Source organism: Embiotoca jacksoni, unplaced genomic scaffold (genome assembly GCF_022577435.1).
Source record: "Embiotoca jacksoni isolate LCO1_2020_lvr unplaced genomic scaffold, fEmbJac1.0.p SCAF_27, whole genome shotgun sequence".
NCBI classification, from domain to species: Eukaryota; Metazoa; Chordata; class Actinopteri; family Embiotocidae; genus Embiotoca; species Embiotoca jacksoni.
In genome coordinates this window covers 2,582,021-2,702,455 of record NW_027185378.1, presented here as the reverse complement: position 1 = coordinate 2,702,455, position 120,435 = coordinate 2,582,021, and the positions used below count along the sequence as shown (strand labels likewise).

Below are 120,435 nucleotides of genomic sequence, written 5' to 3'. Positions count from 1 at the left end.
CGGGCAGGTGGGGAGGTTGGCGTGTGAGCGTGTGCAACGAAGCGGCCGGATTCAACGAAGAGTCGGTCAAAGAAAGCAACAGAAGCGTCTATGGAGGTCAGAGGTCACGATAACACCCACATCCACATCAAAGACACACTTACACACCAGCGGTGCGAGGAATATTCAGATTATTTTAAAGCAGCAATGCTGCTATTTAAAAATACCCAACTACAAGTAAAAGTTCTGCTCGAAAACAATTAACAGTAAATAAATATCAGCAGCAAAATGAAAAGAAAAGTACCGGTTTTGTCCCTGTGATGAATATTATATGAATATGACGTTATCAGATGATTAATACTGAAGCAGCAGTGTGTAAACAACATGATGGTGTTGTAGCTGCTGCGGTGGAGCTAGTTTAAAGTACTTGTATCTGATTTCGTATCCAGTGGCAGCAGATAAACGTGATGAAGGATTTCTGGAAGAGGAAAGAAGAATCCACAAATCTGTTTCAGAATTAAAATATTCGAGTGAAGTAACTCAAAATTACACTTAAATAAATGAACTTATTTACTTTCCTCCGCTGTCAGTCACCCATACTTCTGCAGAAATATGCAGCTTACGCCGTTTTGCATTATGCAAAACGACCTGTCTGGATGATGCGCTGATCACAGTGAGTGTGCATTAAGGAGGGAAGGATAGCAGTTAAGAATAAAAAAAAATACCCATCTATTTAAAGATGCATCCAGCTGAGTGAAAGAGTGTCGCAGTTGGGAAATATTACTTATTCACTCTCTCGTTTACAGTGAAGATCTGTCACTGTCATATCTACGTAAAGAATGCAACAAATTTAGTTTCAATTAAAAATAAAGGGAATTGAGAAAAACCTCAAAAGCACAAACAATTATTTAAATCAAAATGTAAAAAATAACCTTTGGAGAAGAAAGAGACGCCCCTGTTCTTTGTGTGTCTCTGAGTGTCACGGACGCGGGAGGAAACATGGTGAAATTTCTAAACACCAAAGGTTTCATGAAGAAGAAATGTGGGGGGGAAAAAATTTTTTCAATACGCATAACTATCTGAGTCCTAAATGTTCTTTAATCAAAGCACAGTCCAGTGTAACATCTCCTGTAACCATCGTGGACGCTTTGAACTTTTAAGCTAAACCAATTTTGTGCCTTCAAAATACATCTTGGGGCTGTTTTCATGCTGAGGAAGCTGAGAGGTTTTCTCACCATCACCTTCAACCCGACACTCCGTCATCCGCTCATGCACCTTTTTTTTTTCTTTTTTTTTTTTTTCTGTGCACATAAAAACCGTAGAAAGAAAATCAGTCCTTGAACACAGAAATGTCGAGAAAGACTGAGAAATTCTCCGTTAACACATCAGCCAGCAGCTCCGGCATTACCTAACGCTGCCATATGTCGGTGTTCATGTTGACGGCGTGGGCACGGCGGAGGGGACAGCCACCTCTGCCGGTCGGTGCATCCCGAGCCAGATCACTGTGAAACCGGTGATAATGCCATCTGGAGCAGCTGTCAGCCAAGGAATTTCGCTCGGGCTTATTAGGGAGAGCGGGAGGGGGATTCTCTGCAGCTCAAAGAGAGGTGAGACGTAGATGTGAAGCAAAAAAAATAAATAAATAAAGGAAATCGCTGCAGGCTGAAAAGGACGGATGTTCATCTGCATTTCTTATAGTGGGAACATATGGATCTCTGTCCTTTTGAGATTTATGTTTTTTGTTTTTTTTTCAGTAGGAGATCATTCGTGATAATAAAATTGACTAATAGAGCTGTTTTGAGACAAATATTTTTTAAAAATGACTTAAAATATGAAACATTTAGAAGTAAAATGGCTTCAGAGTCCAGAGGACCAAAGGAGAATAATTTGACTTTAAAGTTGTAGTGCATCATCAGGTGGTTGTGCACAGGAGCTAAACACACCCTCACCACGTTTAAATGTGACTGGAGGCCCACAAAAAAAACGGTTTCGTTCAGATCTGAGGGATCAATGGGTTTTAAATTCTTCAAACATATTTTGACCTTTGGCTGTTATGTGGCAGAAGGCCCTTAAAAAAAAAAATCTTTCCTGCATCGTCTTGCTTCATCTCATTATTGTGGCAGCAGCAGTCAAAACGTGGGCTTTTTTTTGTGTGGTTTTTTTTTTTATCATTTTGGGAAGATCAAGAACAAGAGAGCATCGCACCCTGCCGGAGATGAAGACGAGACCGAGTTCCTCTAAATGTCACGTGGACCAGAGATCGCTTGTTTCCTGCTATTTTTAGATGATAAAAAGCTGATTTAGTCGTCGACACGGCAGCTGGAGCGACAATCTGAGTCCATCGAGATAAAATGATTTCCAGCTTGGACTCCAGTTCTCATCGCTGGTTTGATTATGCATTGTAATCCTGTCTGTTAATAGTCCATTATAAACGAAAACACCGGTGGTAAACATGCTCTCTGGTGGTATCATAAGCTGCAGTAAAATACTTACAGTATTGGTCTCATGGACATACCATGGGGTAAAGGATATTTGGATATTTGTGGTGTACTTTACGTAGCGGGTCATAAATTTAACAGCCCAAAGCTCCGGGGCTTATCCTCGTCTTGTGGGATTGTACTTAAGCAATAATGTATTTTAAAGCTGAATCCGAACAGGATATTATTTTACCTGCTCTGTGTAACAGATTAATACCTCATGCAGTACTATATTTTTAGCATGAATTAGGCTCACACTGATCTTCCGCTGGCTTTTTTTGGGGGGACCAGTTTTCTTTGAAAATGCACACAAAAGGATGCAGCTGTAAACCAGACTATGTGAATTTACAGATAGGGTAGATCCTATAGGGAGGCATTTCAAAATAAAATAATGGCATTAACCCAAAATTAACATTTTATGGACTAAATGCAGCTCCAGAGTGCTGTTTCAAAGTGTCAGAAATAGGGCCGTCCTTCTATTTGCAAGGATGGCTCAGCATTCAACAATGCAAATTTAACTGTCCAGTTTAGGAACCTTAATCCCCATCATTTCTATGAAATTGTGAAGAATAAAGATAATTTGTGCATGTATTGGTATCGGCATCAACTATTGGCCAAAAGAGTTGGAAAATATTATATTATTAAAAAGTCCAATATCGTGCATGCCTAGAATATCCTGAATTAAATGCTGAAAGTGTGTATCTTGTTTCTTATTTGTTGTTGTTGTTGTTTCCATCTGGGGGTCATGACCTTGGACCATGTCATAACATGAGAAACAGGAGAGGAAAGAACACAATAAACCACTTAACTGCTTCTACGCTACATTTTTGCAGTCTTTCCTCGAATCTTTTTTTTTCTGGCGAATGAGTTGATAATTTCACATCTGAAGTTATTAAAATCAAGTGATGAAGGGACCAAAGACCAGGATTAGCGCTGACAAATAAACAATACTTCCTCTAAGTGTTCATAAGGTAGAATAAGACTGACTGAACAAACTACAGACAAAAGTTGTATTTATTTACAATTATAGACCTACATGTGTGCTAATTGCGTTTTTCTTTCTAGCTATTTTTCAATCGGTCTGTTCTATTCAGGTTTTTACAAACTTACTTTGACGTTTTATTTTTTTCCATCTTAAAACTGACGTGAATTTTCACTTTCTTTCGTCCACTTTTCAGTTATTTAAACGAATAACGTGTTTCAGAACAGAAACGCAGCCTCCCGGTGTCACTTCCAACCGAACCGACCCCACGGTTAACTGCACGGCGCTTCCGGCTCGGCTTCGTTGCCTCGTCGGCTGTTCAAGTGGCCGCGGTGTCGTTCCTGCGGCGCGAGCGGTGGGCGGGGTCAGGCACTCGGCGGGCGCGTGCTGCTGTCATCAACACCTGGTGATGACAGTTGATTACTTTCGTTGGCTTTTTTTTTTTTTTTTTTTTTTTTCTAAATGTAGCGACCGGACAAAACAACAACAACAAAAAAAGTCACCAGCTGTGTTTTCACTCGTTTCCTGCAGGTCAGAGGCTGAAGATATTTATTTAATTTTTTTCCCGGGACGTTTTCTGGAGCTCGGGGGAACATTATGAAAACTGGGAAGGACGATGGAGAGGAGAGGGAGGTGTCAGTAAATCGATTCACCGAAGGTAAGATGCGTTTCAATTCGTTAAGCTTTTTCTTGCTCGTGGCTCGCCAGTAGTTTTGCGGGTGTAAAAGCTGCGCTTTCCCCTCAACTCTTGTCGAAAAGGTGTTTCGTGGAGTAAAATCGTGTCACCTGTCGCGCGTAATGGCGTGTAAATTAGCAAAGTGGCCCCCGGAGCGAGTTAAACCGCGTCGCGCACGCGCGGGAGAGGAGGTGAGGGAGGACGAAGACGTGCAGAGATAAAGTCTATTTCATGAAATGGGATGCAGTGAGGAAACGAGATTTTATCCTTTAAAAAAAAAACCAAAAAAAAAAACCAAGTCTCCACTACGCACTTAAATACTGAGCGGTGTTTATGGTTAATGTTTCTAAAGTGTCAGCAGTAGTGCGTTCGTTTTGAACACCGTGCTCTCACGCAGACAAAAAGAAAAACAAAATTTGATGACAAAAAGGTAGTTTTTTTTTTTTTTTTTCATACTGTAAATCCACATAAACGTGTAGACGCACTTGCATTGACAGCCTAGCAGGTTTTCCATGCCAGGTAGGATGTGTCAGGAGACGTGTGAGGAACACTGCAGAACTCATTATAAATAGATAAGAGTAAATGTTCAGCACGCACGCACACACACACACACACACACACACACACACACACACAGCAAAGTAAACAGTGTCGTCGGTGCCAAAACACGTGTAAACAAGCAGCTATAAATCGAACAAACAGGGAAATGTGGCATCTTGAAGAAAAAAAAAAAAATGTCTGCAAACATTTGTACGTTGGCTCATTCAAAGCATCTTGAATTATGTGGCGGAGTAGAATAAGAATAAGAATAAAAATCATTTCAGAAGCAGAAGAGAAGCCCGGACCCACAGATAAAGGTGGTGTAAAAGTGCTGTAATTCTGCAAACTGATGACGATTTGGAAGAAAAAGCAATAAAATATGATTTAACTTTGATGCTCCAGTGATATGAAACATGCGGGCCTGCAGGAGTTGTGTGTAACACTGGAACTTGTAATTCAGCACTAGTTTCATGACAGGTTTACTGTAGTCATTTAAGCAGACAGATTTATCGTAGATGGATATGTCGATTGATATATTAGCAGGAGTACTACCTTTACTGCCTTCGAGCTTATATTTTGTGGTAATCATCCAAATAAATTGTAAAAAAAAAAAAAAAGCTTAGGTGTGTTTAGAAATGTAAAAAAAATATGTTTATAAGAAAACATGGCTTGCAGTAGGTTGAATTTGAGGTCTTTACTGCTCATTTCTTACGTCATTAAAATAAAAAATCAAGGTGCTCGTAATTGGGATAATTGACAAAAAGACACACTATTAGCCTTTTGAACCCTCCTTCGCTTTCTTTTGTCATTTCAATTGCCCATCGTTGAACAGAAGCTTTATTGCTCCGAAGTTCAGAACATACATGTTCGTTTGACCTTGAATTTGACCAAACAAGCACTTTTAATACCCCCCTCAGACACACACACACACACACACACACACACACACACACACACACACATACACACACCATCCACAGTGCGTATTGTGTAACCGCCTGTCATAACCAGGATTACCACTTTTTTTTTTTTTTTTTTTTTTTTTGTATGCCGTTCGGCTGCCACTTTAATCCCGCGCTCCTCACGGACTTGAGAGTGCACACATGTTGTTTTTGTGTACCGGTGGGATCCCAGCCTTCTTTCTCTGCCGCTGTTAACGCCGTGCACTACATGTCAACGTGCTCGGGAGAGAACAGACATGACCCTGTTAGTACAGCGCAGGTCGCACTGAGAAGAGGAAAAAAAACAGTTGGGCTCAAAGTATATCGTTCTTTTTACGGTTTAATACGTTTAAATTGAACTTGCTGATATTCGGGATGCACTGCAGCATCTTCAACTTTTGCTTTCCCTTTGTTTTGTCTTTAGCACCTTCTTTAGAAACTTGCGGTGAGATACCGAAATGTTTGGACTTTCTTCCACTGGGAAATAACATTAGTAACATCATTTTTGGCCGTCTTTAGCTGTACGTGCCCTCGGAAGAAAAGCACATATTGGCTCGACGCAGCTGAATACGAAACGTATATTGGAGTTTTAGGGACCAGCGGTATTCAAGAATTTGATGGTTTGTCCCTCCTGAAGAAATTCAGAGTTAATTGTGCTTCCTCTGCCTCCTCGGCCTGTCCTTAGATAACGGTGTCAGTGGTGTGTTCATGGGCGCCTGGGGATTTGGTTAACCGTGTTAGTTGTTTGTTAAGCGTCGGTCATTAAGTGTGCAGTGGAATCAAGTAGCTCGCGGTTGAAGCCGTTAATCAATCGGCTCGGACTCAACAAGTGTGGACGGTCGCTCAGCCTCCGGCTCCCTCGGTTGCCCTCAGAGGCCGCTTCGCTTGCAGAGACACATCGGCGTGTCCGGCTGGTGACGCGGACTCCACAGCGTGCAGGGAAGGACGACGGGATCTCGTGTGAATGGCAGCAGTTGAGAAATTCCAGAGGTGCAGCAAACAAGACGTTGCTCTATTTATCAGTTATTTCTCATCTTAGTGATTCATTAATATATATGAAATATCAAAGTTATGACGTGCCAGAGTGCAAAGCTACATCTTTTGCTTATTTATCGTCGAAATGTGGCTCAAAGGAAAATGTCATCAGTTTAAAAAGGACATGAAAAGGGAGGAAAAACGAGCATCAACTCGCACTGACAATGTTGTTTTATTAGAGACGTATGGAATTGAAAAAAAGTTCAAACCTTTTAAGATTTCTCGTGTCAAAGTATTTCAGCGATGGTTGTCAGTACATCCAATGGAACGTGGCAAAAAAAAAAAAAGTTATGTTTTGCCGTGCTTCATTTTCCAGAATGTAATCACATGAAATTGGGCTCATTTTGCTTCCCACAGTGTGACTCTTTGTATCCATGGCAACGGTATACTTCCCGTTTCCTGTAAAAGTCCTGTGCGCAGAAGTGGCGTCTTTCAACGTGATATTTTCCAAAATACTTTGGAATATTCCCACTCATTCCATAAAGTCGCCCATCCGGTCACGTGTAGCTATGATTAATAAGCACCTTAACTTTTTCTCTTAGTTCCAGACCTGCATCTTAGAAGTTTTTAAGTATTTTATTATGATAGAGATAATAAGTCCTAAATATTTGTCTTTTGGTTATGCAATGCAGTGTAACTTTATCAAATTACAATCATATTTGTGAAAATAGTTTTGCCAAAGTAAGATTTACTGTCCACATGCTTTCAGCAGTTTGGCTCAGCTGTGATTGACACTGTAGATTTTACATCCCAGTGAAATTACAGTTTGGTTCCCTTTATAATTTGATTGCTTCATGCAAAAACAATGCAGATTTGGCTCATTCATAAAAATGAGTCAACTTTACTAGTTAAAACGTAAAATGTAAAGATTTGACTTTTTGACCAGGACTTGGTGACTTTCAGGTGAAAAGACGAGACAGCCGAGTTAAACTGGACCGTTTTAATGTCTTTGAAATATAAATGTTGTTTCAGCAGCTTTTCACTGACTTTATTATAGCAGTTAGGACTTCCTTTACATTAAAATATGGTCATCTATTCTGAAATCGTGATTAACTGAAATGATGACTCGGGTGACAGAAATATAATCAGCGATTTTGATTACTGAATCATGATTTTTGTGCATTTTTAGGTTCAGACTCTGGGAAACGGAGATGAACATTTATTACTGTCTGACATTTTATTCGTGAAACTATTATTCATGGAAAAAATATTGGCACAACAATCAATCAGTTGCTGCCCTAGATGATGTGTAATTTAGACGTTTTTAGCCTTTTTGCCAGATTTAGCTCCGTTTGAACAGACATCCGGATGGAAACTGCAGAAATGAGGGTTTTTTTTTGAGTGGAAGCTTATTATAGGGGAATATTATGGGACGTCACCGCTCACACATACCGTACTCCGCCACTGTTTAAGAAGACTTTTATTCTTAACGCGGAAACACGTCATCAGTGTAAAAAAAAAAAAAAAAAAATCGCACGATTGAATGTAGAAACGAGCGTGATGTGAACACTGGTTCATAATACTGGCACACTCATAAATCATGTGGGCACACAGTCAGAGGACGGCCTGCTATTTTTTGTTTGTTTGAATTTGTCTGCGTTGCGTTGCGATTGTGATTGTGTGTAGCTTCATGACAGACGCATTTTGTTATTCTCCTCGGCGAGCGGCATTTGGCCAGCATCTGAAAAATGGACAATGTGAGGCAGGAGCCAGTGAGGAGAAAAAGGAAATCCCACCCAGTGTTTGTCCACTAACTGTGTGTTTGCTGTCTTCCTGCTCGGAGCACAACACTACAGCAAGGTGCCCTTCGCCGTTTCTTGCCGTGTTTTAATGCTCCGCAGAGGTGCACAGAATTTTAAAGCTTTGCTGCAGATTGACATATTTCCTTTTTTAATTTTTTTAATTTATTTATTTATTTTGTTTTATTTTTTTTCCTCCCCCAAGAAGTTGTTCTTGACAAGCAGAAGGGAAAGGCTTCTTTTCAAAATGAGACACCTTCATCTGTTTTGATAATTGACATGAACTCTCCGCAGGAATATTAATAGCACCAAATAGGAGCCTGTAGTCGAGGCTGATGAAAGGAAACGGTTCTGCGGACGGGATCTGAAAGGAAACTATAATTTTCTCCAAAAAAGAAGGATGGTTATTTCAAAATATATTTAAACACATGTCAGATAAAGTAGCACGTGTAGTCTTACTGGATTTATGACTTGTAATCCATATGTAATTTAGATCGAGATGTTCACGGCATCTCTTTTATAATTTTGTCGAAAATTATTATAGTTTTGACTGAAATTACTGCAATATTCTTAATGTTATTGTAATTATTCAACCCTGAGAAGCAGCGTCAGCACTTTTTAGTGTTGTTTTCCGAATGGTGAACGAAAGGAAAAAGTGATTTCAAAAAGTAGTTATTGAAACGCTGACCAGATTGCAAATGGAGTTTTACTGGATTTCTAACTTTTAATCTGTACGTCATTTGTTTTTGTTTTTGGAGTGAAATATGTTCCACTCCAGCGCTCTCTAATGTCCAGGGCATCTTTTATGGAACTTTGTTCAAAATTAATATAGTTTTGTCTCCGATTATTGCAGTATTATTGTAAGTATTGAACCTTAAGATTGGGCCTCAGCTCTTTTTAGTGTAGTTTTCCGGGTGGCGACTTAAATACAGTTAGCATTTAAACCTCTTCCAAGCAGATCGCCTGCAGAACATGCTATGATCATGGTCTTCTTATCGGAGAGAGTGATTTACGCTGAGAGCAGAGGAGGCAGGATGATCCATGTTGCTGATTTGACCGTTTAACTCTCTCACTTGAAAAGTTAAAAGTGTCTGTGTCAGCATTGCTTCCCCACGAGGGCTTTTGGAAATGTAAAGACAACAAACATTTCCTGTGGAGTGGTGTGCGAGTGGGTGTGTGTGTGTGTGTGTGTGGAAAGGAAACATGTTGGGGAAACTGGGGGTCAAAGGGCACCGCTGCTATATTCAAGTCAGTGTTGCTTTTTACTGTCTGACTGAGATAACCAGTCTGTGCTTCTTAAAGCTACGTACGCCGTACTGTTCCGTGTATGTAAATAGATATATGACCACACTTCCTGCTCATCTTCACACATTTTTACTCCAAAAAATTGGCACCAGTGAACTAACAGCTAAGAAAGAAAAAAAAGAAGATATATTTAGATCAAAACATAGCAGTGTACCTGTTTGATCCTCCGTTGCCAGCAGAGGGCAGTGTGTATGTGCTGCTGTCTCTTAGAAGGAAACTGAATTCATCCTGTGGAGCCTGTGATGATCTTGAACATGATTTGCTTTGTAATCCTCAGTCTTGTTGAGATGATTTTGTCCTCGTGTGCATTGCAGTTTTTGAGTATTTATGCACATGAACTAGTAGCTGCACAGGATATATGAATCTGTACAGTCTGTACCTAACAACACACACACACACACACACACACACACACAGCAGTTCACGTGCAATTCCTTCCGCACAGCGTGTCGCATCTGCACATGTGCCGGCTTTACATCAGCCTCCAATATTCAAATTCCACTCGGGCATCACGCATGAAGCATCAAAGGCATCCTGTAAGGTCATTTTTTTTATTTCTCATTTATTAGCGCCTCCTTTGCTGCCGCCTCTATTTCCCCTCGGGGACTAATACGTCTATTCATATCGCATCTTTATTTGGACAGAATGAGGACTATCGATGGGGGCAGCAGTCAGCGCAGAGAGGTGTGAGAAGATTTTCGAGACCGGAGGGGTTGCCGGTTCGAATCCGAGTAGCCTCGGGGAGGATCTACGCAGGGAGAATCAATAGGAGGCAGTCGTGTGGCCTTGAGCAGACAAGACACAGTGCGGCTCGTGTGCTGCGAGCGAGAAGGTGCCGAAAGATGTGCGAGCTCTCGGCCGACCTTCCTCGTTTCAAAGAGAAGCTGAAACTTCCCCCTCCACGCTCGCTGCGCTCGACTCGTTATTTTTTTTTACAATTCAGGCAGTTTCGTCCTTCAGGTTTCCAGGACTGCTTACTTTAAGGGAGCAGGGAGGGGATTTGTTGTTCTTCGCCGTGCCACCGGGCACGTGGTTGTTACCGGGGACACGTGTGAGGATCGATCCTGGCACACTAAAGGCTACGCTTGCATCTATTATCCTGCCCCCGACCCCCACCCCTCCAAAAAATAATTATATTTGACTAAAATGAACAGCAGCAATGCAGCAACAAGGTGCTCCCACACTTGTGCTAGATTTTTGGAGGACTAAATTGTTATAAATATTTAAATAATGCCTGTTTTTTTTTCTTTGTGAGGATGATTTATGTTCACGTTAAATGCTAATGTGGATTATTTTACTCATTTTTCCAAATGTATTCTTCAATACTTACAATAAATAAATAGAATAACATTCGGATATCAGGACTGCGACATTGTTAGACTTGCAGAGTATTGAAATAACGCAGGGGCAACAGAGGCACGCCAAAGTTCTGCCATGGTGCCTACATTACCCACAATGCAACTCAACTGCTAGAAGTCACAGCTTCTGGTGTGTTATGTTCGTAGCAGTTGATTTAGCCTCAAGCAGAGATGAGACTCCCCCAGACATCGAGCGAGCGCCAATACCAGTAACATCAGTTATTAATTTTTACAACTTTCTATGTATTTGTATATATATATATATACTCTCCAAGACTCCGAGCCAAACTTTGTGTGAAATCAGTGGATTAACACCCCCCTGCTTACTTGTTAATCAGTCGTGCATAATGGAAACTCTCATGTCATTTGGTGAACGATTACCAGCAGATTAATCAACCTGCAGGATGTCATCGTGCCCAGATCGGGTATGATGACACGGATCAAATCCTTTATCAGGTCACATGACATTTTTAATCACAATATTAGTCGAGCATGTTGCTTTTTACAGAATCCCATTTTGTCCTTTTTTTTTTTTTTGCCATATTCAAAACGTACTCATGGGCTGGATGACAAAAATCCTTTGAATAAATATATCTAAAGCAGAAGTATTAAAATAAAAGTTGTGTATAAATAGGAGTGATCGGTGCGGAATTTAGCTCATAGCAGGTTTGCTACTAGATCACGTCTAATAAATACACGATACAATAAATATCGGCGCAGCGCTTTGGAGACGAGCGCTCGTTGTTAATCACACTTGTTTTTGTCCTTCATGACCAACAGATCAACTTTTTTTTTTTTTTTTTTTTTTTAATTTCCTTTTACCACCGAGGTGAAATCTGTTGCTCACGTCGGTTTGTGAGCAACAGATTTCACTGTTCTGGTTTGAGTTGCTTTTGCTGCGCTGAAGCAGCCGACTTGAGGACAATGGAAGGTCAGAGAGCAGTCGGCAGGAATCCTGGCACCAAACCCCCCCCCCCCCCCCCCCCCCCCCCCCCCCCCTTCAACGACATGTAAAACACAAACTCCTCCGACTGCACTGTGACAGGAAAAGCTCGTCGCCGGGGTTGAATTTTTTTTTCGAACAAGTGGAAGATCCTGCAAGCTCAGTCTTCCTCAGGTTTAACATAAGATTAGAGAGCCAATGAATTGACGTCACAATTCTGCTCCTTATTGTTGTTATAGGCAGGTGACGCACAAAACCTCGTCTGGTCAGCTTTTTAAGTGTTTCAAAAATGAGCTGCGACTTCACGGAAGTTCAAGCAATCCCTGCGATATTTGCGGGAGCGTGCACATTTTTTTGTGTGCAAAATTCAATAAACTTTAAATATTTTCCGTGATATGCAGCATGATTATTATCACACGAAGTGATTATATATTACTCTTTATCAAGTAATGCTTTAAAAAAAAAAAAAAAAATCCCATTTTTTTTCCCCCCTGCAAATTCCATTGCAATTTTTGCAAAAAACCCGCCTCAAAATCAAACATTTTTAATCGCAATAATCACAAACAAACGCCGCAAAATCCTGGAAGGACCGGGTCAAATATTTTGGTGATTGCCTCGGCATCGACAGGATCCATGTCCTGCATATCATTCATAAACTGTTCTTTTCAAAAAACCGATTTGAACTTGATTTGAATTGGAACCTGTTTGTGACCAGAAGTACCGCCAGACGAAGGCGCTCGGGTGAATCGTGCACACGCAACAACAGCTCACGCAGGCGGCTCTTATTTTATTTTTGTGAACGTGTCCGTGGGTAAAGGTATCCTCCAAACATGCACACGGTATGTTGAGTTGCGTGTGTCATTACATCCCTGCAGCAGTGTGTGTGTGTGTGTGTGTGTGTGTGTGTGTGTGTGTGTGTGTGTGTGTGTGTGTGTGTGTTCGTTCACCTGCGTCGTCTCGGTTACATTTCCCCGAGACGTTTTTTTTTTGCCTGCGAGAACATAATCAAGTTGTTCTTCTTCAAATTAAATCTGTAGCTAGTTTGTGACCTGAAATATGCCCTCATCCCCTTGGCAATACATACAGCTCGGTACTGAACGCTGACACACACACACACACACACACACACACACACACACACACACACACACACACACACACACACACACACACACACACACACCCTGAGAGAAGGCATTGTGGGAGGCTATATTCTGATAGCTCCTGCAGTGATGTGCACGGGCAGCAGAGTAACAAGAACCAGCTGCTCCCCTCATCCTCCTTGTCTTCTTCCTCCTCCTCTTCATCATCATCCTCCTCCTCCCTCCGTTTCCTTCATCTCACTTCTCTCCTTTTTATTCCCGAGTGTTATTATGATTATCACTGTGCCCCTCTCTCTCTCTCTCTCTCTGTCTCTCTCTGTCTCTCTCTCTTTTCCTGTGCCAGAGTGCAGCATAAACAACAACAACAACAAAGACAGCACTGAAAGGAAAAAAAGAAAGACAGACCTCCACTAATACACACACACACACACACACACACACACACACACACACACACACACACACACACACACACACAGAAAAGCTGACAGCCGCACCAGTTTATAGATGTACACAAACAGACAGACAAAATAGACGCCTACACATACGCAAGATAGATGCCTCCACATGCACACACCGAGGTGTCGTTAAAACGCAAGACACACACGCGCAGGCACACACACACACACACACACACACACACACACAGCTGCTAATGAAGGTTGTTCCCAGTCAAAAGGAAGGAGCAGGATTCCCTCACTGATTGATGAGTCATTCAGGCAATAGCTGTCGCTGTTTGTGCATCATTACTTGCTATGCAGTATTACCATTATTAATACACTGGTGCAGGCGCAGCTACCTCAGGAGCCTCGTCATGGCTTTTCAAAAACCCCAAAAAACAGAACAAGGGTCGTCTGGCTTTTAAATGGCCAAGTAAAAAAAAAAAAAAAAAAAAAAAAAAGTGTTACCACGGGTACAGAGGTACGTCGGCATCCTAGTGAGTCGTACACGACATCCTGACATTTGGCACAAGGACAAAAAGGACACCGCATGCGGTGCAGCGGCACTGTCCGGCACAATACCAGACTACCAATCAGTTATGTCACATAGTTTCTGCGAAGCCTGTAAGTCAACATGGACGCACATCCTGCAGAGTATAAGGACCAAACGTTAACTTCCAGTTCAGAGTTGTCTTTTTTTTATGGTTTATTTTTTGGGACCAGGATGAAAATAACAATAACGGGAATAATTTATGTGCACCAATTATCATGATCAAATTGTTGCTCTTCAGATGAACGCTCTTCCTGAAACACACACCACTTGTTGACATACTGTACAGCTTTATTTACACTGTGGGACAGTTGTCGCGTTTGTCAGCTCCGGCTCGGTTGTTTGGGAAAGGTGTTCACCGCAGGTACGAGACTCATGCCGGGATGTTTTTGTACAGTTAACTCCTGTCCTTTATCCCTTTAATGTTTCATGCCATCGTTCAGTAATTGACGGTTGATTAGTTAGCCTGTATCGATACGTTTCTCCGAGACCTGCTTCGGTGATGAAGGATCACAGAAATGACTTTAACCGAGTCCCCTGATTGCAGGTTGAACCTTTTATGTGCAGCCACCCCCAGGAGCTTTGCAAGCGTTACAGCCTATCACACATAAACCCTCACTTTATTTTTTTTGGTGGTTCGCAGCCTCCTCCTCCTCCTCCTCCTCCTTCTCCTTCTTCTTCTCCTCCTCCTTCTCCTCCTTCTTCTTCTTTAAATTCAAACAGCGGGAGGTTTCAGAGAGACACACGCACACACCATAAACACCTCTGGCAGGATTCAATCCCCGAGCCTCCAGGAGGGTACATGTGGTTACCAGGCGGGGGTCCTCACTGATAAACTCTGTCTGTGCACCTTATTGCTTTTTAGTGGTTAAGGTGGTTCACAAGTGGTGATTCATCAGTCACACACACACACACACACACACACACACACACACACACACACGCACACACACCACTGTGAGCTGACTGGAGGGCATTCCCACCTCCAGCCTCATCACACCTGCTGATGACTAGCCGCAGAGTAGCCGCAGGGTCATTTCAGACGCCTCCCCCTGCGCACTCCCAATCATCTGAAACTGAAAGATTTTACCTCCACGCAGAGACTTCGCACTCCAGGTATGTGGTGCAACTTTCTTTTTTGAAGGCAATTAGCTGGTGAAAGCGAGACACTGTTTTTACTGGATGTGTGGCTGTGAGCAGAAACAAGAAGCAGACCTTACTTAACGCCCTCAGCGGGAGTCTGAGGCATGACTGGGTTTTCTTTGAGAGGGAGGGAGGCTGACAGCAGCCTTTATTTGCCCCTAATAATACAGACAAAATAGTAAATATGTAACTAAAAGGGCACTTGGAGAACACAGACTCTTCTAAAATATGCAAATCTGCAACCTCAACCCCCACACTTGTCTTTACAATTATGTTTCAATTGGAGCGGTTCTGGTTCTCCCTAACGAAAATCACTGTCCCTGAGTGCTCTACAGTGTATCGGGAATACCAGGTTGGCTGATGCATCGACATCAGCCAACATGCATGAAATAAATCTGACCCAGTTTACCTTTTTACCGGCTGTCTGTGCGCCTATTATTCAGGGTGCAGCGTGCATTTCAATCCTGCAAAAGTTCAGCTTAAAATGAAAGAAAATCCTACTGCTGGATGTTTTAAACAAATGATACGGTATATCGGTGTGTTTACAAATGGTTTCTATGGCAAAACAAACCCTCTAATCTATTCATACTGGTCTCAAACATCAGGTACAGCTTGCCTTTGTGGAGAATCTGTACACGTGAATGAGTTATTGGTGAATTAAAAGCCAATTTTATGATGCACCTTGCATCTAACAAAAAGCAATGTTTTAATGAAGGATACATGCAGTTGTATTTTTCTCCCAGGAGAGCCGTCAGTCATCTTAACCGTCCAGTACCGCCGCAACAAAGACAAACGAGCCGAAACCATGCATGGCTTGAAGAGAGCTGGTAGGACCGGTCTGACATGACCCTTGACCTCTGTCACATACTACCTGTCGGCACTAAGCTGGTCCTCCACATCAAAACAGGTTCAACACTAATAATAAGAACTGAGATAAGAGCCAGGAGAGGAATTTTAAAAGACGCATAAAAGCCCGTTTTGTGCGTCACATTTTTCTTTATTAAATTGTTTTCGTTGTCTTTTTCTCTTTTTTTTTTTTCTTTTTTTTTTTCTTTTTTTTTTTCCCTCTCTTTTTTTTTTTTTTCATTTCCGCTTCGTTGAGCTTAATTTGACACTACACTCAAAGCACCTCAGGTGCACCCGGGAACCACCATGTTAATGAGATTTGACTTTTCTGAAAACGACGGAAGCAAATGTAAATTCACCCTCGAGGCCTCGGTGCATCACATCGAGCACCTAGAGGTGCCAAACGCCGGGGCCGCCGCGCCTTTGTCCGGGCCGTCAGCTCACCTGCTCATATTGACATTTACCGGGAGCGCGGGTCCGTAACGGGGCCGCGCTGCTTGACGTTTCGGTGGAGCGTCGCCGTCATTACACCTGGGTGGCACGAGCGCGGCGGGTGAGAACACTGGAGTTATCCTCTGGGGAAGGAAGTGCATCGGCTCACCGAATGACGTATTTGCCCTCGCAGTGGGTAACAGTTCTTATGCAAAGCAGACCTACTGGCCATACCACACACAGCGATGTAATATTTGCAGGCTTATGCAAATGACTGACCTTTCGCAGAGCATTTACATCAGGGTGGGAAATTAACTTTTTGATCCAACACTCTGTTAGATTTATAAATTCAGCCAAACTCCTTTATTATTACATCACAGAAAGCAATTCAAATCTGACACGATAGAATTCGGCATTACATTTGAAACCGTGGAAATAAGTGAAGGGATTAAATGCAACAAAAAAAAAAAATGCAAATATCACTTGTATACTTGTTTGTTTACATTATTTAATAATTACTAAGCCCTCTTCCTTTATTTATATATATATATATATATATATGTTTATATATTTATATATCTAGAATTTAAAAATATTTCCAGTTTAGTTTTAGTGTTGGCTTCAGTGACAGTTATTGTAGGCATAGTAATGTTTATCTGGAAAATGCTATTATAATTCGGATTCAAAATGCCAAAGAGCCGTAACTACAGAAAAGGTTTAGAGTTTCAAGGCTCTTGGCCAAACAGCTTGTTTGATTGTTGCTCATCCCTCTGTGGCCCGGAGGCGTTATGTTTTCAGGTTGTCGATCCCGCTCTTCCTGAAATCTCAGGAACACCTCGAGGGAACTTCCTCACATTTGGCACAAACGTTCACTTTCACCCAAGAATGAACTGATTAGAATTTGGAAACCAATGGATTGACATTGACATTGTATGGAGGCAAATCTCTTCGTATATGAAAACCATCAAGTATTCACACCAATATGAAAAATATTTTATATTTGACGACGCATTAAAGGAAATCCGCTTGAACGGTCGTTTACCTTTTGCACAAATAGTTTGGCTCAGAGGTCTAGTAGGAGGGATCCTTAGCAGAATTTAGCTTTGGGACCCGAGGTGATTGCTAGTCACAGCTGTTGATGAATTGTAGGTGATGAAGAGTGCTTTGGGGGTGGTGCGGTTGGTCGTTTGAGATTTAATGAAATGGTAACAGCAAGTCGTACCCTTTTTTTGTAGTTGTGACAACGGAGTGAATATTTGAAGATTCGATGGGAATTGTGTTTTTCTACCTTAAGTAGAAGAAATGAAAGAAATGGTGGTTATAGTTTGGAAGTAGTATTATTACGAATGAAAGCTGCAGCAGCAGGTAAGATTAGCCTCAGATCCATCAAGGTCAATGGTGGTATGGCGCTTCATAGGGGTCATATATTGTTTCACTGTGAAGAAACACCAGTGATTGCAAATGGAGGCACGTGTGGAAGCTGAGATTAGTTCGGGGTTGACTTCCTGTTTTGCGTCCATCCGAATTTTACATTTTTAAGATCCCGTACGGAGTTTGTGTTCTTTTGGACAAACTAATCAATGTGATTTGTGTTGTTGTCTTTTGTGGGTTCATAACAACTACTATTAAATCCGTAATTTGAAAGCCAGAGTCGCGTGCTCTCAGCAGCAGCTTGTTTTCTGGACAGAGCTCAGCTCACCTGTCATCACGCAAGACTGGAGTTTTTTTGGCAACCATATACACAAGTGTCAACACAAATCTGATCCGGGGTCTGTGTCACTTTATCTCGGCATGATGGACTTTTCTGTAATCTCTGCCATAATTGAACATGTTAAGAATACACCCACTAGTTCTGACTGTGGTTTACTCTTAAGTTGTTATGTTTGCTTTAATTTCCTAGTTCCCAGATTCTATATCCTCAAATCTTTTCCGTGATCTTCTGACATCGAGGCAAATTATGCATGAGTCAGTTGTGATCATGGCAGCGACTGAGGTTATTTTTTTGGCATTTTATCCGATAGTTGACAGTGCAGATGCCCGCAGGAAACATATGGAGACAGAAAAGGGCATGACATGAAACAGAGGCTTTCAGTGCAGTCAGAAGGCATGTTCCAACTGCTAGTCTCTCCAAAAGCCCCAATATATAACTTATCCATTTAAATCTCATGTTGTTGGATGAATCTGGTGTTAATTGTTAATAAAAATAGTCTTAAAATGGTGACAAATCTAAATATATTCACGAAAAAGAGATAAAAGTAGCAAAGTCGAGATCAGAGTGGGACTGTAACCAGCAGCTATATGTATATGAATCAGTTTATATTTATCTTGTATATAAGATAATATATGTGTGTGTGTGTATATTATATATACACTACATTTTGCAGAGAAAAACAAAGCTATAATTCCACGGAACTGAACATAAATGTTGGCATGCTGAGCGAAATGATCACTCAACCGGCCTTGTTTTCTCCTTTTTTAATGTTGAGTGAAGGATTATGGAGACAGATTAGCTGGTGGTGGGGAAACTAGTTTAGTCCGTCTCAGCTCGATGACGAAGCACACGGGCGAGATTGGGGCGGCCGACGAAGGGACGTGTTGCATGTCGGCGTCGCCGGGTTGAGGGAGTCGTGTTGGAGAGGTGTGTCTTGACGCGAGGCCTGCCTCACCGCACGACGGCCCGCCATAGGCTGCCGACCGACCGGTGGGCCGGGATGAAAAGGAGCGCGGGGCAGAAACGAGAAGGCTCTAGGACCCAGCGGCGAGACGGTGAGTAGGCAGGCAGAGCGGGGCTGAGTCACTGCATGTGTCTGAGAGGCAGTCAGAAACAGAGCAGAGCAAGGGAGCAGAGGTGATCTCACACTCATCAGCACAGGATAACACAACCATGATGGGTTGACTTGGGGGGGGGGAGGCGGTTGGAGAGAGGAAGTGTGCATTCGCCACCACTTGCTCAGCCATGGAGACCAACAAAGTTCTTCATTTCGTGCCTTCGGGTAAGTGGATCAAAGCTGTGGGAGCTGCTCCTCAGCTGTGCACGACACGGCGGCGTTCACTGGGAGAACCTCGGGGTTCCCTACCTAGTGAAACCTGAGAACCCCCTGTGGAAAAACATGTGCAGCCCACTTCCACTCTGAGGGATGGCAGATGTTGTTGTACATGCTCTACTGTACATACTTGGTGTTTTTTTTTTTTTTTCTGTTTGTTCTTAGGAATGTGTCAATGCTCCATTTATGACAGAAATCCCGCTTGTATTTTCTTTCCCGCGGAGCTCAGTTGTAGAAGCCTTGTTGTGCTTACAAGAATGCAGATAGGGGTTTTTTTTGTGTTGTTTTTTTTTTTTGTGCATTTTTCTTCTTCTTCTTCTTCTTCTTCTTGTTTATGTCTGTTATGCGGCACGAGAGGTTCCTGTGTCGTATTTCATCAGTTCAGGAACTGAACCTTGTGAAACATTTGCGTTGGGGAAACCACCCAGAGACAGCCAGCATACCTGTCGAGCATTGGACAGCTGGAATGCAGAAGCCCGGGCTCCTAATGCACTTTTCTCATGTGTTGCACTGGCGGGGCTCGTGCACGCGCCCGTGATAGATGGAGAGGAATCGACACAGTGCAGGAAACGGCGTGTGCGCGGCAGCGCGCGTGCATCCGTGTGTGTACTTCTGTGAGAGCGAATGTGTGTGTGAGTGTGTTTGTGCGAAAGAAATGGAGAGAGAGAGAGAAAAAAAAAAAAAGATGTGTACTTCCATATTTTGCTGGTGTTTGTGTTTGTTGAAAGAGGAAGACGGACAGATTAGTGTTGCCGACAGCCACAGGAGAGCAGCGAGTTCTCCCCTCACTCAAAGTCCTCGGAGAGCCCGGAGCCCATTTGGAGGTGTGATGCGGCTGCCTCCTCACTTTCATTTTGTCTGGGAAGGCAGAGCGGGATACTGCGTCTCTGTGTGTGTGTGTGTGCGTGTGTGTGTGTGTGTGTGCGTGTGTGTGTGTGTGTGTGTGTAATGGGGGGGGGATGTTGGATAATGTGAGTGCGGGAATATAATCTGCGTGTGTTTTTGTTGGTATTAACTCTCTATGTATGAGACCGTAAACTGTATGTGTGTGTGTTTCGGTGCACGTTTTTGTGTGTAAGTGTGTGTGTGTGCGAGTTCAGTTCTGCTGCGCGCGCGTGTGTGTGTGTGTGTGTGTGTGTGTGTGTGTGTGTGTGTGTGCGCGCGCGCGCGCGCGTCATGCACTGTGCACACTAACTACATCCCCGAGCGCGTGTCGGGGCGTGATGGACACCACTGTGGCTCGTCCCCTGAAGAATCATTCTCACTCATTTGCTTAGGATTGCTGATTAGAGGCGGAGAGGGCAGGTTTGATCCATTCAGTGGAACAATTCGGTTCTGCGAACAGGACGGTATTGAAGAGGTGCGTTACACGGGGGGGGGGGTTGAGCTTTGAAAAGGAGAAACGTCTGATCCAGTCGCGTCTTCGCCCCTTAATTACAGCCGCTCCAGATCTTTCTTGTGTGTCGTGTACCTTAACCTTGACTATAAATGGAGGTATGAATGTAATAAAATATCCTGAATGATGTTTACCTGCAGAGATTTTTGTGGTTATTGATCACCACCAGTGACTCAACAATTACTTTTCCAGAGGATTAGATTTTTTTTTTTTTGCTTTCCACACTCACTTTACTGCCCTCTGGATTTTCAAATAAAGCAGAGCAAGCTGTTCGGTGCAGCAAATCTCAGTTTACTTAACAGGAACATGGTGTCCAACAAAATGTTCAGCTGAAGCTGTCCATATTATTATTATTATTGTTATTATTTTTTTCTGATAGGCACTGTCATCTGTGATCGTTAGCGAATCCTTATTGCCGCATTTTGCGAATAAACCTCCAGATCAGTGTCATCATTGGTGGCAAACTGCTGACAGGTGACAGAACGGCTGGCACCGTGCGAAGAGGTCGGGACATTTAGGATTCACTTTATGGACTTGTAAATTACCACCGAGCTTCCACATGTAATTAAACAGTGTGATAACACTGCACTCGGTTTTAATACTGAGGATTGATTAATCTTCTGGATTTTGCTTGCAAAACAAATTCCTGCAGCCTGTAATAATGCAAAATGGTGCAATTGTGACCGCAATGATATTGGGGATCAACTCCACTAGTCACTGTTCCTTCTTTATTGTTTATTGACTATTTATAGAGGAATAATGTGATTAAAATACAGGCAGCCAGCAACGATTACTTTTATCAATTCATCTATATTTTAGTATGTATTTAGTCTCTAAAATGTCAGAAAAAAGTGACAACTACAGCGACTAAAACAGATTAACAAGATATTTAAGATGCGATTTTGCATATTTTTGCTAAATCTATCACAAGTATTTATTATTTATTTACAACATATCACCTATGACTGTATATAAAAGTGGACGGAGCTTCTGGGTCTGAAAAATGAGGCCAATGAGGAACTGCCTTAAGTTGCAATACCACACAGGGCCACTAGAGGTCGGCTCCAAAAAGCCTCCGGCTCCATAGACTCCCGTACAACTAGTCTCATAAAATTCTCAATCAATACATTTTTTCCACTCGTTATCTCGGTGTTGTTAGCTAAAGTCACTCCTTCTTATTCGTTTTCTGGTGGTCCATCTGAAAATAATCCCATTATTAATTAGAAAATAAGCTGTGTTTTTGGGGACGTGTCTGTTTGATTGACAGGCCTGTGGTGCAGTCAGGTTACAGCTATCCGTGGGCGGGACGTAGTATCGTCAGGTTTCCAATCAGATCAGTCAGATCCACCGCTCGCTCCTCCCCCAGCTCGTCCAAACATAGTCACTTCCTGCCCCAAACTACTCTCAACTAACAAGATGACGACATCCAAAATCTGAACGCTGGTTGCCGCCTGCATATCACTCAATCCTAACTCATATTTGATCATTTCGGAACAGTAATTCAAATTTTTTGCATTAGTATTTAATTACTTTACTGATAAACAGACTTATTTTGTCACTAGTGGTTCTCGAGATCAATTTCCAGTTGTTTACTTTGGATGAAACGGTCCATCTGTCTTTAAAAAAAAAAACGAAAGAAAAGAGTAATCACTGGAAATCCTGCCACTTCAACCGAAATTCACATTTCAGCAGCTCTGATTAACTCTCATAATCACACCATAAACCTGAAATCTCCTGAAGTCATGCCAGCAGGGTGTCAATCTTCAGGTGTGACAGACAGCCAGATAATCAGCGTCGCAGCCGTGACCTGCAGAGCCAGGAAATATCAGCATGGAGGATACAGAGTGGCTGTGTGAATTAGTAGTTCGACCATGTGGAAGTGGAGGTGTGTGGTGGAGAAGATGGATGACGTGTGTGTGTGTGTGTGTGTGTGTGTGTGTGTGTGTGTGTGTGTGTGTGTGTGTGTGTGTGTGTGTGTGTGCGCGCGCGCGCGCGCGCGCTGTAGATGTGACAGTGATCTCTGATCAGTATTCACCGCTGGCAACAGATCTCAGAAGCTCCAGGCTCTGAGCACAGCCATCTGGGCAGAGGAGAAACACACACCGACACACACACAAATTATTATCCAGTATCACACACACACACACATGCAAATACACACCAGCAATGAAATATCACGCAACACCTTCATTGCAAGGCACGACAAGACAGTCACACACACACACACACACAGAAACATGAAAATTCACACAGACCAAATGCGCACACACACACACACTGTCACAACCGTTGTGTTAGATCTTGTCCACACACACTGCACATAATTATATACACAATTCATTCTATCTACATAATTTGTTGGTTTACACACACAAAACAATTATGTAGATGTGTCAACACAGACACTCATCATGCACAGTTCAAGGAACACGGAATGAAGAAGACCACAAATTCATTACAATTACAACTCACGCACACACACACACACACACACACACACACACACATACACTTTCTCTTGTTTGTCTTTATATGTCTTACTCCATCTTCTTTGTTTTTTTTTTCAGTTTCTGTCCCCACCCCCACACACACACACTCTTTTATCTTCATATTTGAATGCATAAAAAAAAAAAACACAAACCCACAGCTGCACTCTGGACAGGTGTGTATGTGTGTGTGTATTTTTTGGGGGGAAAAAAGGTGGAACAGGTGAAAAAGGCAGCGCTTTAGAAGTGTCTAAAGCAGGGAGCTTTTGTTGTGTACTTGTGTCTGCAGAGCTCGAAGCGTGATGAAAACACTTCCTGTCATTTTGGCGGGCATGTGTAGTCTGTGTGAGGCTGATGTTTTTGGAGGGAGAGTTTCCGATTTATCATAATCACCATCTATTCAGCATGTGTAGTGAATGCACAGAAATTTCATTATTGTGTGACATGAGTAGGTACTTTGTTTGTTTGTTTGTTTGTTTGTTTGTCAGCAGGATAATAGAAAAATTACCAGCCTGTTTTTAAAAAAAAAAAAAAATTATGAAACTTGGTGTGAGGTTGCAGCTTGGGCCAAAGAAGAACCCATTAAATTTTGGACAAATTATTTTTCTCTTTCATTTGCCATACATGTCAATCCTGCATCCCGTGTCACTCATCGACTGTATATAAAAGCGGATGTAGCTTCCGGGTCTAAAATAAACGAGGCTGATGCAGAAGTGTCTTAAGTTGCAATATCACCAAGTGCCACTAGAGGCGCAGCTCCATAGACTCCTATTCAACTAGTCTCATAAAATTCAATACATTTTTCCCGCAAGTTATCTCTGTGTTGTTCGCTGAAGTCACTCCTTCTTATTAGTTTTCTGGCGCTTCATCTGAAAATAATCCGTCATTAATTAGAAAATGAGCTTACATTTTGTGGGGAGCGGGGGGGGGGGCGTGTCTGTTTGATTGGCCTTCTATGCAGTCAGGTTACAACTATCGGTGGGCGGGACGTGGAATCGTCGGGTTTCCGATCAGATCGGGTCAGATCCACCGCTCGCTCCTCCCCGGCTCGTCCAAATATGGTCACTTCCTGCCCCCAACCGCTCTGAACCAGCCCTGCGCTGTTCTGCCGTTCATGGATTTATGGTGGCCGACCAACAACGCATCCCTCTGTGCAGAGGCTCATTTCCAATTGTAACACTTCTCGCTCCACTCAACCACCTGCGTTGCAAAATTTTCTTGCTGCTTACATATTTAACGCGCTACCGTTAGCTTAGCAGCTAGCAGTGGTTTCTGTCTCTCCTTCTGCTTTTCTGTCCCGACCAGCGTGCCACAGCTGTTACCTCTTCCTCCTTTCGTGATAACGGCATTTGTGATAAATGCAGTTGTTTCATAGCACCGGCGGTGCTGCAGCTCCGCACAACCTGAAACAAACAATTAGCTGCGGTAGCCAATCAAGCCCCGCTGTCACCAAATGCTGCTCGTGGAAACGGTCGGGTCGTAAGGTCTCGACCTCGCCGTGCGCGTGAAACTCCCCGAGACGACTTGTGTTGTCATTTGGTGCGAAATAAATCAAATAAAATTGAACTGCCCTGCAAAATCCAGGAGACGGCAGAAAGCTGAAACGAAGACAAAACGGAGGCTTCAGTTACAAGTGTATTTTGACATCATGCTAATAGTTTTCTAAATGTATTCAGACATTTAGTCTTCGCAGTTGCGGATTTGCATATCATAGAAGAGCGGACTCGTGGCCTTGGATGAGGTCTGCCCTCTCCGAGTGCCGCTCTCGTTCTCTGACCGTGCGTCTGTGTGATTGTGCTGCGGATTCCTTCACTTAGTATTTCAGTGGTAAAGGATTTTCTCAGAGCGACGGGTCCTTCCCGCCAATAGTACGACAGGTAAAGCCTAAAGGGCTTCACGGATAACACTCGGGGAAACCTGATCTGTGCCGTACGGTACTGGAAAACTGCATTTACTTTCGTCTTAAATGGTTTTAAAGTTCGTGGATGAGAAGGTTTTATTTTACAGCCGCAATATTTTTTGGCAGATTTGGATGAATTTGTGAAGTTTTGCACACCAACGCGGATGTTTATTATTCCTAATTGACATATCACTTTCACCATATTCATTCCCCTGCCTCTCACAACGGTACAGCTTATTGCACAGTGATCACTTGAAAATTAGATTGCAAAGAGGCGTGAATCATGATTGTGATGTTAATATGATGAATTACAGCTGCAGCAGCATGCAACATTTTGGAGTCAAGTCAAAAGCAAAGTACATTTAAATATGAGGCCGCATGGTTGAAGTCTTTCGTTCTGGCTCCTTATTTTGTTAATTTGTTTTTATTTACCGCAACGAATTCCCGACATTTAAACAGATAATGTTTGTTTACCAAAATATAATAAACAACAAAATAATATTGGCATCATTGCCTGAATTATTTTTCTAAATAGAAATCTGCATCACCATACAGTGCATCCGGAAAGTATTCACAGCGCTTCACTTTTTCCACATTTTGTTATATTACAGCCTTATTCCAAAATGGATTAAATTCATTTTTTCCCCTCAAAATTCTACACACAATACCCCATAATGACAATGTGAAAAAATATTTTTTTGAAATTTTTGCAAATCTATTAAAAATAAAAAAAAATAAAAAATAAAAATCCCATGTGCATAAGTATTCACAGCCTTTGCCATGACACTCAAAATTGAGCTCGGGTGCATCCTGTTTCCACTGATCATCCTTGAGATGTTTCTACAACTTGATTGGAGTCCACCTGTAGTAAATTCAGTTGATTGGACATGATTTGGAAAGACACACACCGTCTATGTAAAGTCCCACAGTTGACGGTGAATGTCAGAGCACAAACCAAGCCATGAAGTCCAAGGAATTGTCTGTAGACCTCCGAGACAGGATTGTATCGAGGCACAGATCTGGGGAAGGGTACAGAAACATTTCTGCAGCATTGAAGGTCCCAATGAGCACAAGCTCTGTTGTGTTTCCTTTAACATCCAAACAAATCAAAACACTCATGAACTTTATTCACATCAGAAAACCAGCCAAACATCAGAACACCAACTTTTAGGTATCGTTAGACGTGAAAAAGCCAAGTTCATTAGTCAAGGTCTCACACACTGCTTAAAAACGCTTAAAAGAGTATTATTGTCTATAAAAAAGTTCTTAATTAACTGCTCCATAAAATTTCCCTTGATTTGGATGCCACATCATGCACCATGGAGACTTTTTGACTTACTAAATCTTCTTAAAACTTCCTCCCTAATGTGGAATTTGCAAGCTATTTACGTAGCCTATCTGGATTAGCAAAATGTACGGCACAAAAAAAGCCCTGTAGTCCCAACATTATATTTAACACGTTATGTTTAAAATCTTTAAATTCCACGTTTTCGTTGCTTTAGCGGCTCCAGATGTGTACGTAGAAAGAGGATCTATTATTATGAAGTATGAAGGCGAAACTGTCTTTTTCAATGGTCAGATAAAACGGGGTTTGAATACTGGTGTGCTGCACCGTAGAAGAACAGCCACTAATCATAAATCAAGCCAAGTTATGTTAGGTTTACTAAATGTAGTTATTTTTAACCCTAATTATGAAAGCAGAAAGTCTCACAGTCATGGACAATTACTGGAAAGTCCCTTTTTTAATCGCAAAATTAGAGGAAAAGCTTTTGCTTGTCCACGCTTGTTTTTTATTTTTAGCTGCAGATTATTACACATTTGGATTCACGAGTAGTTTAAGTGGCTTTCAATGGGTGAAAGTTGGACGATGAAACTGATATTAGGGGCTCTTTAGTGCAGGTTTGATCCCCACTTCACACAGAGGTCACGTCCTAATCTCATTCCAAATACAACAGATTGTTTAAACTCGGATGCGAGTGTAAGCATCGTTTACAGAAGCAAAAAAAAAAAAAAAAAATGCTGGTATGTTCCCAGCATGTGAACGCACACGCTTCTTTTACACACACACGCACACACACACACACACACACACACACACGTTCAGAAAATAACACACGGCGTTGGTGGCCCTCTCCCATCTTGTGGTCTTTGGCGGCAGTTTGCCGCCGCTGTCGAGCATGAACACACCCATCCGCCGCACATTAGAGCTCACGCCACAGGTTACAGCCCAGACAGCGGCTGACTTCCCTTCCTGTTCAATATCGCTCTCGTCTGCTCCACCGAGACGGCGCGGAACACTTTGTACCGCGCCGGGTATTTTCTCCTCCCGCGGCGAAATTTCATTTCAAACCAACCAACAAAAACGCAGCCCGGTGGTACAGAACAGCAGACGAAGAGGGCCGAGCTGCTTCCCCTTCGCACGCTCCTTCCTCGACGCGGTAATTATTCCAAGATGTCCGAGGACGCCCGCGTCGGCGAAGTCCCGAACCTCGATTTGTAAAAGCCTTCCCCCCCCCCCCCCCCCCCCCCCCCCACCCACCCTTTCTGAAATATCGACGTGCTAAATAGAGTGCGGCGGTATGATGTGACGTAGACGCGCGAGAATGTCGGCGTAACCCGCGCGTGGTGGTTTCAGACATTGTGCGTCCAGGGACGAGTCGCATCGTGGAGCGCGATGAGTTTCCACTCGGACAATATTTTGCACCGTTCCCCTCATGCTTAACGTCGGGTGTCCTTTTTGTCCTTCGTCGCGCAGCTCCGAAATTGCTTCCATGAAGTCGTTATGGCGCGTGTGTGTGTGTGTGTGTGTGTGTGTGTGTGTGTGTGTGTGTGTGTGTGTAGAGACGGTGGTGGTGGTGGTGGTGGTGGTTGGGGGCGGGAGGGGGGTGGGAGGTGTGGGGGGGGGGTGTCTGTCTGAGCAGTTTGTGCCACAGATGTAAAGGACTTGGCGGCACGGAAGTGCACAGTTCAGACTGAGTGACGAGGACAACAGGAGCTCACCTGCAGTGTGAAACAGAGGAGAGGTGCTGCACCAACCGCTCCACGCGCACACCGGGTGTCGGGTGGAGGATTAAACGTAGGCGGGCGAGCGGCGAGACATACTGCGGGACGGTAAGCCGGAGAACAAGTAGGTAGCCGAGGTCGCTTAATTTCAAATTCTGTCAAGCGAGGCGCGGGATACGACGGAGCTAAAGCAAAGAGACAGCTGGCGAACAGAGCAGGGCAGCGGCGCTGCTGAGGTTGGTGGTTTGATTCCCACCAGGGCCCCCCTCCGCGTCCCAAAAAGGCACGAAGACTCATTCGATAAAAGACTAGACAAAGAAAGAAAAAAAAAGACCCTCCAGTTTTTATGTTTGACCTGTTTCAGATGTCAAGTTGGAATCCAAATCACTTCTCTCCTCATTTATGGGCCTCAACGTAAAGGCAGAAACGGAGAGCAGCATGCAGCACACACAGCAGAGCAGACTTTGTTACGGCGTTTTCTCTCCTCACATCGATTCGGTCCAGAAGCCGTCGGTGTGTGTGTGTGTGTGTGTGGGGGGGGGGGGGGGGGGGGGGGCAAATGGAAAAGCAGTGAGATATTCTGCCGTCGGTTGGCGGGCAGCGCTGGAGCAGCATACAGTAAAGAGGGGCTGCGTGGAGAACAGCAGACTTGAAAGGGAGATTGTGGCCTGGCTTTAATCGAGCCGGAGGAAGACGGGAATGTGCAAGCAATTAGCAGGAATCCCCCAGCACTGCCTTTTTCTTTTTTCTATTTTTTTTTTTTAATTCTTTTTATTCGCCCGTTCTATGAAAATTGAGGCAGGCAATTTCTCCAGTGAGTGGTTGGCTGGTGTGTGTGTGTGTGTGTGTGTGTGTGTGTGTGTGTGTGTGTGTGTGTCATGGAACAACACTCTCCACTTGCTCATTCACTGCCTCACTCACTATAAACACACACACACACACACACACACACACACACACACACACACACAGCAGCAGAGCATCCCTGCTGCAGCACCTAAGCATAATCATTTACCTGTGTGTGACTGTTAGAGAATATTAGAGGACGGGGAACCCAGAGAAGAAAGGGGAAAGATGTTAAAATGGAAAATGAGATATACAAATAGATGCTGGAAGGACAGATATGAAATGAGGAGTAAAAAAAAAAGAAAAAAAAAAGCAGATGAAATGCAGGGTGTGGAGGAGTTTAAATTGGAACATGGTCCTGCGGTAACCTCAGTCACGACGCCCGGTCTCGCCACGCCGCAGACATCAGACAGGGCCGGCTTCATCTGTGAACTGGCAGTCGCCAGCTCACTATAACTATCAATTCCTCACAGGTGAAAGGACCGGAGGATTACTGCAGAGCCTTTCAGTGCGCAGACCTTCTACCACCTGGATACAACGCTTACATTCATTTGAAAAAAAAAAAAGAAAAAAGAAAAAGAGAGATGCTGCAACACAAATGGAAATTTGCAATAAGTCATCAGATGTAATTATTATTAGATAAGAATTACATTGATCGAGCATTTGAGGATTTATTTGTCGCACCCATTGGCTGTATATAAAAGTGGACGTAGCTTCTGGGTCTGAAAAATGAGACAGATGTGGAAGTGCCGTAAGCTGCAATACCACCGAGTGCTACTGGAGGTCTAAAACAATAATTCTAAATCGGTAATTATTTCAGTTGTTAGCTAAAATGAATCCTTGTTTCCTTGCTATTGGTTTTCTGGGGGTCCATCTGAAAATAATCCCGTCATTAATTACCAAATGATCTTCAAAAAGAGGTGTTTTTGGGGGGGGGGCGTGTCTGTTTGATTGACAGGCCTGCGGTGCAGTCAGGTTACAGCTATCGGTGGGCGGGACGTGGTATCGTCTGGTTTCCAATCAGATCGGTCGGATCCACCGCTCGCTCCGCCCCCAGCTCGTCCAAATATGGTCACTTCCCGCTCCGAACCGGCAAAACGGAGACGAACTGGAGGCTTCGTCACGGCCGTTCACAAACCGACGTCACTGTCGGTTGCAACATGTTCTTATTTGTATTTGCGTTCATTTAACTTCAGTTGAAGTTCTTGTTCGAACCGGCCCAGTCATGTTTTGTCCTCTTGAACGCTCGGCGTCGCTGCACTTCAGGCCGAAGCAACTCCGCTTCCCACCGTATTCTTTTGTGGATTTGCGTGTACGGGGCATACATGCACGCGGGTTAGGACTCATCTCCTCTCGTACACACTTGGAGAAACACCTGCAGATCATCCAGGACAGTTTATCCACACAAGAAGGTCATTAAAGCACATAGGTTGTTGGAACGGACGCAAACGAGCACATCATCATCATCATCAGCATCATCTGGCCGAGTGCGCCCACACACACACACACACACACACACACACACACACACACACACACACCGCCGTCCAGCGTCAGTCCACCTGCGTGCCAGACAGCTCGGCCGCAGCCAGCGTCATGGTTCAGGGCTCCTACTGTGACATCATCGTCGTCAAACACGAGCCCGGGGACACAGCTGTCCGCCGCGGAGAGACAGCAGCTCTTCATCCCAATTAAAACCAAGTCATTTTTAATTTGTCTTGCGTGTTAGAAAACACAGCTCAACCGGTATGTCGTGAGTGCAAGTACGGGACGACTGCGTGATCCTTTTTAACATCGGCGCAGCATCTGACAAAATTCCAACGTAATTAGAACATTTTTACATTTACGTGTTCAGTTGGAACTTCTCACCAGTCACTTGTTGCAGATGTCTTTACGTATCTGTGCTAACAGCAGACACAGAGGAGAACTCGCTGCAAACTCCTTTCCATTATACCATTGAATTTGAATAAGAATTTTTTTTTTTTTATCAATATGTTTCAAGGACAATGGAGGACAAAAGTCTATTTTTTTGTTATTTATTTTTTATTTTATTTCTGCCGATGTGACTCATTTGTACTTCAGAGTTCTTGGAATAAGAAGCATGCATCTAATAATGTCGTGTTTACTTCGGTTGCCTGGCTGGAGGATGGTACTGTCAAAGCTTGTTAGGTTTACTGACATTTTCTAAGGACTTAATTGCTAAAATATCCTCATGAACAAAAGATAATGTTGATAAATTATCATACACAGTACTGTACATGTGGCAAAATGATGACAAAACCATTAAATGAGATATTCATTTGAAAATGAATCGTGAAAACCCGAAAAGAAATGTGTGTAATAAACGATAGTAGGAAAGTTAAGAAAAAGAAGCAATTCACGATCATTTTTGGAATTGAAACATCAATTATAATCTCTGCTGATTGATTATTCATTTGATCTTTGCTAAATCCCAAAATGAGATCCTCATAGGTCTTGTTTATACTTATCAATAGTCCAAAAACTAAAAATGAGTTTGTGATCACAAGAATTTCCATAAGAGAAGCTGAAGCCAGAGACCGTTTCGCTTTGTTTCATAAATAAATGTTTTAGTCTGTATTATTTTGTGTGATATTGATGAGTCCAACTTGAAACATTGATTGAAAAATCTGACATCTACAGTTAAAGTCTCGCTTCTGCAAGGATTTTGTTGACTGCTTGCTTCAACAACAACAACAACAAAAATGCAATTGGTGCGTCTGTGTTTGTCCTGTGGTTTAAGATTCAGGAGGAATTAACATCAGAGATAACTGTAGGAAGGCGTTTGTTGACAGGTGGTGTTGACAGCTGAGTGGAGAATTGCATTTAGTGTGTGTGTGTGTGTGTGTGCGCGCGTGTGCCTGTGTGTGTGTGACTGATGAGAAACCAGCAAAGACGTGTCCTGACGGGGTTGTGATGAGTTTTCAAGGATCAAGCCAAATCATGTTTCTTCACATATTACATCATCCAAACCAGATTTGGCTCGATGCCACCGCCCGACTGATGTGGTCGTCCTAAACAGCTCAGCGGTTTGCAGCGTGCCTCGGATGCTCCTTGTTGAACGCCGGGACGGCTTCCCGCCTCAGTAATCAGCCCCTCCATTTTTGGCTGCTTGTCTGGGAGGAGATTATAACAGAGCAGCCCCCCCCCCCCCACCCCCCCCTTTCGCTGCCATCGTTTTCTGGTGGCTCTTGAGGCTTCTCTCGGGCCGACATGACGTCGATTTGCCCCCGCGGAAAAGGATCGCATCGCCGAGTTGGGAGGGGCGGACTCGCGCAAAGTCACGGTTATCATTTCACCTCTGGATGCGTCACTGTAGCGTCTTCTCATCATTTTCAACGCATAAAATATGTGAGAATAGACGTCGACGTGACAAGTAACGGGTTCAACTTGCGGCGAACTGCCGTTGTGATGAAATACGACTCGGTGAAGTGCACGAAAGTGTCAGAATGTTTCAGGCAAAACAAAATGCTCTCTCATCGGTCCGGTACGCCCCCGCCCCTCCTGGGAAATACAACGCCAACACATACTGTAAATTGCCCTTTACAACGTGTGTTTGTGTAATAAGCATGTCGACTGAAGTTCCTTAAAATTCCTTTGGCATAAAGAAATAAAGGCAAAAATGTGCGCCTGCTGTTTAAAATGTGTGCGCCGCGCTAGCAGACTAGCCCGGAGCAGAGCGTGAGGAGGAATTCCCTCTGAACAACCACAGCTCCAGAGGACGGGTGCCAAGAGAGCCTGCGGGCACAATTAGCCAACAAAAGGCCGGGCCTCCTCTTCCTCCTCCTCCTCTTCCTCCTCCTCCTCCTCCGCGCCGGCCCAGCCCTCGTAGATTCCCCCTACAAACGCAGCAGGGGCGACTTTTAATCTCCTGCCCTCCTCACTTACGACTCTCAGCCTCACCTCTCCCGTAAATTCCCGGGTTCGTCCCTCCTGGAGGCTCTGGCATCTGTTTTGCGTGTACCTGCAGCGCGCCGCCCTGCAACGGATCGGCCCGCATGAAGAGGAGCGCTGGCTCGGCTTCAACCGCCGGGTCATATAAGTTGACTTCCTGTTGTCTTGGAGCATTTAAATTCACATCAAAACACTTTTTTTGGGGGGGGGGGTGGGGGATGCAATTAAGGCAGAATCTGCACTGGGTTAGAGGAAAGACTTTTTACTACTGCCATTGAACGCATCAGGGCTTCAACATACCTTCATCTGCCATTAGACAACAGAAAATAACGTATTATATCTCCAGTTTTTTACATGTCACTTAATGGATTTGTCTTCATTTGATGTGCCATCAAGGGCTATATATAATACATCATATTTTTTGCACAGACTTTGCACTCTAATGTATTTGAACTACTGTATTAATTATGTATCGCTATTCACTATATATTTGCCATCTATTCTCCTGGTGCAGACGTGAGTGCGTTTGCCGTTACAGTTTCCCCTCTGCGGATGAATAAAGTATTTCTGATTCTGACTGACGTATTACAATGTTCTTATAAAGATAAGTCTGATTATTTCCTGTATTTTTCTCGTTGTCCTGCAGCTGAAAGTATTTCCCAACAGATGCTTTATTTTCGCCTGTTTGAGTAACATTAGGTTTAAAAAAAATCTGCCCGTTATAGGAAATGATTTGACCAGTCACACCGTTTCCTGGGGATTGTGAGAGTAATATTGTCCGTCGCTCGGATGAAACCGTCAAGCAGCGTGTTTGTTGCTTTCCTCACAGTATTTACAGTAACGTCACGCAGATGTGACCGACGCAAAACGTGTACAACGTTAATCTCGTAAGTAAAGCATGTAACAGAAAGTTAGATTTCTCAACAGTGTTTTACAAAATGGTAGAAAAGGTTTTGTGTCCTTAAATGTAAATACCAACTTGTGTTGCTTCATAATCGTGTTTGTTTCCTGCTACTCACTAAAATACCGACGGCCTGCTGCTTTTAAATGGAGATCGGAGCTGATGAGAATCATTTAACTTTTACCATTACTAAATATATATATATATATATATATAGCTACACTGCACCAGGACTGTGTTTGTGCAAAAACCCCAAAAAGGGAAAAACCTGAGCTCTGGACTTTAATCGTTTTTCTTTTGCACAAATTCTGGGTTATAACATTTTTCTTCCCTTATTGTCATCTCTAACCGAGTGAAGAGGATCCGCGGGCCTTCATGGAGAACTCTGTGGGCTTCATTTACTCAGACCAGTTTTGTTCTGCGCGCTCCTGGTAGGAACGAGCTGTGTTTCCCCCGCCGTGTTCAGCTGTAATGGCGCCGGTAAGAAAGCTGGTAAATCATATTAAATGTGGGCGAATGCAAATGCGTACGGGGCCTTCATCTGAACCTTTGCTCCGGGCATTCAGACCACCGCCTGAATTTACTTCGCACAGATGTTTTTTCTCTTTAAGGACGGTCGTGGGATCAAAAGGGGGGGGGGGGATTCAAAGCGGAGGGTCAGCCGGTGTTTGATTTATGGCCCAAACTGATATTTTTGTGGTTCCGCTGATAGAAATCTCGGGAACATCTTCACTTAATGTTTACTCTGCTGAAACGCCTCTGTTGCTCTTTGTCAAACAGCTGCTCGCTCGCTCGCTCGCTCGTCCTCAAACTGATGCAAAACCACAATCGCTGCAAAGGAGACGCCGCCGCCTGCCATCTTTTTTTTTTTCTTTTTTTGTTTTCTATTTTTTTGTTTTTTTTGCCGATAGCTCGTTTCAGACGAAGGTTTGAGTTTATCAGGAAGAAAGAGTTTGTCGTCTGGTGTTTACTGACAGTACATCAAGTGTTGAGCGGAGCAGATGTTGCCTTGCTTGTGGGTTTGTGACATGTAAACTCAACTGACTGACAGATATTCCCCTCATGTATATGTTGGGCAGTGATGAAAGGACCGAGTCTAAGTAAGAGACACGCACGCGCACACGCGCACACACACACACACACACACACACACACGCACACACACACACACACACCAGAGATGAGTGAGTGATGAGATGTATGTGATACTATTCTAACCGGTTCTGACTTCCTGCTCGCAAGTCGTCAGCTTCCTCTTTTCTGAAGAACGTTATCATGCACTTTTTTTTCTCTTTTTTTTTTTTGCATGCACTGGTCTTACAGTTCTCTTGGTTTTCCAATTAAGCACTGTTTGTGTGTATTTCTTTATTCAAATATTGATTGTGAAGGACAAATAACCTCAAGAACCAGACTCGGAAACGCTGACTGATCATACATGTACCCGTGTTGTACAGGTGCATTATGAATGCTGAACTGAGGAAGTCGGTTTGTGTGCGTCTGAGCTGTTCGTTTTCATGCACTGCATAGTCGTATGCATGACCTTAACCAACTGATTTCCTGTCATGTAACTGCTTCTCCGATGTTCCAGCGTAGATTGTGTGGTTAGATTCTGTTTCTAACATCTATTTATATGTTGGAAATAAAGCAGTTGCGTTCGTACATCTGGCCACGAGGGACGCAAGGACTAAAGAAGTTCTAATGGAGTTACACAAATTGAAAATTTGGTCTCCAGAGGAGACCGTGTTGATGCGCAGGACTTTGCTTTTGTCCGTTGGCGTGTCCTTACATGCTTCCTCTGTGATGTGTTGCAGCCTGTGCACACATCTGACTCACGCTTCCCAAAACCCGAAGCATAAAAGGGAACGCCAGCAAGTGCACACGCATATCTCCTCATAGCACCTATAGTTTGTGCGTTTCTATTTTTTTTTAGTTTAGGACCATTTAAACACGTCACGCAAACATGTGAGATGTTTTCATTCTCATCCTTTTTAGTCCACTGCGTAGCAACCAGGTATTTTTCGTTCGTGTGTTCGTCTCCCTCTTCACCTTGAAACAAGGTGAAGAGGCTTTGAAGTTAAAAGAAAGCGACGGAGTTTTAAGGTGAAGTGGCAGCTTTCATGGTTAACCTCCGTCTCTAAAATGTTTATGTCGCAGCAGTTTAACGGCTCAGTCTTTTCCTTTCAGCCCTTCAGTCACACATCAGAACATTCTTTTGTTTCATTTGAGGTTTTTGCAGAAAGAACTACTTCCTTTTATCAGGATTTTTTTTTTGTGTTGTAAACGTAACGTACAGCAGTCTGTCCCTGCTTGTTGTCCCCGCATACTTGACTTTTCAGTGACTTGTGATTGTCAGACACTTAAAGCGGATTTGCTTTTGGTTTCACGACAGAACAGCCTTCGGTGACTGCTAATGAACCTGTCTGTGAAAGACCATCGGCGCATGAAGTATGTAAAGGCCTTTAATCAGCTCTGTCTAACAATTCTGCATGTGTGTGTAGCCCATTATAACAGACGGAGAGTATTAAGTCAAAGAAAACAAACAGAGCAGTCTGGGGTACAGCTCATTTCGCTTCTATCTGCCCCAACAAAACATCACAAATTCAACCAGATATCAGGAATATACACTGTGTACACAATTATTAGGCAAGTGAGTATTTTGACCGTATCATCATTTTGACGCATATTTTCCAACTCCAAGCTGTATAAACTTGAATGCCTAATGGATTTAAGCATATCAGGTGATGTGTGTTTGTGTAATGAGGGAGGGTGTAGCCTAAGGAGATCAACACCCTATATCAAGGTGTGCATAATTATTAGGCAGCTTCATTTCCTCAAGCAAACTGGGCCAAAAAAAGAGATTTAACTGACTCTGAAAAGTAAAAAAAAAAAAAAAAAAAAAGTATTTCAGAGGGATGCAGCACTCTTGAAATTGCTAAGATATCGGGGCGTGACCACAGAACCGTCAAACGTTTTGTTGCAAATAGTCAACGGGGTCGCAAGAAACGTGTTTGAGGGAAAAAAAAAGACGCAAATTAACTGCCAAAGATTTGAGAAGACTCAAACGTGAAGCTACCAGGAACTCGTTGTCCTCCGGTGATGTCATATTCCAGAGCTGCAACCTACCTGGAGCGCCCAGAAGTACAAAGTGTTCAGTGCTCAGAGACACGGCCGAGGTAAGGAAGGCTGAAACACGACCGCCACTGAACAAGACGCATAAGTTGAAACGTCAAGACTCGGCCAAGAAATATCTGAAGACAGATTTTTCAAAGGTTTTATGGACCGATGAGATGAGAGTGACTCGTGCTCCATCGCATGCATCGAGGCTAGCCAGTAAAGGCCTTAAAGATGGAAGAACAATGACATGACCCCCCCCCTTCCTCACCTGACCTAAACCCTATTGAGAACTCGTGGGCCCTTCTTAAACGGGAGATTTACGGTGACAATTTTGAGTTGTTTGTTTATTATTCTTACTTTGATGGGAACATTTTTGTTTTTCATTTAGTTGCATACGAATCCTGCACACTAATAGTTGCCCAATAATTGTGCACACAGAGATATTCTCCTAAGAAAGCCAAAACCTCACTTTTACTTTGACTTAAATAGTCCGGTTCGAGGTCTATTGACATTTTGGATTGACCGAGAGCACTGTAGTTGTCCAATAATAAAATGAATCCTCAAAAAAATACAACTCGCCTAATAATTGTACACACGGTGTATGGTCTGAAAAGATGCACAAGGTTATTCGCTTCCAGAAAATCAAAACAATGCTTTCTTTTCCTGGTTATTGAGCATACTACATGAGTTGGACGCCGCTTATTTGGATGCTTAAATTTAGAACAAAGCCCTTCTTTTTTTTTTTTTTTTTCGGTCGCGGAGTGAAACTTGATGTCTCACGACAGAGAAGCGGTCCTGCTGTATTTTCATCGATCTGCCAAAGCCACTAACATGGATAACGTGCGTTCCCCTCCAATCCTTCTAAATCTCTTCCTGCATCTGTCAGTGCCAAACAGCTCAATACAAGCAGAGCACATGAATCTTCATGATGCTGCTCCTGATCACAGCACTCGGAGTAAAGACGCAGCGCAGCAGCCACAGGAAGCTGGCGTGATGTGCCACATAAATAAATGAACACAAGAGCAGAACAGAGAACCCTCCAGGATACAGAAATAAAAAAGATTTGGCTTTGTTCGATGCTTTTCTTAACATCTGTGTCCTCACCGAGATGCGTTTCTTAAAGAATTTGTTTAATTTATTTTGCCCACTTTGAAGTTTGATGGTATTTTTTGCCGTATTATTCCCTTGAAGTTTTCTCTTTTTTTGCTTATGATACTGCGGCTGTTGCTGTTAGCAGTAATAACGATAAAAAAATAATTAGAAGAAAATGAACAGTAATACGAATATGAAGCCGTTTTCAGACGTTAATTGCACAGCATTGCATGTATCTGGTAAAGTGATGACTTTAAGTTTTAATTTAGACAAGGCAGACATTAATGAAAAGATCTGCAGTGCTTGTGTAAAACATAAATTATCTTTGAAGCCTTATATTACATAATAACCATTGTGCGCATTATCCCTAAATACAATTTCTCATCAGTTTAATTATTTCTGATGTGAAATAAAGAATAGCTACTAATTTACTACTATTTTATGAGCACGAGCAGAATCATAAACGTGGACTCAGATTTGCTCACGTGCCGCATGAATTTACAGACCTGTTTGTGGATATTCACAGTTTCATCCATGCAAATGAAGTGGGAAACGCTTTTCTGATTTTTGTTGGAGCTTAAAAAAAATTACTTGATTAATCAAAGTTAATCGGTGGAAAATTTAATCGGCTATTTTTACCACTTATTTTTTTTTTATCATAGCCGAGAGATATATGCGTGTAAAAAAAAATAAAAATAAAACAAATAAATAACTTGAGTTGGACCCTAACACAAGCTATGATGGAAGAAGGCTGTCTGCCTCGGGTTGCTGAGCCGCGAGCACGACTCTGTTTATTGAGTTTATTTAGCGGCACGTGTAAAATGACTAAACACAAGGTGGACGAAATGGTACAGACGTTACAGGTGAGGTCAAAGACACTCCGCAAGGACAAAATAATACTATTCCGTTCGACTTCTTCCCTTGTGCTCGTCCTCTGCTGTGAGGGATACGTTTAATACAGCAGCTGCATCGCAGGGATGTGATCCACTTGTGTGTGTTGTGTAGGAAGATGACGGGGAAAATTTCGGTTTACATAACCGCCCTAACAATGAAGCCCACCCAGTAATACTGGAGCAGCAGAAGATACTCCAGTAGCAGCATGTCGCGGAAGTGTTCCCATATGGCATCAAAGTCAGACGACGGAACTGATTTAGATCTTTTTGTTTTTCGATGTTTGAGGGGAATAAATACCACTGGGGAGTTTTGTTTGACGAAGTTTCTTCGGCTGACTTGTCATAAATCAAAAACTCCCCCCCCCAAAAAAAATGTTCTGTTTTCCTTTTTAGAATTCCTCCTAAAAAATAAATAAGACCTACTGTCAACTCACCTGGCAGCATTTTTTAACAAGAGATGCAAAACTGCATTTTATGGAGATATATCTGAACATAAATGTTTTGTTGTGGTTGTGTAATACATGTACGTTATCGCCACGGGCAATGTCAGGATTTACCAGCTAAAATGAAGAATGTTCAGGCATTTACTTGTGAAAAGAAAGCTTTTTTTTCCCCTCTCACTATTATAATTATTATTATTATCATCATCCAAAAGACAGGCCATAAGTAAGGCCGCATCTTGAAGGTTGTGCATTGGGCTAATAAATTATTCCATTTAAGTTCAGTTTTGAAAAATCTGTTAAGAAGATGTAGAGTTAGAAAGAGACTTTAACGTACAACCCTCAGCACAGCAAACATAAAGAAGCAGTATAAAAAATACTTGTCAAATAGTTCTGTGTGGCGTCTGCACGTCCTTCCTGCGCCCGCGACGGTTTTCTACGAGGGAATTCCAGAAACTTGCGCAGTCAAATTTGACATTGAGTTTATGGGAAATCGAAAGAAGTCACGAGAAGGTTTTAGTTCACCACTAAACCTTCTCACCAGATTTGGCGACCTGCGACGTGGGCGAGAGTCTCATAAGTTTTCATTGGCTTTGAGCAGCTGTGTGTGTGTGTCATGATGGAGAACCCTGTTGCCATGGCGCCAACAGTCGAGGCGGTTCGCAAGCGAATGTCTGTCCCCCCTCAAGACGCCTTAAGAGGTTCCCAGTAGAACTCGGTGTCGACAGTCTGACCCCGGGGGATGAATTCACGGCGAGCGACACCGCCGACGTCAAAGACAAAAAAAACAAAAAACCCGGCTGGTGTCTCCTGACCTGACGCGCCGCCTTCTTCTTCGGTCTCGGACGGTGACGCTCCGCCGCTCTTGAAACGTGAACGTCACCCCCGAACGCCCCCCCCCCCCCCCCCCCCCCGTCGTTTCGTCGCCGTCGACTTTCTGAAGCGCTTCAAAGGGTCTCCGTTGACCATTTCCAGAGTTTGGAAGAGAATTCGATGTGTGCTTTCTGCTCATTTTCACGTACCGCCGGTCACAAAAGCACGTGTGACTCGGGTGCTGACGTAGACCGAGCGGCGTAACCTGGAACACTTACTCGCAAAACGTATTCTTTCTTTCATCTCCGTGACCATCACTGTGCTGCGCTGCGCTGCAGAAACGTTCTCCAGACTTTTTGCTCGCACCTCATACAATAAACAAGGCAATTATTTTGGGGGGGAGGGGGGGGGATAAATGAATCCCTGGTTCTTTAACACATTAGTTTGTTTATTTATTTATTTTTACTTTATGGGCCTCATCCCACGAGTGAAAGAACATTTTGTTTCATTCAAATTGTATACTGTGTTTGATTGCAAGGTTTTTGTCACTTTGAAAGAATCCTTTCAGGAAAATAAATATCGTACATCTTGACTTCTCTCGCATCGTTTCAGTTTGACATGTGAAATAAAAGGGATTCAATTCTTATTGAATTCATTTTACGTCGTGTCTGGCACAGTGAGTGTTTGTACTCGTGCAGACATGTGTTATTTCTTTCCCAGCATGTGTCCCTTTGCCTGGGATGGCTGTGATTTTTTTTATTTTTTTTAATTTATTTTTTTTAGGAGTCAAATCGGGGGGAGCGCCCGCGAGACGTGCCTTTGCTCTTCGGTTATGAGATCAGCATGTCAACATATTGGCTTAATTTTTCAAGAAAAGCCTCAGTGAAGTGCGGTATCATGGCAGGCCCTGCCCCTCCCTCCCTCTTTACGATCCCACAATGTCTCAATAACCTTCAAAGTATCCCCGCTCCGTATCTGCCTCTGCTTTCTGTGCGATCCACATGCTGCACACATCCACGGGGCCGCGTGACAAACGCTCTGAATCGTTGTACTCTGAATTCCCTCTCCGTGCGTTTGTAGTGGAGCTCTTCGCCAGATTAAGTTTAATTCCAAAATGAGATATCCACCATTTAAAAAAAAAAACCAAAAAAAAAAAACCTTCACCATTGCAAAACGATTGCTTGCCTCGAAGCAAAACTGACTGTGGATTATCATTGAATGTGTTGGTAAAGTCGAAACCTTTGCTGATGAAAAGACTGCGTGTTGCATATTTTGCTGCCTGTTAAAAAAAAAAAAAAATATATATATATATATATATATATATTATATAATATATATTTCTAAGGAGCGAAGCCCTCGCATTTTTTTTTTCCTCGCTGTGTTTTTCCTGAAGGGGATTCTTCTTGTTGCCTTGTGGTTGAACTGCACGGTCACAGAGTTTCACTCAGAGGAGGGAAACTCTCCGTCCATCATCACAGCCTCATGCTGCCTTCAGATGGAACTCATGAGCTCGTAGGTTGTGACGTGGGGAAGTCGTGTACCTCATGTCGTTTTTAATCACATTTTTGGGGTTAGAGATGGTGATATTAGCAGTTTTGTTTTTTTCTGCTGCGCGTGCGTGTGTGTGTGTGTGTGTGTGTGTGTGTGTGTGTGTGTGTGTGTGTGTGTGTGTGTGTGTGTGTGTGTGTGTGGCGCCCGTTGCGAAGTCTGACAGGCAGCCGAGTAGTTGCATTTCTTTTTTCAATACCGGTAATAAGCAGCAATTTTAATACCAATGCATACAGTGACACCAGCATACCGATGCAACCCCACTCACCATCCAACAAAAAAAATAAAGTGGCCATTTCTGAAAACAAAAGAAAAACACGTCTCAACTCATAAACTTGGGACTTTCAGAAGATTCTGAGGTCACAAGATGGGATCGTTTATTTGGCCTTTTTCTTTTCTTTTTTTTTTTGTAAAAACGACGCATTTGAAAGCTGCAGCCCAATAATTTGAACAAGTTACACCATTAATCAACATCAGCAGCGGAAAAATATTGGAAAAATGTCCTTACACGTTTGTGTTAATAGATTAATGACCTGTCCGGGGTTTACATCGCCTTCTCCCAAAGTCAGCGGGGAAGGGCTTCAGCTTGACGGGTAAAGCTGGTATAGATAACAGATGTTTAATATTTGATGAAGCCATGATGACTCTCTTCAACATCTGCCACTGAAAATGTTGCTATGTATTGCAAACCTCGTCTTCTTGCATTTCCCCTCGCTGGTGTCAGTAGTAGAACTTTAAACTAATTATTTGATGGAAAACTAGCAAAAATAAGCATTTCAAAGAAGTCAATTTGAAATCTATGAAATTCTTTTGAGGGATTTTTTTTTTTTGAGAGTTTAATTAGGTGATTAGTCCAAAAATAATAAAAATGTGTTATTCAAAGATGAAAAGTAATCCTTATTTGTAGCCCTGCAGTCGCAACCCCCCACTGACACCAGTCATATATTTATGTTTCATCTCTGCAGCATCTCATATTCATGACTCCTTTTGTCGACTAGATTTTATTCTCGCAAAATGAACAGCAATACACCTACAATATGTACTCAAGAGTGACTTAGAATGTAGACGTACCGATGTAAATGTACATGTAACTACCAGCAACAGGTGACGAGATCTATATTGCAGCCCAAAAACCACATTTCTTGGTCATCCATGGCATTTTAATGAGAAATCACTCTGCTGCATTTTTCAGGCTGCACATTATTGATGCCTGCTGTAATACCGACAACAACATGATGCGATTTTAGCAGAAAATGTAATTCATTAGTCAGTGCTGAAGGAAAAGGGTGACACTATTCTACATATATTTTCTTGTTATTGTCAACTAATTCCATTACAAGACAAAACAAAAACCCAAGTGTCTCTCAAGGTTTCTCAACCCGGTTTGTGGCTCTCATCCGGGAGCTCATTAGTTCCTACTTAAGACTCCAATCTTGAAAAGCAGTCAACAATTATAGATTTTCATGTTTAGAAGAAAAAGCTCACATTATTTCCCAAAACAACGCAGGGCGCTGTTCTTCCTAGAAAGTATGTTAAAAAGGAAATAAATAGTGCATTTGATGAAGATGGTTTTCATGGTCAGATTAAACAACAGTGTGTGTGAGATTAAGTTAAAGTAAACTACATGTCACAACCGTCAGACTCGCTGATGTGTTTTCAGTGGCACAGAGGAGTTAGTTATATTCCTATTAGACTTCACCTGTTTAGATCGATTTGTTGACAAGGAGACGCATATATAATATATTTAAGACTTATCCGTTAATAAATGCGCATAGTTTCAGAAACACAGGCACTTCCTGAAAGGTTTTTCTACGCGTGTTCGGTGATCCGCCAGATTTTTTTTAATGCGACAGGTTTCTTCCACTTACCCTCCATCCCAAAATAACTAACACAGGTCTGATTGTATTTGTATTTATAGCCATTTCTCACAATTACGGTGTAAAAATAATAACATGACTGTTCCCTGCTGGGCCGGTTACTGAGTCACCTCGCTGATTAGTGTCTTTTTTTTTTTTTTTCCCCCCCTCTGTTTTGCTCTCACAGAGGCGCCTCCCTCTGGGATGTCCAAGAATGGATACTTCTTTCAAGAAATGGGTGAGTCTGAGCAACCACTAAGACATTATGCACCGGGCACTCGGGGCTGTGTTTTAGATATTTAAGTGCATTTAACGGTGTGAGCAAATCCGCTTCGGCTTGTTTAGAGGCGGATAATCTGAGTGCAAAAGAAAGGAGGATGGTCGAAAATGGATGGTCCTCGGTGTGTTTTAGGCGTAACATTGACTAAGCAATCAGAAGTGTCATCTCACGTTCCCATTCGAAGCCAGGTTTGCTTGCTCCTGGACTGCTGTCATAATGGCGGATTTGCAAAGTCGTTGGAAAAGAACATTTCTCTGCAGAGGAAACTGATCTGCACATGTGCAGAGGGAGATGCACAAAAAAAACACTCTTTCACATTTGTCATCATTTTATTTTTAATCTTGTGCATGTTTATGCGCTGCTGCATGTCCCTGCTTTCGTAACAAGCACAGTGTGCGTGCGTCGTGCACCCGCCTATGTAATAATAATAATATAATAATAATAAACTTTATTTGTATTGCAAACACAGCATAGAACACGGCAAAATAAAGTATATGCAGTGTTTCACATAATAAAAAAAAACAGTTATAAAGGAACATTTAAAAATGTAGAAAAGAAATAAAATACATAAGAACAGATAATATGCATAAAGTTAGACACAAATGAAGGAACATATTACTGTTTTAGGGTTGCCAACCTTCAGCTACTGCACTGAAATTTTACTTTACCGAGCAATAAAATGCGTTTTCATTGCTCCTCGGCCACCTGTTGCTTTATTCCGGCAGCTGCCGTAATCTTAAGAGAGGTCATGTCCTATATAAAGTTGCGGGAACGCTTCCAAACGCACAATAAAGTCACTCCTGCAAATATCCTCCTGTGAGACTGCGAAACGGAGAAATATCCGCGATAAATAATTTGATGTCTCCGTGCGAAGGGATAATCCATCAATACGAGCAATTAATGACGTAACCGCTGCTGTGCCACATGCGTAAATGTGCTTCGCTTCGGAGACGCTGACGTGCATCCTGCTGCAGGTGAACTCGGAGGGAAACACTGCTACAGACGGGTGAAAACAACGAACACGACTCCAGCTCCTGAATTACATTTCGCCCCCCCCCGTTATGGACTCGTGGGGAAGTTGCATTTTTAAGATGAGAATTTGAAGAGTCAGAGTGTGAGACACAAACCGCCATCCTTGGCTCCCGACGACGAGAAGCGAGGCGGAGGGACCGTTTTTCATTTGAACATCTTTTTGCCAGTCGCGTACAGTATATATCCAAAGTGTGAAGATGTGACTTAAAGATCGGAGCTGCAGCACACACACACACACACACACACACACACACACACACAGACACACACACACACTTTTTTTTTTTTTTTTTTTAAACTCTCCCCGCTCTCACACTCCACTGCATTTGGATATAAATAATGAACTTTGCTCCAGCTGTTATGAAAACGGCAGTTTCATTACCTCTAAGCCACAGAGAGGAACCCAATTAGTATGTGCAGCACAAGCAGTCAGGACAGAATATACTTGCACTGGATCTCCCCGTCTCCCCCAGCCAATTATTCCCCTCCTGGAACACACCGATTCACTTAGCAGATCCACAGCAGCCCCCACCCCACCCCCCCGCTGCTGCTCGACACAACTGTCTTTATTAGGCAGCCTTCCGTCAAGATGTAAATGCAATTACATTACTGTCGGCGAGTGAGCATTACCCACCATTGACATCTTAGTGGTTCATTAGTAAAGGCTGCTCTGGAGGATGAACGCTCTTCGAATGCAACAAAAAGGGCTAGGAAACAGTGTTTATCTCTGCAGTGAGGACATGGTCCTTTCTTTAGGGTGTTACCTGAGACATGTCTATAGGGAGGCAGTTGTGTGTCTCCTTTGAGTGAAACTTTTTTTTAATTTTTTTTTTTTTTTTTATGATGCGAAGCTGCTCCTGTGCGTCTCAGAGGCAGCCGCTCGTCGTTTGAAGGCTGCACATCAATCACTCAAAGTGTTTCATATCAAACATTTCCTCGTCCCTCAGCGTCGTGTTCCTACTGCACGCTTGTATTCACGGGTCACAGTTATGAAGGGGGGGGGGATATACCTTCGGCTTGATTTGTTTGTGATTTTCAAAAAGGGATTGTGATATTTAACACAATCAAAAGGAAGCACGATAGACTATTTTCTGAACTTCTCGAGTGAAACCCTCATTTGGCTCTTCCCGCTCCAGCAGCTGCTGCTCCCTCCCAAGGTGATTTGAAAGTCAGAGCCCAGCCGGTGTAAGTCTGAGGCAGGCGAGGCGACGACACGGCCAGGTTCAAATAATGTCAAGTGCTCAGGGATGATCCCGACGCAAGACAAACTGAATAAACTAAAAAAAAAAACCACAAAAAAAAACAATGTGGGCCTCCTCGCGGAGAAGGTCAGCAGATAAAGAGCACGAGATATTGTTCTCGTCGCATCAAGCCAATCGCCGGGTGATATTTAGGAGCCCACCGGTTAGTGTAGGATTGGATTTTAAAGGGGGGGGGGGGAGAGAGAGAGGGGGGTTGCTGTGTCAGGAGGAGAGAATGGGATGAGTCATACGAACTGGCTGCGGGCTGCATCCTGTGATGCTTCCTACCGTACCGAATCCAGACCATTACACATCAAAAACCTGCAAAAACACCCTGCATTTACCTGCAGCTCCGTGAAAGTGAAAGACCTGTTTAACCTCTTCAATATTTCTTACTTCTAGATATTTATGCATGACATTAATTAAGTCTAATTTAGCATAGTTGCAAACAAAAAGCCCTTTAGCTCTTCAGACAGGGTCCAGCTTTAGTCTAGGTTTTAACCTGATGGGAAACTCCTCAGAAACTGAATGTTTTGCTTCTATTCTGCTGTATAGTTTTAAATTGTATGTTAGACACCTAGAAAACACTTTTCTTCACAGATGGTTGTTTTTCCGAACAATTCGGACTTAAATTTTGGGAGTCGCCAGCTGTTTTTCGGCCGAGGATACCGGCAATAATTATATTGAGCTTGCTGCCCTGCCTGGTAGCCGCCGAGGTCCAGGAGGTGACCCTGTGCTGTTGTGTCCCCAGAGCAGCGGGAGGCGGAGCAGGAGGAGGGCAGCGAGGGCCGAGAGGAGGGACAGGACTCGCCGATCGCCTGCGGAGATGACATCCACCTCTATGACAACCAGATCAGCCCTGGGCCAGGTCAGTACACGGAGACGGCATGGGACAGGGAGACGGAGAGGACAGCGGGGGTCGGAGTGAGCAGCGGGGACAAGGAGGGAGGAGAAAAGATGGAGGAAATGACTGAGAATGAAATATGTTAGGAGGGAGAGCCAAACAGAGGGAGAAATAGCGCCAGAGAAATGATTGAAAGAGCAGAAAAGCTGGTAGAAGGCCAAAGAGAGAAAGATGGTGGAACTGATGGAGAGATGGAGAAACTTTTTCTGATTTTAAAAGTGTTTACGTTTTGCAGAATTGTTCATATTTTGCTGGTGAAATCCAAAAGCTGGGTCTCTTAATCTGAGATAATTAGTGAAAAAAAAAAAAAAAAGTCAAAGATTAATTTAACGCAATATCCTCGGTTGAGTTTGAAAAATACTGTCATTAAAATGTGCTGAACTCACAGAGAAACGCTGTTTATGTTTTGCGGCTCATTACTTTACATTAGGTGTCCGTGTCACGACTCGCATCGGCATCACCGCCAGCAGCAACGAGCAGCTGTTTTCAGTAAAGAAAAAAAACTCTGATAAACTGATTATATGCCGCCTGTCCTGCACTGAACAGCGAAAAGGCCAACAGAGGGAATAATTAACCCTCCAATCAAGAAATGGGCAGAAACCTGACTGTATGTGACTGTTTATAGGTCTGTTGGATGTCTTTATGAGCAACTATGTGTTATCATGTCGGCCATAAAAAAATCGAATTCAAAGGTCGTATATATTAGATTTTGTTTACATTTTGTCTCCCAGTGACCACAGAAGTTTGTAGTTTTGAGAGATTTGACTGACAGCTGTGACACCAAAACAGCTGACCTCAAGCTCTGACTCATATCATTAAATCCTGAAAATACTGCACCTGACACCTAAAGAACCTCTCGTGCAACATATCCAACATCTTTTTCTTTTCACATATAATAATGTGCCCATGTCTCTCGTGATAACTTTTCAAAACCTGCATGAATGCCGTGCTGTGCGTGCAGATGCCCTCCGCAACCTTCGACTTTTTCACATTTTAAGTGGGAATTTGTGTCACAGGCAGCTTGTACGGGTGAAAACAATAGATTTGCTGTTTGTTTCCCGTCAACAGTCTCCTCTGCTGTTCAACTGCGCGATCGATGCCAGCAATTTGAATTTTTCCTCGAACTTCAGCCGTTTTGGAGATGTTTTAATATCATAACGTGAGGCTCGTTCTTCAAAGAGAGCGCACTGCTGCGGTCACGGTAGATCTCGGCATCGTTCAAGAAGAAAAAAAAAAAAATCCCCTACCCAAAAAAAACCTCAACAACTTGAACCTATTTCCTGTGTCGGTCTGCTGCAGTTTTGAGTGCATCCAGAGCCCGATGGCAGGTGTTGACTTGACGGACAGCCCCTCAGCTGCAGCTGCAGGTGCAGATGATTTTGACCCCACCACCGGAAACCCCATGGGTCAACAGGTTACCGTTGCCACGGTAACAGTCACAGGTGCACCACGGGGCGAGAAAGGAAAAGAGAGAGAGAGAGAGAGAGAAAGGCCTGCTCCCTGTGAATGTGACAGGTGACCATGTCACTCGGGCTGATTCTCCATTCATAGTAACACTTAAGGCATCTGACAAGGAAGCCGCAGTGGTTCGAAAGGCCGGGAACAAGTTTAGAGGAATAAAACAACGGTGGAAGAGTCTCCGCTTCGGTTTAGACAGCTGCTGCGGATGTCACGTCCAAAATAAAAGCGTTGAATATTTGGCATTATGTAACCTGTCGGAGCAGAATAGATTACATTCCCTGTGCACTACCGTGACCTTTGATATCTGTGCCGCTGAGAGGGGCATATCCACCTCTTTCTTTTGAAATCCAAATTTGCCCTGCAAGTCTTTCTTTTTTTCATTTTGTCTCAGTCATCTTCACGTCTGTGTAATCAATCAGGCGTTTACAGATGTTAGCTCCGTGAACGTTATCGCTCACGTACTTGTCTCTGAACTCGTATTACTGTAAAACGCCACTGGAGGGCGCACCAGAGAACCAAGGATACCGTTATGTGATCAAATAAACACGGCGACAATGGAGGGGATCTGGTCTACAAAGCGCCGAGTGGTTTAAAGTAGAATAAAAAAAAATAAATAAAAAAATGATATAGTCGAGTTCAGTCACCACAGGCCGAGCAAAGACAGATGAGTTGTACAAGTCTGATGGCGTCTGGTGAGGCCAGAGGGATAATTACTTTTAAGTATTCCTTTAGTTTTGCAGGTCTCTGACCCTGTCGCATCTCCATCCTGCCCCCTACACCTCCCCTCACCAGTCATGCGCATATTGCATCTCGTGTAGGCGGTCATTTCTGAGGACGATCGCAAGCAACGCTCCAAACAGACGCAGGATACGTGAGGCAGCCGTCGCGCATGCATGAACACGTAGTTTGAAGCAAGTGTATTTCCCGCCTCAATCGCAGCCGTGCTGTCTCGCAACAAATCCCTCCCGGAGGTCGCAGATTTACGCACACGTTCACTGACATCTTGGAAATCTCCAGTAACTGCAATAATAGTTCCTTTTAGTCACAGTGGCACAAATAATAACATGTCGCCTAGTCTGTGACAATAAAGTTTCAACTTTAGTTTCCAAAAAATGGAAACCATAAGAATGTCTCTTTTTGTCTAATCTGGTGATTTAAGCGCAAATTTAGAAACTTTAAACTTCTGCATCGCACCCATGAAATATCAAAAGTGATAGTTACCATGTTACTTACAGTATAACGAGGTCTTCGGAGGACGGTGGATGAATTGATTTCATCCCGGGGTATATAATTGCCTCATCGCCCGCTCTTAAACTCAATCAGCCCGGGTTGCAGTGAGGGCCGGCTGCAGTGATTCGCACCGCGCTCCTCTCCCTCCACGCAGCTGTAAAATGGTGAATTCTCACTGCTGTCATCAGACGAAATTCTCACCTGCAGGTGCAGAGTGTTTGTCATGCCCAACAGTGCCTGCTCACAGATTTCCAGAGCATTATTCACTGACAGCACAGCTGAATGTTGATTAGTGTGTTTTGTTTTTCAGTCCTGCCCCCCCCCCCTCTTGCCCCCCTCCCTTCCCATCGCCTCCCCCCCGAAGTCTAGTTGTCACATGCATTTGATCCCGCTATCATTAGTTGTTTTTGCGTGCCTTGTTTCTGCTTTTAATTTACGTCACAAATTATCATGTTACTTTTGTTATTCTGCATCAGCAGACCACTGCGGGACATCGTCCACCGTATCAAATCAATGCAAGGCTCCGGACGGGACTTTTTAATCACATCCTGCCTGGCTAAATAAGCAGTGGTTTGGAAAAAGCAAATAGCTCGTTGATTACATCGGACCGAGAGACAGCAGCTCCCACCTTAATCTAATTTCAAAAACATCTGTCTGTTATCATTAATTCATTTCTCACCCTATATTTAACAGTGGCTTTCTTTCATGAGAAAACAGAGTCATGCTTTTATAATTCGGCTCTCTTGCCTGCCCTGTTTTTTTCTGGGACACTATTCAGTCTTGACCCTTTGGGTTGTTACGCCTGTTGCATATTTAACTCCACTACAGCACCCTTTATGTATTTTTTTTAATAGCTTCCAACATTTAAATGGATTAAATTAATTACAGATGCTGAGAATACGTCACAGAAGTAAAAGCGGCAAAACATGTCACAAAGGAAGACACAAACTCTTTCAGAATAACAGCAAAAAAATATGACTGCTTGAATAAGATGAGACACAACCAACCCTACAAGATGGTCATCAATCAAGTCGGACATGAACGCAAGAAATAAAGATCTACAAGTTCATCGACATGAGTTACGTTCACCTTCGGTGGCTTCTGGTTTTGACTTCAGTTTGTCTCGAAACATGACTAACAAAGGACTAAATTCCAGAAGTTTTTAGTTGCCGTCATCATTCCTCCTCTCCTTACGACTGACGGGATCCCTACCTATGACCTTTAGCAGTGACAGAGTAAAACCAAGAGGAGCTGCTCGGTCTTTCACTATTTTCCGAGAATTAGATAAAATGTCCCAATTCTCTCTGACTGTTTGTAGCGCCATGTAAATATCAGGTCGTCCAGTTCTTTGGTTTACGGCGTGACTAGTTGTCTGCCAAACTAATGGCCTTCCCATTAACGTCACACATCATGTGTGTTTTAATGCTAATTAGCAAAATGCTAAACTAAAACGGTGAAACAAACCTGCAGTTGTGGGGGACCAGGGATGTCGCGATACCTGAAATGCATAAAGGGAAGACATAAATCGACCTTCCGAAAAAAAATATGATAACGCTTTTTTACCACGCAATGTTTGCGTTCTGCGTGAAGGTGAACAAATGTATTGCAATGTCATCGCAAAAAAACGCCCTTTACTCGTGTTCTCTGATACATCGCCCCTCATCTCTATTATCGTCCTGATCTGTTGGTAAACAAAGTTACTGAAACAGTCTGTAGATACTCATCATCCGCCCTCGAGTGCCGAAGAGTCGGTAACACATTCTGCTCAGTATTAGCGTTAAAGTGATCAAAAGCAGTGATTGATGGTGGCCGGTGTTCAAGTGAATGTCGCAGATTAAAAATTGACCAAAAAAGTATCGTTCGCTATCCACAGATTTGTTTGTTGTCTCCTTCTGTTATCCCGTCACTTTGACATGATCTTATTCATTCCTCTCTGTCTTTGCAGAACTTTGTCATAAAGCTGTCAAACGCTCTCCATAAATAGAATTGATATCATGATTATATTTCTGCCAGCGCCGGGCTCGGTTCCATTTCGGTTCAATCAATTTGGCTGAATACTGAAGTGGAAAAAGTCGTGTGGAAGGACGGATGTCTCTCACGCTGGAAGCGGGAGGATTTTAGGTTTTTCACCAAGGTCATGACTTGACCTTGATAACCCCGAGTGGAGTTTGTTTCAGGAATTTATGATCTGAGTTTAGAGAACAGATTGAACAAAGAAGAATGTCATTTTTTTCTAAACTTACCTCACATTTCCATGAAAACAAAAGCAGGATGAGGAATCGGCGTTCAATGAATTAGAGGGTCTTTTAACTCGGTTACGGAAATCAGGAGGCTACTTTTGCATTTAATACCTTTGTTGCTGTGACACTTCTACACGGAGCAATTTACAGTTTTGTTTTGGATGGAAAATAGGCGGAGAGGGCGTCAAATTGATTTTCATACAAAATACTTTCAGGGGGAGATAAATAGCCGGAGAAAAAGCTGCCTGCATGAGAAGCTGACTCATTAAGTATTAACACACTGAATTTGCAAGAAAATTTGTTTTTTAAGGTCAGGGGTTTGATTTTTTTTTCTTCTCCCCCCTCCCCCCCCCCACCCACACCCACACCCACACCCACACACACACACACACACACACACACCAGGACTTGTAACTGTGCCGGTGAACTGAACTGAAAGCATTCTGCAAGCTGTCTTAAATATGCATTGATCAGATTTGTTTGAAATATTATATTTGTTTTCAAAAGAGACTATTGAATACCAGCTAAAGTTAATGTATTGTTTTACACTAAACTATCCACCTCTTTACTGATGTCCACATTACTTGGTACTCTAAAATATTTCTTTATAGACCAAGGCACTGGTTTTTTTCCCCTATAAATTATACGTAGGAAGGTTCCTATGTTGTCCATCACAAATAAATATGCATCAATATCAAATAGTAAGGATGTCCATTTACAAATAAAGCAGAATGTAGATTTTTCCATAGAATTTGGATAAACTTCTTCTTTTATAGTCATAATTTTGTGTAAAACCTGAGAAAATTAATATTTTACATGTAATTAGTGACCCATAAGTACACCCTCACTTGTTCATAGTTTAACAAAATGAAAATGTGAAAGGAGGCGCGCTGGAGATGAAAGTGACGGTTTATTTTTTTTGGTACTCTTCAAAGCAAAAATAAAGTGAACCTCTGATATTTTCATTCCAATTAAACTGAACTTTTTTTCCCACATTTTCCACTAATTATAATTTAATAAGTTTGAAATGCGTGTAGTGCTTCAGACCCCGTGCTCAGCGTAACAACACTTCTATGAGACGTCTCCTATCAGCCGGTAATTCAGCCGTCTTCCGTCGACACCCTTATAAAATACTCAAATAATGCAGCCGTCCACTCTGAGAACACTTACAGCTGCCTGAGCATAGTTAACAGTTATAGCGGCGCGTTGATCAAATAAGTAATCAGGAAGTAAAAAAAAAACAAGCCTGTGTCCCATTTTAACGTTTCCTCCCCCGCTAATCCCTAAACTCTGAAATTCTCCTGGATTACTTTAAGCCACACAGTACATTGAGACATACAGAGACCATTAGGAGGAGGTGATCATTTGGGACAAGGTAATCTTATATGAATATATGAATATCTCCTTACGGCTGCAGCCTGACAGCAATTAGAGCCGCGGCTCCCTCTCCCCTCTGGGAGCGGATCAGCCCAGCCGTGTGCTTTTTGATTGTGAGGCTTTGATGAACCAAATCCACTGCACACGACACGTGCCCCCCTGCCATAGTCTCATCACAGAGAGGCAGGGTTGTTGTTTTTTTCTAGTTTTTTTTTTTCCCCTCTCTCCTCCTCCTCCACTGCCTGCAGGGTTTTATGATGGCAAGGTGTTTGGTGTGGCGATCAAAGCCCCCCTCACCCTCCTCTGCAGACTCCAAACGTGTTCACTTCTAGCTGGGTTATTGATATTATGATATCCCGGCGTTTTCCTGGGGCTTATTGGCTTGTTAAAGGGGGTTGGTGGGGGGGGGGGGGGGATTTCTTACCTTTTTCCGTTTGCTGGAGGGGAGGAGTTAATCAGTGATTGATTTACAGACGGAGCCGACACAGTGCATCACGCGGAGCAGAGGAGGAAAGCCCATGGTAACCTAATAAAGTCCTCCCCACAGTAAACGGCGATAACAGTGTTACGTAACGCTGATGGCGGACTGTTTTATGAGAGTCAGCAGGGTACTGACAGTCTGCTAGTTAAGGGACTGGAGTGTGTTGAAAACCTCATTCCACCGGTTTGTCCCCGTATTGTTTCCTAACATAAAAGGTTTTTTCCTCCTTTTCCTTTTTTTTTTTTTTTTTCCTAACACTGGGAAAATCCAAACCTTTGTATTTTATCTGAGCGCTCGCCTCGGCTCCACGGTCGTGTGTATTAAAACCTTATCAGCAGAGAATTTTACAATCCCCGTTCAATGAGAGCATTTAGAGTCTTGACATTTTCACCACTATTACAAAAAAAGGATCCCGGGCTACTTTTTCTTTTTTTCTTTCGAGTGGTTGATACTTGTTATTTCCGAGTTTTCCCTCGTTATTAATGAATGTTCTGTTTGTTGGAAAAATGCTTCTTAAATGCAAATACGGAAACGTATAATGACCGGATTTGCATGAAAATTTTCACTCGTAATATTCTGTTCAACAACAGCAAATCTTGCTGAAAAGCTGTTATGTGGAGCCGTGGTGGCTTTAAAGCATCGACTCACATGGTTCAGTCTCTCTCTCCCTCATTTCCTGTCATTTCTTTACTGCAGACTTTCTAATAAAGGAATATAATGCCTGAAAAATTCCATTAATAATTTTTGGAAATATACAGAGCAGGACATTTATAAACGGCTGCAAGGCTGACATCCTGGTGTCAGCTTGTGGTTCGAAAAACATGCTTCCCTGATTTTGGTTATTTGGGAGTGAGGTAATAATTACAACAGCTGCAGTATATATACTGTAAAAAACATGTTACACAAATATATATATTTTTTTTTATTCTTTCGTTTGTGCTACAAACTTTTACACAGGTTTTTTTTTTTTTTTTTTTTTTTTTTTTTCACAACAGTTGCAGGTGCTACATTGGCTCATATTTTCTACCAATCACTGCACACTTAAATCACTATCTATAGTTCCTTTTGTGCAGGCAAAGTTCCTATTCCTGTTCTAAAATTGACAATAATCCTCAAGTCTTGCAAGTCTAGGAGTGCTTTGAACGACAGAAAATATCCTCTGTTTGAAAACGCCAGGTTGTAAAACGTGTCGCCCTTTTAACAACGGTCGCCTGTTGGCTCTCCAGAAATGTGGCCACATAAAAATCCTGCAGGGTTGAGTTTTTCTGCTGAAATCACATGAATCAGTATAATAGAAACATCTTGAAATCTTGTGTTGAGCAGAATATTTCCACTTTAAATGTCTCACTGCACCTGTTGTCTTGTCTTCCCTCAGACGCTGACGACTCTGGTTGTGTGTTACTGAACACATCAAGAAGGGTAAGCATCAACGTTCGTGTACAAGAAAGAAATGAGTTCTCACTGGTGAGAGCTTTTAAACAGATTAAGTCATTTTCAGCCGCTTAAGGAACTCGACACGTTTCTGATAATGAGTGCAGTTGTTTATCGATACAGATCAGCTCAAGTCCGTTCAGATGAACTTCTCTGCAAAAGGAATCTGAGAACAAGATTTAACATTTGGTAGAAGAGACCATAAAAAGAACTCAGTATTTTTAATCATTAAGAGTGAAACAAACAACGATGGAAACTTGACTCCATTTGAACTTTAATGCCTACTTATGAGGGAAAGCGGTATCCAAAGGGAGCCTCAGCATCAGCCTCATCCTCAGCAGACTGCATCAACAGCTGCTTTAGAGGATATTGACTACACAGAGAGAAAAGAAGAGGGAGTTGATGAGGTAAATCACTGCTGTGGTAAATATAGCGTGTTGATGTAATGTTTGAGGGATCAGAGCTGCAGTCTGCAAAGTCTGACATGACTTCGTACGCGGTTTACATTGATGAAGAATCTCTATTGTTTACAGCTTGGTAAGTTTCGGCACACAAGCATATGGTGGTAAATGCCGGTTGGTTACAGGCTGCTCCAATCGGTCTGGTCGTACCAGGCTGGATTGTCTGCGAAGTCAAGAGAAATAGATTTTAGTTGAAGCTGAAATGAACAAGTTTGAGCAGCAGATGAAAAATTGGAAGGGGAATGTTTTTAAATGATGTCGACTTCCTGACTAAATTCATGCTAGATTTGCTGCAAGATTTTTATTCCGAGTCTTTTAATATTGAGAAACATCCTGAGCCAAAGCTAGGGCTGTACAATATATCAATAATATAACGATAACATTTGGAGATCACGATATGAGAGTAGATATAGTCTTAGATTTTTTTTTTTTTTTTCCTGCTGCACTACAAAGTGATGTATTTTTTTGAACTTATCAAACTGTACTCGCCGTTCTGTTATTTAGCAATATTTCCAAATTATTGATAATAATTAATCAAAAATCGATCGATATCAAGATATATTTGATTTTAGCTGTAGCACAACTTCCTATTCATATGTTCCTACATATTGTAAAAGCCTGCAGTTGTGTTGTGGACCCATGAAGTACACTGAGGTTTGTAAAAAACAATCAAATCAATGTACGACATTCTTGACAACTGAACTGCTCCGCCGTCACTCTGAATATCGTCTGCTGTTCAACTTCTCCTGCCACTCTTCTGCGGCCTCGCTCATATTCTTCCATGTTAAAAGTTGTTTTTAGTGTTTTCGGGAGAGACAATGTGGCAAAATTGTCCACATATGATCAACAAAATCCATATCCACTACCCATAAAAGATATACCTGAATCATAATGCCATCGTTACTGTCTGCCGGTGCAGTTTGGGCGTTTTAATGTAAATAACATCTCCGGCTGTAGACCGTGTGCGTCTAAATAAAACATCTGCGATGGTATCGTCTGTTTGATGGTGCTTTAGATTTGATGAGTAGCTCGAGGTTCTATGTGTTTACCATTCCTGTATTGTTGCATCAGTCTTCTGGCATCTTAATGGACTTTGTTTATGAATGAACCTCTGCGTAGGAGCCAGAAGTCTTCATTCATGTGGGAACGGGGAGACCAAACAAACACAATAGCAGCTGATTTCATTGATTGTTACGTGTTCAGCTGCAGAGGACGGACTCAAAGCCAAAATCAGACCGACCTTTATTTAAATGGCACCTGTGCTAAAAAATAAATAAATAAATAAAAAGTTACTAAGCAAATCAGTGACTAAAAATGTTGGTTTCATTTGTATGTAATGTTTGTATGTAATTTTGTAATGTTGTGTCAAATTTAATCATTGTTACACTCTGCATGAAACTCTATGTCCGTCTCCACACCTGCCTGCTCTTGATTGAATAATTCCAGAACTCGATCCCATCGCTTAATGGCATTTATTTTCCACCAGACACTAAGCTCATATTTCTTCAAATTGCTAAGTCATACAGTGTCCCACGAACATGTTCAGATATTGCCTGTTTCTAGACAATCCTCTCTACACAATTATAAAAAGATATCTCTAGTGACAATATTTACTTTACTTTAGAGTTATTTACTTTTCCCCTTGATATAAAGGCTTAATTAAAAAATCTCTAAGTATGATCGAATATAATAAAAGATCTGGATAGCCTACACTGTCCTGAAAAAACCCAAGATACAGCATGAATGGTTAGCCCAGTAATGACCAAGATGTGATCTTAAAAGTGAAGGAAAGTAGCCTGAAAATAGCCGAGGTTTCAAAAGGGTTAAAAAAAACCAAATAGGAAACCTTTAGAACATGTATCATGTGTCCTTGGTCAGCAAATTTCCCATTCATGGGTTTGTGGTTCAGACCAGACAATTAAGAATTTCAGTAATCAGGGCAGCCAATGATGAATGTGTGCAGACATCTTGGAATGATCCTCACATGATAAAGACCAATTGACTAATGTGTGGATCAAAATTCTAAATTAGATTAAAGTCTTTGAATTTCACAATAAAGTTGATGCATTGCTTCTCTCCCTGCTGATCTGCACCCAGATCTATCACATATATCCATGTTCAGCAGCAGTAATGAAATGGTGTAATAATGGGGTTAATAAAGCTGCTTATTGTCTGGAGTATATTTTAAATGCAAAACAACTTGTATTTTAATAATTAAGGATAACATAACAGATGTGTGGGTGTGCAACAAGCCGTCTCTCCACACTCGAGATAAATGGTTGTTTCTCTGCCTCCTAGTTGGAGGAGTTTAAAGCAGCACCCAGAGGGCGTTTGTTTAAACTGGTGACCGAGGCTGTCAGGAGTTAGTCTTCCCCTGTCGCAGATTCCAGTTTGCTGTGCCTCGTTCCTGCCAACAGCTTTCCTGCTTCTCTTCACTAATCTCCCCATTCTGTACCGCGCTTCTGTTTGTTTGCGCTCTCCTTCTGTTTTTTTTTTTTTTCTTTTTTCTTTTCTTCACACGGTAGCATCCACACTTCTCCACCTAGAATTTTGTTCTGGATGTGTCTATTTGCAGTGGTCCATAAATAGATTTAATTTTGATATCGGTTATGTGTGAGAGTTACAGATGCCTGCCTTTCCTCATGAACAATACAAAAAAAAAAAAAAAAAAAAAACTCCTTCAGAGTTAAGATATCCTGCAGTGCTGCATCCAGAACATATGGACGACAAGACCACACACAAAAAAAATAAGAAATGCATTCAAAACGGCACCAAATTACTTTGATTTATTCCTAACCTTTTAAATGCCCCCCTCTCCCCCTTCCAAATCCGTGACCGGTTTGCCTAAACAAAACAAAATCAAATTCTTATTTATAAAGCTCTTATACAGAAATATCTCCGAAGACTCGAGACGTGGACTTTCTGCTCGGCACTTGTTTTATTTTTAAAAGAACAGCAGGAAATCCACTCATCTTCACAATTTCTGTCAATCGCAGGATCAATGAAACTTGAGGACCGGTGGGCGTCCGGGCTCTTAATCGAGCTGTGTTTCTTCTCTCTGTCCGTGATAAACCTCGGAAGAGTGAAGTGCACGCTCGCTGTTATCTGTAAAACTACAATATGAGCTCAGAGGGGAGTGGGGGGTGGAGAAATACCACCCCAACTCTGAGTGGTTTGACAGCCAGCCAACACGTCTGACCTGCCAGAAGTCTGACGCACCTCAATCTGAAATGGCAAAAAAAATGTGACCAAATTCTCAGATTAATCAGGGTCGGCCATTTTGAGGTAAAAATGAAGTTTGACACATAATGTCTGACTGTCTTTGCAAAGATAAAAATCTCATTGATTGACCTAAAAAAAAAAAAAACTTAGCTGCAAATACCATCAGGCAAATTCATAGTAGTCTCGAATTTCCAAATGCAGACAGCCAAAACTACAACTAGTATTTTCCCGTCAGTCCAACTCTGCAGAAACCACAGAAGCTGCATTTTGAGAGTTTTGAAAATTACTCTGATTGACACAAGAATCTCACAAACTATTCCACCTTTTCCGCAGTATGTGAAGCTGATGGACTTTGAGGAGGAGGTGCGTGCACACCGGGACCTGGACGGCTTCCTGGCGAGGGCCACCATCCTGCTGGACGAGACGGCCGCCTCCCTGGACGACGTCCTCAAGCGAATGCTGCACCACGTGGGCCAGGACAGCAACTCCTCCGAGCCCAGCTGCAACTTCGAGGAGGTGATGAGCTTGCTTTTCACTGACGCAGGAGCCCAGGAGGTCAACGGTAAGCGGAGGAACCCCGTCTGCATGCATGTATGTGTACGTGGAGAAAAATACGTGGAAGCACACGCGAGTATACAATAAGACGGAGAGTTTGTGGCATCTGTGGCTGCCCACCCTAACCCACAAGAGCGAGACTCCCCCTAACGTCTGACACCTGACCTAAAAACATCTGACATGTCGACTCCGAGCTGAAACGGAGCTGCACCGCAGGCTCCGGAGCACAAATTGTCAGATAGACTTGGGAATGCTTCAAGAAGCTTTTAATACCCAAAGCAAAGTTTGTCATATTTAGACTGAGGCTGAAATAACTGGATCGCAACATAAATCTTTCCATTTTGGCCTGAAAAGTATCGATCAGCTTTTAGTAAAAGTGTGTAAGATTTCCTTAAAATGTGACGTGTGCTAATGCACGGAGTCATTTCTGAAATGTATTACAGCTTCTCCGGGGGTTGGTGCCATTTGTCGGTTTACAGATCCCTGTCACATTAGCTCAGTCCCCTCAGCACAGGTCCTTTTGGCTGAGTAGCAAAGCCTCGTGGTTAAGGCGAATCTCCTCGGCCCATTAGAGCAAGAAAAATCCACCCTCTTACATAACGGCGTGGAGCCATTGTCGGAGCCTCGTTTTTTTTTTTCCACCGCAAGCTGCACTGCACAAATTCACAAAAAGTAATTGTTTGGCGAATGAAACTTTGCTTTCCTTCTCGTTACTGTCACAAGGAATTGGGGGAATCTTTTACTTTTTTCAGCACTTGAATGCAGCCAAGCTTTAAAGGGAAAGACACCGGAACAAACATGCTATAGGAGCGTGTGGAGGTTATGGTAGTGCGAGCGCTGCCTGTCATGGACTCCGTGTCCAGTGTTTTCCCGTCTGGCTGTGCTGGTGTCCGCAGTTGTTGATGGTCAGTCGGAGGTGGCGGTGTGTGACGCTCGCACCGCACAGCCACCTCTGACAGATCCGCGAGGTGATAATTGACTTGTGTCATCGATCACTCAGCTTTTCAAATGGCTCTCTGAGACTCTCGAGCTGCGGTGGCTGCCTCTACTTGACTGTTTCTCTCCTAGAATATCCCACAAAGAGGCTATTTTTCTTTTTTTTTTTTCTTTGTGGCTGCCATCTTAACAAAAAGGTTTTCCTGGGCAGGTCGGGGCTGTATGATCTGAAAATCAATTAGCACTGAGTGGGTTCTGTTCGTTTAGAAATTACTTAACATGTAAAAAATATAAGTAAATAAATGATAAAACTATATTTATATATTTATTTATACAAGTGATACTTTAATATCTAAAGCTGTTCAAGCTCCACAAAACTATTAGCAACATTTATAATTAGATAAAAGCACAAAATACTGCGTTAAATATCACAAATTAAGATGTGTTAATTATTAGCGGATACTTTGCTGAAAGCAGAAGTAAGTAGACATACAAGTTTTTTTCCATAACTAAACATTACCAAGATGTAATCATGATATTTTTTTTTTTTATTATTTTGTGTAACTGAAGGTAGTGTTTGAAAGCTGAAACTTGAGTTATCACTTTAGTGAAATGCATTAGTTGCTGCAGACGGAACCGGATAATAAACAAGAACTGCAGGATACTTCACTGTACTGAGGATAATGTAACAACTCTACAATTAGGCAACAAATAAAGATGACAAAGGTTTGCAGGTTTGAAACATGCAAATGAGCAGCAGTGCGGCCGTTTGAATCATATTTACAGGAAAAATAATGAGGGAATTAGCTGCAAATATGCACCACAAAAAAGTGTTTTCCACGTACTCTCTGTGGATACCTGTTACTCACTAATGTGATTTGGTCTCATTAAATATTGAATAAGAATATGCGGTGCTTCAAATGGTGCGTGTCTCGTGTTGAAATCCTTCTCTTCAGTGTCTTGTTTTGTAATCCAATCGCCTCACTCGCAGTTTAAATTCCCACATCGCTGGTACGATTCACACGTGAAACACTCGTGTCAGCGCTGAGGGAGGAACAAAGGCTTTTCCAGGGGGAATACATTCATATTGCACATAAGTATGTTATCAACAGGACACATCTCTTCAGGTATTAATTTCTGCCATATCTCCGCTCCCTCTGCCACAGTGGGGTATTACAGCTGGCGAGCGGACCAGCTCATTTGGAGTGTAATACTGTACAGCTGTGAGATAAAGAGAACAGGGCGAGATTATAACAGGCAGCGAAAGAACAGAGAATTACAGAAATGAAAAAGATGAAAGCTCAGAGATAATTAGTCTTGCTCCAAGAGTCGATTTTTGGAGGCCAACTCGTGCTTGTTTTTTTTTTCTTGTTTTTTTTGGTTCACTTTTGTCTTGGGAGTCAGCGTTGGAGAACAGCACATGCATTGTGCAGAGGAATAGCATTGCTGATGATGCAATGCATGGATAATAACATTTACTTCCTCTATTACTACATACAACAACAACGAATCTCTTATTGAAAGTAACACAACACCTTTTTAGCACACTCCACGTTGGAATCAATAAATGATTATCGGACGCCGAAGATGACGACAGGACTCGCGGCAGTGATGCCACAGAATGACTCAATGTTATGAGTAGTGATGTATTTAATTGTATTTTCCTCCGTGATGCTGTTCGAAGCTGCGGCTCTGTGCGCTGCTGATTGTGTGCCCTGTTTGTGATGACTGAACCATAATTTCTCCCTAAATTGCTGTCACCTTTGATCGATCTTGCTGGCTCTTCTCCCTTCGCCACCATTTGCATAATCCTCCCGTGTTGTTGTTGTTTGTTTTATTTTTTTTTATGTTTTTGCCAGCTCAAATCAAGCCGCAAAACAGTGACATATTCATGATTCGATAAGTGAGGATTGGGGCTTCTTTCTTAAAAACTCTTCAGGAAAAGGAAATAGAAACTGCATTTACCGTAAATGAAATGACCCCGATGCCCTTGAAATCTCATAGAATGTGTTTAATGAATTCACTAATACGTTGACCATCTGTGAAACCACGAGGGTTATTACTGATCTGTATTTCTCTGTTTGTGAAGAACATATTTTGTGCACATCATTTTTTTTTTCTCCTCGCAGCAGGTACAATGAGGTGTGATCACAAAGATCTGAGACTGCTCCTGTTGCACACAAACAGAGCAAAGCGATGTTCACGGAGCAGGAAGAAGCAATAACTGTAGTAATGAAGTATTTTAAGGTTAAGTCAATATCGGTAGCTAACTGAGTTTTTGTGAGCGTTATATGTTTGTTATCTTGGGTTTAGCTGGTTTTGAGCCGAATAAGCTGTTTGTTAGCATTATTTTCTCCTTGTCAAGTTGAGTTTAGCTGTTGTTGTTTGTTTTTGTTTTTTCGCAAAATTTGCTTTTTGTTACCTATTTGTTAAACTGTTTTTTGTATTTTTTTTTGTGTGTGCAAAATTAGCTTTTTGTTCGCTGGATATTCGCTGACTGTTAGTGTTGTTAGATGTTTGTTTGTTTTATAGCAAAATTAGTGGTTTGTTAGCTTCGTTAGCAGGTTGTCTTGCAACTTGGAATACTTACAGAAATGATTGCTTCTGCCTGCTCGATGCACATTACTCTGATGCACTTTGCTTGTGCACAACTGGAATCTTATAATCGCACTTTTTACTGAGTTTGGTGACCTTTTAATGCCCTTGAAATCTCATACAACCCTATTCAATGAATTTACAAATACATTGCCTTTTGTGAAACCAGGAGGATTATTACTTATCTGTATTTCTTTATTTGTGAAGAACATATTTTGTGCAGGCGTCATGCCATAAAGATACCATACCATTAGCTATATCCACCTTACCTTTACTTTACTGGATCCCATCCCGGCTGACTGTGTTTAGACTCCAGTCCATCACAGAGCTAACACAGAGAGACAGACATCCGTTCACGCTCACACTCACACCTACGCTCAATTTAGATTCACCAATTAACCTAACATGCATGTCTGTTGGACTGTGGGAGAAAGACGGAGCTCACATGCAAACTCCAAACAGTGCAGCTCCTCACTGCAAGGAAACGGTGCCAACCAAATCCCCCCCCCCCTACCCCCCCCCCCCCCCGCCCCACTCCATAAATATTCTGTTTCATAATTAGCTCAGTTCAACAGGAAAACCACCAACCAGCAATGCTTCTTCGTTTTACAGTAATAATAAATCCTCCACTGACCAGCTGAGTTTCCACCGTGACCCTTCTCTGCAACACTCTGCGGGAATGATCTGAATACTAAATTGAAACCATTAATTAAGGTCTTCGCCACATGAAAAATGGCGGCCATGCGTGTCATTTTTTTCTCATCTTGATCCCTTCATTGACGTCTTTGGGTTTCTTCGCACGAGCCGAACACACAGCCGCTATCGGTGATAAAAATCAAATTTTTGGTAATAGCCTGTAGACAGTAATCAAGATAAGATCTCGCCGTGCCCAACAAAGATGAGACATTGAGGGATTTTCTCTGGAAAATGATATTTAATATGCATGAGGTAAAGAAGGGCAGGAAATGAAGCTTCTGTTCGGCAGAGATATTTATGTGCGTGCCTGTTAACCAGAAAATGTGTCTATATATGAGTGTGTGTGTGTGTGTGTGTGTGTGTGTGTGCGTGTGCGCGTGTGTGTGTTTGAGTGTCGTTTTCTTATGTATGATTGTTGAAAACCTGCCTGTTGATCAGGAAAAGGTGACTGAACTGACTCTCTTGTCTCTCCTCTTGTTTTTTCTTCTTCTCCACATGCAGACAAGTCTCAAAGTTTCGTTTTCTTTGATGACGGTAAGCTGTGCTAATTGGATGAAAATGTCAGCATCAGCCCGCCGTGAGGCTGCAATCAGTGGTTTGCTTTTTCTGTATCAATCACCATCAGTAAGCCGTTTGTGTCGACCCCCCCCCTCCACGCTCAGGACTGGGTCGATCCATCGAGTCATCAAATGATTACAGGCACCGGCGAACCCTCTCGTGTCATAGATATCGATGCCTCTTAATCTTCCCCCTTAAATCAACGCACAGGAGACTCATTGTCCAATAAGGCTCTTTATTGTGAAGAAAAGTCCAAAGTGACAGGAAATTTAAATGAATAAATCCATTTAGTTAAGATTCATAGGATTAACCTCAAATAATGTGCTAATTACTTGGCAGAATAAAACATTTTATAGTCTAATGGTCAGAAAATTTCTGTCAGATAATTAGAAATTAACTTGATGTAGCTGCATTACTTAAAAGTCTTGTACGACACTACATCAACGCAGGTCACTGGTGTATTTACTATTAATGTAATTAGTTTTCGCACGAGCCAGCGGAAGATTAGAAATTGATAACCTCTCTAGATAACAAGGTTTCACCATTGACCCAGTCCGAGTAGCCCTCTCATCACCACGTGACATCACAGCATCTGTCGCTGCATGGTGATTGGCTGTGATGGATTCATAATATACAGTAAGTGTCTCATCCGCCACCGCTGTACGGAGCGCTCCTGTGTTTTAATCACCTCTCTCAAAGTGCCTCGCCACACACACACACACACACACACACACACACACACACACACACACACACACAACCTCCACGCTCTTTGAAGGAAACCAATCATTTCTCTTTGTGTGTGTGTGTGTGTGTGTGTGTGTGTGTGTGTGTGTGTGTGTTTATATGTGTGTGTGTGTCTGTGTTTGCTGGCAGGTCTGACGATGGTTGAGGCCACAGTTAATCTTTTAGGCACCACAGGATCAGGAGGCTTTATTGAGGTCACCTCTGAGCATAATGGACGGAGTCACACATCGACGGAGAAACTTCACATCTCCTTTATATATCCTGCCGTCTTCTGATGTTCAACCAAACCAAAAAAGATTTATTAAAGTCCCGTTTTCTGACCGGTTTGGGATATTTTACTGATTTGTCTCCCTTATTTGTGACACACAGCGTTATCCTCATGTGATTTGCAGAAATTGCTATTTGTTCCCACCCCCCACCCTCCAACCGAACCATGTGGGTAACGCAGTTAAAGAATTCACCAAGAATCCAGAGAGATCAAAGAGGCCAATCCAGCCATCCAGTCTTGCCTTCCTCATATTTTTTCATCACTTTCCATTGAAGTTTGTCACATTTGATATGCTGCGTGTGAGCATCTGGGAGTTTTTTTTTCTTTTTTTTTTCTTCTTCTTTTCTCTGTGTGGAAACAGCAGTGTTTGCATAGCAAAAGCTGACGAAACCATGCAGAAATCTTTACATAACTGACAAGTATTGAATGTTCACGTCTTAATTAGTCTCTCACTTGATCACACCAGAAATCGTCTTCTCTTCCTCTCCTCCAAGTCAGGTTGGATCACAAGGGTGTATAGAAAATAACACGGGAATGAAGTTGGGGAGGTGGAGTGAACGATGAAGGTTTCAACAAACTTCATATTCATAAAAAGCTCCATATTTATTTAGCTAACAAACGGGTCGTTCAATCTGAATGCGCTTTGACATGCAAAACCCGGGAGGCCGTCCGGTGTCCTTCCTGTTTGGGACATTGGTGTTAGGATTTACCTCTAATTCAGGGAATTTGCTTTTGTTTACATAAATGCAAGGCGAAATACACTCAGTTGGCAGTTTATTAGCTACACCAAGCTAAAGCTAATCCATACAACAGTCCTGCAATAAACAGTAACTTCTTGAAAATGTTTTGGAAAGGCTTCACTTCAGCTGTGTGCAGAATGCATTACACTGATGGGTTTCTGTTATATCATCCACACCCTTTAAAATCAATGAGCACCGGCTAAATAACAGAAGGTTCCCAAACCTTTCAGACCATGAACAACAAGCCAAATTTCCCAAGAGGCACCTCCCACTTCAGATACCAAATTTTTTTTAACAATACAACATCGTCAGAAAGGCTTAATAACAATAACATAACGCTCCTGTTTCAAATTACAAGTTTCATTTTGAATTCTTGCTTTAAGTGGCACCACTTAACGGCTCAGCTGCCGACTCCGGTAAGGTCCACCACTTACGTCTACCACTTTTTGGATCTTGCAGCCATCTTAAAATTAATTTTAAATGATCAGTAATGTTACAGTGCATCCAGAAAGTATTGACAGCGCTTCGCTTTTTCCACATTTTGTTACGTTACAGCTTTATCCCAAAATGGATTCAATTCATTTTTTCCCTCAAAATTCCACACACAATACCCCATAATGACAAAGTGAAAAAAGTTTGTTTAAAAGTTTTGCAAATCTATTAAAAATAAAGAACGAAAATATAACATGTACATAAGTATTCACAGCCTTTGCGCAATACTTTGTTGAAGCACCTTTGGCAGCAATTACAGCCTCAAGTCTTTTTTGAGTATGATGCTACAAGCTTGGCAAATCTATTTCTGGGCAGTTTCTCCCATTCTTCTTTGAGGACCTCTCAAGCTCCATCAGGTTGGATGGGGAGCGTCGGTGCACAGCCATTTTCAGATCTCTCCGGAGATGTTCAAGTCTGGGCTCTGCCTGGGCCACTCAAGGACATTCACAGAGTTGTCCCGAAGCCACTCCTTTGTTATCTTGGCTGTGTGCTTCGGGTCGTTGTCCTGTTGGAAGATCAACCTTCGCCCCAGTCTGAGGTCCAGGGCGCTCTGGAGCAGGTTTTCATCAAGGATGTCTCTGTACATTGCTGCATTCATCTTTCCCTCCATCCTGACTCGTCTCCCAGTTCCTGCCGCTGAAAAACATTCCCACAGCATGATGCTGCCACCACCATGCTTCACTGTAGGGATGGTATTGGCCAGGTGATGAGCGGTGCCTGGTTTCCTCCAGACATGACGCTTGGCATTCAGGCCAAAGAGTTCAATCTTTGTTTCATCAGACCAGAGAATTTAGTTTCTCATGGTCTGACAGTCCTTCAGGTGCCTTTTGGTAAACTCCAGGTGGGCTGTCATGTGCCTTTTACTGAGGAGTGGCTTCCTTCTGGCCACTCTACCATACAGGCCTGCTTGGTGGAGTGCTGCAGAGATGGTTGTCCTTCTGGAAGGTTCTCCTCTCTTTACAGAGCAACGTTGGAGCTCTGTCAGAGTGACCATCGGGTTCTTGGTCACCTCCCTGACTAAGGCCCTTCTCCCCCGATCGCTCAGTTTGGCCGGGCGGCCGACTCTAGGAAGAGTCCTGGTGGTTCCAAACTTCAATTTACGGATGATGGAGGCCACTGTGCTCATTGGGACCTTCAATGCTGCAGAAATGTTTCTGTACCCTTCCCCAGATCTGTGTCTCGATACAATCCTGTCTCGGAGGTCTACAGACAATTCCTTGGACTTCATGTCTTGGTTTGTGCTCTGACATTCACCGTCAACTGTGGGACTTTATATAGACGGTGTGTGCCTTAACAAATCATGTCCAATCAACTGAATTTACCACAGGTGGACTCCAATCAAGTTGTAGAAACATTTGAAGGATGATCAGTGGAAACAGGATGCACCCGAGCTAAATTTTGAGTGACATGGCAAAGGCTGTGATTTTTTTTGTTTTTTATTTTTAATAGATTTGCAAAAATTAAAAAAAATTAAAAAAAATAAAAAATAAATAAATAAATCAGGTTATCATTATGGGGTATTGTGTGTAGAATTTTTTAGGAAAAAAATGAATTTAATCTATTTTGGAATAAGGCTGTAACAACAAAATGTGGAAAAAGTGAAGCGCTGTGAATACTTTCCAGATGCACTGTACATAATGTGACTAGCTGTAATAAAATAAGTTAAAATGGCAGTTTTATGGGCAGTGGCCCGTTGAAGTGCAACTTTTAGGCCTTTTTGCAAAGCTCCTTTGTACCACCAGATGAAGCCCTGCATACCACCACCACAGTTTGGGAATCGCTTTGAATTAGGCAAATAAAAATCATAACACAATATTATCATATTGTCTGCTTAAAAAGGGGATAAACTGTGAACTGAGAGTTGTGGCCAAGATGGAATAACTCCTGAGACAGTAGTTGATCCACGTGTGTTTTATTCTAACATGTAAGGTCACATGTTAAAAAGTGATCAAAAATTCTCTCAGGTGTTTGAATCTGTTTTGTAGTTGAAGAAAATATTATGTAACAGACTTCATAACTGCTGAAGGTTTTCTGATACATTTGTCCCAAAGTCAGGGAGAGCTGTCAGCATGAATCATAACTCTAGACCTCACAAATCGTCTGTAATTTTGCAGAAGCTTTCCACTTTTAGCGATATGGGCGTTTAACCCTTAAACCTGACCGTGTTCGCGCTGTGCCCTGATTGTTGAACCGCTCTCAACACTGAAACAATCCATCTCACTTCAAAGAGACGGCCACGGTGTGGAGGCTAGCAGCGTTAGTCGTTAGCTTCTCTCGGGCGGTCTGCCGTTGGCCACCCGGTCTGTTGGTATGGACGACAGATACCTTCATGACACACTTCTCTCTTTGTGTTTTTCTCCTCGTTGCTTCCTCTCCTTCCTCTTCCTCTTCCTCCTCTCCTCTTTATCTCTTAATCATTATTTTTCTCTGTCTGTATATCTCTGTTTTCTTTTCTCCGTCTTTGTCCCTCTCCTCTTCTCATCCCTGACGTCAATGAGAAATTGGATGGTTTTTGATTATTACATGGCTGTCAGGCTTACTGCTATTAATTGAATTGAATCCCAGTCTCCTCCACTCCTCTGTCCCATTTTCATCCTTCTGTCTCCCGCTCTTCTTTTCATCTCGTCGCATTCTCGTTTTTTGCTTTTGTCACGTTCCTTGTTTGTGATTCTTTATTTTTCCTTCTTCCCTCCGTCCTTGTTTGCCCCCGTTTCTCCTGTTTGAGTTTAATTCTTCTCTTTCTGCACGCACCCTCCTTCTTGTTCTCTTTTCCTGTCTCTTTCTTTTATTTTCCCCCTTTGTCTCCCTTGTTTTTTTCCTTCTCCTCCCGCCTCTCCTTCACTCTCTTCCACAACACGTGCCGGCGTCTTTTTCTCTCCTTGTCATTCCTTTTTCAACAGACTTCTTTTCATCCTCTCTTCCCCTCTTACTCTTTATCTACATCCTCTCTCTCTCTCATTTCTCTGTCCCTCCGCGTCCCCCCCCCCCATCCCTCATTCTCCCCCTCCTGGCTCTCACTCCTTGAGCACTGTGATACTGTTGTCATGGTGACGCCCATCATTTTCTGGCATGAATGGAGGATACTTTATTGATGAGACTGCATGGCAGAGGGAGAGAAAAGAAGAGTGATGGAGGGAAAGACAAAGACAAGACAGAAAGAGAGAGAAACTGCTGGCAGGGAAAAAAATCTGAATGATATGGAAATGATCATCCCCGCTGCTTACAATACAAAACATTTCCACCCAGTGATTTTTTTTTTTAGTTCTGATGAATCGAAGAGGAACGTTGCGAGGCAAAACACACTGAATCTTCTTGAGGGGGTTTGGGATAGTCAGGGCTGCCGAAGAATAACCCCCAAAACACGATTATTCATCACTCTGTGCGTGAGAAGGGAGATTCCTCCTATCAAGAATCACTGAGCCGTCTCCAGCTGTGCCCCCACTTGCCTATGTTTAATGATTTGTACTCTGTAAACATGGCAGCACAGTGGATTGTGTTTTTTTTTTAATTTTTTTTATCTGCGAACACGGGCATTGCTGTTGTCTTAAGGTTGGATGGACATCCTTATTAGCCGGTCGTGGTGTGGTGTTTACACACAGTGCAGCCTGGCATCGCCGTCTAAGGCAGAAGGCAAGCTCGTTAGACAATTCTGATGTAGACATCATATCGAGAAGCTTGGCACGGCGGATGAGGCGGGAGATTTTTATTGAACATTTTAGTGGTTTGGCTGACACCGTTTGGCTCGAAGCATTAAATGAGAGCCAGAATGTATTTTTAATATACACTAATACTCTGGATTTAAACATTGGAGGCTTTTATTAATGTGGTAACGAACATGTTCATCATACAGGAGGGAGGGATGACACGACTGAGGCCAAACACAGAAAAAAGGAGGAGATCCTCACCTTGTAGCAGGAAGTAAACCTGTGAGGATCAAGCCAGGCGTGAGGTCGACCTCAGCTAACTTGTGTTTGACCTCTGACTTTTGCCCCACAGTTCACTTGCTGTCAGAGACGATCCAGGGAGTGACAGCCACGGCCACCGGGATCCAGTACCAGCAGTCTTGGCTCTGCATCCTGTAAGCAATACCGTGTGTGTGTGTGTGTGTGTGTGTGTGTGTGTGTGTGTGTGGGTGTGTGTGTGTGTGTGTGTGTGTGTGTTTACCAATGAATCAGTTATTTAATTGGTTAATCAACAAAACCCCTTCATCAACAATAATTTTGAGAGTTGAATTGATTGTTTTTGTGCATTTTTCAAGCAAATATAGCAATTTTTTTTATGTAGAATTTTTCAATGTTTTTGTTTAATGATGTTAAAGACAAATTTCATATATTTGTCTTTCATAGTCTCGGTTAGACAAAACAAGTGATTTGAGGAAGACTTCGGTTAATTGGAAACTACATTTTTCACTGTTTTCTGATATTTTATAGACATATGTCGCAAAGCTCTCACTTAAAATAAAGACAAAAAAATATAATTAAAAATATAAAAAATATAATTAATTAATGAAAGAAAATCATGTATATCCAGGGTTAGTTGCTCATAAACTCTATTTATGATGTTTCTGGTTGTCCAATGGGTTTATGAATAGTTATTATATATCATAAAGAGAATGTCATCACAGGAGGGACAGCATGCGCCATTTTCAACAGGCACCCCAAAGAATACATTTACATTCAAGTCACAGAGCTCTCCTGCTGCCACAGTAATTATGATGACAGTGAAGGAGAATGTGTGGTGATGCCGTTAAGAGAGACAAGAGTATAAAGTCCACACAGGGACGAGGACAAGGTGGATAAACGGGTCACCAAAACTTCTGACTTAAACATCGAATGCTCTTTGTTTCCTGTTTTCCAACTTTAAGAAGACATTTTTATACAAACCAAAATGTTTTCCTAAACCTCGTCATTTATGTACCTAAATTTAACTGAACCCATCATAAAACAATTTATATTTTTCCGGATATTTGCAATTATTTTGAACAGAAATGCTTCTATGTAATGTATCACAGTGCATTGTAAAATTTGGACAACTTCATTTTAAGAAAGGAACATAAACTTTCAGTGAAAATCAAAATCACCATATTTGGACATATTAGTTATTTTTCATTGCACAACAACAATATGTGAATAAATTCCCGTGTGATTTACATAATGCAGTGTTCAAATCTTGTGTGAAATACATTTTAATCCAACTCATTGTACTTCAGGATTTTTGTGTGCGGCATATTTGTGTGTCCTCGTGCGTTCCCATGTTGCAGCTGTGTGAGCACTTGAATGCAAGAGAACACATCGTGAATGGCATCTAACTGTTGCTGCAGAGAAGGAGGTTAATCTATGGAAATGAAGGGCGCGGCCGGTGAGGTGAGCCCTTGACATTTATAAAAACATCCTCTTTTTCCCCCTTCTGCTTCAGCTGCAACGTGAAGCATCTCCAGAGGCGTCACGTGTGCATCTCCCGCCTGGAGAGGCCGCAAAACTGGGGGGAGAACTGCTGCGAGGTCCGCTATGTCATCCTGATATTGGCCCCGCTCAAAATGGTAACTGCCACCCCCAGAGGGAGGAAATGATGCGTGGGATTTATCTGTTGTTGGTGGATTGCTGAGCAAAGATGATCAACTTTTTTTTAAACAGTATTTGTTCTTATGTCAATAATTAATATATGTTTGCATCCATTCTTTATATAGTTCACTAAATTCATGCTCATGTGCACCCAACTGAAATAAAAAAAAAATATTTCTCCTTCAAATTAATTTAAAATCCTCCCTTAGTGTTTTCAGCTGCTGCCCTTTAAAGAAAATAGCTCTTGTGAAATCAGCCACCTGCCAAAGAAACTCAGTCCTGAATTAAATTATAGGGAGAACAAGGATCTCCATGTTCTTCTTTTGTATGTGGTTTTAAACAGATTTTATGACCCCACCCTGGGAAAACCTACGAGACGCCAATGATCCACTAAATGTTACATAAACGAGGTCCCGATGAGGACAGCTCGGATAGTGTTTTCTGTAATTTAAAGCAAGACGACAAACCGGCAGAAAAACCACCATAACAAAGTAAAAATATCAATAAAGATTTAGAAAAAAAATTATACAAGAGATGAACAACCAAAGTGCTGCCGTTCATTTATGCTTTGCAGACTTTGTGGTTACGCATTGGAAATGTGGTGAAAGACAAACATTATAGAAATTAAACCAGTAAGTAAATGTTTGGGCTGCAAGTGTTCGTTTTAAGATATGGTTTCCATTTTGTTATTATTACGAAAATAAGAACCTAACTGCTTTCGACCACCATTTTCCATAAAATGTCATCAGGATTTAAAGGAAGCACGTTACATTTTGTGCTCAAAGTGTTCATTCTTATTTTGAGGTCATTTTTTTTCTTACATTTCTTCTCATATTCACTAAAATATCTAGAGTTATAACGTGAGAGCTGCCAAACGTCTGCTCAGCTGAAATCAATTCAAGGGCCTCTGAGTGTCTTGTGTGGGCACCAGAGTCCTGTCGGTTGAACCCTCGGGGTCACCGTTGTGCAGCTCTGGAGAGGCTGCTGCAGCCGATGGAGAGTGCCACATATCCTGTAATATCCCTGCCTCCCATCAAAACATGAACTCTTTTCTACTTCCCATCAAACCACTCAACCTTTCTGTCCTCAACTGCCTCGTCCTGAGCCTTCAGCACACACACACACACACACACAGACACACACACACACACACACACACACACACACACACACACACACACACACACACAAACCCACACATGCATGCACACGCACGCATCACTCTGCTGTCTTCAGATGGCTCTGATTGGTGCCCCCTCTCCAAATGCCCCCCCCTCCTCCTCTCCCCCCTCTCCAACTCCCCTCCCGTTCTCAACCTCCTCCTGCTGAAAAACGCGGATTTCTTAATGCTGGCCTCACTTTCAGTGCGGTCCCCCCCCCCACCCTCACCCACCCACCACCACCACCACCACCTCCACCTCCACCACTCCCTCAAGCACGCAAGCACACTATTTTCACCAACAGCAGGGGGCGGGTTGAGGTGGAATGTACCTAGCAATCAGCGGTGCCTCAGCTAACTGCACTGTTTTCTGTTTGTTTGTTTGTTTGTTTGTTTGGTTTGTGTCTCGTTTGAACCCTCGTGCATGCCGTGCCCACAGCACCCTCTTTACCAATCTTACAAGCAGCAATCAAAACCACTAATGGCATTCTCACAGACATTAATCTAAGCCCCAAGTAAACATAAAACATTATTATATCTCAATTATCCCTGATGCTGACTGCCTCTGCGAGACAAAATATTTTCAAAGGGGCATGATGGTGATGATGATGAAAGGAATTCCTTTGTAATGTATGTAATCTAGCATGTGTAAGGGAGGACCTTTTCCATCACCCGCCATTTAGAGAATGTTATGGCTTTTTTTTTTTTTTTTCTGCTTTACCCAGAATGAACGTGCTGAACGGATGTGACCTTTGTTTAAAAATGTCCTGCTTTTCATTTCTTTCTTTTGCATCTAACTTGGTGTTGTATCCCGGACGAGCCCCCATTATATTACGCCTGGCTCGAAAGCCGCAACACAAGAAGGCACACAACTCAAAGTTAGACGCAAAAGAAAGATGGTATTGATTTATAAAAGACAAAAATAAGGTAAAAATCTAAAACAAACTGAAGACCAGGGTTTGGTGCCATTAAGTGAGAGAAAGTGGGCGGAGCAAGGAGGCACTTATATAGGCCAAATCAATTTTCCATTTTATTTTATTTTATTTTATTTAAAGTTATTCAGTGTTGTTTGCTAAAGTGGCCCGTTCTTATTCATTTTCTGGCGCTCCATCTAAAAATATTCTGTCAAAAATGAATCTCAAAAATCTGTGTTTTGGAGGGGGCGTGTCAGCTTGATTGACAGGCCTGTGGTGCAGTCAGGTTACAGCTAACGGTGGGTGGGACGTAGTATTGCTGTTTCCAAATCAGATCGAGTCAGATCCACCACACCGATCACCATGGAAGTGAGCATTTAAACTTATTTAATGCATTCATTTATTTCAAAATAACTGCAACTTCAGTTGTACTGATGCTAAACACTAGCACCTGCAAAACACCAACATGTTAGTATTATCACTCTGAGCATGTTGGCATCTTAAAGTTAGCATTGACGACATACAGTCTCAATGAGCTGCTAATGTGGTTGCAAATGTTTTGTGTAATGGGGTTCTCCTCTAGAATCCATTTTATCTTCTGTAAATCAAATCTGACTATAGCTGACTGTCTTTGAGACTCAAAGTACAAACTGTTCAGAGCAAGCAGTGGCATATTTCTTCCTTGACTGACCTGACTTAAGGTATGCTATTCTGTTCCTTCACAGAGAATTCAGATGAATCAACATCCATTCTCTGGGCTCTTTCAGCACTGGTTGAAATTCAGTTACCACTGCGGTAAAGCTTAAAGGCTTTAGTTGATCTATTTACTGCAGCTGCTGCTTGTACACACTGAGCCTGACAACATTGGAGTCATCACCACCTGGCTAACAAGACTTCCATGGCACCATGCTGCCTCCCAGCCTGCCAGCACGACATTTCCATCACTCTGCCGCACTTTGTGACTTGTGACAGCATTACTCAGAGCAGATGTGGGTTTATTGACACCCGCCCAAATACACACGAACCTGTTCCAATGCCCGTTACCAATTCAAGCCACCTTTTTAAGTAGTAGTAAGTAGTTTACATGTACCAGTTTATATTTGACATTCTGGTGCATAGTGCAAAAGAGGTTTTGCACATTTTATGACAGTAACAGATACATTTTCAGTTGTTATTGCTCTTATATTGTAATATCCTGATATAATAAAGTGTTTGAAATTGATTGAAAAGCAATTTATAGATAGATTTACCAGATGATAATAAAAAAAAATAACATTTTGACAAAAGACTGTATAATATGCATTACAGAATATTGTGACAGCACTTGACAATACTAAAACTATGAAACTGAAAATTTAAAGCATTTAATGAACAATTACATGTTTTAACACCAAACTAAAGCTGCTGTAATCAATATTCTTACAACATCTAGAAAATGATGACCCCAATCTGCTCTTCCCTTTTAGCTTTGAGGAGAATTTTAATGTCTTTCAGCTTATTGTTTTTGTTCTGTGGCCTGGATACCAATTTGACTTATTGTCACAGCCCTTATCAACATTTTTCCGAGACTTCGTTACCAAAAAGTCTCTAAAAACTTTGATTGTTTCCATGAATTGCAGCAGTCGGCCAAAGTTAGCAACTAGCTGCTCAGGAGCCAGATGTTTCCTCCCAGACGTAGTCAGAGCAAAAACACGTTCAAACTGCTTCTCCGTCTCTTTCACAGAAAAGTACCAAGACGGCGATGGAGCTGGGCAGGACGTTCGCCACCCTCTTCTCTGACATCTCCTTCAGGCAGAAGCTGCTGGAGACGAAGACGCAGGAGGAGTTCAAGGAGGCTCTGGTGTTCCAGCGGCACCAGCTGACAGCGACCAACCAGCAGCCCACCGCTCTGGGGAAGGAGGAGACCGACCCTCGCAGTCACAAACCCCTCAAGGTGAGTTTGTATGTGTGTGAGCAGCATATCCCATTTTAGGGTCCTAAAACATCCTCATCTTCCTCCTTCACTTTTCACTTGTTTTTTTTTTTGTCATCTCGCATGTTTCCACCTTTTTTTTTTTTTTTCCAAATATACTCGCATCGTTTTCTCCCCGTCCCCTAACTCCTCCTCCACCACCACATCCTCTTCCTCTCCTCCTCTTCCTCGCTCGACTGGCTCCACTCTTCTATCTTTTCTCTCCCCCTAATCAATCAGCATCAACTCCTGCCAGCCCTCCTCAGTGTATAAATGACCTTACATCTCTCACAGTCCTGTCAGAACCCCTTAGCTACACATGCATGTACACGTACACGCACACACATCAACACACACACAGACCTCCAAGGGGGGGCTCCGCTCGATGCCACGGACCAACATCTCCTCTTAATGTTGCCGCTGACAGGCCACGGCTCCTAGACATTTCCCCTTGTGTTTTTTTTTTTCTTTTCATTTTTTTTCCTTTTTTTTTTTTTTTTATTGCGCAGCATTTTGTTAGGTGTTTATCCCAGGGCTTGAAAGGCTCAGTGCCACTCAGTGAAAGAGGGCTATACGGAAAAGGACAGATGGAGGGGAAAGTGGAAAGAAGAGATTGGAAAAGCAGGTGGAATTGAAAGGAAGCAGAAAATAATAATAAGAGAGAAAGGCAAGGCCTGCTTCTCTCATTCTTTCAACATCCAAAAATTGACATCGGACCACTCGCCATAACAAACCACTTTCCTGTACCTTAAGAAAAAAAACACACAAAAAAAGGGCCAAATTGTTTTTGTGTTTTCATGTGTTTCCTTTTCCGTTGCCTCACTCCATCGACCGTTCACAACGAATGGCAAACAGGTGGACAGTAATTCCTCTCGGAGACGTTTGTTTATCAAACCTGAGCCAAAAAGCTGGCGATAAGGCCACACACACACACACACACACACGCACGCACGCACGCACGCACGCACGCACGCACGCACGCACACACACACACACGCACGCACACGCACACAAAAAAAAGCTCCCTTGTAATAATAAATGATTCCATGATGTATTTAATGGATGAACGGTCCTCATTGAACAGCCGTGTGTGGCTTCATAAAACTAGCCGAGGAGGAAAAAAAAGATGCTGATTCTGTTGTTTGTTTTTCTCGTTGTTTACTTTGAAGTAAACTTCTTCGTTCTGCCAAACACTGTCAAAACTTTTTTAAGATGACACACGAGGCAGGAATGATTTTCCCCGAGAGCTCTTCACACACACACACACACACACACACACACACACACACACACACACACACACACACACACACCCTCTCGCCACCCAAAGATATGCTCATCAAGAAAATGATACACTGGCTAATTGGATAATTTACTTAATAAGCTCAATCGGGACTTCACATTTCACTCCCTTTTTTGGGTTTTAATCTGGAAGCTGATCTTTTTAAGAAGCACTTCACCTCTCCTCTGGAGTCACGTGACTCCTCTCCAACCGTCCCGACTTCTCTAAAAATACTCTCCTGTCCCTCACTGCTGCTGCTGTCACCTCTCTGTCATTCTCCATCATCCAGGGATCTTTATTTAACGTCCATCTAAATCCAACCACTTATTTTGTTTTGGATTACACCGTTATTATTTTTTTTGAAGGACCACCTCACTAATGCCGATGACTCGAATGATCTCGAACTTGAGAGCCCTGCATGGAATTCACTATGCCTCAGCTGAATCATCAAACAGGCAATTGTGAATTTAAATGTGTCATTTTCTGCAGCACAGCGTCGAATAAAAGAATATTCAAAGCAGGATACGGCCTCGGGCTCTCTGCTTCTGTTTTTGTTTTTTGTGCTTTTTTTTTTCTTTGAGGTCACCGTGGATAAGATGGGCTTGAATTAAACAAAATGCCTCAGAGCAATAAATGGAGAAACAGCATGCATGAACAAGGATGTAATTTTCTAGCGCGTATACGTTTATTTGACAAACTCATTTCTGTTTAACCGGCCGCAATTTCTCCACAAGTGGGAATTACTGTCAAACTGGTCCTGCACAAAGCAAATTATGCCACCTACAAGCAGGGAAAGTTCATCAGCAGGTCCAACCGTCGTGCAAAAGCAGTGCTGAGACACTTGCATGAGTCACTCCAGCATTGTTCTCCTCGATCAGACGGCTCTTACAGAGTCTGGATGTGTGCTTCTCACTCGCTCAGCTCAAACCTAAAGGGATGGTGTGTCGTTGGAGAGTTTTGTGGCATCTGGTTGAGAGTTGCCTTCTGAATTCTGAATAAATCGACCACAGTGTCAGCAGCAAAGCCTCTTCACCATCACACCGTCTCTTCCATGTTTCCATGAACCACATGTGCAGAACAGATAACATCCGTTCACCTTCTCCACGTCCAGATTCCCACTGGTTTACTGTCCATTCCTGTTGTTTCTTAGTCCGGGCAGTTCTCTTCTTCTTCTTGGTCTCCCTCAGTCGTGGTTTCTTTGCCGCAGTTTGACTATAAAGGTCTGATTCACACAGTCTCCTCCCAAATTTTGAGATGTGTCTGCTGCTTGAACTCTGACCTTTGAGGCTGGTAGCTCTGTTGAACTCCTTCTGCAGCAGGAGGAACCCTTGGTATTCATCAGCGTTTTATAGTTTTTGTGAGTGCACTTTCAAAGTTCTTGACCTTTTTTGCCATAAAGCAGGAGTCTCCAACCTTTTTTTTTTTTCTTTTCCTCTGAGAGCTACTTTGACAAAATGAAAGTGTCCACATGTTTAGTAACATTTATTCACATAGCTGAGCTACACTGAAATCGCTTGAATGAGCTTAAAGGCGGAGCTCAACCTCTGCTGCACTGTCACAGGTAAAAGGACAGCGAGGGGAGATTTTCCACCCGTTAACCGATCGTGTTGATAGTGTTGTTGTCCTGGATAGATTAAAAAATAAGTAAAGTAATGATGGACTCTTGTTTCTGTTCACTAAGTTGAGCTGTTTTTGCCATATAGATTACTACAGAAGTTTAAAAGTGCCAACACCACCTCAGTCTCCAAAGCATTAAGACTGAAAATCATTCCAGCTGTTAAGTTTTAATGAACCACATCTGTTCATTAAAAACCATCAGGTGATGAACTCATGAAGCTGGTTAACATATTACCAATAGTGAGCAAAGCTGTCATGGCTACTATGAGGAATAATAATTTGGTTTTCTTTAACGTTATTTTGATTAGTATGTAATTCCTTGCGTGTTATGTCACTTTATTTATTTTTTGGATAAATCTTTGTATTATTTTCAAACGTACAGATAATGGCACAGAAATAAGATAACAAAAAATAATAAGAATTATGAATAATAAAAACAAACAAGTCAAACAATGGATAGATAAAGGAGTGAACAAAAGGACCCAAAAAAAAATTGCTAAATGAAGAAGGGAGAGAAATAAAAAGCTGTCATATTTTTTTATGTCTTAACATTTATTGAAAATTGTGACATCCGTGACCGAGTTGGTGCATCCAAACGTATGACTGCGGTTCCTCTTCTCGCCTCCAGGTGGCGCAGCTTGGACTCAGTGAGACTGTGTGTCCTTGTAGGAAATCTAACCTCTTTCCCCTCCTCTCCGCAGTGCAAAGACTTCTTGAAAGCCGGCCGGGGGATTTACGAGGACTTTTGCCGCCGACTGCCTTTCTACCCCTCTGACTTCACAGATGGTAGGTCGGACTCTGGGCTCGTAGTGAAAGTGAATCATCGGCCTTATTACGCCACGCGCCGGGGGGCCTCTGGCAGCTCGTCGTTTGTCTGTCACCCTCTTGGCTCGGATACATCTGTGCTGCATCTGTGTCACATCTCGGGTCGTCACTCGCTAAAGTGACAGTCTCAAATGTCTCACTGCTCCCATATATCTCCATATGTCCGATAATGTTGTCATTTCCAAGTCAGCAGGCATTGCTCTTTCCGTTCATATAGAAAAGGCACCAGGCTGGTCATTTTATTGACTCATCCAATCATATTCTTTATCAACAAATGTGTGTCCCCAGTAGAATAAATGTTCACATGCTACTTGACCTCAGCAAAGGAACAAATTCTGAATGCTTTTAAGTTGTTGACGCCAGATATTCTTGTGAATTTTCCCCAAAATTTTGTTTAATTTAAAAACTAGAGTGAATGAGAGGAGTTTTCTAGCTGCTTTCCTCATTTCATAACATCCACAGGCACTGTGTTGCTGGGCGGTAACAAAATCAAGATATTTCTGTCTTGTGAGTGTCATCCGATAATGATCATCTGATGAAGGTCACAGGACCAAAAAAAAAAATCATTGTGATCACATTAGAGCCCAATTAGAGTGTTTTATTCCAAAATGAGTTATCCATCATTGGGGTAAAAGCCATAACTGCTCTTACAAAATGATGGATTGCACAAAACCTGGAACAAATTACTCATATTTAAAAAAAAAAAAAAAAAAAATACAAAAAAGGAAAGGAAAGGGGCATTAGGTATAGCGGGAGACTCCTGTAGCATCGTCTCGCTGTACGAACTGGATGCTCCGTATTGTCGAGATGCTGAATGATGAAGCCTGTTAATGTTTTTGTCGCTCTGAAATGAAAGTGTTGAGCCTCCTCTGCTCCATTATGAGCTGAATATGACTCATGTGTTTGTGTTTGTCTCCCCTCAGGTATAGTTGGCAGTAATAAAACCCTGCTGAAGTACATGACCACAGCCATCTTCCTCTACATCGCCATCCTCCTCCCCGCCATTGCTTTCGGCTCCCTCAATGATGAGAGCACACGTGGCGAGATCGGTAAGAGCAGCGAACACGTGAGCACTTTTCACTTCAAGAGTTGGATGTAAAACAGACTCAGACTATTTAATTTTAATTTCATCAGGCAGGTTGTTGTACAAGTTTTGTAATTTATTCCATTGTGAGCACTGTAATGTCTATAATTCAAACTTCACTCTAAATAATTACATGATTGGGATAATAATAACTGACAAAAATGTGTAGATACTGTAGTACTTCACAAGAAATTCAAGGATATGACAGAATTCATCAAGGAACCGACTTGCTGTAGGCATTGAATATACCTGTGAGTTCATGTATATGAAGGATTGTTTTTCCATTTGAACAATTCTGGTTGAAAAATGCAACAACAAGTGTTACTAGCAACATGAAGTGTCCAGTGCACAGAGATTTTCAGTGAGGACAGAAAAGATGTATAATTGAATTTTTACATTTTTTTTTTTTTTTAAAGTGTATTTCATCGGTTTTGTGGAAGAACCACAATATTATTTGACATTAACGTCCGCCCCAATCTGGGAAAACAAAATTCGGAACCTACTTCGGCCTCTGTTCGGCTCTGCAGAGGAACCAAGCAGGCATTAATCAGGACTTCCTCCTGCGTCCTCTCTGTGTGTGTCCTCTCCATCCAGATGTCAAGAAGACCATCATCGGCCAGAGCATCGGCGGGGTCATCTACTCGCTGTTCGCCGGCTCTCCTCTGGTCATCCCTCTAACCACGGCTCCCCTCGCCATCTTCATCAGCGGTAGGCTCCTCCTCTTTCACTCAGATAAAAAAAAAACGCTCTTATCTTTTCAGTTTCACTCCGAGGGTGGAGTACTAAGAAGATCACGTCAGTAATGAAGACGGGGGAGCAGCGGCTAAAAAAGCTCCTGCGTCCTCGTGTGCTCTCTAGTTTAGCAGAAAACAGCAGCGTTGGAGTAATGAAGTTGTTTGTTCACACATGTGGACCTGATGATGAAAAGTTGTGTTTCTCAGGAATGAGGAGCAGAGCTTTTTCTTCGTCACTGCTGTTATGAAACGGTCGGTTGCTGAGGGTCAAGAGCCTCGCTCATCGCAAACATGGAAACTTTACATTCAGTCCAGAGCGACGCAGAGCTTAAACTTTTTTTTTTTTTTTTTTTTTAACCCGACAGCAGTGATTTATTGGTTGAGAATTTAAACCATCCTAATGGCTGGAAGCTGCAGAATCGGGCAACGATGAGTAAAAAAAAAAAAAAAAAAAAAAAAGGGGGGGGGGCGGCGACTCCGATGCCAAAATGCAGTTATAATACTGAGTTTGTGGGTTTGTGGTGTGATGATCTTTGAAGTGAATGGGTTAGAATTGGGCTAAGCACATTCTCAGGGGGATAATTAGAGCACATTTCCAGCAGCAGAACAATGGCCTGTTTGTAAAGTTGTAACTCATCTGCGCTCGAATCTGCTCGAGATTACAACTGAACGGTTCGAACAAAGCCGTTACACTTCTTTTGTCCTTTTTGTGTCTGAATGAAATGTTATGTTTCTCTTTGGTAGTGCGTGTGTGTGTGTGTGTGTGTGTGTGTGTGTGTGTGTGTGTGTGTGTGTGTGTGTGTGTGTGTGTGTGTGTGTGTGTGTGTGTGTAGAAAATCAGTCTCTGGTATAAGTTGACTGAAAAGTAAAGTTCTTCCTCAGTTTTTTATTAGTAGCAAAGAAGTTTTTAAAAGCATCTGTGATACCTGTCGACTCTCATATTTCCTGGGTTTCTTCCATATTTCAAGGCCATCTTCTCTAATTTTGTTGTTTCTTGTGTTAAACTCGTAATTCGCATCGATCTGAGTCATCGTCACGCACAGAAGTTGTACATGTTTGTCTGATGATACCCAGGTTGTCAGATCATCTACGAAGCCATAGCAACATCCAAATGATAAAGAACGCTTATAAGGGAAGCAATACAAGAATAATATATGCACTATATCGAGGATTAAATCTTAATAACAAACATTCAACTGAATACGTAAAAAAAAAAAAATGGGAGAAGGAGCTAAATACGGAAATCTACTCGATGGAAAAACTGACATATAATTAAAGCACAACTAAATGAAAAGTGGAGGAAATGGACAGAATGCAAAACTTAAGCTGGCGACGTCAAAAGAAAACTTTGGAAAAATATACAGAGCTGTATGAAAGAGGAGAGGAAATGTATTTCCCAGGCAGTGTTTATACGTTTGTCGTGTGTTAAGTTTATTGTAAATGTTGTATATTTTAGAATAACAAATACAGATTTAAGTAAGAAAAAAACAACAACCATAAAACGTAACTACACACGCAAGCCACACACTATATACAGTTTCAACCCTTCGTGTCACCGCGTCCTGGCGACCCGATTCGCGCTTCAAGGTTCGAGAGTGCAGCAGCAGGCAGCAAGGCCGGTTTAATGCTAAAATAATTAGCAGGCTAACTCGTGTGTTGTCAAAGCGCCAGAGCAGGACAGCCTTCCTGGTGCAAATTTGCCGGTTGATTTTAGTATACAAAAACAAGAAAACTCTCATAATTTAAAAACCTACATGTTGACAGGTATGTCTGTTTGCAGAGCACACAAAGATGATCAATACTGCTCCTTATTAACCCAGTTTGTTTTTTATTTGTGGATTAAATCAGCATCGATCAGTCTCCTTCTGTTGGCTCCTTGTTGGTTCTCGCATACAATTTCTTAAAGAGGACTTTTTAAGCATTGAACCCTTCCTCACTTTGTTTCTGTCACCTTTTGCTGCTGCGCATTAATTCATTCATTGATTGATGTGTGTTTATTCACTGTATCTGTCCGTGTGTTCGTTCGTTCCACCGCAGTGATCCGAGGAATCTGTGACGACTACAACCTGGACTTCCCGGCTTTCTACGCCTGCATCGGTTTATGGAACTGCCTGTTCCTCATCCTGGGAGGGATCTTCAACCTCAGCCTGCTCATGAAACTCTTCAAAAGGTGTTTCTCTCTCATACACACACACACACACACACACACACACACACACACACACACACACACACACACACATTTTTTTTCAAATTGATCATTATTTTTCTTTTCCGTACAATCCAATTTATTGAATCAGTTCTTACATTTTCTTTTGGCTGTTGACCTGCTTCGTTCTCTGACGCATAGAAAACTAATTCCAAAAAAACTCACTGGCACGCAACAGAAAAGAGTTTTTTTTTTTAAAGAAGTCCTTTTAGCGTCCTTTTAGCCAAACCAACAAAGAGCCAAGTACAACTTTATATGTCTCTCAGCTCAACTCTGCAAAGACAAGGTTAAGGTTAAATGAGCTCGTAGCAACCAATCAGGAGAATTTGTTTTATTTGAAACCATTTAGTTTTATTTTATTTTTAATTTAGTTTTATTTTAACACTTGTTTTTAGTTTGTATTTATAAGTGTGCTGTATTTCTGTTCCTTTCCAACCAATTAGGTCAAATAAAGTTGTTGATTAAATTCAGTCACGCTGAAAGATTTTGCAAAGAAAGGAAGCACACAAACTGTGATTTGAGTTGTTCTTATTATATTTAGATTTTTGTTTGATATCATAGATAAATAACCCATGTTTGTTTTGTAGTCACGTATATTTCATTACAGCACAAGGTTTGCATATCTGAGTCCCCTTTATTTCTAGAATTCTAATATATCAGCATGCAGGTCGAGTTGTAGTTGTTTTTAATCGGCACAAAGATGTAAATTGTAATACAAACTGTTAATCATACTTTCTTTTAAAAATGTGTTAAATACAATCTTTCTGATATATTTCAGTAACTTCATCCATCAGTTCTTCGCACAACATGATTTTTCTTTCCACCAATATACAAATATAGCAATATAGGTGGACTTCTTAAAAAATGTATTATTAGTTTTAGTGAACTGCCCGACAACCGTCCTGACTGTCGTGTGTTCTCCAGGTCGACGGAGGAGGTCATCGCCCTCTTCATTTCCATTGCGTTTGTAGTCGACGCCGTGAAAGGAACCGTCAAAAGTAAGTTCGCGACAGGTGTCTCTTCTGAGTTCCTGCGGCTCGGTCTGCGGCTTATTTACATCTCTGCGGTCTCACCTTTTTCTCTTCACCGAGGCCTCTTCCTGCCGTACTGATGCTCGTAGTCAGCTGGGATCAGTCAGACTGACGGTCGTAATGCTGCACACGCCTGCTGTCAGGTCAACGACGAGCCTGTAACTTTTCAAACACAATAAAGAAGACGCACTAGATTAGAAGTGTTTTTTTTTTTTCTTTTTAGATTCTAATTATAGATCTAGTAATTGAATCATTCAGATTAAAAACTGACAAATAGTTTTGTTGTCCTCTAAAAAAAATCTAGTGCCCACGCACCGTATGTTTTCATTATTGTAATGCCAGATGTAATTTTCCAGTATTCACGAGAACATTCCTCGACACTCCCGACCCAAATGAAGGATTAGTTATTTAATCTAATCCGAGCGGTCCCTCCTGTTGTGGGTTGGACCTGCAGTGGATCTGAATAAACGTCCAGGAGTGTCGTTGTGTGTAGACAGAGATAACGTGTTTGTTACTGCGGTGGGTCACCAGATTGAGAGGCTTTGAGAGATACTATGTACTAAATTAATCAATCCAGATTTTCCCGCAGCCATATTATACCTTCCCTGGTATGCACCGCGCCTCATTTTAGTCCATCATAAATATTTTACACAATTTAATTTCACAAAAATGAGATGACGATAGCAGAATGTAATTTATTTTGAATGCGGCGCGTTCCTGTTTTGGAGATTGCCAGTGCAGTAGTTCAATTTTCAGAAACCATTTGTAAAATACGCTCGGAGCTCATGTGCCATTACCATAACATTAACCTGTGCCATTTTGTCGACACTTTTCATCCAAAATATTTTCCAGTAGCACAAATGAATACATTTTGGGTGCATATATATTATTATATATATATATATTTATATAAACATCCAGTCTCCTGTACTACTTTGCCTGCTGCATAACTTTCTCCCTGTTTGATGAGCTGCATGCAGGTCACGTCACGCAATCCTCATCAAAACTGATGACAGAAATGATGTCTTCTTCTATGGATCTCTTACACAGAAGTGTCCTCTTTCTTACTGATAATAGTAGTGAAATCACTCCTTCCCACAGAGTTTAAAACCCCGGCCTTCAGTGGGTTGTTTCTACTGTAGTTCTTGTCGGGGTTTATGTACAGTCTGGTGCAGCTGGTGCCGAGAGCCCGGAGATAAAAAATCTTACAGTTTGTAGTGTTTCCAATCGTTTGACAGCTGATCCAGATCCAGCCCCGTCCTTCTCACTGACATTATTTTAGATAATTATTAAATTATTGTGTTTTTTTTGTTTTTTGTTTTTTTTTGCTGCTTGGAAAGGGAACAGTGGCATCGTGTGTCTTAGCCAAACGTCCAGAAACAGAAGAAGAATAGAGCACGTGAACTCGAGTGTTTTACAGTCCAGGTGATCAGGATTCAGAGCAGAGCCGAAGCTCAGCTCAGATTTATCTCACTTTTGAAGTTCTTTTCCCTCCTTCGCAATTTACAGCCTTTGTCTTTTCTGGATTAATTGCAATACAAATAGTTTTTGATGGACATTTGTTGAAGCCACATACGAGACTTCTTGCAAGATTTCAGGGTTTTCCTCTAATTAGGAATCCAATAATCATTGTTCATGTTGCCATTTAGTAAGTGCACTTTCTTCAGACATATTCTTTATTTCCATCTGAACACCGGGCATGTGATCTCAGTCTTTCACAGGTACTACCTCGCTCCGACGCTGGCCAACAGAAGCATGGAGGACTTTCCTCTGGGCGGAGACCCACTGGGGGGAAACAGGAGCGAGGTGGCGGCGGGACTGGCGCTCAACGCCCTCCCTGAATCCCTCATCCACTGCACCCGGGAGAGGCCCCTCCTCTGCCTCCTGCTGATGCTCGGCACGTTATGGATGGGCTACACCCTCTACCAATTCAAAAGGAGGTACGTGCAGCGCCGCGGAGCCGATAAATCACCGCAACGTTTAAATCGCGTTGGGGTGGGAGAGCTGCCGGCTTGGATGAATACTGCTGAGTCGGGCTTTGACTCGACAGTGACAGGAACTTTCCAGACGGCTCTCGTGAAGCTCAAGTTTCCGCCGGGGCTTTCTGCTGCAGCCGGTGATTCAATAAGCATTAATATTCTACTTCTGATTGCTCCCAGTAATCAAATCAACCTCAAAGCTGGATTCAATTGTGTACGCAAAAGGCGGGCCGAGGTACTTAAGCGGTGTCAGGATTGCAGCCATTGTCCTTGTCTTGTCCACAGTAATTGTATTCCTCTATTATTTGTCTCCCTCAGTCCGTTCCTGCATGCCAAAGTGAGGGAGGTGCTGTCGGACTGCGCGCTGCCCATCTCCGTGCTCCTCTTCTCCTTCATCGGCTCCTACGTTTTCAGCGACATCGAGCGTACGTATCATTTGCTGCAGAGCTGAACTGGTCACTTTTCCACACTTAATAAAACCACACGGCGTGTATCTATCACCGTGCAACAAATAGGGTGAGGGATTTTGTTTTAACCAGAGTTGTGATTCAATAGTTTTAAATCGAAGAGAGGTTCATCATTCTGCCATTAAGGCAGCAGACGTTACACTTTAAGAAGAAATTGTGTGTAACAAGTCATACACAGTGTAAGTAAGTCAAGTTTATTTAATATAGCACCTTTCACATGCCACAAGGTGTCTCACAACAATACCAAAAACTAGAAATGAAGTAATATTACAAAACAAGCACGAAACAAAATGAGGTCAGGCAAAGGGCAATTTAAATAGATGTGTCCAAAGTGGTTTTGTTGAAGGCCTTTCATCTTTAAACGAGTGAGCGGGACAGGAAGTACAGTAAACCCGGATCAGAAGACCTGAGTGACCTACAGGTGGGTAATGATGGAGCGGGTCGGTTACATTCTTCTGAGTCCGACCATGGAAGGCTCTGGAGGGGAAAAAAACAGGACTTTAAGCTGGATCCTGAACCTGATGAGGAACTGGGGAAGAGAGGATGAAATGGGTGTGATGAACTGAGTCAACAGCCTCGCTGCAGGATTTTGGACCAAACATGACTTGAAGGAAGGTGAAAAGGGAATTTAAATGCATGAATGATGATTTCCAGTTCGGGTTTGGTCATTTTAACGAGTAAGATGTATCTGAGAATGGCTATAGAGAGGTTATTGGTTAATTTGTTTGTGCATGAAGCTTTTTTTTTTTTTTTTTTAAATATGTTTTAGATATATTCAGTCAATAATTAAAGGTACAGTTGTCTAAAACACAAACTCGTTCAAATATTAACAATAATAAGTGATTACAACGGCTGTCACACTGACTCCATTCATGATCTATTACTCCATACAGTTACATGAATGGGAGAGACAGCTGGCTCCACTCTGAATTCCTATTACAAAGATCTCCTTTGAACGACTCATTATTTCTTAATTTGAACGCATCTTGAAACTTACGAGTCTTTTGAATATTTGAACAATGTTGTAGGTTTATATTATGGCATTTATCTTTAATTATCCCAACTTAATTTGTCAGGAACCGTGTCTCTTCTGTCACTTTCTGTCCGGTGATTTTAAACACGGTGACGTCCGTGATGCTGCGGATGCTGCAGCTGAGCTGTAGATGCTCGTCAGAGGCCAGAATTAAACTCAAACGTTTGTCGATGCCAGTTGGATCAAAACACTCAGAAACGAACGGCAGCAGAGGTTTTGGCCTTGATTGGAAGCGGGTACGGTTCAAGGAGGTTGTGACAGTCGGGGACTAAACCATCAACCCTCTCTCATCGACCCGCCCTACGATTAACGGATCGTTTCCTGTAAAGCTCCTCGACCGGAGCTGCTGTCGGTGTCCAGTTCATTCAAACGAGTCACAAAAGACACAAAATGAACTGATTTACACTCCTGATTGTATTATTATAGGATGATTTTTATGATCAGGCTTGAAACTCGTGCACTTTTTAAAAAATTTTTGCACTAATGAGTCGTTAAGTGGAGATTCGTGTCCCCGACGTTGTTTCAGGAACAGATTTTTTACTTTGACGCCCCGGAATAATTCCTTCCTCTTGACAATACTGTGTGACCTCGCAGGCACACAGTGTGTTCTCTCACAGCTTCCTAATAAGCGATGAAGTGTTTAGCAGCTGCCGTGTTGCTTGAGTGTTAAGTGGTGGAAAAAGTGACTGAATAAAAGGACTGATTTCAGCATCTGTACGTCTGTTAGAGGTTTATTTGAACACCGTACATAGATAATGCTGGTTTAATGAGGTGGACCTGTGAACTCTTTTTTTTTAATTTTTTTATTGTCTTTAGGAACATGTCACTTTAAGCCTTTGCTCTAAATAAATATGTACGCATGTGTTTTGTTTGCAAACTTTAACTTCCAAATCAGCCTTTCTAACCGCACGGCTCCACTTATTTGGTGCCTTTATTGTCTTTTTATGTTCATTAATCAAGGCACAGGCCAAAACACATTGGAGATTCTCAGTTTTTATTCTCCATTGTTTAGCATCATTTTGAGTCCCCCATTCACTGTTGCCAAGGCAGCAGCTGTTCTCCAGGGGTCGACATAGAAACGCAGAGGCGAGCGCCAAAACGCCTCGAGTGAATTTTAATTTTAAGTGCCCGGGCCAATTTTCTGTTCCTTTTACCTCCAGAGACAATAAGTCATAAGATAATAGAGCCATCATTGTATTGTCATTTCTTTTCCCTAAATTTAACCAACTGCACTTAATTCAGCAGGATACAGTGTTAAATGAGATGCGCAGCATTTGAAAAATATCCAGCCGCTTTAAGGAAATAATTATTGGTGTGAAAACATGAGTCATCGCAAGTGTTTGAGAGACAGGAGTGTTTGTTATGATGGATCCCAGGGAATTTTACACGACTAGTTCTTCCAAAAAAAATATGAAGGCAACATTTTCTAAATGAACACATTAATTTAAACTTGTGTATATATATATATATATATATTATTTTATTTTTTTCTTCTCTTGCTGTGAAACAGTTCCGGTGTTTAAAGTTCACAACCGGCCCATCTTCAACGTGGCTCCGTTTGAGCGTCTGTCGGCCATGAACGTCGTCAGCGCCATGGGCCTCGGCTTCCTCCTGGCCCTGCTCATCTTCATCGACCAGAACATCGTCGTGTCTCTGACCAACGCGCCGGAGAACAGGTAGAGGCTCATACACGGACATTTACGAGTTTAATGAAGCGTCCATTTAATGATCTCCGTCATGTTAGTCATATTTAAACTGCGCAACGGTCTATTCTCAAAATAGGACGATCGGACCAAAGATGCAATTTGGGATTAGTGCGTTTGATCTTCCTGCGACCCTTTAGAAAGCTCCCGTGGACCCTTTAAGGATCTGCCGACCCCCCTTTTGGTAACCGCCGCGGCCGGATATTTGCCGGTCTTGTTAGGGAGGCCGGATGAACTGAGCCAGAAAACTTGACATCCGAGTCAAAACGTCACAGTCGGGGAGCTCCGAAGCCTCAGAGCCAAAACACGAAGCTTTCACCCCGTTTCTTCTAAATCTGCATCGTACTGACAAATTAAGAGCCAACGACCGTCCAGCGGCCCCACAGAGAAAATCTGTAATGATGGACTTTCAGGCTGGACAGAAATTTAATTGGGTCTAAATGTCTGCTGCAAAACAAGGAAGAATTCACCAGAAGGCAAATAGCCTAAGAGCTAACTGTAAGATTAAAAGAAAACCGATTTTCTTGATCTCTTCAACTATTTTCAAAGACTACTTAACTCTGTTTTTAATTTTGTGCGCAAAAAAAAATTCCGAAAATACTTCTTAAATCATGCTAATTTAAAAATAAAAGCATGTCATTTTAAGATTTAAGAGTAGAAAACACGGTTAACTTTGTCACTAAAAAAAAACCGGACAAGCAGTCGCAGCTATTTCTGTTGCAGCTTTGCTTTTTGTATTTTTTGTGCTGTTGTCAGTGCATCTTCCATCTTTTTCTTCTGTTTTGAAGTAAGATGCTTTTCAACTTTCTTCCACCTGCACAGCTCTTTGATTGCATCACTTATTTATTCAAAACGTCTGTCCTCATCATGCAGATGAATCTCGAGCAGCGAACTTTTAACCTTAAAGCTGACGTGAGAAATGATGCAGGCGCGGGGAAATGAATGAGAATAAAATAAATGCTTCTTCACTAATGAAACTGTCTTTCACTCAGTTCGACTTAATGCTCTGAAATTCTGTAAATCCAGCGTGATTTAAAGCATCCAGCAGCGCCGGTGTCACGTTCAAGGTCACGTCAGCTGCTGATCAGGCATATATTTCATTACACAGCGGCTGCTGCAGACAGGAGTCTACCTTCACTCAACATGTTTATAGTTGGAGGGAAAAGACACACGCACACACACACACACGCGCGCGCGCACACACACACACACACACACACACACACACACACACACACACACACACACACACAGCTCTGCTATTGTCCCTGCAAACATCCCAGAAGATGCATGGCAGTGATCCTTCACTAACACGAGCAACAACAACAGCGAAAAACGTCGTGTCATCATAAAGGTCGCTGTCGTGCTGTTAGGTAAAGTTACAGTGATGACCTCATCGTCAGTGACATTATTGATTTATACTCTTTTTTTTTTCTTTTTTTTTGTACGAACACGTGACAAAATGCGCAACACGTCCGCGAGTTATCTCGAACGTTGCATGAGAAGAATTATCGGAACATGTGAGGGGAGTTTGTTCAGGTTTTGTTGAAGGGCGTCGCTGACCTTAGGAGACCGCTGGCCTTTGTGCGTGTGAGAGAGAGAGAGAGTGTGTGTGTGTGTGTGTGTGTGTGTGTGTGTGCGTGTGTGTGTGTGTGTGTCTCTCTCTGTCTGTCTGTCTGTCTGTCACATGCGCTACCTTGTGAATATTACTGTACGCAGATTTTCCTTCACGTCTCCGTCCGTGCGTGGAAATGACCTCGGGTCAATGTGCGTGAATGTTTCCGTTGTCGTGCTGCATTGAGTGTGAGCGTCGCGCGTGTCCTCAGGCTGCTGAAGGGAACGGCGTATCACTGGGACCTGATGCTCTCCGGCCTCATCAACATCATGATGTCGGTGCTGGGGTTGCCCTGGATGCACGCCGCCTTCCCTCACTCCACCCTCCACGTGCGCCAGCTGGCGTTCGTGGAGCAGCGCGTGGAAGGCGGGCACCTCTACGAGACGTGAGTTTTACGCGCACGCACGCACACACACACACACACACACACACACACACACACACACACACACCCTTCCCACCGCCGCTGCTGCTAATCAGATGCTCAATTAAAGGTCGTCTTCAGAGCGCGTGCCGACTGTAATTTCGAGTCGCGGGCTACTGTATCGTGCTCATCTCCTTGATTGCATGATTACTGTGGAGCCGACGGTTTTCTCTCCGGGTGCGAGAGGTGAGAGAGTTTTGAGAAGATGAGAGGATTAAGTTCATCACTCCGACCGCACAGATCTGTGCAAAATTATAGTTTTTGCGTATATTCAGGATTAGTGGGGGGTGATGAATGGGGCACAAGGGGCAGTTTTATATAAGAGCAGGATCTAATTAGAGACATTAGGTGGAGAAAAGTATGTATATGACTGGAAATTATGATTTCAAATTTCCTACTCTGACTGGTCAGGATAATTTGTCAAAGTTTTATTATTGTAAGCTGTGTTTTCTAGTGTTTTTTTTAATACTTCACCACTTTGAAAATGAATTTATTTCTACTGCATCTTTCAAGAGCAGAATATCAGGAAATATTTCAAAATAAAAGCATAAATAAAAACACATACGAGAAGGATTTGAAAAGAGAAAGAAGAACATAAAGAGAAATAAATAAAAGTGACGTAAGTGCAAGTCTAAATAGATTTAAAGCATTTTGAGCTGCTTGTTTAGAGATAGGTCCAGAGAGGATACACGCAGTCCCTCGAAAAAAAAAATGCGACGATGCAATGGTTTTCTGCATTAATTGACCATTAAATGCGATCTGATCTTTATTTAAAAAATCAGAAGTGTAAACAGACACAACGTGCTCCAGCTACTAACACACCAACAATTATTCACATTTTTGTTGTTGTTGTTGTTGTACTGAATCCTTCGGTGTAAAAAGTGAGGGAAACCCTGGATTTATGAACAGTCTCCTCCGGCAGCAATAACCTCAAACTGCTGCAGATCAGACCCGCATCACGTTCGAGAGGAACCTTCTGGACCAATTCTCTCTTTTTAAAACTGCTTCAGCTCAGCTGTGTTCTGTGATGTCTGACGTGAACGGCTCTCCCAGGCGTCGTTCACGGCTCCAGGCGAAACAACAAAGGTGGACTTACTTCGTTGCAAAACAAAAACTGTGATGCTTCTTTTCACCGTGCTTCACCTCTGGGATGATATTTTCATGTTGGTATGCAGCCCCCCCGCCCCCCTCTTCTTTTTTTTTATATTTTTTTTTGTTTATAAACGCCACATGCACAGTGCTGCAGGTTCCTCCCCGAAGACCCACAGTCTCATCAGACCACTGAACATGTTCCAACGAGCGTTGACGCGCTGCTTGGTAAACCCTCAGGTGTATGGAGAGCCGCGGCTTCCTCTGCAGCGGTGAACGTTGTGCTTTAATGCCACCAGGGACTGAGATTTATGACTCATAAATTAAGCTGTTAACCACCTTCAACTTCCAGGAAGAGTAGCAGCAGAACTGAATTGTCTCCATTCATGGACAGTTTGTCTAACTGTGAACTGATTTATGTCGAATCGCCTCGCACCAAATCAACAATTCGTGTTTGAAAGGTTCGTTTTTGAAGGCGTGGTTTACATCTGCTGGTGCAAAATCAAAATGTTTCTTATCAGTCAGTTTCGCTCCAACTGTCACCTCTCATTCTTCCTCCACTGATTTGGTCTTCCAGTTTGCTTTTAGCCTCTGGGTTTCCACACTTTTTTTTTTTTCCAACCTTCACCATGAATGTTGGAATTCAATATCCAGAGTGTGGACAATCCAACAATTTGTGTGTTATTAGTTCAAATACTTTGTCTCTGTTCATAATTGCAACTTAGATGAAGATCAGATCATATTTTAAGACCAATTTAGATATGAATGCAGATTCTAGCTGCTGTATGTATTAATAAAAGATCGGTTCATTTTAATGTAGTTTTAGTATTAAAATGAGAAATAAATAGCAGAGGGTCAATAGTCAGAAAAAAAAACACTTAAATCGGTTTAGCAGAAATCTTTTTATGCGTTTTTTTTCTTAAACTCTGGAAAATCCTGTTTTTTTTTGTTTTTTTTTAATATAAAATGGAAAATGTGCTCCAACATTGATAAGAAATTCCCAGAAAATATGTTGTCTGTCGCATTGTATGAAACAATTGTGGGCTTTCCAGTAAACATTCATATTATGTGTGTGCGCGTGCGCCCTCAGCATCGTCCAGGTGAAGGAGACCCGGCTGACGTCTCTGGCTGCCAACATCTTCATCGGCGTGTCGGTGCTGCTGCTGCCCGTCCCGCTGCAGTGGATCCCCAAACCGGTCCTGTACGGCCTCTTCCTCTACATCGCCCTCACCTCCATCGACGGGAACCAGATGTGCGACCGCATGGCTCTCCTCCTCAAGGAGCAGGTGAGGAAGTGTGTGCGTGCGTGCGTGCGTGCGTGCGTGCGTGTGTGTGTGTGTGTGTGTGTGCGTGCGCCCATATGGCTCTGCAGATCAAACAGTTGAGTGCGTGCCCGGTTCTGGAGGACCAGACCCGAGTCAAATAACATTTGCAAATATAATTTTCAGTGTGTTTGTTTTAATCTGGTCTCGGTGCCAGGTGGGCGGGGTTTAGATAATTAAGACAGATCAGCCTGTAAATTACCATTATTATTATTATTCTGGTGTGGGGTTTCAGCCTCAGAAAGAGACATCTGAACCCTTCATCGACACGGTCAGCAGGATTAAAACACAAGATCTCAAATTCGAACTATACTTTTAAAAATACAAAGAACATCGAAAATAATCTCCTCTGTTGTTTTCTCTCATCCCGTGTGTCCGATTTAACCTTCCCTCTCTCTCAGTGAGGAGGTAAAGCCAGGCTTTGCCATTGCCCACTGCGCTTGGTAACGGCACACACTGGCGCCCCCAAATGGCCGCGTGAGGAAATGATTTAAAACATTTAGATTTAAGATGCCCAGAAAGCCTGCATTATAATGAGAGCAATATGCAGACATGATGATTGGGGTCATATTTTTCAGACTTTATTTGCTGAGCAGGAAAAAAACTATCAAAATACTCTATTGTTTAATCTTTAAAAAAAGAAAAAGTCTCCCATTTTTACACAATTTCTATAAATTAAGAAGTATATATGTGTATATAAATAAAGATCTAAAAGTTATGTATATATATATATAAATTTAAATGGTATATATGTATATATATATATATATATATATACATAAGAAAACAAAAGTCAGAAATCATATAATAGGGAGAATTTAGAGCCAAAAGCTTTATTCTAGTTTACAAAACTAAACGATTCAAGAGAAAAGAAAAAACATTGGCAAGTCGTGTATTTTTTTTATGATATAAGGGTAAACAAAGACATTTTTTACGAAATGTAAAAATTATTTATGTTTAAGAATCATTTTGTATCATGTTTTTCTGCAGTTTTATTTCTCAACCTAACTTTATTTAATGAAATAACAATAATTTGAATAAAGTCTTCATGAAATGAAGTACTTCTCCTCTGTGACGCTTCAGTTCTTCACATGAAGTGAATTTAGTTGGTAGAGAGACATTTTCAGGCCTCAGCTGTGGAGGATCCCGATCTGATGAGTCACGTTTCCAAAAGAACTGCAGGTAGTAACCAAGACGGTGACATCGTGTTTGTTTGTTTTTCTGGGCGGAGCGACGCAGTGATTTTTGATTGATAAACTGTAGTTGTTGGGAAAGGTTCCTCGCTGACATCAGATCAGTTGGAGGAGGAGAGTTTGTTTTTGTCGCAGCTCCTCTCAAGACTGGAAAGTCAATTTTTTTTTTTTTTTTTTTTTTTTTTTTTACCAAAATAAATCGTGCCTGCTGCAGGTTTAGAATAATATCAGCAGCTCCGACTCACGCAGTCGCGCAGGAAGACCTCTGATGCTATAAATACGTGTGTTATACTTTATTATAAGAAAACTAAATGTTTTATGATCTAAACCCAGACTGCCCTTCGTAGCCTGAGTCATTGCTTTTAAGGCTGCAGGAGACCCAGGGACGGCGGGGAGAAAAAGAGCCCCGGGGGAGATTGTATTTTAATCTGCTTTGATCCCGTCGCCTCCCGCAGACATCTTACCCACCGACCCACTACATCCGCAAAGTGCCCCAGAGGAAGATCCACTACTTCACCTTCCTGCAGATGATGCAGCTGCTGGTGCTGTGTACGTTTGGCATGTACCCGATACCGTACATGAAGATGATCTTCCCTCTGCTCATGATCCTCCTAATCCCAATCAGGTACGACCGAGGCCACTTTGGCGCAGAAAATGTTTCTTCTCGAGTGCTTTTTAAAAACCGGGGTGACATTCAGCAGGCATCGAGTCCTGACCTGAATCTGAGGCTGGGTGGAAACGCGCTTTAATTACAGTGAAGTTTGTGGAGATGTTTCGGTCTCCTGCTGGAAAAAAAAACCACAGATCTCTCTCAGCACCGCGACAAGAAGTAGACTTAATGAAGTAGACAGTTTTCTTCATTTTTACAGTTTGTTGTGAGGTTTGTAATGTGTTTGTGCTCAGAGGAGATGCAAACATTTTGAGCTGCAGTTCATTTCTTACTAAAACAACAGTTGCACTAGTAACAGTAGATGAATGTCAAACATTGTTATATTAGTAGATTCACAGGAAAAACTCACCAGTTAGAAGACACTGAACTTTTTTTGTTTTTTTGGGGGGATGGTTTAGTTTGATTATACATGTATTGTGATTGGTTGACATTCATTCGAAGCCTGATTAAATACCTGACTCAAATTATCCAGTGATGACGTCACATCAGTGGTTCAGATTGGTTTGTTCATAAATTTGCCGCATCAGCAGAGGGTTTGCGAGTTGGTGCATGCGTCACCTGCGTTCCAGAGACATTCTGTTTTCGGGTTTGTCTCTTGGGTCTTAAGATATCTCGGGAACACCTTGGATACTGTATCCAAAAGGTCAAAGGTCACCTTTACTTTGACATCAAAACGTTCTGCACGAACACTTCTTCTCTGTCCATCATTCAGCGTCGTAACGGCGTTATAGAGGAGAGATGGTGGCTGTATTTTAACACGTGGTCAGATACTGGATGTGTGGCTCTAATCTTGAGCGTCCTTCTTGAAACTCATGCTGATTTTATCGATTTGTTTGTGTGCGAAGCATCAACATTTTAGAAACTGCAGCTTCTTTGCGGCAGCATCCATATTTGAAGCATCATCTGCTGCCATGGCAACAACTTTGTGTTCTCTCAGAATCACTCTTATTGGCCGAATTCCTTCAAAGTCTTAATTACATTCAGTATATTATAGAACTCTGGACAGATATGGATGAAGGCAGATGACTCTGAGGTGGTAAATCAAATTTTTTTTCCGAGAAAAAACCCCAAAACATCTGCAGCCTCAACATCTGTCAACATTTTACAGTATTTCAAATAAAAATCATTTGTCAACCTGATGATCTCAGATTTCTGAGTACCAAGTAGGATTTTCTTGCTTAGTGGCAGGTTTTTAGCTAAAACCGATACCATCTGTTACTGCATGAAATGATTTATCAGTGAGTGTAAGTTAAATAATAGAAACATCTTTGCACATAACACAGCACACGTTAACAGAAGCACAAACTACATCCTCTAAAATGACCGGAAAGTCGAATCAGCAGCTTTTTAAAACAAAAACCTTCATGAAGGTCAGCTGCAGATTTACACGGCATCACCACGTCTCTGCTGCCTTCGTGCGTACGTGGTACATCAGACACTCTCCTGTTCACCGGTCCTACCAAGAAGGAAGTGATCAATCTCATCTGATCTGAAGTTTTGTTGCTTCTTTGTTGTTGTTGTTGTTGTTGTTTTTTTTTTTTTTCATGTGTTTCTTTCTCATTTCTTGCCCAACAAGCAACGACTGACATAAATCATGTCTGCTTTGTGTTTAGGAACAACGTGCTCCCTCATATCATTGAGGCCAAATACTTGGACATAATGGATGCCCAACACATGTAGCTACAGACGGAAAACCAGCTCCGGATCCACGAAGGGACGTCTGGAGTTGAAAGAAAGAAAGAAAGAAAAAAAGAAAGAAAGAAAGAAAGAAAGAGAGAGCGAGAGAACGAGAGAGAGAGAGAGAGAGAGAGAGAGAGAGAGAGAAGGAAAGAAAGAAAGAGAGAAAGAAAGAAAGAGAGAAAGATGAACAAAAACATATTTTTCAATGCAAAACTGTACGGAAGCAAAAAGGAGAAATAATTGACTGTTTTGATTTTTTGTATCTGATGAGAACATTCTTACAGGTGAAGCACTGGAAATGTGGGGAAGTCGCACGAGAAAGAGAGAAGAGAGTTTTGTGGGGAATACTTTTTTCCAAAATGTGAACTGACCATCTCTCTGAGGGAAAAAAAAAACAAAAAACAAACAAACAAAAAACACAACAGGACCGTCCAGAACTCCCTGTTCCCCCCTCTGTTCGACCCCCCCCCCCCCCTCCCGTCAGATCGTGCGGTGCCATATACCTCCGTGTTCTCCTCTCACACCTTTACTATGTATGGTGAAGCTTTACATTATCCTCAGTGCAGTGTGCACGGCTGTGTTTCCAACCTGTGGGTAAAAAGTGCTTAATAATATTGTGTAAAAAAAAAAATTGCTGCCAGTGTTCATTGCGTTGTACTTAGAGAGGTGTAACGACACGTTTGCACGAACAAAACCGTTATTTTTGTCTCTCGCGTTGTGTTTTTATACTGCTAAAGGGGTGAGAACTTCAAATACTTTTCCAGGTAAGAACGCTGCATTCAGGCCACTGTAAAGAACACCGTTCCCTTTTGTACGTCTTTCATCGTGCGGTGTTCAAACCTTCACATTCCTGCAACCTTTTAGCTCCGGTTGCCCCCCTCCTACCCCTCCGTCCCCCATTTTCTCCCTGAAGGACACTCGTTTGTATTTAGTTTCTCGGTCATTCCAGCAAACGTCAGCATTCGTTAAAAAGAGGAAGAAAAAAAAAGGTGTGTGTGTGTGTGTGTGTGTATGCGCGTGTGTGTGTGTATGCGCGTGTGCGTGTCAGTACTAATCTGTTCTTCATCCTCAGCTCTTTATAAGACCTCATTATATTTTGAAGGTGGAATTTAAGTGCTCAGATAAATAAATTTAAAAAAAAAACACATTCCACGGGTATATATTAAATGTAATTATTTAGAATGACAGCACAAACCAAAACATATAGTTAAAGTCTTTATCAAATTATAAATATAGCAGAATATATTATGGCAATATACCAAAAAAAAAAAAAAAAAAAAAAAAAAAAAAAAAAAAAAGAGATTATAGGTCAAATTGAAATAGAATATTTATTTATCATAATTTTGTGTGTTTACCCTGAATTGGAAATCTCCTTTCCATTCCACAGTTTTCAGATTCTTGTACTTTTGAGTGTTCGTCTTACGTTCCGGCTCTGCCACAGTGTTTACATATCAAAGTCCCTTCCAGCTCCATGTCAGCGTCCTACAGTTCTGGTGCGCTGCGAGTACAGACGGGAGTCAAGCTAGAGATATAAAAAAATATATATATATAGAGATTTGAGAGCTTTGGATTCAACAAAATGCATCCTTTTTTTTTTTTCACATTTTCCTCTTTGTGAAGCAGTGTTCAAGGAAGTTTTAGAATAACCCGGTCTTGTTTTTCTATTTAGATGTTATGATTAGATCAGTGCTTGCAAACGTTGTCATGTAATAATCCAGACGTCTGGAGAGATTTATCTTGTTATCTACACTTCAAAAAGAAAGAAAGAAAAAAAAAAAAGAAAAAAAAAAAGACAATTTCTAAGCACTGGTTTGCTTAAAGCATGTCTCAACTGGTTTTTGGTTTTTTTTTTTTTAATACAATGTGATGCCAATGGACATGAATCCTACAGGAGAAAAAAAACTTTGAAAAAAAAGTTGTCATGTCCAACAGTAACTTCTCATCACAAATAAATGCAACCGCTCAATATTCAGCAATACTGTGTATAAAAACAGAAGTTCACTGGTGAGATCCGGGTTTTCCCAGCAACCTTTCAGTCAGTACAAAAGCTGCTCTTTGCTGATTCAATTATTTCACACATCAAGAAGAGAGAGAGAGAGAGAGAGAAATTTTTTTTTTTTTTTAGTTTGCCTGTCAAAGAATTTATTTGGGTTTTCGTTGCTTTTTCCCCAATTTCAAAAATGGCAGCTCCCTCATGCAGTTCTGTTCAACTTTGTCTTACAGATGTGAGAAAGATGTCCAATTTTAAGCAGATGTCTCACGCTGAGATAGCGAGGCGTGAAAAGGAAAGCTCGGCAGCATTTGCATAATCCTTGGACTATAAGCCTTAAGACAGCACTGGTGAGCGAAGAAAGAGATTGTGGAGGTATAAAGTAATATGTACAGTTTGCAATGCAAAGTTTAGTTTTTATCAACTATCCATTATAATCCACGGCGAAAGATATTAGTTTCTAACTTTGGACCGAGTACAGAAATTTACAGATTCTTCTTCTTACGTGACAGTGCTGTTGTTCCTCCATATCCTCACCGTACCGATGATTTTGGAATAGCAGCAAACTTCTCTCAGAGGACTTGATATCGGATTGAAAGACATACTCTTACTCCCTTTGTGAAACCTTGACTCCTCCTCCTGCTCCTAATTGGATTTGTTTGAAAATTGCGTACAGTGGTGTTTTGTTTTTTTCTTTTTCTTTTCCGTTCCTGATTTCATATAGCCTACTTTTTCTAATCATGAATGTATGACGTGTGGGTTTTTATATAGCATACTAATTTAGGTGTCAAACAGAATCTGTAATTTTTGTCAAAAAGATCAGCTATATTTGTAAGCTGTAATATGTAAAAAAAAAAACCGAGATAAAAAAAAAAATGGTTATCAAACAGAATGTGTTGGTTTCCTATAGTATATATATATACTGTACACTGAAAAAGAGAGACTATCTCAAGCTGTTTGCCAAATAAAAAGTAGTAGTGATGTAAATATTTGTGTGGGATTGTTTTCACTGTTGATCCATTAAAACAAAAATCTGAATCACTGACCAGATTTTCATAATAATTTTATATGAATTCCTTTTTTTAATTGTAGCTCCACCTTCAATCAGATATACCGTGCTGCATGAGGGTGTAAATAGTTCAGTGCATTTACAGTGCAATTACTGTATGTGTAAAGCTTACTGTGGAAATCAATCCACTCTAGGAATAGCTGTCACTGGAAGTCAAAACGCATCAATCAAAATGTGGCTGTAAACCAAGAATGAGTATTTATGTCGGCTCACATTCTCGTCTTGTTTTCAGTCTTTAGTTCCCGCTTTAAGTCCAAATTGTGTCCTTTCTTTAGGCAGAATTTTTGTAAAGATGATTGCGTTTTAACAAAATTGACATTCAGAAAAAATATTGTTGGGTCTCAGGAGTGAAATTTTCAGTATCACATGACCCTAAAAATAAAAAAAATAAAAAACGTTTACAGGGTTATCAGTTACTGGTTTCTCTCAACTGAAAACCCAACTGGAAACTGTTTCTCTATTTGTTCGTCAAAATACCACAATCTGAATGACTTGACTGTGATTTAACTGATTGTGGAAATCCTCTGGGATTGAATTTTTTATTTTTTTTATTTTTTAATTCTGACATGTTCCTCCTGCACCACCTTCAGGATGAAATGTCAATCTCGCACACAATAAATCCAATAATTCACCGGAAACGTTGGGGACATTTCTGAGAGCATTAATGCTCCCGTAGGTGATAAACCTTCCACATTTTATTATATTACTAGATATGATTCGGGAAAACAATCTCCGAACAGCTGTTTAGACGTGGTGACGAACAGTCGTGCAGCCGGTGGCCACGTGGTGTCGCTGCTGCGCTGCGTCTGCGCAGAACACCACGGATCTCCCAAGTCACGTGAGCCCGCGCGGGACAGGTGATCAAACGGGATTAAAAGCAAACACATAAAGAGATTCAAACAGACTAACACGGTCTCCTGATTTCCTGGTGCAGAGAGGGCGGCGGCGGCGGCGGCGGGGGGAGGGAAACCTGCGGCTCTGTCTCCTCCGAGGGGGCGCGTGTCCGTGCGGCCCGTGGGCCGGGTCATGAGACTCCGGGGGGGGAGGGTCTCCGCTGGGTTCGCGCGTGCAGCATCCCGGAGGCTGGCGGCGGCTCTCGGCGGTCACCAACGCGCGCGCGGATTCAGTGCGTCTGCGGCCGACATGGCGGAGGAGGCGAAGAAACTGGCGGCGTACGCAGCCGTGGACAACCACGTCCAGGTAACCGCGGACCGCGTGTCCTCTCGCAGACAACCCGCTGCCGCGTAGTTTGGACCGGAACACGTCCTCCAGCTTAACGTGACAAGCTAGCGGAGTTAGCGTCACGTGCAGGCAGACGCCTCGCGTGCCACCTCCTCGTTATCTAACGCGCACGGTTTGGAGGGCGATTAGCTCGGTTGCTACGGCACGCTTGTTCCCGGGATAGTGGGCCAACCGTGTTCCGCATTAAAGGACTAAATGGACTGACCGTACGTTACAGCGTGCAGCAGCCTGCCGGCGCTCGGGGCTGCGCGGTTTAAAGTGACGGGTCAACAGAAACAGACGCGGTTTTAATGTGCAGCTGTGAGCTTCACGGTGCAATAAAACAAAAACATATTTGTGTTTTTAATCATTCATAAAGTGTAGGGGGGGAAAAAAATATATATATACCAGAAGTAGAAACATCCCTACTGCGCATGCTCCACCTGCACAGACTAGTGTGTCTGGTTGTGTTGAGACAGCCTTAAAAGCGCTTTTAAAAAAAAAAAACCACAACAACAACAACCATATTTTAGATTTAAATTAAAAGCATTAAAGTTGTCCAGAAATGGACAAATAAAGTGAATAAAGTCTCTTGTAACAAAGCAGGTTTTCTGATATTGCGCCATCCCCGCAGCAAAGTCCAAGCTTGCGTCGGTGTTTTTATTTCTCTCCGCGGCTTTCGGAGCTCGTGTGAGAAACGTGTTGCCCGAGTTTGAACTCTTCTGTGTCTCCTGCAGAACAACCAGGCGGTCGGAGTGGGCAGCGGCTCGACCATCGTCTACGCCGTGGACAGACTGTGTGAGTGAAACCGTTCAGACTTTCCGGTCACAGAAGTTACAATTTGACGAAGAACATTGAGACGTCCAAGTTCCGTTGAAGCGCGTTTTTTTTTTTTACGACGCCGAAAGTGTAGATTTGAAATCAGCTGCGGACTTATTTACGTTTTTTTTATTTTCCGGTTTAAACCGTACACGCTCTCGCGACCCTGCTGATCTTGGCTCGTGTTCGTTGCAGCGGAGAGAGTGCGTCAGGAGAAGCTGAACATCGTGTGCGTGCCCACCTCCTTCCAGGTGACTTTTCAGAGACGAAGACGCTCGATTTCATTTATTGCTGTTGTCCTCGTGGATCAATAACTATGCATACTAAATATTGTGCAGCTTTATCTCCTCTAAACACCTTTCTCCACCCCCCCCTCCCCCCAATCTTTCCTCCCTCAGGCCCGTCAGCTGATCCTGCAGCACGGCCTCACGCTGTCTGACCTGGACAGACACCCGGAGGTGAGATGGGAGACGGGAGACGCACACGATGTGTTTGCTGCTTAAACTCCGTCTGCCTGATTCGGAGCATATGACTGTCAGAGTTTGTAAGTGTAGGACATGTTCTCATCCCTCCTTTCTATTCTGCCTGTGCTTTAATTCGTGTCCTCGCCGCTCAGCTGGACGTGGCGATCGACGGCGCGGACGAAGTGGACGCAGACCTCGCGCTGATAAAAGGAGGGGGGTGAGTGAAGACAGCAGAATTTAAGCTGTGTCTCTGTCTCACTCGTCCTGTCTCTCTCTCTCTCTCTCTCTCTCTCTCTCGTCTCTGTCTCACCCGTCCCGTCTCTGTCTCACTTGTCCCGTCCCCGTCCCCCAGCGGCTGCCTGACTCAGGAGAAGATCGTCGCTGGATGTGCTAAACATTTTGTCGTCATCGCCGACTTCAGGTTTGTGTTTCCTGATTTACCTTCAGAATAAAAGTTCAATCGGAAAGAGTGAGAACAGGAAAACGAGAAGATTTGTTTTGTTGAAGACACGCAAGTTTCACTAACCAACTTTTCCCACATTGTTATTTCCGATTCTTTGGAAAGTCAAATCCAGCAACAATCCGATGATGTCCTCGAGGAAACCGTTACAATCACATACAAGTTGGTTTTAGCCGGATCGCAGCCTGTCAGAGGCTGCAGTGTTTGTACGTCCAGGTTAGACTCCTCTTTTCTCTCCTCCCAGGAAGGACTCCAAGGCTCTGGGCCAGCAGTGGAAGAAGGGAGTCCCCATCGAGGTGATCCCCATGGCGTACGTCCCCGTCTGCAGGACGATAGCCAGGCGCTTCGGAGGGGAGGCCAACTTAAGGATGGCCGTCAGTAAGGCAGTGAGTGGATCCGTTCTGACACTCCTCTCACACGGCTGTCTCCACGGCAACTCAGTCGGACAGTTTTTGACTCGGTTTTACCTTACGTGCGGGCGTGTGTGTGTGTGTGTGTGTGTGCGTGTGTGTGTGTGTGTGTGTGTGTGAGACTTCACAGTCTGAAGTCTCTGTTTGTCCTTCGGTCTCTTTATGTTTCTGTTGTTAACAGTTAATGTACTAATGAGCAGATGGTCTGTTTACCCACGGAGCCCTGCTGATCACAGACATGCTGTTGCTTAATTAAAACTCGCTCTCTCGTCTGACGATGCTGTCGGCACCAACGTCCAGATCTGTTTACCTTCCAGAGTCCATAAAAAATAAAAACGATTTCTTTCCTTCGAGTGTCGCCGACACGTTTCCTTCTTGACACGTTCCCTTCTTGACACTTGTGTGAAATCCTCGGGCCGGCTGACGGAGCTGCGCGTTTGTGTCTCTCAGGGTCCGGTCGTCACCGACAACAGCAACTTCATCCTGGACTGGAAGTTTGAGCGCGCTCAGAACTGGAAGGAAGTCAACACGGCCATCAAGATGATCCCAGGTGAGGAGGCAGACTTTGGTTTCAGGCAGCTCGGAGTAAATCTTGAAATTTAGCGTTTCGTTTTTTTACGATTTTTTTTTTTTTAATCAATATTATGACGTGATACTGGGACAGATTTGACCTCTGTTGTCCCTCAGAGTGCTCAGTGTGTCTCTGTGTGTCCCCTCTCAGGCGTGGTGGAGACGGGGCTCTTCGTCGGCATGGCGGAGCGGGCCTACTTCGGGATGGAGGACGGAAGCGTGCAGGTCCGGGATCCTCCGGTCAACTGATGAGTTCTCCCGAAGCACTGTCACCTTTTCTCCTCCTCCTTTCTCCTCCTCCTCCCTCCAACAAACCTCACTTCTCCCGCAAGTGCCATATTCATGCTTCACACCCGGAGTCGGACTGTGTTTGAGCTGCACAACTGGAAGCAGGGAAGTTTTTCACACATCTCTAAAATCACGTGATTTTTCTCATCCTGCAGGCGGTGCTTCTGATTCTGAGTCTTTAAAGTGCCTGACGTGTAAAATCTGTCTGAGAACGTCGTCTCTTCCTGTAATTTGACTGAATGTCGGTAGAAATGTGGCGCAGCGCCGCAGAGTCGAGCTAAAGCGTGCCTTGAGATTGTATTTTAAGTCCTGTTTAAAAAACAAAGATGCTATTTAAAGTCAGGATCACAAGTCAAACTGCTTTCTGCTACACACGCAAATACACAAAAGTCACAAGTCAATATAAGCAGTCAGCATCTAAGCGATATTTTATTCTAATTAGATTATAGAAGCGGGGGGGGGGGGGGGGGGGATAATATAGGAATTTATACAAAAGTAATTTCACTAATTAATGTGCAAATTCAACCGACAATAAGGTCGGTGCTGCTGCCGCCATGAACCGATGATTACGTTTACGCCACAGAATGAAGACGGAGTTTGGGAAACGTCTGCGGTTTCCTCTGCAGAGTTACACCAGTCAGACAACGAACCACTCACTGTGTGTGTGCGCGTGCGCGTGCACCTTCCTCCACTGTGCTGGTTACAAAAGCTGCGTGGTCGCAGGACGTCCTGCGCCAAAACAAAACTTCCATTTTCTCAAAGTCACGAAGATCGACAGGTTATGCTGAAATGACGCAGCTCAAATATGCCTCGAAAAGCACTGCGCGTCCGTTTTATTTGGCGGCACACGCCGAAGCAATAGAGCGTCCTTTTTAAAAAAAAAAAAAAAAAAAAAATTGTTTTTAAATCGTAAGTAGCAACACTCGGATGTAGCTGGTCAACGCTGCGGCACGTTGTTTAAAGCTGCACTATCGGGTTGTGGGAAGAAAAAAAAAAACACGTCGATATCTAAAAATCTATCAAAAATGTTGTAATCAAAGACGAGCGATGAGTTCCCGCAGGTCGGTTTCATTTGCGCGGGAAATCAAAAGATGTTTCGAGTCATAAAACCTGCACAGTGCAGCTTTGAGCGTGCAGATGTACTGCGTGTCATCTCAGCTCGGTGTGCAGCCAGTTTCCGTGACGCACACAACTGTATTCTTGTCGCATCGTCAAAGAATATGTAGATTTATTACCTCAACTACTACTACATCCCTCCTCATACACAGTAATCCGAGGCTCGTTTGGTTGTTTTTCTATTGTGATTCTGTATGAAAATTTACAGAATTACGCAACAACCGTCATCTGTGTTGCAACTCGTGATGTTTTCTTTTGCCTTTTTAATTTGTAGTTTTGTAACGCAGCGCTCTCTCTGCTTTGGGCTCACGATGCCTTACACTCTCTGGTTTACATCTCTGAGGACAACATCAGCACCGGCACATTTTATTCTGTCAGGCAAATTTAAAGGGGTTGGCAATCCTGTCTACAAGCTGCTGTAAAATATGAGCAATCGGATTCTATTCTAACTCCAGTCTCATAAATCAAATGGCTGAATTTTACGATCTTTGTTTGGCTTCAGTGGCCTGAATACAAAAGTCAAAGCTAACAATGCGTTTTGGACACAAATTGGATCCAAAACAAAGTTGCACATGATGTTGGATATGTTTTGCACCAGCATTTCTTTTTCTTTCATTCCTTTCTTTACCAGTCGACTGTGATTATGATTTTTTTTTTGCTGTGATGGTACTGTTTTCTTTGTCAACCAATACAGGAGCAAAAATGATGATAACGGCACGACTCTTTTGTTTTATTTCTGACCATTCCGGGCAAGCTTTTAGAAAACCCTGTCAATAATGTGACGTGGCAGAGCACGGGCTGCGTTCAAAAAGCAGTCGATCGTCTTGTCAACAAAAGATATATGAACAATTTTTAATGATAGTAAGATGAATATCAATACGTTTTTGATTGCTGGTCTTGTAAAACAAACTTTTTAAATATGTCAGCCTGGGTTCTGCCAAGATTTTGAGACATTTCGAATCTATTTTGCCATAAATTAGCAATCCGACCATTAATCAACACGATAATAAATAGATTATTAGATAAACTGTTAGAATATTTGTTAGTGGCGGCCCTTCTAGAGGTCAAAATGACACCTTTTTTGTTTGGTAAGTGCAGAATGTTTAAACTTTTAATGTCAAACACAACAGAAAAATGACTACTAATGAGGAAAAAATCTCCCGTTTGGCCACAGGGAGGCGCTACAAGTGCAAGCATCTTGATTCTGCTGCAAGTTGCTTACTGCAAGCACAGCAAACTCGGGTTTACGATGACCTCATATGCCTTCTCCTGGTCATAAAGTAGAGCCTTCGTTCATTGAGCAACTGCTTTATGTGAGACCTTTATAACAACTTCCTATCATGTGAAAATATAATGAATGAATGAAAACTTCGCTGCTTCTGTATACCGCCTATGTAGCTGACATACGGATATTATGTCATAGTTCTTCCTAATTGTTTATCCAAAAGTAAGAGGCTTAACTCGTGACCAGGAACTGTATCTATCAACTGCAGCCACGTTGATGCTTTCATGTTGGCTGTCTTGACAACTATTCATGAATGACAGCTGAAATATCGAATCCAGTGCATCCGTTCAGTCAGCCTTGGCGCGTGTCAACCAACAGCATTGCTGCTTTTCTCCACTCCCTCGCTTATTGGACGGACGACGACACATTCCACCAATCACAGAGCCTCTACAGGAATCACCATCGGGCACCTTTCTTTGCGTCACTTTTTGCTTCTGTTGTGTGGCAGCTGCCGGTGCGCATGCGTTGTTGTGACGGACCGCCGTTTAGCCAATGGCGTCCAGTGTTTGGGAGGCCGACACGTTTTGAGCCCACCTCTTTGAGTGACACACATTTTGCGCAATCGTGTTGTGCTTAGTATGCGAGTGTACCTGATTGACAGCAAAGGGCCCAATGAGCGAGAGCTACATGAAATTTTAACGAGTGAAGGGATTTTATTGCCCAATCCCAGAGTAGAAACAAGGCGGGATTTAGCGTTACCAAGGCAAGTCTGAGGCTAGTATAAAGGGAATAACATGGTTTCCCAGTGGCTGTTTATGTTTACTTAAAGAACAGAGTCGAAAGGGCGTTTTGCAGGACACAACTGGATTTCCTGTGTTGTTACAGTATTTTTGTACTTTACAAGTTTCTTTTTATGTTAAGATTTACAAGGCCAGTGGCATGTAAATCTTATATTTCACTAATGTGCCAGTTTTACAAATGGAAAGGGGGCTTCACTTTGGAAACGTGAGCATTTCCCTGGTGCTCCTGTTGTTGCTGAAAGCGCTCACCGGATTCGGGACCTCGCAAGCTCAGGGCTCCGCCATCGGGAGGGAGCCGCAGTCCGCCGCCCGGGGCTCAGGTTCGACCTCGGCGGAACATGGTGCAAGAGTCATGGAGCACGGCTTGAAGAACGTAGGAACCCAGGTCATCGGAGCAGACGTTACCGTGGAGGACGACGAGAATGGGTCGGCGGCGGAGGCCGACGAGTCGTACGGAGAAAGTAACGGAAGCGTCCGACCGACAAGGTAATCACAGTTAAAAAAAAAAAAAAAAAGCCAGACACCCATTCTCGGACACAGTGAGTTTGACACCTGCTAAAATGTGGACCGCCTCCGAAAGGAGCAGTGCTCTCATTAGAAACACGAAAGCCACAAGGCATTTTTATTTTATTTTTTTTAATTACGCTGCCAAAAAGTTCGCTTTTTACTGTGTGATTTGCTCGCGAGCCAACCGTCTCGCGTTTGAGGTGCATCCGAGTATCACTCCGCCCCACTCGGCGCTGCGCTCAAAAGTTGCCGTTGATGCGGTTTGCCCGTGCCGCCCCCGCGGCTCGGAAACGGCGATTTCGCCGCGTATTTTTATTTTTTTTTCCCCAGATAAACCTCCCCATATTCTTGAGAAACAGTCCCGGAGGGGATCTTAAGTGGTGCCGGCAGACTGTCAAAGAGACCGAAACGGGGGGGGGGGGGGGAAATCACAGCGTTGATGAACGAGTTCGGCTTCGTGTCCGATAATGGGCGCAGATAACCTTCGCAAAGTTGGGATGGAAACAGCCCGGAAAAGTAGACGTGGACAAACAAAAAAGTCGGGATCTGTGCGCGGTTAAAAAAAAAAAAAGAAGCGGCTCTTTTTATTTATTTCACGCCGGCTTTAAGTGAGGTGATAAAAGCGGAAGCTGACCGCGCAAGTGTGCTCTTCGCGGTGTTAGGCATGTCGCGGCAAAACGCGTCTGAGCGCAGAAAGTTTCGAAAGGCACGAAGAAGAGTTTCCCCTCCGCGACATCAGCGGGCTGTCGAAGGTCGTTTCCGACCGCGAGGCTTGGAAGAGGTTTTTCAGGTTTTTGTCGGAAGGTGCGTTGATCTTTTGCATGTGCAGTAATTCAGTGGCAATCCAGGTAAAGGTTGTTGTTTTTCTCGAGCGCGTCCCCTCCGCGGTCATTGGCAGTAGCTGACGTCACAGATCAGAAAGCGGTTTAAAATGAGTTGGTTTTTTTTGTGTTTCCATAAACAAGACGCTGCTTTTTTTTTTTTTTTTTCTTCTTTTTTTTTTTTTAATAGAAGCGTAAAATGAGCTGCTTTGTCTCCGGGCGTTGTTGTCGTCACTTTTCCTCTCCTCGCTCAGTCGTCTTGCGCTGTTCTTTCCACGTACCCTTTTCCATTCATTATCACGAAACCCAGTGAAGGAACCCTCCTAATCACTTGACGACAGATAACATCTCCTTTTAGGATCCACAGCTTATCGCCTCCTGTCAGTGATCGTCAGTTTATCGCCTCCTGTCTGCTTGTTAGCCGAGCAAAGCTGAAGAAAAATAAAGTAGGGAGTCTGTTTATGTAATTAACAGAAGTTAATTGGGGGAATTTTTTTTTTGTAGAGGAAGTCGTAAATGGTGGTTTAAAGCTGTGACAAAGTAGAGATGAAAGCTGTTATCTGACAAAACAGAAGTGTGATTGGTGGAGGAGGAGGGAGGAGGGGAGGGGGGGGGGGTGAATTTGTCTCCAACCAGCCTGAAAGCATATATTAGAAATTAATAGAAAACATCGTCAGAAATCGAAAGCACAGCTCTGAACATTAGAAGCGCACAAAGGCGCGTTTCGCTCTGCTGACAAAAACCCTCAGAATTGCGCGAGTTAAAAGTTTACTGCTTCACACAAACAACACCTTATCAAATCCGGTTCGTCCTGCTGCTGACTCCCAAACTGAGATGCAGTTCTGAGGCGCAGTGGGCAGGGCATTGATTTAGTCTTCCCTGGTAAACAGTAGGTTTGACGCCCACCTTAGATGTTTGGCGCAGTGTGCTCTTCGTGGTGTTTTTCACAGGACCATTACAAGACACTTTTGAGTGGGATATAGATTCTTGAATCATATTTATTTCAGTGCCTTTTCCTTGGTTGGAGCCTATAGAGGTCCTTCACTAAATTATTCTCTGTGTATTATTCTAAACATACGTCTTGTTTCAAGAGGGGTTCGGATTGGAGTTATGAGCTTTAAAAACCTTATTAGCGTCAACGCTTTTGAAGATCTCTGGCGCCGTTTCTGACCTGAATAAGACTAACATGCTGCTGCTGCGTCTGTCTGGTGGTGAAAGTTCAGCTTGTTTCCCCCTTTTTTTTTTTCTGTCAACCTTTTTTTTTTTTTATTCCTTTTTAATCTTGAGGCTCACTTTTAAAGAAGAAATCTCTGTTGTACGCTGTGGCTCGCTGCTGAGACCCGGCGCGCCGCCGAGGGCGCCGACTTCTCAGAGATGAAGCGCAACTCGGGTGCGAGGGCGGCGACGCGCGGTGAAGGACTTCGCTGGGGATAAAGTCATCTGGGCAGCGCGGCATCAGGAGGAAATCGAATGTCGTTACCGCAGCAGTTTCGCTCAGATAGAAGAAGCAGGCTATTCCCCTGCCAGTCACCTCAGCCGCTGCAGGAAAACTCCTGAGCGTTCATCCCGGTGCCGGTCACACCCTGCCACCGCTCGCTTTTTCTCTGCCTCCCCGTCTGTTGCTATCCAGCTTTATGTTTCCCTTCCTGTCTCACGGTGTCACAGTCTCCATCACCTGCTTTCTCTCTCTCTCTCTCTCTCGATGATCCCTCACCTGCATTTAGAGTCCGTTAACAACCCCTTGCTGGCTTTGAGTTACCTTATATCACCCTATAGGATACATTATTTACATCGATTGTTTTTTTTTTAGTGTTTTTTTTTTTTATCTTGACCTAAATAATCACACGATTTTTTTTTGTTTTGTTGTTGTTTTGAGGAGGGTTTCCATATAAGGTATGAATTTGCATACCGTCACAACAACAAACAGTCACACTTATACTGTTATGTATTAATCAACACGATGAAAGAATAAACAAAGTAGCTTGTAAGACAGATGCGGAAGAATAACGAGGTGAATTATTCATCATAAAGTCTGCGTGTACAACAACAAAGACGTAAAAGACGACACAGAAATTGGACAGGAATGAACTTGTTTAAGGTTTTATTTTTTATTTTTTTACCCACAGCGTGACCTCCACCGTCACCCCGTCTCCCCGCTGCATGTCTTTTCTTTGTCTCTTCGATATAGTCTCTCTCTCTCTCATATCTTACACATGCTTTCCTCCCCCGTTGCACCTCCTCACCTTCACACATACACATCGCTTTTTAATGTCGTCCCTGGAGTGTATACCGAGCTACATGCTCCCTTTCCATCCATCTGCCAGCGCAGTCGTCGCTGAACTTTTCGAAAATGTCACAAGAAAACAAAACCTGATTTTAGGCAAGTTTCTCTTCAAATAGGCCAATTTAAACAAACACACACACAAAAAAACTCTTGAGTGTCAGAAATCCCATTTACAGCAAAAGAAAGATGACTCAATGGTGAAGGGAGTTTTTTTTAAAGTTTTTTTTATATATATATATATATATATATATATATATATATATATATATATACATGAGAGATTCTGAGAAATCGTGACAGTGAACTTGGACTGAAAACAGGAAATCCAACGAAGACTAATCATGTTTACGTCTCGCATTATTTAGGTCAGACTTGAGAAAACATTTCTCCACTGACCTGTCAGGGTTTACCGCCATTTGCTGCCTTTCCAAGACCTGTTCCTGAGATAATAAGTGCCACCCTGAGACAATATTGAACATTCCAAGAAAGTCGAACCACTTTTTTCCACTTTGGAAGGATCCCGGTAACTTCAGTGCTTTGTTGACGGTGTCATAACTCGTCCCGACCTCGGCTCTCTTTGTGTTTTGAAAGAGAAACGGACCTCCACTGAAGGCTTTTTTTGTGTGTGTTTTTTTTTTTTTTGTGTGTGTTTTCTTCCAAATTAAATTTGGGAGTGTTTCACTTCAAACACACAGACTCCTGAAAACATTTCACGCGAGCAGCTTGAACGCTCAGATGTCAACATTTTTAACTTTCTGTCATTTGCAGTCACCCCCCCCCCCCCCCCCCCACACACACACACACACACCACCACCACCCCCCATCCCTGTATCCTGTAATCTATAAATATTCTAGATGTTTGCTTTGATCTGGCCTTCACTTTGTGACGGGAGCTGCTGTTGTGTCGGCTGACAGCTGTCACCTCACCTTTAACGCTGTCGTCTTTATGTTAGAAAACTCTGCGCTGGAGACTCTGTGTTTACATCTCGGGGCATGTATAGATGTGTGTATGTTAGAATTCTCTCGTGTGTGTGTGTGTGTGTGTGTGTGTGTATCCTACATACGACTGCGCTGCCAGGTTTGACGCCTCCTCCAGCGAGTGCTCCATCGGGGTCTTGAGGACCTCAGGGAGCACTTGTAGGTGAGAGGAGAGAGGACAGCAGCTTTGTTTGAACCTGCTACCCCCCTTCCCCTCCTCCCCACCCTCTCCACGTACCCACCACACCCCCCTCAGGGCCCTGTAGCTGCAACAGCTCTTCTGGGCCGACGCACTCGCAGGCTGGCTCCCACCAGCCTACTGCTTAGCAACAGCCAATCGGCCAAGCCGGGTGACTTGTCGGCCAATTGTGTCGGAGAGATGGGCTAGTGCTCAGAATTTGAGTTGGCCGCATGGGTCTGGCTATAGGTAGGTAAAGGATGGAGTGAAGATTTTATTTGAGGGAGGGGGGCTGATTTCCTTGTTATTTTTTTTCCCTCTCGCATTGTTTCTGTGGTCTGCTCTCTGTAACCAGGGAGATGTTGTGTGTTTTAATAATAGACACACTGTCCCCAAAATAACAAGTTGTGATGAAGATGATTGACGTCCCAATGGGAAGTTAGAATTCAGCATTTTACACTCCGTTCTGTGTGTGTGTGTGTGTGTGTGTGTGTGTGTGTGTGTGTGTGTGTACCGAGTTTGAAAGGTCTGAAATTAAAACTCCACTTACTGAACTCGGTGTCACTTAAAAAAAAACAAGCTTAAATAACCTCTTTTAACCCTATTTTATCCTCCTTATCTTTTAATTATGTAACCATGTTTTTATTCCTGTCCGGTGCTTTATTATTTATCTTCTTTTTTTTTTTTTTTTTTTTTTGGTCATCTTCAAGTATTTATTTCATTGCGTTTTGTCTTCATGTTTGAATAGTTTCTTAGTGTGCAGAAGATTCTTAAAAAATGGATGAGGACTTGCCTCGGTGATGACCCCGAGTGCTTTTGGGAGCGACTTCCCGACTTTCTTGCAACTTGATAAACACTGTCTGGGTCACAGAAGAGATCAGACGGGATCGACAAGCATTGCGTGTAGAGATCGAAATCACATGCAGTTCTTCATATATGTGGATGCGAAATAATCCAGGTTTTTGAATATGATTATCAGGAGGAGTGAATTTATTAGGTCAGTGGCTATTTTGGTAAGTCGGCTGGACCCCGTCTTGCAGCACTGCGGTATGGGTGGGGCAGAGGCAAAAAGGTGCGTTACTCTGAGAGAGAGAGAGAGAGAGGGACAGAGGGAGGGAGGGAGGGAGAGAGAGAATGAAAACACGGAGTTAGCTCTTAGTTAGTAGGACCACGCTGTCTTGTTTTCACTCCCGATGGCTCCTCACTGCTTAGCAACAACGAATCAAATCCTCGGATCGGAGCTGCATCCCGGCCAATCAGCCAGCGGGAGCGTGGCGCCATAGAGTTTGGATTTCACCACGTGTGAGAGATGGTTGGGGAGGAGCGAGAGAGAGAGAGAGGCTGGTGGCAACACTTAAAAGTGGTGTTTTCATGCTACTGCTGGAAGTTTTTTTTTTTTGTAATTTTCTGTGAACCACACCCTCTGCTCTGTGCTGCGGTGGTCTGCTGCACTGACCCTGAAGGATGCAAAGTCGACACGCAAACTGCTCGCAACACGACTCAACTGCCACTCAAGTGCACATAAAGCTTTAAGAGCTGCGACCGAGACATAAAAACGATCGCCTCCTTTATCGAACACGTTCAGAGGACAGTCATATTAAACCCTCACATTAAAATGAAGCTGTGTTTTACGAATTGGTGTCGTGTCATCTGTGATTATAATGACTTTTTAAGGGGTAGTGGCGCATTCATAATAACATGTCAGCCGCCTTTGTGACCTTGTTTTACTTGTGCAATAACGCCTCTGATTAGATCAAATGTCCATGTTCATGATTGCCGTAGAAAAACACAGAGCTCCGGTTGCATGTTTAAATGTCATGTTTCCAACCTTCCTCACTTCGGCTCCTTCCTGTGCACAGTTTACAGGAATGCACTTGACCCCCCCGTCCCTCCCCCATGGCTGGTGCAGCTGGCAGTGCTGGGTGTGGCCGCCTCAGAGCTGCATCCATAACTTTCTCCCCACGTGCTCCCCACGCTCTCGTATTTTTGTTCTGTTCTGCCTCTTCTCCGGCTGCATGATAGGCTGAGTGGCAGCTGCGCGGCAGCAGAACTCCACACTCCGAGCGTCCACCCAGGCTGCTTGCTGTTGCATGGTTACAGGCCGTCCTGCCCCGCCATTGGAGCACAGTCTGCAGCGCTGCCCCTCCATTGGCTGAGCGAGGAGGAAAACAGTGCTTCCATTGGCTCGCAGGAATGCGGCAGGCTCGTTCGGATTGGTCGGCCTCCGTGGCTCCCGCTCCTTGGAGACTCGGCCTGTGTAAATATCCTGGTTCTTTCTTTCAATGGAGAGTGTTTACCAGCAGCTCGTTTTTTGTTTTTTTTTGCTGCCAGTGTGTGCAGACTGAGGCCGAGAGTGTCTCCGAGGAGCACAGCCTGGTGAGAGCGAGGCTAATTGGCTCCCTGCTCCACCATACGCTTTGTGATTGAAGAAGCACTCCGCACTATTATGACGCTTTGACAGCATTACAGGCGAGGACGCTAACAACCCCTCAGTCTGCTGGCAGCCTCGGTGCTCTCTGTCCTTCCTTCCTTTTCTTATTTTGTTTTTTTTATATATATATTTTTTTTATACTCTCCATTTAAATGTCTTCGGTGTCTCTCCGCTGCCTGCATCTGTCACAGTCGGCAGCAGCAGCAGCAGCCCCACAGGCTACATGTTATCCCTTTGGTGACGAGCTGAGCTGCGGTGTCTCGGGGCTCAGACGTGGAAAATAAATTGCCCTGAGTTGTAAATGATACAGTAGCGCTGTTTGTTTTGTTTCTGTTGCTTTTAAAAATAATAAAAAAAAAAAATGTTTTGGCTTCAATACTATTTTTGTAGATTCTCCTCCTTCACTACTCGTTTTTCACCATTACCATCATGATACCCAAAGTTGTAGAGTTAAGTGCCCCCCCCCACACACACACACACCCTCTCATCCTTTATCTGGAGTACAAAGAGTCCACAAAAAGCCTTTGATCTGCCTCTCAGAGTGAAATTCCTCTATCTCTTGCTAACCCTCTCTCCATCTCTGAAGTTGAACTCGATGCTCTCAGTGACTTCTTCCTCACTTCTACATTCACAGCATGACTCCAGGGGAGGGGAGTGGGAGTGGGAGGGGAGGGGGGAGGCGGGGCTGGCAGAGCGAAGGCGGCCCAAAGCTTCCACCCTCTCAGAGAGCCGACTGCTTAGCAACAACCAATCAGCCTAATTTTTTTGGCAGGGTCTCGCAGCCAATTGAGAGGGTGAGAGCGGTATTCAGCTCCTGTGTTTTTATTGGTGGCTGGGAGGGAGAAAACAATGTTTTTCTTGGTACTCCACACTTCAGTGGCTGGTGACGAGGTTGAGAGCAGACTCGGGGAGATAATCTTGTCTTTGATGGGGCTGAAAGACACATGGCCCATTACTGTTAAGTGATCCTATTTGCATTTTTATGTAAACTTCCAGCTCCGGTTGAGCTGAAACAACAACAGCAGCAGCAGAAGTAATTCCCTGTGAGTGTGTCGGTGAAACACGAGCGAAACCTTCCTAAAATTGATTTGCACGCTCAGACACGATCTATTTCTCACTTGTCCTGAAGCTTATACATCCTTGAACATGCCGCTTCCACCTCATGACTAAACACTGGTCAATAGTTGAAATCAATAAGGTGTTATAGCCAGTCAATAGCTATTTATCTGCTCAGTGTAAATGATGGATAGTTTGGGTGATGCGGCAACGTAGGTAAAAGCTGCCACAGAGCATGGAAATGAAAACCGTTGGTTATGACAGCTTGAAAATTACTTTTAATTCCTGATTTTTGTCAGCCGGAGATAAGAAAGTGAACAAGTGCCATACCGTTTCCATCGGCAACTTCTGTCTAGTTGCTCTTTAGGGAGGCAGTTAAAACCCCCGTGAGCCCCCATGAGCCCCCGGTGGCCAACAGAGTGGAGCTGCCCGGGTCCCAGCTGTGTGGATGTGCAGCCGTTTGGGTGCTCAGAGACATGTCTGTGTACTCGGCACACACCCTCGCTGGTTAAGTAAAGCTAAAAGCCCCGCTGACAGCATCTCCTCGAGACAGATACAAATCAATAGTGGGGATGTGGCCGCTGGCAGAGCTGCGGACATGATTGACAGGCAATGCGGCAGAGACCCCTATAAGAGTTGGGCGAAGGGTGGGGCTGGATGTCTCAATTCGTTTAAGTCACACTGTTACTAGGAGAAAAAGGGAGAACTGTTAACCAATATTGCTGTGTGGGCACATAAAGGAGAATGAAACTCATTTGCTTGACCAAGGAAGCTTTATGATAGAGCTACTGAAGTAATTGTAGGGAGGGGGGGGGGGGGGGGGGGATAGCACCTTAAATAAATCTCTCACCACAGTACTTTTTAAAAAAAACAACCTTTTCTCCAGGGTAAAGCGCTCTTGCTGCTGGAAATCTTTTAGCCCATACATCATGTCAGGGAAACACTTCCACCTCGCGCATCTTATTTCTTCCCAGCCTCAGTTTTAGCTGCTCACTGTGTCTGCCAACAGAGCTGCTCAGTGAAACGTGTGGGAAATAAATACACTTTATTTTAAAATATGAGTGTTTGGCATTAAGATCATTTGTGTACATGTCTCTGAAAGGTGTTTTTTCTCTTTTCCCTTAACAGCCCTGATTTGTTACTTCTTTGAGCTGTCAAGCCAGTGTTTAAAAACACAAATGATCTGCCAGTGTTGACGGCCAAGACTAATCTGAAATGGGACTGAATGAATCACTGGACAGTCTTTGTTGACACAAAACATTTTGTTTTGGTTTTAAATAGAAATATTTCTTTATAAAAATGTCGTGGAAGTTATATTAAAAAGGTTTAAGCCTGAGAAAAGCGTAACCACGTCACATCTCATTATAAATCTTCCCGTACCTTCATTCCCTGGTAGTTTCAGTTTTTTAGAGTCTCTGTTAAAACCGGTTTAAAAATCCTGAACAAGTGGGAAAACTAGTGCGATGTGCTGTTAGAAAGTTCTCTCACCTCCACTTCTCTCTGCGGAGTTTATGATCCGTCTCATCCAGCGTTGAAGCTGTACTTGACGTTTTCACCCGGTTTGCCTTTTTCTCTGCCGGTTGCGGTATGAAGTGCGTTTTTGAAACGGAGTTAACTATCAGCTGAGAATTAACAGTCTCACACACGGTTGCAGTGAAGCTGTGAAGCTGTGTGGGCTGTCTGGGTGTGTGTGTGTGTGTGTGTGTGTGTGTGTTTTTTTTAATAATCCTCTTTAATCAACATGCCACCCAAAAGTAGCTGACGAGATGGGGTTTGTCACGGCACAGGTGTGCTGCGAGCTGCTGCTGAAGGTCACCCTGACTGGTAAACAAGCGCGGACCGCAGAAGAAAGACGTCATCCGCACCGGCGTTAGACTTAAATCCCCCACAAGGAAAGCAGCATTAACAAAACATTGGCTTTAACGTTTTTGTTTTTTTAAAATTTATTTTAAATATAAAAAAAAAAAACAGTTTTCGGAGACATACGAGTGACAAATCCAAGGCAAAACCCGGGTGCACAGGGGTGAAAGAGCGCGGCCCAAAGCTGTCATAAGCGTCGTCGAAACCTCATTTGCAGAGTATATTGACGTCTTGGTGTTCTTATCCGCAGGTCTCTTGTGATCATCAGTACCCTGGACGGGCGGATCTCAGCTCTGGATCCTCACAACCAGGGCAGGAAGCAGTGGGACCTCGACGTCGGCTCAGGGTGCCTGGTGTCCTCCAGCCTCAGCAAACCCGAGGTACGTCAACACCCCGAGTTTCCTTCACGTTCGTTGTTCGTTTAAATTGGGGGGGGGGGGGGGGGGGGGGGTAACAACAACGACACGCATCAGAAAACATGGTAACGCAAAACATTATTCAAATAGTAGACAAGACTGTAAAATATCCCCTTTTAGTTTTATTCAAATGAAGACCAGCTGTGTTGGAGGAACATAACAGTCAACTACAGACACTTAAAGAGGTTAAAGAACTGTTGTTCGGATGATTAATGTCTACTGGTAGGCGAAAAAAGTCCATTTCCACGGTGTTGACATGTCAGTCGCAGGTTAAGGATGCAGCCCCGTCTCCGTCTTTGTCCTCAAAACAAACGCCGTCCCGCCAGGCTCCTTCTCTATCTGCAGACTGTAAGACCAGCAATTGAACTCGGTGCACTTTGAACAGTCAACCGAGGGCGGCTGTTGCTTACATTTACTTCACGTGGTACACAGCAGACGTAGCGTACACCCCCACATGAATCTAAGAGTAGCTGTTTTTTTTTTTTTTTCGCCTGGAGGATTAGCCTCTTTGTTGGCTGTGTTGGTTTACACATACGAGCGCAGCAAGACCCTCGCCAGCACATGCACACAGAGGCTTAAAACCGCCCACACCGACATGCTGAAAGTGAAGCGTAGCCCAGAGCGAGACCAGAGCGCCGCTCTCCGAGATGCGCACCAGAGCCGGGCTCGTGATTCACTTTGATGTGGACATGTTCCGTGCGAGAGCTTCGCCTCGGGGGAAAACAGCCTCCGATACTAACAAGGGTCTGGGTGGCTGCTGGGATCAGGGTAATGTTAGGGAGCTGGTGTTGGGAAGGCACGTTGGACGGTGAACAACTCTCGGACACACCTTGGTTTTCATTAGCGGGTTGGTATGATCATAAAAGAGCAACCTAGAAGCAGTTCAGGCAGGTTGAACTAGTTTTGACAGGTAGTCAAAAAGGCCCGTCGCAGCTTGTTTGTATTATCACCATATTAATAAATTGATTGCAATCCATCGGTGGTGGGCAGCACAAATATAAAAACAACTGGCAGGTCGCCAGAGGGGAATACAAATGAAATTAAAACCAATGAGCACTTAGCTCAGAGGAGGATAAAATGTGCAGAATAAGCAGTTTCTTAAGAATTTTATTCAGATATTTTAAGAGCCCTTTCGTTGTGGAGGGTGAAGTGGTTCTCAAGCGTGTTTCATTCAGGCTGAAAAAGTCTTCACGCCTTCCTCCCTACTAAACATTTCAGCCGCTGAGCTCGTTGATTAGCAAACCTACAAT

At 42.8% G+C, this 120,435-nt stretch overlaps 3 protein-coding genes across 6 annotated transcripts in view; all 3 read left to right on the top strand.

Moving 5' to 3' along the window:
- Positions 1-3,966: 3,966 nt before the first annotated feature.
- Positions 3,967-101,199, top strand: slc4a11 (solute carrier family 4 member 11). Of its 4 annotated transcripts, none has more exons than XM_069160771.1 (21): positions 3,967-4,096; positions 43,921-43,971; positions 47,038-47,154; positions 55,355-55,398; positions 59,427-59,655; positions 64,377-64,409; positions 70,677-70,758; positions 72,096-72,219; positions 76,038-76,247; positions 79,866-79,950; positions 80,913-81,038; positions 81,668-81,781; positions 83,845-83,977; positions 84,941-85,014; positions 86,759-86,987; positions 87,345-87,451; positions 90,037-90,202; positions 92,056-92,229; positions 94,448-94,643; positions 96,328-96,497; positions 98,156-101,199. In XM_069160771.1, the coding sequence occupies exons 1-21, from the start codon at positions 4,036-4,038 to the stop codon at positions 98,220-98,222; spliced, it is 2,592 nt and encodes an 863-aa protein (XP_069016872.1). In that variant the 5' UTR covers positions 3,967-4,035; the 3' UTR covers positions 98,223-101,199. The 4 variants fall into 4 exon arrangements, with proteins under 4 accessions (XP_069016872.1, XP_069016874.1, XP_069016873.1 ...); XM_069160772.1 differs by lacking the exon at positions 3,967-4,096 and adding an exon at positions 19,299-19,482; XM_069160773.1 differs by lacking the exon at positions 64,377-64,409.
- Positions 101,200-102,272: 1,073 nt separating this feature from the next.
- rpia (ribose 5-phosphate isomerase A (ribose 5-phosphate epimerase)) lies at positions 102,273-107,341 on the top strand. Its single transcript, XM_069160770.1, has 9 exons — positions 102,273-102,481; positions 103,240-103,300; positions 103,517-103,572; positions 103,720-103,779; positions 103,938-104,002; positions 104,138-104,206; positions 104,490-104,631; positions 105,106-105,205; positions 105,377-107,341. The coding sequence occupies exons 1-9, from the start codon at positions 102,308-102,310 to the stop codon at positions 105,472-105,474; spliced, it is 825 nt and encodes a 274-aa protein (XP_069016871.1). The 5' UTR covers positions 102,273-102,307; the 3' UTR covers positions 105,475-107,341.
- Positions 107,342-108,624: 1,283 nt separating this feature from the next.
- eif2ak3 (eukaryotic translation initiation factor 2-alpha kinase 3) overlaps positions 108,625-120,435 on the top strand; it is a 29,689-nt gene continuing 17,878 nt past the window's right edge. Inside the window, exons 1-2 of the mRNA XM_069160764.1 lie at positions 108,625-109,140; positions 119,020-119,149. Of these exons, the coding sequence (XP_069016865.1) occupies positions 108,833-109,140; positions 119,020-119,149 (438 nt within the window). The 5' untranslated portion in view covers positions 108,625-108,832. The remainder of the gene's footprint in view (positions 109,141-119,019; positions 119,150-120,435) is intronic.

What these genes read in the sequence shown, in the direction of transcription:
- slc4a11 (XM_069160771.1), top strand. Translation starts at nt 4,036, where the DNA reads ATGAAAACTGGGAAGGACGATGGAGAGGAGAGGGAGGTGTCAGTAAAT. An exon ending in CAGTCTTGGCTCTGCATCCT is followed by an intron (nt 70,759 to 72,095) that starts GTAAGCAATACC and finishes CTTCTGCTTCAG; the next exon opens with CTGCAACGTGAAGCATCTCC. An exon ending in CTCATGAAACTCTTCAAAAG is followed by an intron (nt 83,978 to 84,940) that starts GTGTTTCTCTCT and finishes TGTGTTCTCCAG; the next exon opens with GTCGACGGAGGAGGTCATCG.
- rpia (XM_069160770.1), top strand. Translation starts at nt 102,308, where the DNA reads ATGAGACTCCGGGGGGGGAGGGTCTCCGCTGGGTTCGCGCGTGCAGCA. An exon ending in GTCGTCATCGCCGACTTCAG is followed by an intron (nt 104,207 to 104,489) that starts GTTTGTGTTTCC and finishes CTCTCCTCCCAG; the next exon opens with GAAGGACTCCAAGGCTCTGG. An exon ending in GGCCATCAAGATGATCCCAG is followed by an intron (nt 105,206 to 105,376) that starts GTGAGGAGGCAG and finishes GTCCCCTCTCAG; the next exon opens with GCGTGGTGGAGACGGGGCTC.